Below are 144,179 nucleotides of genomic sequence, written 5' to 3' on the forward strand. Positions count from 1 at the left end.
ATTTCAATTCCTATTTGCATAACTCTTGAACTGATCATCTGGGAACCCCATCTTCTCTGAAACAACTGCTGTCAGTGCCTCACATTTGAGAAAAAGATTAAAACCTGAGCCAGTTTTCCTGGTATTTGTCTTCCTCAGCAAATCTTTAACAGCTCCTGGCTTATAAGGTGGAATTTTCTAATTGTATTTAAATCTCCTATCTACTGCTGGCCATAGATGTGCTAACAAATGAAAGTTACTGGGGAAGGGGGGAGAAATTTTTGCCTCTTATAGCAGGGAAATAGTTTGAGGCTATGTTTTAATTAAAATGAATATCGTGCTATCTTAATGTTATTGCCAGTTAAGTGTAGCAGGGTGATTTAGAGTTCTATAACACAATTATACTCTGGTAATGAAGCTCTGCAGAATTATCCTCGGAATTTAGAATGCAGAAGGGAGCAGTAGCTCTCATTTGTAACCATGTTACGGCCTTTATTGTTACCGTATTTTCTGTTTTCTTCAAAGATTAACTCAATCGTATTTAAGTCTCTGGCTACATTACAGAGAGAGAGAAAATGGGCAGTGGGAACTGCTTTACTGTCCCCGCAACCTGTCTTAATGTTCTACCGCGAGGACAAAATAGCAGGGAAATTTCACCATAGCATCACCATTCTTATTGTTCTTGCTCTAGCCCTCCTGACTAAGCTCCTCTCAGACTGGTCCATGCAGTTCCTGGCTGATTCTCACTTGGGACTGTGGGAAGGTGGGAACAGAGTGTAGAAATTGAGCCAGGGATGGCTACATTCCAAGAGAAAAGAAACCAAGCACAGGCTGTGCTGTCCTTGGTCCTGAATACCCCTAAGATGTTTGAGGTGGGGTGAGGGCTGCTCTGGCTCTGAAGGAGTATTAATAGTGGTTACAACTGTGAATTCTGGGGACAAATCCAGAATCCATCATATATCATCTATGGGACCTCAGACAAGTCATTCAGACTCTCCAGATCTCTGCTTATTAATCTATAGCATGGGGTAATAGTAGAAACCACCTCACTGAATTTTTGTGAGAGTTAACATCGGAGAGATGTTATACATGTTATTTAGAACAGGGTATACGGTATGTCCTCAACAAGTAATAGCTAACTTAATTACTAGAAAAATACTCATTCTTCTTTTCCTCAGAGTGAGGAAGATTCACTCTGAGCTAGACATCTATTGCCAATCTTCCTCCTTTTTTTTTTTTTTTTAACTTGAGGAAGATTTGCCCTGTGCCAACATCCATGCCAGTGCTCCTCTATTTTGTATGTGGGTTAATGCCACACATGGCTTGATGAGTGGCGTAGGTCCGTGCCCAGGATCTGAACCCACGAACTCTGGGCCACTGAAGTGGAGTGCACTAGACCCAACCACTACACCACAGGTCCGGCTCCTGAAAAATACTCATTCTTGAGCAACTTTTTTGGAGCTGTTTCTCCCAAGTGGCATCATCTGAAGATTGGCAGGAACCAAATCATACATGTGTATCTTTCCTAAAACTCACACTTCTTTGAAAAGCTCAAAAACAAATTTTAATTGAATTTAACCAATATTTAACACCTATTGTGAGTAAGACCTGACATTAAGCATCTCAAGTAGTACAGACATGAAGCATATGTTGGTTCTGTCTTCAAGGACCTTACAGCATGGGAAGGAAAGCCAGGCATGCAGAGTGAGACATTCTAAATAAAGGAACACGGTGAATAGCAATGCAAGGTAAGGAATCATTGACTTTGACTAGGGAAGGTTTTAAGGATGGAGTGACGTTTGAACTGAACCATGGGGGACAAATAAGATTTTCGTAGGTAGAAAATATTGGGAAGGAACTCCAGGTTGAGAGACAATCTTGGCCAAGTTCAGGTTTGGCAAAGTACAGGGAATGATTAGAGAATGGGAGAAATCTATTGTAATTGTAGGATAGCGTAGTGGGGCTTTTTGGGGGGAAGGAGCTGTAACATGGGATTTTGCAGAGGTCAAAGTCAAATCATTTTCATTCATGAAAGGCAGGGGAAGGAGTTTCAATATAACTCTGTAGGAAGTTGAATTTTTTTGAGGAAGACCAGCACATGATTTGACCTCTTCTATATTTGCTTCTGGGTTGACTTCTTCTCAAGGATACAAGATGGTATAATCCTTTAATGCTATCTTTACATCAACAGACTCAACTTGGATAGATGTGACAACCTTACCTTCCCCTTGCTCCCCAGATGAAAATTTGTTAACCTAAACTTTAAAGTAATGAAAAATAGTTTCCTTTTCTTCTCCTCTAAACCTTTACTTCCTTCTTCTTCTCCATCATAATAACTAATGTTTATTTAGCATTTATTGTATTCCAAACACCGTACTTAACTATTTACATACGTCAGCTCATGGCAACCTATGAGTTTCCTATTATTATTGTACCCATTTTTCAGATGACAAAATTGATGTTTATAAAGATAAAACATTAACCAGCTAGTAAGCAGCAACACTTGAGACAAGGTCTGCTTTCAAGTCCCTTAAGCACAATTCTACCCTACCATGAACACAGTCAGGTAAATGATGGGTTGTTAGGATCTTGAAATTAGTATTTTGTTGGCTTTGACTTGAGAGCCAAGAGATATGAGTTATACAACCAGACGACACCAACAAGTTAGGTGACATTTTGCAAGTCACTTGACCACCCCAGGTCCTCACTTTTTCCAATAGTAAAGTGAAATGATGGATCTAAAACTTTTCATATTTATATAGAACTTAGCTGTTTGTTCTTTCTTACTTGTTAACTTATTAGCTTTGATCCTCACATCCATCCATGACAAGAGCATTGCCCCATTTCACACATGATATAATTCAGGCTTAGAGAAGTGATTTTCTCAAGTCCCTGCAGCTAAGAATTATCAAAGCCAAGATTTGAGCACAAGTCTTCTGCCAACTAGCTCAGTGCTTTCTCCACCGAACAGAAGCTCTTCCCAGACTAGAATTTCTGCCGCACTTAACCTACTATCCCATGTGATCATTTTTGAAAACTCTGAATCCTAAATTATCTCTTAAATTATTTTCTAAACCTTCGCTGACCCTCTTAAAATCAGCATATAGCACCATTCCTTCAAGTTATCTTTGCATAAGCAAAATAAAGGTACTCTAATGAGTTTGTGGAGAATGCTTTTCTCCAATGTGTATGCTCTGGGAGGAGAGTTATAGCACATTTCTTTCTGTGCCACTGAGTGGATGGCATTAATAGTAATGCCCCTTGATATTTATATCACAAATCTCCCTCGTGTCCACCCTCCAGTCAAATGCTATTAAGCTAAGATTCCCCACTGGTTCACAGTGATGTCAGAGGGTATAGTCAAGACATAGTCAAATCCCGAGATCCAAAAAATCACCAAAAACACCCAGGGCAGTGGCTGGGCGGAGTATCTCAGCCACAGAGCTGTCAGCTGCAGCACTTGTAAATTCTGTTTCCTGGGTGGAGGAACATAGTCATTTGTCTGGAAAAATCTCCCTGGGCTCTGAAATGGACACACTGTAGATAATTGGAGCATTAATGAAGTATAGTGAGAATCTACCCAGATCGTCAGAATTCCACCCCTTGTTTTCTGCCTGAAAATTATTTCCTTTATGGTGATCTGAAGAATTTATTCAAGTGGGTCTAAGTTGACATATGAAAATGTATGGAAGTTTACCCTACTTGGGGTACCTGAAACTTTCTCCACTCCCATAGCAGTGGTTCTTTCTGCATGACTAACGTTATATGACCCAGCTGCCTATGGCCAAAGCCGATTGAATGAGTTAGACACATCATTGAGGAACAAACCCAGAGGGTAGGCTGTGGCATTCAGATTCTTTCTCTTGGAAATTTGGAATTGGGATATAGACTGAGTCAATGGCTAAGAATTGGCAGGATCCTGTCCACTGAAGGGCTCAGAGTGACATTGTGTGGTGAGATCATGATGGGTGTGGCACAAGTGGAAGAGTTGACCAAGGAAGATGGACTCAGGAAGAAGAGAATGAAGTGAACAAGCAGGAAGAAACAGACATGAGGAACCATGTAGCCCTGAGGAGAAAAAGAGAGAAAATATGTGTCCTAGTTTCTATGCCCTGGTCTTTTGGGAATCAGATGTACTACTTACTCCTGGGTAAAGGGAGGGAACATCCGAAGCTTTCTGACACTTTTCATTATTTTACTTACACTAGTTTGAAAGACTTTTGCCCCTTGAAAACTTATAGATCCTTAAAATACAAATTGTTTAAGGTCAGAAGAATTAGGCACTATTAATATGCGTGACATCTCGTAACTTACAAGTTAATGGATGTCTGACTGATTATCAAGACTCAATGCCTTATATTTCTAAACAATAATCATTTGGGGCAAGTGGCTGCAACCAATTTGTTTTTGCTTTAGTTGTTATGCCTTGTGTAGTGTTCTCTGTTAATAGTAATAGAAAAATTCGTGTTAATAATGTCTAATATTTATTGAATATTTACTATTTTGTGGTGATTGGGCATGCGCTTATATGAATTAGTTCACTTATTCCTCAAAATTCCCCCATGAGGTAGGCATTATTATGACTCTAGTTTGAAGATTAGCAAACTGAGATTTAGAGTGGTTAAGTAAATTGCCTAAAAACTCACCTTTAATAAAGAGTCGGGGTGTGGAGCAGTGACGCAAACTCTACCAGACCCGAGTCTGTCTTCTTAATGCTTATACTGAATGCTTATACTGAATACTTGAATATGTAGACTGGCCTGGCATCCTATGTTTGGGGGGAAAAAATAGAGACAAGTGAGGTCTTCACTTTGAAGTGACTGGCCCAAACTACGTCCAATATGGATGCTTTGCATGTGATACTGATCATTAACCCAATGAAATTCTTGGGGAAGTATAAAGAGAGATTTCACCACAGAGAGAAGGAGTTTGCAAGAAAATTACTATTCCAAGTAAATTTCAACTGCTTTCTAATAAGTTTGTGTTGTATAGTGGTTAAGATGATGCTTTCTTCTGTTGAGAGAGTGCTGTGTTTGAATATTGGAATGAGCATTCACTAGCTATAGGGCATTTGGAGAGTTACTCTGCACTCCAGTTTCCTCATTTATGAAGTAGAGATAATCATATACCTACTTCAAAAGGTAACAGTAATGATAAAAGAACAATGCAAATAAAACACTCGGCACAGTGCTTGGCACATAGTAAGTACTTAATAACGAGAATTCTTTTTATGAGATACTTCACAAATGATACTCATTGGGATGACTGGGGTCCAGGTAACTGTGCTGCTGATAGAATATTTTCTTTTTTTCATTGAATGTTCACATATGCCCTTATACTCCTAGTAAACCCTCCTTTTAATAAATAACCTAAGTGTACCTCTAGCGTACGTCCCTGAAAAACCAGATCAAGGAAACATGGTCCAATACCTGTAATTCCATTTGAATCCTCAAGACAAAAGCCCTGCAAATCAGTAACCATAATCACCATTTTACAGATGAGGAATCTGAGATTCAGAGAGGTCAAGTGACTTCTCAAAAGTTATACAGTAACAAAGAGCCAAAAGGAAAACTTAATGGGCTGTTCAGACACTTTACAGTTTTGACAGCTTGCTGAGAAAAAACATGGAAGCCAGGTGAGATCTGGTCATGGAATGTGTGTCCAGAGGGAGAGGGGAGTGAGCAAATGAGGCACTGAGAAAGTGTAAGATTAACAGTAACACACTTAATTTCCTGCCTAGAGAGATTCAGAGATATGGTTATCAGGGGAAAAATTAACAGCACTTGGGGCTGTCAGGAAAATTGTGAAAGACTTTGAAATGGGCAAAAAAAGATTACTGGGGGTCCTTTCTAGCCCACCCTTCTGGGTATGTCTGCCTTTCATTGTCTTTGAGGTATTTTACCACTCTGCAATTTAAAGAAAACTGATAATAATGCAAATTATTATTATTCCTAGAAATGCAAACTGTGTCTAGTGATTGATTACTGCCCTATGGATATTAACCAGTTTTGCATCTATTTGTCATCTCTGTCAGTTTTCCTGGTTGCCTACGTGTGTTCTTTAAATATTCCTTTGAATAGGTTGTAACATCTTACTGGTTCCCTCATTAATTCATGAGTTAAATAAAATATTTGACATGTGTTCACGTCATATTTATGTGAGAGTCATGATTTTGTCTTTTGCTAAAATTGTACGTAAATAGAACAGAGCTGCTTACTGCATTATACAATAGACTCAATCAGGTGCAAGCAACTGTTTCAGAGGGAAGTCAAAAGCTATCCTTTGCTTAGCAGGTGCAATTGGACCAGAAACACCCTCTTCATTAGATGGCAGGGGATGACAGATGAGAGCTATGAGGGACAAGGAAGAAAGGCTTTCCTATCTGTTTCCAGGGGCTGGTTACTGAGAAGCAGATGCTACAGCTGCTTTGGTGAGCACAGAGTAGCCTAAGGAGGCAGCATGGGGGAGTGGACAGACAATGGGATCAGGAGTCTGGTGAACTGGGGCTTAGATCCAGCTGTGCCATTAACCAGCTGTGCGACCTTGGGCAAGTCACTTAATCCTCACTCTCTCCATCTGCAAAATGAGAGGGCGGAACTAAATTATCTCCAAGGTCCCTTCCAGCGCTAACTGGCTATGGCCCTGTGATTCCGAAGACAGTAGGTAGTCATGGCTCAATGCCCCTGAGCAATTCTTAGCCCGGAAATTAGCAGGCTTGTGGTAGAAGCCAAGGACTCGATGGTCTGTGGAATCTGCAATGAACTCTTCCTTTGTAATCTTTCCTTCCATCAAGAATAATGGCCTCGGCTAAGGGAAGAATATTAGGTGGGCGACACTGAATCATCTGTGTAAAAGGACTTAAACTTCAAAACTAGGTTTATTACAAGAGATAACATTGAATCACCTCAGCCTACTGTTGTAGGAGATATATTTTAATTGTTTCTAAAAGTGGAATAGAAAGTTATAGTTGAGAGAAAAACAATGCTTTTGAGAGGTTTTGCCACTCACTGTTTACTTTTACCCAAAGTTACCTGGAATCCCCCATTCCTCGTGTTTACCTAGAGTTTATAACTTCAGTTGAAAAGGCAACAAAGGATTAAGCACCAGCTGGGGAGCTGGATTAGGCGACTTCTAATTTCCCCTATATCACATCTAGACCCAATTGTGATTGGAAATAATTACTCTTTGTTTCCTCTTTGATCTCATCTTCAGTTCAAGTGGTTGTGCATTCTATGCAGTGTGCACTGAGTGTGCAATTGGGAGACTTTTATTTGGAAAGTCACTTCATCTTGCTAAGCTTCATTCCCGCACCTGTAGAATGAGGATACTGGTTTAGACATCATTAAGGCCTTTTAATTTCTGAAGTGAGAGTCCTAGTTAGCACCTACAGTGTATCTATGGTCTGACTAGGGGCAGAAAACAGAATTTAAAAGCAAAACTCTTGACCTCAAGAGGTTTTCACTTTATTTTTCCAGGAATATTTTTGTCCATTGATTTCTGCCTATGAATTTAAAAGGCATGCAGGGTTTTATTTCACCTCAGAGTCTATTTCCAAATTTCTAGATTGCCTTGAAATTCTCCTCCCCCAAACCCAGGCAGGCATTTTTGAGTTACGCAATTGATACATCTCTCCAAATGTTTCCTGCAAATAACATTTGATCCTTCAAGGTTGAGAATTGCATATTATTCCATTCTGGGAAGTTCAGTGGGGTGAAACCTCAGACCTCTCAGGGTATAGGCAGTGAGGAAGAATTTATAAAGCAACAAGAAATCTCTGGTTTCCTCTCCTTCAGAAGCACTAGCATGATTTCAGTGAGACCATGACCTAATCATTCAGGGTTGCATGGTAGTTAAACCCCGGAGGTTTGAAGTCAACCAGAACCAGATCACAATCTCTGCTCCTCTCCTTCCTAGCTGTATGAATTTGGTCCATTCCTTAACTCCTCCGAGCCTCAGTTTTCGTATCCTAGAATTTTCTGTGAATTAAATGAGAAAATGCATGTAAAACATTGAACACAATATCTGACCTATAATGAGCATTTAATAAATGGTAGCTAGAGCCAGCCTGGATGACCTAGCTGTTAAAGTTCGGCGTGCTCTGCTTTGGTGGCCTGGGTCCAGTTCCCGGTCATGGAACTACACCACTTGTCTGTCAGTAACCATACTGTGACAACGGCTCACACAGAAGAACCAGAAGAACTTACAACTATACACAACTAGGTACTGGGCTTTGTGTTTAGAGAAGAAATAAGGAAGAAGATTGGCAACAGATGTTAGCTTAGGGTGAAACTTCCCCTGCAAAAATAAAATAAATAAATAAATAAATGGTAGCCCTTATGAGGGTTATAATCATAGCATCATGATTCAAGGGTCACTAGAATGGCTCTATTTCCCACTAACCACAGTTTCAAAACATGTTGATCTTAGACAGACAACTTCACTCTTCTTCACCTCAGTTCTTTCATCTGCAAAAATGGGGAGCAGATGAGGTGTCCCCCCGAAGTACCTTTCAGCAAAAATGTTCTATAATCAAGAGAACAAATAGATTTCATCACTTTCATCTCTTCTGCCAACTCCAACAGCTGATAAGTGGTTTTCTGGAATGTTCTCTTAGAATAGCATAGTGATTAAGAGCACAGGTTCTGTAGCTAAATCACCTAAGTCTTTATCCAAGTTTTCTAGTTTATTTACTGTGTCATCTTAAGTAACTTAGTCTTGCTGTGCTTAAGTTTTCTTATCTGCAAAATCTGGGTCATAAAACCATTCACCTCATAAGATTGTTGTGAGCACTAAGTTAATCTATAAAAAGCCTTGAGTGTCTCACATAGAGTGAGTGCTATGTAAGTGTTTGTTTTTATTATATTATTGTTGTTGTTGCTGCTCTTAGGGACTGAGGTCACTTCTGGATTCAGAGCACTGTGACCGGCCAGCCATATCCATCAATGACCTGGAAGGAGGAAATCGCAACATCCCTTTCTGTGGTAACACAAGGTCATATGTAATTAAAACAGGAAAGGTATTGGTAGGTCATTGGGTAGCTCTGAAGGAGAGAGAAACATCATGACCTGCTGAACAAAATTTGGCCTTGTTAGAGGAGAGGAGATTGGAATTTGAGCTATGAAGTTCAGGTCAGAGTTGGAGGGAGAAACAGAGAGGGAAGAGAGAGCTTTCTCTTTTTTGGATCTGTGGACTTGAATTACACATGGCAGGACACAGCGTGCAAAGCAGGCTTGCTCAGAGAGATGCCTTTTGTGGCAGAGAACGTGGTAGACGTGGTTGCATTCTCAGGTCTTTCTGAAAATTTCCAGATAAATATATATATCGGAGCCCTGTTACAAGGTCTTATTTCCAGCAGAGCCTTTTTCTTTGCAGAGAATTGAAAAGATTCAGTCTCTCAAACCACAAATTATCAAATTGAGTACAGTACAGGGTTTAAAACTCTAATTCTACTTCTGTAGTGAGAACAATGGTGCACTTCATTTTATCCTATTTTCTCTCAGGAAAATGGGGATTCTAACTTGTGTTAGCCACTTGCCAATAATATTAGGGTAACTTAAATACAAGTATTAGCAAGCCCTTGGTAAAATCTTGAATTTATAGTGGAGCTTCCTTGGTTTGGTCCTGTGTATGTGTAAGGATGGTTGTAGTATGCAGAGGAGGGCATCCAGAAGGTGTGACACACTAGAATCGTGGGATGCTTTTAAAGAAATGCAACTTCAATAAAGTCTTTCCAAGTTGAATGATTATAGTAAGAGCAGCATTTAATGGAATACTCACTACAGTTCTATGTGGTGCTAATATTATTATTTCCATTTGGGGCACGAGGGACCAAGGAATTAAGGCTCAGAAAGATCTCTAGTTTGCTCAAGGTCTACATTGTTTAAATATTGCTGCATGAAAAACCACCTCCAGAGCTCAGTGACTTAAACAACAAGCATTTATTATTTCTCCCAAGTCCTTGGGTCAGTTGAATGATTCTACTAACCTGAGCAAGGCTTTGCTAATCTTGGCTGAGCTCAATCATGTGTCTGGTTGGTCATCTCGGGGCTGAATGGTCAAGGATGGCCCCACTCACGTGTCTGGCATTGCCTGGCTGTCAGCTCAAGTGATGAGGGTGACTGGACCAAGTATCCTCTCACCAACTATCACGATAACCCAGGATTGCCCTTATGACAGGGGCAGGATTCTGCATGTGAGAGACAGAGAGAGAGAAGAGGAGAAGGAGGAAGGAAGGAGAAGGACAATCTGCTTCAAGGTCTCTTGACGCCTATGCTTGGAATTGGCAGTCACTCCCTCCACATTCTATTGGTCAATCCAGATTCATGGGGGGGGAAACTTTCTATTGATGGGAGAGGCTACAAAGTCACATTGCAGCAGGCATGGATAGAGGGAGAAGTGAAGAATTGTAGCCATTTTTTACAATCATCAACTATAAGGTCCCATAAAGAAAACAGGAGTTATTCCCAGACTGAGTCACTCCAAAGTCCATGCTTTTAACCACACTGCTGTATAGATTTAACACATTTGTGATTAGTACGTGAATTGCTGGCAAGCTTCTTCCCTTATGAGAAGGCTTAATCTCAGTCTTTCATTTAAACCATGGCACAGAGGGTTAACTGTCAGCTCAGTTACCCCAGTATAAACAACCTGCTTCCACTGATAGATTCTCCCTTCTGTCTTTGTTTTTCCAAAGCATGAAAAAACAAAATAAAATAAAAACAATTGACAAGAATCCCTGTTGTCTGACAGCTTTGTGTAGGAGGACCTGTGACATATTAAACTAGGGTTTGGTCCCCAGTGTGGGAAGGAGAGGCACATGTATCCTTTCAGCTGATCTCTGGATTGACAAACCAATTATCAATCAATCTTTAACTTCACCCAATGAACCAGCTTGTCTTGAACCAAAGTATTTATGGGAAGTCGAAGAAAATATTGCCTGAAAACCTTTTTACCCTTACAATGGAAGTAGCTCATTAGGAAACATAATGTGGATGGCACAGAGGCCTCTGCTGTGTGAAACTAGGTTGCAGTGCCTTCAGTCTGCAAGTGTTTTGTTCATTTCAAGGCAATTTCACTTTCATTATCTCATTTAATTTTCACAAACACTCTTTGAGGTACACAGAATAGAAATTAAGATTCCCACATGACAGTTGAGGAAACTGAGGCAGGGGAAAATGAGAGACTCTGTTCAATCTTGGATGATTAGAGATGAGCTGGACAAAAGAAACTTAAGCTCTTAAACTCTAATTGGGGCACTTCTTTTTTGCCCCACATCACCTGGGTATAGAGATGAGCGACCCATTCTCACTTGTTCTTGTATCCAGGGAGGCAGACAGGTGAATAATAAGCAGGCTAAACTACCAGCATAGAAAATATTTTGAACAGAGGTTATAAAATAGCAATCTATGAGCCATGTCTTTCCTGCAGATATTGTGTTTGTGCCATACAGTGTTTAAAAGTAAACACTTTTTAAAAATATTTTAAAATTATGGGGTTTCCTATAAAAAACTGGATTTTGTATTCACTTGCAAAATAAGACCTAGAAACACTAAGGTCACATTCCTATACACATGGTAACAATGTGCCAGAGTGCAGAAGAGGCAGCCTCTTGGGATGGCCGTCCCTTCTCCAGTTTCTTGCAGTCTCCACCTGGCCAGGTTCACCCGTAGGGTCTGTCTGCGTCCTATAGTATTTACATTTACAACTTCTTTAACAAGTGACACTTTTTTTTTTAAACCCAATCCCATCCTGAGGTTCCATTGTATCTTCTTGGGTATGTATTACCTCATTCTGTAGATGAGAACAACTTCTCCTTCCACTTTCATATGAAGATGTTAGAGAAAATTCACTCATCTGTGAATAACAGGCTGTATGCTCTTTCATTTTGATCCTAACCTGAAGTATCAGAAAGGGCTTCCTCTAAGAGATAACCCCTGCACTTGTCTTAAGAAGTAGGTAAGAGTTAGCTGGGTGGAGAAAAAAAGGTAAAGAAATTCCAAATAGACAGGATATGCTAAGCAATACTTGCAATAGACTGTTGTATAAGAGGAAATTCAAGCTAGCCCTTTTAGTGGAGGGAAGGAGTAGCAAGAATTGAGACCTGCAAGATAAGTGGTGTCTAGGTCACAGAGGCTTTGCATGCCATGTAAGAGAGAGCGACTATTGTTTTATAGACAACAGGAAAACAGTTAAGTGTATTAAGCAGAAGAATTTAATCCCAGGATGATGTGATAATGTTTGCATTTTAAATAGATTATCTGGCAGCCATATAACGGATGGATTTAATGGTAGGAGAAATTGGAAGCAAGGAAGCCATATCGGAATCTACTGTAAGAATCCAAGTAAGAGGTCATGAGGGACTCATTGGAGAAATCTTATAAAAAGTAAGACCAGGAAATTGAGACGGATATTATTTTGACATTTATTGAATGCTAATTTTGTAGAATGCTATGGGAGAAATTAAGCAACCAGTCCAACTTTCTATGTAATCCTTCAATCTGCTTTACAGCCTCCCCGGTAAGTGGTTCCCCAGTTTCTGATTGGACACTGCCAAATGATACAGAGCTACTCTCTCATGCCATGGTCAATTCTCATTTTAATTATTAGAAATTACTTCATTATACTGCTTCCTTATATTGAATCAAAATTGTCCTCTCCTACAACTTCTGGTTCTGTCCTTTGAAGCTGCAGTGACAAAGCTTGATCCCTGTTCTGCAAGACAGCATTTCAGGTATTTGATGACAGGAATCATGTTTCTCAAAAATCCTGTCCTTTTCAGCTAAAAAAATTCCTTAGTTCTTTCTAAGAGTCAACGTCCTTCACCTGACCCCAGCACACAGCACGTTCAAATTCTACCCATTGTTTAAGGTCCAGCTTCAATGTCACCACAATGCCTCCAGGTCATGTATCTATGGACTCCAGCTTCCAACGGGCTTCTTAAAATGTAACACTCAGAACTGTACCCGTCTTTCTAAGCAGTCTAACCAACACGAATTTGAACAAGGTTCTCTTCTTGTCCATCTTTCGATTTTGGGATACAATGCCGTTACTGATGCACTTATCTATGAGAAAAGGTCAGAAGGTTCAATTGGGACTGTAGTGTAGAGGGGAGTGCTCAAAGTCTTGTCCTGGGACCAGCAGCAACAACAACATGTGAGAGCTTCTTAAAAACACAAACTCTTAGACCCTACCCTGATCTGATTCAGAATCTCTGGGGCACAGGCCCAGGAATCTGTGTTTTCAAAGTGATTCTTGCATATGCTAAAATTTGAGATGCACTTTTGTAGAGGGTCTTTGACTTGGCATCTAAGGAGCTTTGAAAAGCCCAGGCACTTACTTTTAAACAAAATTCTTGTCCTTTCATATGGGGTCTTAAGCAACCTTTCTGAGACCATGGAGAGTGTCAGTATAATATGCACATCTTTTAATGCTGGAGGAGGGAACCTCAACTAGGCTAATTAAGTCTTACAATCCTGTGATTGTGGGAAAGATTTTAAAAAAGTAGAAAAAATAAAGAAAAAGAAAACAAAACAAAACAATATACCTTTGGTCAATGCATTACAAAGAGGACTGAGCTGCTGACCTTTTCATTCTGTCTGTGCTGTGTGTGCAGCAACTCTGTAACCTTTTGCAGCTGGAATAGAAAGTTCAAGTTTGTTGGCTCAGAAATCTGCCCGTGTCCCGGAGAGCAGATTAGGCACTTAGGGGCTGCAATTATCCATCTGCTGCTTCTGCAAAACTGAAAAGAATGCACACGTGCCGTACCTATCTCCGGGCACATGCAGAGGCAGATTCTCGTGTATCTGTATGCGTGTGCACATGCGACGGCTGCAGACAGGCAATGGCTGCAGCTGAGAAATTCAATTGTTTCCAAATTGGGGTTTTTATGCACTGCTGGTGATGGTTTTAAGTTAGACAAGAGCCTGAGAGTTAGGATGTGCCCAGATCTTGGCCACCACATTCATCCTCTCATCCTTTCTTTATAGCTGGGTTTTCTGACCAGCACCTTGGTCCTCACCCAGGTTTGTGGGCAGAGCATGGCCTTGGTCATGGTTAGGGGTATCTCAGGAAGCTGCTTTCAATATTCAGGTGACTAAACATCAAGTCTGCCTTGTTTGGGGAAGCAATACGTGTCCTGCTCAAGAAGACCAGCTGTGAAGATTGTGTCTGAATCTAGCGCAGGGATTACAAGCTGTCTAAACTTGAACATTTCCCTTTAACTCTGAGCTTCAGTTTCCTCATCTGTAAAACGGGGGCAATAGTATTAACATCACAAAGTGGCTGTGAATATTAAATAAGACAGTGTACTTGAACATTTCCCTTTAACTCTGAGCTTCAGTTTCCTCATCTGTAAAACGGGGGCAATAGTATTAACATCACAAAGTGGCTGTGAATATTAAATAAGACAGTGTATTTAGTTGTCTGGCACATAGTTTATATTTAGTAAATGGTAGCTGTGGTTTTAATGATATCATTGAGTGTTACTCTGACATTAGGCTGTGGTTTTGGTGCCTAGATCTTTCAATTTCCCCTCTGATGCCTATGTCCCATGTCTGGAAACTGGGTCACCATCTCGCTTTGCCTTGATAACATCCCTAGTGCCTCCCTCACTCTGGGACTACACCCTGTCTTTCTCTCCTCAGAATCTAGTCTCTGAATTTCACATCCACTCAAGCACGTTCTAAAGGTTATTCTTTAAAGACTAGGGAAGTGAGCTTTTAAAAGCGTAAATTAGATCAAATCAGTCTCCTTACTCCCATCCCATCCTCCAGCAGAAAGCTTTCCGATGGCTCTACATAGTATTTAAATAAAATCCAGACTCCTCACAGAGGCCTAAAGGCCCAGTGGGATCTGGCTCTAGCTTAACCTCATTTCGCATTCCTTGATTTCCAGCCGACAATGCTCAGGATGTAACAGCTGTTTTTCAGGCCTTTGAATATACTCAGATCCCTCCTGCCTCAGGACTTTTGCATGGCTATTTGTCTGCCTGGTCCACCCTTTCCCTAGCTTATAGCATCGTTGACTGCTTCTCACCGTTTGGTGCCGCCTCCTTGGATGGCCTTCCTGGAGTGCCCTTTCTAAATAAATCCACACAGTCACCCACCCGCCGCCCCCTTCGCTCTCTTTCCAGCCCCATGCTTTATTTTCTTTACAGTTCACTTATTATTTACTTGCTACATATTTATTATCTATCTTCCCACCACTAGATTGTGGAGTTCATGGATGAAGAGACTTGGTTGTTTTGTTCAACACTCTATCTCCAGCACTAGAAAAGTTTCTGATGTACAAAAGACGATCAATTAGCATTTGTTAAATTAACAAGTTAATGAGTCTAAGTCTGGGGCCTGAAGCCCTTCTTTGATGACGTACACTTGGGTCTTAGATTGTTTTTTGCTTCTGGATCCTCTGTTGCTTGGTTCTACAATCCATTGATCAAAGAACATCAACACTTCTTACTCAACTTCCCCAGTCCCTTCTGCCTCACTAGTTTATTTCCAGTTATCTGTCATCATTGCTTCTGGATGCCGTGTTTTATGTGCTAGCTTAAACTTCACCCCTCTTCTATATAGGTGTCTGTATGCTAAGCACAAGATCAACTCCAACTGGCATGTTTGGAACAAAATTCTTAATGAAGTCTAAAATGCTTAAGGAGGTGAGATTTGTTTCTTGTCTACTCCTGCAGCCTCACCTGTACCATGCTATCTGAGATACTGAATACTAAATGGACAATGGCCAGACCATATATGACAATAGAACTCTAGGAGGCCAAACCACCTCTGCAGCAGTTGGTCCCAATTGGTCAGGACTTGATCAATCAATCACTGCCAGCTTCCTCAGTTTTTGCCCCTGCTTCCAAGACAAGACCAGCCAGAGAAAGCCAAATATCGTCCCCAAACCAATCACAAAGGATGCCCATCTCCAGCTTCCCATGCCAATAACGCCTAATCAGAGCATACCTGAAGTCTTCCATTTTTCAACTATGAAACTTTCCCACTTTCCTGCCTGCCTTTGAGTCTCTGTCATAACACAAATGATGTTGTCTGATTCTCTTGCTCTATCAAGTGCTGAATAAACAGCCTCTGTTTCTTCTTATTTGGGTTGTCTTCATTTATCTCCTCATGCATGTTCTGGTTATCTATTGCTTCAAAGCCAATCACTCCAAAACTTCACAGCTTAAAATGCACACCATATTTTGCTCATAATTTTAGAGTTAGGGATTTGGGAAGGGCACAGCTGGGTAGTTTCTCTCTGGTCCACATGGCATCAGCTGGGCAACTGGATCTGGAGGATTCACTTCCAACGTGGTTTCTTCTGGGTCATGGGTGGGGCACATCTGGCCCTTCAGTGTCCTTTGGCATCTGTTCCACTCCATGGTGCCTCATCATTCAGGACCCCAACATGTGATGTTCTCATGGTAGTCACACTTCTTACATGGAAGTTGGCTTCCAAGAGGCAAGAAGCACAATTTACACCCAAAATGGCCCTCTGTCATGGCCACCATATTTAATTGGTCAGATCAATCACAGGGCCACTCAGAATCCAGGGGGCGAGGAAATAGTCTCCATCTCTTAATGAGGGAATGGGCATCATATCATAGAAGAGCATATGGATTGACAGATATTATCGTGGCCATCTTTGAAAATACAATCCATGTTTCTCCTTCCTTTCTGTTCTCTATCCACGCTGGTCTTATTTTATTATCACAGATACATGATGCTTCTTGTGCACCCAAGATTCAGGATCTCTGCAAACACTGTTACCTCTGCCTAGAATACTTTCCCTCCCTATCCTTGGCTAGTTAAACTTGACTTCCACAACAAATTTTAGTTACATCACTTCCCCTCATGTCTTCAGGGAACATATTTCTTGATACCCCCCTCCAAACCCACACAGAGAAACTATATCAGATCACTCCTGTTTTCATCCTTCATAGCATTTATCAAAGTTTGGAATTATATTCTTGTACTGTTCTTGAATTAATCTCCATCCAGGCCCCTCTCTTCTTGCCATGGATGTAAGCAGGGGGCAGGGTCAGAGTGTGTTGGTCACTATTTTACCTTCAGTTCCTGTGACACAGTAGGTGCTTAATACATTTTGTTAAATAAATCAATGCATTTATTTAAACTTTTCCACCCTAGCACATACCTCTAACAAGAGCTAGTGTTTGAACTTGCTGTTAGGGTCTTGAGTCCGTTGAAGAATTCAATTCATGTGGAATTTATACTTGCTTAATGACATTAAAACGTAAAAATCTTTTACCACTTGCTATTTTCATTTAATTCCTGGTGAACACTGACAAGGCATGCTAAAATTCAGCCTAATATAGTGCAAACAGCTTTGACTTTGGTTTCAGGCAGACCTAGGTTTGAATTTATACTCTTATGACTAATTGTGTGAATTTAGGGAATTTCTTTAACTTTTTTTGTGTGTGTGTGAGGAAGATCAGCCCTGAGCTAACATCCAACTCCAATCATCCTCTTATTTACTGAGGAAGATTGGCCCTGGGCTAACATCTGTGCCCATCTTCCTCCACTTTACATGGGACGCCGCCACAGCATTGCTTGAAAAGCGGTGTGTTGGTGTGCGCCTGGGATCCGAACCTGTGAACCCCGGGCCACCGCAGTGTAGCATGTGCACTTAACCGCTACGCCACCAGACCGGCCCCTATTTTACATTTTTGACTCTCCTAATTTCACCATCTGTAAAGTAGCGATAATAATATACACCTTACAGAATGTTGTTAAAGATTATGTTACATAATAATCACAAAATATTTAACCCAATGTTTAACCCAATAATCACCCCAATAGTTCAAGGTTTATCCAAACAATTGGAAATACAAACTTTAGCATAACACCTTATTTCTCTTCCTCGATATAATCTATTGCCACTGGATGATGTAATTTTGATTAATCCCTGGTGTGCCAGCTTTAATCCGATGTAAATGTACTTTTTAAGGTAACTAGAAAATAATTCACTATTAGACATTTAAAAATAATCAAATGGATGTAACTTGACTTCTATTAAAATCAGCATATTGATTTATTGACTCTTTATGACAAAAAATAGAAAATTTGTCCTCTATGTTTATTCTAGTTGTTAACATATTTTTTAACTTGGTTTTCGATCATTGGATGAAAAAACAAAGATAAAAAAAAATGTTTGAAGGGAGTTCCCTTATTTAAAGGGAATAGAATATATTTGGTGATTAACTACTATTTAGGAAAATTGAGCTGTTTATACCAGAGACCTAGTTCTTTAAAAAATCTTCTGGCACCAGTGATTTAGGTTGCAACAGACTCCACAGAGAGGAAATTTACCTACATGCCAGGAAATTTATTTACATGACCTGTGAGCACATCTCCATTTTAAAGATGAGGAAACCAAGTGTTAGGGAAAAAAGACTGCAGAGCCAGTAAGTAGCACAGCAAGAATTTGATCCAATGTTGTGTTAGCACTAGCAGGTGCCCTTTCTCCTCTGCATCCTTTCGTTGCTTGTTTCAGCCATGAAGAGATAGGCAAAGCAATAGAGAGCCATCACAGCAGGGAAATTAATTTCAAGGTGCCTTAGTCATTGCTGTCAGACTCTATAGCCCCTACATGGATTTGGCCTGTCCACTCCCTCCTCTGAGAGGAATCACCAGTCATGCTCGTGCGTGACCAGGGTAGCACCCCCAGAGCCTCTGCCAGTCTCGCCATCAGACAGGACGTGTCTGGCAAGAAGAATTTGCAGCCGACTGCTCCGCCATTCAGGTCCCCATCTGTGTCAATTGAGTAATTTATGGATGCACTTTTTCCTGCACTGCAAAGGAGATGCACAGGACCTTTGGAAATAATTCAATCTCTTTCAAGGGAACACATTTGGGGAAATTATTGTTAATGCATCTGAGTAAGAGGTGCTCAACCCCGACAAATATTTCATGCAATTATAGCACAGATGAGACAGTGACAACCAGTGACCATCTATCATTCCCCAGATCAATAATAACCATGGAACATGCAATCAAAGCTAATCAACACCCGGTGATTAAAGAACAGGGCCTCTCTTCTTTGCTCTCAGGGTCATAGTCCCTTAGAAGGATTGGTTCAGAGTCCTCAAGACAACACACAATGCAGAAACAAACATAAAAATGTGATCTTTAGAATCTATTAGATCTGGGTCAGATCCTATAAATACTTGCTTCTCAGTCTTGGACAAAATTATATAATAATAATACTTAGCATTTTTTGTGCTGCACTCTCATTTTTTTTGGTGCCATAGTGTGCTAAGCATTTCATCTATATTATCTCATTTAACTTTATAATATGTGCATGGGGTTAGCATCAGTATACCCTCTTCACAATGAGGGAACTGAGTCTCAAAGCGATGGGTCGGCTTGCTCAAAGCCACATTCACAGCAAGTGACAGAGCTGTGACTCAATTCAGTCCTGTCTGACCAAAGCTTCAGTGAATTTCAAACTGGCCCCAATTAGTATCACCTGGGGAGCTTTTTAAACTAACCAATGCCTGGGCCCCACCCACCCCATAACACCTGAATCATACTCTTGGAGAATGAAGACTAGGCATGTATTATTTTAAGTAAATATTTTAATAAATTATAGCAGACATACAGAAAAGTGAACTAATGGAGTGTAGCACAGCGTATTTTCACAAAGTAAACATACCATGCATGCAGAACAAAACCAGCTCCCTAGAAGCCCCCCAGAAGCCCCCGGATATCGTTTTCCAGTCACTACTGTTCTGCCCAAGGATAATTGTCATCCTGACTTTAAACAGCAGACATTCATTTTTCCTGTTTTTGAACTTAACATGAATGGAGTCATATAGTTGACATACCACATGTCTAGCTTTGCATTTCATTTCTGAGATTCATTGATATTGTGGAGGGTGGTAGTGGTTTGTCTGTTCTTGCTGCTGTAGAGTATTCCACTGTGTGAATATAGTGCAATGTATTTGGCTGATCTGATGTTGATGGACTTCTTTCCCATTCTTGGATATTACAAATGCTGCTGCTTCTAACATTCTTGTATAAATCTTTTGGTTAGCAAAAGCATATGCCTCTCTGTTGAGCATCTACCTGGCAGTGGAAATGTTGGGTTACAAGGTATGCATATGTTCAGCTCCAGTAGACACAGGCATGCATTTTTTTAAAGTTCCCAGGAGATTCTGACACACAGTGAGGGTTGAGAAACCCTGCATAACCCTATACTAGCTCCCTTATTTAGAATTTAACTATTGTTGCTTTCTGGAACAACATAATAAAGGCATAATAAAGTTCTATATGGAATATTTTACCATCTTACTAGAGATAGTCTCTCTTCTTCCCTCCAATCCTCTATCCCATTCCCCTGAACCAAGGCATTTTAACTTTTTAATATCTAAGCCTCAAAGGCTGGCTGGTTCTGGAAGAAGAAAGAGCCTGAATGCTTGTGCCTCTTATTCTTTGAAATGGGAAGATTTTGTCATTGCAAAGAAGAGAATAATGTAATAGTATAATTTTGGGCACCGAATGTCTTAGTTGCTGAAGACCAATGAAAGGAACTAATGGTGTTAAGAGAGATAATAAGTACACAAAATGCATAGTACATAGCCTGTCACTCAATACATTTTCCTGTTATTATGATTATGATTATTGCTATCATCAGCAGCAGCAATAGCAAAGAAGTGAATATATCTAGGGCTCTGGGTTCTTAATGAAACAGATCTGGTCAGGCATTTCTGAATATTCATAATGCGTACCATGGGCCAGACTCTGTATTTGGCACAATGAATTTAGGGAGGAATAAGCCAGGCTGTCTTGAAGATGCTCACGGTCTAGAGGGAAAGGGCCACTGCCACTCTGAGCTTGTTCTGTCCATGTGTGTTCTATGTTGCAGAGGGGGTGCACTTAAAGAGGTGAATGTTTCAGAGGAACCCCATCCCCACTGTTCCAGGAACAAAGGAAAGCAGATACCTGCTGAGGATGAGCCAAGAGCTTTATTTCACGCATGAAGGAATCGGTACACAGAGTCCTCCTTCTCAGAAACTGTGTACTTTAGTCAGGGTGATTTTAGTCTCAAATAAGAGAGAATAACTCAATTTGGCTCAGGAAGAAAGGGGTAGGAGATATTTTGATTGAAATATTTCACGTGCACAGGAGCCTAGGAAGAATTGGACCACTGGGCTTCAGGCAGGGGGAAGTGGGCAGCTCCAGGGATGGATGGGTCCATCTGTTTTGGTCTCTTCGATCTTTCTGTTTGCTTTCAGCTCTTACTGCCTCTATCTTTTTTCTCTTTCTCTCTTACACTCTCTTTTCTTTCTCTCCATCTCATAGGTCCTCTTCATCTTTCTCTGCCTCTGCTCCTTTCTCTCTCTCCCTTCTAGACTCCTCTGTGTACTCACCATTTCTGTTCCCCAGAAGTTCCCCAGAAGGCCTTTGGCTTGCCATGGGCCTTAAATCTGTCTCAACTCAGCCTCTGGGTCTCTGGACTTCTGTGGCTCCTGTTCTGTTTGTAACTTTATTCTATGTGTCTTCATTCAAGTTCCCAAGAGCATCTGATTGGCTCAATTAATCTTTTAGTGCTAGCCACTTGAATCACACACAGGTTGATCTTCAATGTATGGAATGGTGTCCCCTGAGCTAGGGGTCCAACTCTGATACAATCAACTAAGAGAAGAGGGCTACCTGATCTGATGCTCAAATGATTTAGCTGCAAGACAGGCAATTCTCTTAAGAGAATATCTTGAGTGGCAATCAAACATAGTAAGAAAGCTCTTAAGCTACAGAGTCCTAACATCTGAAATTTGCTTTGTGGGTGACCAGAGTCTCCTGGGGCCAGAAATTTGGTCTTAGTCCACTTTGAATACTCAGTAACTGATTCATAAGGTTCAATGGTATTTTTGGAATGAATTAATACACTTCCCTATACTCTATCTCTATAAGAAAAATGGCTTCCCTTCATGCCCCAAGACTTGAGGTTTCACTCCTTCACTTACTCATTCACTTAACAAATATTTACTGAGCATCTACTTTGTGCCAGACACTGTTTTATACACTTGAGATTTAACAATTAATAAAATAGGCAAAAATTCTGCTTTTGTGGGGCATAGTAATAAGTACTAGGAGGAAGAATAAAGTGACAGGATAGTAATAGGAAGGATATTTTAGATAGGCTGGTCAAGGAAGTCTAGTTTGAAGAAGTAACTTTGAGTAGTTAATTGAATAAAATGAGAGAGAGAGCCTTATACAACATAGGGGAAGAATTCCCTAGAGGAAATATTTCTTTTCATTCAGATGGAACAAGAAACAAGAGCAAAAGCCTTAAGGTGGGGATAAGCTCTGTAGGTCATCACAGCAGGATGGTGTGACAGCCACATCCCAAGATAGCTCCTAATGATCTTTGCTTAGTGTATTTCTTCTCTTCTGTAGTCTCCTCCCACATGGATTCAGAGCTGGTCTATGTGACCAATAGAGTATGGCAGAGGTGAAGGTGTGACTTCCCGAGATAGGTCATAAAAGGCATTGGCAGTTCTGCCTTGGCCCCTCGGATCACCCACTCTGGGGATAGTCAGCTGCCACGTCATGGGGACACACAAGAATCATGTACAGAAGCCCTTGTGGAGAAGACCTAAGGCCTTCTGCCAGCAGCCAGCACCAACTTGCCAGCTGTGTGAGTTAGCCACCTTGCAAGTAGATATTCCAGCCCCAGTCAAGCCTTCAGATGACACCAGCCATGGCAGACATCTTGACTGCAACCTCATGAGACCTTAAACCAGAAAAGTCCAGCCAAGCTGCTCCCAAAATTCTGACCCACAGAAACTGAGAGATATTAAATATTTACCATTGTTTTAAGCCTCTAAGTTTTGGGACAATTTGTTATGCAGCAACAAGTGATTACTACAGGTGGCCAGTGAGTGTTGAATAGAGTGAGCTATGGAGGAATGCTGTAGATTAGGTCAGAGAGAGAGCACATGGTAATATGATAGAAGACTTTGTAGTTTATGATAACGAATTTGAATTTATTCTGAATTTAATGGAAATTCATTTAACGGAAAACTATTGGAGGGTTTTGATCAGGGGAGTGGCATGAAGCTTTAAAAAGATCATCCAGCCAGCTTTGTAGAGAACTGAACAGAAGGGGGCAAATGTGAAGGCAGAGGGATCTGTTAGGTTGCCACTGTGTTTGTTCAAGTAAGCCATAACAATGGCTTGGACCATCCAGACTCTATTTCTAAAAGTAGAATCAATGGGCTTTTCTGATGCATCGGATGTAAGATGCAAGAAAGTAAAAAGTAAAGGTGAAATTAAGGCTTTTGACATCAGCAACTAGGAGAGCGGGGTGCTGTTTTTGGAGATGAAGATCACAGTGTGGTGGAGTGGGAAGCAGATCTGAAGGTGGGAGAATTTAACACTTAGAGGTCAGTAAGAGGAAGAGGAGGCAGCCTAAAGACTGAGAAGGAATGGCCAGAGAGGTAAGAGGAAAACCAGGTTGGTAGGAAGTCCTGGAAGGTGCGGGAAGAAAGTGCTTACAGAATAAGGGAGTGAACTGGACCAAATTCTGCTGAGTGTTTTAGTAAGATGAGCTATGAGAACTGACTGCTGAATTTGGCATGATGGAGATTGTTGCTAACCTTGGGGATGAAAAACACAGGCTGGCAGATGTGCTTATGAATTCATCAGCCCCAAAGTATATTTTGCTAGTCCACCTCTTTCTTGTGCTATGACAAAATCAGTGCAGCAGCACTGTCTGTCCCCCACCTGTCAAATTTACACAGTAATCTTCATTTTGTGATTCTCCTCCACATGCTGACCTATCAACAGTGCCTGAATTTTCATCCTTGGAGACTGACAGTTAGAATCCACCCTGCATTGGAAGTTAGAGTTCTAAGTCTGTATTAAAAGTAGGAAGAGCTGGAGATGAGGTGGCCAAGTGGGGCTGGGGTGAGGTAGCGAACCCTTGATTTGATTCTGTGGGTCACAGGGAGCCATTGAAAGGTGTCCTGCAGGTATCTGACATGTCCACTTTGTACTTCGTCAATCTGCCAGTCAGCAGAACAGGGAGGTGAGAAGAAGGGGATGCTAACTAAATTTAAGAGGCTAAGCAGGATTTGAGTCAGACAATCATTACTAAGGATGAAGAAAAGTTTTTGCTGAATTTTAGGGATCTATAAAAATCTAGGAAAGGGAATGGGGATACTGTTGTCAGAGGATTTTTATGGTGAAGTGAAGAATCACAGATTCAAGAAACTCCCTTTCTTCTGGATTGGAAAATTAGAAAGACCAGATTGTAAATTTTTTGCATTAGTTTCCCCAACTGGAAGCAAGTACTGCCTCAACACCTGATATTTGATCATAGGCGTCTCTCAAAGAGGCTATTTGCCTGTGTTGGCAAATAGCCATTCACTCCCAGAGAGAACAGTTATTTATGCAGGGGGACAAAACAAACCAGGGAAGAAGGTAAAGGATGCCTCTCCCCCTCTGCATCTCTACGGCTTTCACATCTGTCCTCCAGCACTTTGAAATAGAATCATATATGTAAGGTGCTGGCACGTAGACGATGCCCACCAATGGCACTTATCATTATTGGTATTGTGTGTCTCATATTCTGAGCATCAGTGTGTACAATTTCTCTCTCTGCCAGGCTGGCAGTACCTTGAGGGGAGGACTGCTTTTTATTCCCAGTGCCTTGTGCAGTCTCTATCATGTAGTAAGCGCACAGATTCATGCTGAACTTAAATGTCAACTCAACGATTCTTTGTCTTTACTGTTTTTGCACTGCTCCCAAAAGTTCACTGCCCTGAATTAATTTCTGACTTCCCAGGTAATGCTAAGGCCTTGTGGTCATTCATTCATTCATTCATCTAATGGATATGTTTTAGTTGGTTGTACCAGACATTGCACCCAAGTGAACAAGACAGAGATCCCTGCCCTCTCAGAGTTTACAATTTAGTGTCATGTTTCTTCTATCAGATTCACTTTGTGAACTTTAAAAAAATTTAAGGCCCAGGACTACATTTCTATCCTATTGATTAATAAGTAGTATTGAAAATAGGGTTGGGGATTAGTATATTTCAACACATTCTATGTGAGTCTGTAGATGGGACACAGAGAGTTATGTCAGAAGGCATGGCGTGCATATTATTCCTGATTCCACAACCTAGTTTGGGACCTTGGGACAGTCTCTTAACCTATCTAACCCTCAGTTTCTGCACCTGCAAAGTGGAAAAAATGTCTCTCCTGCCTACCTCTAAGGGCCAATGAGGGGAGAATATGAGATAATCAATAGCAATGTGGGCTTGGTATACTTTACATTTCTATACACAAATCACAAATTGGTGTTATTAGGCATTAGCCAATGTTTGAGACTTACGTGTAGCTGGTCCTTACTAATAATTCAAAAATGCATTTTGAGGGCACTTACCATGTAAAGTTAGGGTCTTGTATCTTCCTTAGACTCTTGATAAGAGTTCACTAAATTGGTTATAAAATTTGTGGCTGATGACATTTTAATGTACTGTCTCTCCAAGTTGCATTTGACATCTTGAAGAAAATCATAAAACAATATAATTGATAATAATAATCGCAATCATTTTACTGAAATCATCAACATACCAAGGGCTGTGTTAAGTGCTTTCCTTACAACTGAAAAGGACTTTTGGAACCGCCTACTAGAGGCTCTAAATCAATGTATGTTTGATCATTTTTTAAACCTTAGTAGTGCTTTAAAAGCTGGTGTAACTAAGCACGAGACACATATGATAGAAAAATAAAAATCATAATCCCGATTGTTTCACGGCAGATTCATGGCACACACCGCTGTCACCTGATTGAGCCCAGACTTAAGCTCAGTCCTCCCATTTTACAGATTAAGACTCTGATGCTTAGAGAGGTTATATGGCTTACATAGGATTGTTCAGGTCTTTCTGAGTGCTCTGGCTTTTTTACAAAATTGCTTCTTCTGTATAGCAGCCATCAGATTCTCCGGTTCAGTCAATTAACCTGGTGCCTTGGCCTTCAACTAAGTCATCCACCACAGGCTGAGCAAAGCCTTTTCCTTAACAGCCATGACCTGCTGTGATCTGCAGCCTTTGCTGTCTCTCTTGAGGCTCCTTCAAGTCCTCTATCTTTTACGTGTTCTCTCCCCTGCTCCCTTGCACATCACAGACAGAGAAATGTTCCATCGGGCATCAACTCCTGGCGTTTCCTCTCATGATCTCCTCCTCACCTCATTAGCCACTTGGTATCCTTTGTCTGGAAGACGGGTTTCTGGCACAGCAATTTAAGCAGTCAATTTAATTGGAAGATTAGGAAAGACCTGGTGTCCAGGCCATCATTTGAGAATAGACTGAGCAACAGTCCATTTTAAAGCATATTCCCTGCTCTCAATTCTTGCATATTTTTCACAGTTCCCAAACTCTAGAAATTCCAAATTGTTTTTGCACCACTGATTCCTTCATTTGTTCACATCTCTGCCCAAATATCACCTCCATAGAGAGGCCGTCTTGTCTGTCCTATCTAATGTAGCCCTCCATTGCTTCCTGCCACTCAATAATACCATGGCGGATTGATTTTTGGCGTCAAATCTCGCTCTAAAGAGGTTGTGGCAGACAGACTGGAAGGTGGCCCCCAGGATCCCACCTCCTAATCTTCACACCTTTGTGTAATTCCCTCCTGTTAAGCGGGACATGTGACATGTTTCTAACCAATAAAATATGGCAAAGGTGATGGGATGGGATTACAATTTGAATGTGATTATGTGATTATATTATATTATATTATATTATATTATATTATATTATATTATATTATATGACTCCATCTTGCCAGCAGACTTGCCCTCTCTCCATTGCTGGCATTGAAGAAGCAAGCTGCCATGAAGTAAGCAAATGCCCTATTGGAGAGGTCCATTTGGCAAGGGACTGTGGGCAACATCTAGGAGCTGAGCAAGAAACTGAAGTTCTTGGACTTACAGCCACAAGGAAATGGATTTGGCCAACAACGTCAGTGAGCTTGGAGGTAGATCCATCACCAGTTGAGCATCAAGATGAGAACTGAGCCTTGGCCAACACCTTAATTGCAGCCTTGTAGAGTACACAGCTAAGCCTTGCCCAAACACCTGAACCACAGAAACTATGAGATAATGAATATGTGCTCTTTTAAGCTGTGGACTGCGGCAATTTGTTACAAAGCATAGAAAACTATTATGGCATATTTCCCCACTCCTTTACCTTGGGTTTGGCTGTGTAACTTGCTTTGGCCCATAGAATATGACAGAAATGTCAGTGTGCTGCTTCTGTGCATGAACATTAAGAGGTCTCATATGTTTCTGCTTGCTCTCTTGAATTTCTGCCATCATCATCAGAAGTGTGTGCCTAGGCTATCCCACTGATTCTAGAAAGAGAATGAGAGCCCTGGGGAATAGATATACCTCAGTGAAGGCCAGCCTAAATCAGCGATTTCCCAATTGGCCTGAAAATGGGCAAGAAACACATGCTGTTATTGTTGTAAACCACTGAGTTTGGGTTAATATGATTCAATGGGTAACCGGGCAGAACTGAGACGGGAGTCCAGATCTTCTGACTCTTAGCGTGTTGAATGTTCAGTAAAAAGCAACTGAAACTAAATACTAATATTTATATTTGCATAACCCTTCTGAGTCTGGGGTTTTAATCTGGGGTTTATAGATAGGAGTCATGGAGGGGGCTCTTTAAAACACTTGAAATTGTATACTAAATTTTATATTTTGTGTATTTTGTGAAAGAGGCAGTTTATAACCGCCACTCGTATTTTAAAAGAGATCCATAACACCACACTTGTTTTTTTTTTTCTTTTTTTAAATTTTTTGTTTATTGTGGTAACATTGGTTTATAACATTGTATAAATTTCAGGTGTACATCATTATACTTCTATTTCTGCATAGATTACATCATGTTCACCACCCAAATACTAATTACAAACCATCACCACACACATGTGCCGAATTATCCCTTTCGCCCTCCTCTCTCCCCCCTTCCCCTCTGGTAACCACCAATCCAATCTCTGTCTCTATGTGTTTGTTTACTGTTGTTATTATCTACTACTTAATGAAGGAAATCATATGGTATTTGACCACCTCACCTGTTTAAGAACCACTGATACTAATAGAAATCACTTTCTCCCTTGTTAAGTCCAGGGGATGATGTTGTTCACTTAAGAAATACAATTCCCAGCCCCTATTCATTTCTCTTAATTATTTGTCTTAAAATTTTATGGATTAGTTCAAAACACCATGTCTTTATACTCACGCATTTTCTGTATCAGTTAAAAAATATCAATATTTCCCTAAGGAGAGTGATCCTAATAAGACATTTTTTAAAATTCCAACACCAAGACATATTAAGACTCTAATTCCCTTGAGTTGTTTCACTTCCATGTCTCTGAAAGATATTACTTTTATCTACATGAGTATAACATTTTGATGGGAAGCATGGTGTTTCCGATCGCCAGAAATAAAATGTCAGGGAACCCAGAAGTGTGTGGGGTTCAAATCCCCACTTTGTTCCTAACTGTACAACCTTGCAAAAGTCTCTGTGCCTCTGCACTTTATTTTTCTTAGCCTCTATGTTGGGACAATCGTATCTATATTTGCAGGGTTGCTATGAGTAGTAAATGAACTAATGTGAAAACATGCTTGGCACATAATAAGTTCTCAATAAATAATAGAAATTCAAATATATTATACTTACTGCAGTTTCTGCTCATCTTGCAACTCTTCAAAGTGGGAGGAGCCACTTCTCTGTCTCAAAATGATCACATGGGGAGTAGAAATGGGTTGTTTGTTGACTGTTCAGCCATACTCTTCCTTACTGGAGGCAGGGGCTAAGTAAACAGCAGTATTATTACATTATCCATCTGGCACTGTGACTTTGGAGTGTAATTAGCTATTGTGATAAATACATTGAAGAAAGAGGATCTGGGATGGTTTAACAACAATAGTAGAGATGAGCATTTTTCTTGTTTTGTTGAGGACATAGAGTTTATGAGGCACTCTGAGAATTTCCAAATATTGAAGGGACTTAAAGATAATCAATGCACTTTTCTTCACTCTCAATTGCCAACCCTCTAGTCTCAACCACCAATCCATCTCTTGTCAAGATTATTCCAACAGCTCCTAACTGGTCTCCCTCCCTCTAATCTTGCCCCTTTAATTCATTCTGTGCTCCGAAACCAGAATAATCTTTCTAAAATACACATCAGATTATGTTTTCTTCAAGGCCCTTTAGTGATTCTTCAATGACGTTAGGATAAAGGCCAGATTTTGCCATGTTGTGTCCAATCCTTTTCTAGGCTGACCTTTGCCTCATCTCTCACCACACCTGTCCTCATTCTCTGTACCTGCCAGATTAAATTTCATTTCATTCTTCCAACCCTTCATGTCTCTATCTGATGCTGGTGGGTGAGGGAGTTTGGTACATTGTATCCTTCTGTTCCATGCCTGGCTCTGAAGCCAGATGAAATTGGCACAGGGTATCAGGATACCGCCATATTAAGTGACAATGCTTTAGGTCCATTAGCCAAGGGGCCTTCCATGCCTTCATCCCTGAATTATATAGACTCACATGCTCCCATCCCGATAGAACAAACAACTACATGCCTTCAATAAGGGGGAATTACCCCTGTGAAAATAAGGGCATGGAGGAGCAGAGCAGAAAATCTTTGGCACTCTAAATATTTCTTAGATAGGACACAAGAAGCACAAGTCTTAAGAAAAATAAATCATAAATTAAAGTGTGTAGAAAATACTGCTCTTCAAATAAAACCCATTAAAAAATGAAAAGGTGAGCCACAGATGGGACAATAGTGGAAAAGATATATCTGATAAAGAACTTGTATCTAGATCATATAAAGAACACTCAAAACTCATTAATAAGAAAATAAACAAACCGATTAAAAAATGGGCAACAAATGCAAACAGACATTTCAGCAAAGAAGAGCATGGTAACAAAAAAGCACGTGAAAAGATGCTCAATGTCATGAGTCATCAAAGAAATACAAATTTAAACCACAATGAGCTATCACGGCACAATGAATAAAATGGGAAGAAAAAACTAATACCAATAGGGAAGATGTGGAGAAACTGAGACTCTTACATTGTTTACGGGAATGAAAAATGGCCCAGCCACTTTGGAAAACATTTTGGCAGTTTCCTATAAAGTTAAACATGCACTTATCATATGTATGAGTTTGCTAGGGCTGCCATAACAAAATAGCTCAGACTGGGTGGCTTAAGCAACAGAAATTTATTTTTCTCACAGTTCTGGAAACTAGAAGTCTAAGATCCACGTGTCAGCAGGTTTGGTTTCTCCTGCGGCCTCTCTCCACCTCATTTTTACCGTAATCACCTCTTTTAAAGGACCTATCTCCAAACATAGTTACATTGTGAGGTACTAGGGGTTAGGACTTCAACATACGAATTCCAGGTAAACACAGTTCAGCCCATAATATCATACAGCTTTGCGATTCTCACTTCTAAGTATTTATCCAAGAGAAATGAAAACTATGTCCACACAAAGACACGTACAGAAATGATTATAGTAGCTTCATTCAGAAACACCAAAACCCAGAAATAACCCAAATGTCCATCAACTGGTGAATAGATAAATAAATTGTGATGCAGCCACACAATGGAATGCAATAAAAGAGAGCAAACTACTATACAAGGAACAACATGAATGAATCTCAAAAGCATTATGCTAAGTGAAAGAAATAAGATACGGAAAGCTACGTACTGCATGACTCTCTTTATATGACGTTCTGGAAAAGCCAACATTATGGGAACAGAAATCAGATCAGTGATTGCCTGGCACTGGGGGTTGGGAGAGGGAATTGAATACAGAGGGTCATGAGGGAACATCTGAGGATGAAGGAAATATTTGCGTCTTGATGGCAGTGGTGTTTATATGACTTTATGTTTGTCAAAACTCATCCAACTGTGTACCTAAAAAAAGTGAATTTTATTGAATGTAAATTTTATTTAAATAAAGCATACTTAAGAAGAAAAAGAGAGAAACTAGTTAAGATCCAAAGAGGCTTATGAGTTCAAAATCTCCCAGGAAGTTACTTATACAGGTTCAACTTGCATCCAGCATCTTGTCCTAAATATAATCATTGTTCATTGAGATGTTAAGGAGAAAAATAATTGTCCCACCATATAAACAAAGCAAACTCATTAGCCACTCTCTCTGAGAAGGAATGACAATGATGAGTATCAACTGATGAAATCACTGCCCAGCAATGTCCTCATCTGCACTGGTGACAGTCTTGGCCGGCTGTGTGATCTCAAGTGGGGGAGGGTCTTTGCAAGGAAAAGGGTACGTTGATCTAAGGACTCCCGTGACCTTGAATCCCACTTGAGGGAGAGTCACACACGTTTCACTGCTAAACTGTCTCATTTCCCCAAAGGAGAATGGATATTTCTGGGCCCCAGTTTCCCCACTCTTAGGAAATATAAGTGTCTTGAGCTTGTTAGAGACAGATCCAGTGTTTGTTCAAAAAGAAATAATGACAGCCAACATTTTTTCAGGTGCGTAAGATGTGCCACCCACTGTGCTAACAACTTACATGTGTGGTAAGTGCTCATTTCATTTCCTGAGCAACCTCCATTTTGTGGGTCAAATATCTAACCCTTGGAGATGTGTTGGAGAGGCAGGCACACAGTAGATATGGTTGGTGGCCTGCCCACTTCCCGTTGCGCTGACCACTTCAGTGTTCCTGGCCTAACTCCCAACTTCCTGAGATCTTTCTCTTTTGAAACTTTCTTTTCCCACATAAGCAACAGGATGGAAATGACCCCAGTGCACAATGCTTAATAGGAGTTGGTATATAAATATCCCAGCTCTTTCACCCCTTGGGTGGGATAACTCTGAAGTCTGTGCTCTAAACTAGCTTCTTGAATTTTCACAGGGGGGTTACTCCTTGGCTGCCCACACTTCCCCCCCCCCAAAGCCCCAGTAGATAGTTGTGTGTCATAGTTGCATATCCTTCTAGTTGCTGTACATGGGACGCGGCCTCAGCATGGCGGGAGAAGGGGTGCATCGGTGCGTGCCCGGGATCCGAACCCAGGCTGCCAGTAGCGGAGCGCGCGCACTTAACCACTAAACCACGGGGCCGGCCGTCGGCTGCCCACACTTTATTGGCTGCCTTCGTGTCCCTGCCTCACTTACCCATTCTCCTACTGGTGTTTTCTTCCCCATACAAATAAACTATTTCACTCCAATCCTTACTTCTTGGTCTGTATCTAGAGTAACCCAACTAAGAGCCATTATGACACCTTGAAGAGTTACTACTGCAATAAGCATGAGAACTTGTTCTCAAAAAAGGCTCAGAGACCACATGGAGAATTAAAGTAAATTTTTAAAAAAGTAGAGAGAGTGTCCTAGCATATCAGAAGGAAAGGAGCTCATGGAGAGTTGTCATGCTGAGGAAAGTCTTTCTGGAAGTGGTGAGAATTGAGTTTAGCATTTAACCATGAGTGAGTTTAAGTGTCCCCTTAGTTGCATAGAACAAACATGTGGCTGGATTGTCATGGTTGAAGAAAGAACACAACAATGACACTGGTCAAAGACAACAGGTACGAGGTAGAAGCTTGGGCCCAAGATGGACAGATTGGATCTACCTGGTTGTTTAGTTTCCTTCCATGATACCATCTTTCTAAAAGCGAGTCCTCTTCCTTCCAGGAAGTGGAAAGAAAGCAAATGAATTGTGTGGCCATCTCATGTGATGACATCTGAGAGATGGTTCCAGATCTCTGAATGTCTCTGAGCTCTTTGCCCCCAAGCAACGGCTGGGGTGAGCACATTGTCTGGAAAAGGTAGTGGGCCAGACTCTAGGAACATCTCTATTCTAATTCCAAGGGGGTGAGCTGGAATGGTGACACATCAAATATTGCTGCCTTCGTGATCATCTTCCACATGTAGGTAATAATCCCTACCTCATGGGACTGTCATGGGTAGCAAATGATACAATGTCTGTAAAGCTCATCACAGTGCCTGGCACATAACAAATATCCACTTAATGGGACCCCAATGAGCAATATCTTAGTGATAGAAAAGTGATCTTGTCCTCGGTCTCTCAATAATGCTAGGCTTGGTTCTTGGAAGAATGACTTGCCTCCAACATCTCCATAAAGTGGATACCATGAGCTCCACTCCCCAGGTAAAGAGTTTTCTGAGCTTAAGCGTATAGAGCACCAAACTGATGCTCAATAAGTACCATTAAGTCTCAGTCTAAAGACATAAAAAGAGGGACCAGTCTTGAAAAGAAGTGGACCGCAGCTTTCCCTGGGTGGTCTCCCCTACTTACTCTACCCAACGGCATAACTCCAGGGTGGAGGAAGATTTGCGCTAGCTAATGAGCCTGGATTTCAGGTTTCCTCAGTTGAATAGCCCTCCCAAGGCCCAGAATTTCACATTCATACTCTGGCTTATTTTTGTTAAATAGGGCTCCCTCCCACAACGGGACAAGCTTCAGTCACCACTACTAGGATTCACCTCTAGCTGGGGCAAGGGTTCTCGATGGGAACATTCTCTGGGCTCACAGCTGGAATCCACGTAAAGCTAAAGGAGTGAACCAGAACCATCCTCATAGGCCAGCTGTGCCTTCTCTCAGGTTTTCTCTTCCTTCTGTCATCCTTTCTTTCTTTCCTGCCTGCCTCCCATAACAGTCACAGAATGTCCAAACACCAAGAGAGCACCAAGTTTTACCTCCCAATCTCTGAAAGAGGAAAGGAGTTTTCTCAGTGGCTGAGTCAGGCTAGAACTTAAGTTTCTTGTCTTCCAGAGTGCCTTTTCTTACACTGTACCCACCTCCCTCCCTCCCTTTCTCCCTCCCTCCTTCCTTCTTTCCTACCTTCCTTCCTTCCATTTACTTCCTAGAAATAAAGGAGTTTTATCTTTTCTCTAAAAGGAAGTCACTTCTTGAAAATGGCCAACAAAGGTCCAAGGAGCTGTCTAATTTTCTTGGCGTCCTGCTCTGGGATTCGATTGTTTTCATTGGCCTTTTGTGCTCATAGTTTATGAAAAATCGATAGTTTAATATAGAAAAAAAGTCCCCTGGCTATCTATTTAGAGCTGTATTACCTTCATTGCAGGGCTCTGGCTCTGCCTGCCTGCCTGCCAAGAATCCCTAAGTCGAATTGTTTTGTGTCGTATCAGCCTAGCTCTCTGGAGCCGATCCACCAGATGCTGGATGATAATAATGATAACACCAGTAACAGACCTCAGACACGAGTCCAGGGCTGAACACGTCTCAGAGACGTTTCATGTATGATGACACTCATGTACATAGTTGACACTCAATAAATGTTTAACTAAATTGCTTCAAATTTATAATTATGGCACCCAAATGGATAGAATAAACAGTACTGTCCTCATAATCGTAAAAGCAGCAGCTATGTAAGGGATATCTACTGTATTTCCCACTGTTTATATTAATTTTATCTCCTTCCCAGTATACTCATGTAAAGAAATGATTATTATCCCCATTTTATAGATGAAGAAACTAAGGCTTAGGGAGTTTATCTGACTTGCCAAGGTCACCGAGGGAAAGCACAACTGGATAATAGCAGCCTTTTCATCTTGATAAAGCTCACATTTTCTCTGCTCAACTGTAAGTCCTCTTGGAACATGGGGCAGTACAACCATGAGAGACTTCATGATAATCTCCTAAACATCCATATCTTGGATTTAAACTTTTCCTTTGTTCTTTTCCCAACTCTAGATAACAGAAGACTGGATTAAGCAATGTGGACCTTTGAATGGAGGGCAAAACATTCTTAGGGTCTTCAGCGACCCATGATTCATGCTCTGACTTAAGACGAGGTGGGCCAGTTGGGTTCTTTCCTTAGGATTTTGGACTGGAGAAGGTCAGGGAGTGAAGCAGTTGGCAGTGACTTCTGTTGGAAAGTCTTGCAGACACTGTGGCTGGGGCAGCTTCATGGGTTATGCTCAAGACAAGACATCAGAGGACACTTGGGTAGTGGAAGAAGAGAGACAGGGAGCAAAAAAGAGAGAGCGAGATTGTTCTGCATTTGGGGAGGAGAAGAGAGAGAGAAATCGAGAGAGAGGTAGCCAGCACTCCAGCTGCCCACATCCTGCTTTCTGAAGCCTGGTGGTTTGAAGTTTCCTAGGATCCTAAGGAGATGCACTCTTTCGAAATAATCTCATCCCCTTACTTCCTGATAGAACCAGAATTAAGAGAACCAAGTCCAAAGAGTGATTTGGCTAAATTCATGGAATATGTTACTTGTAGAACCAGGAAAACTCCAATTTCCTGAAACAAGTATAGAGTTCCCACCACTAAGCCAGGGGTCAGCAAACTGCAGCCTGCAGGCCACATCTGGCCAGCCGCTTATTTTTGTCAGTAGAGTTTTATTGGAACATAGCCACACCTTTTCACTGACATATTATTTATGGCTGCTTTCAGGCTGCAATGGCAGAGTTGACTAGTTGCAGTGAAGACCAGATGGCCCACAAAGCCTAAAATATTTACAATCTGGACATTTACAGAAAAAAGTTTACTGACCTCTTCACTAAGCCCAAGGAATTCATGGTACACGGGGACAGGACTCGTGTTCATAACTGAGGTCATTTTAAGGTTTCATAGACTTCGGACTCTCTTACTTCGGGAAACCTTGTAAAATACCTTCACACTCCACATTAAATATATATTCTTAAAACTTGTTAAGATGGAGCTACAGTTGATACAATTGATGTAATGTTACATTCTAGAGAAATTTAATTCATCTATTGATTTTGATTACACACATCACATTTCTGTGTATTTTGAAGCTAATATCCCCTTTCTACCCTGCCTCCCCCCCCCCCCCAGGCTTATGGACAAATCTCCTAGGCTTTAGGCTTGTGCCCACAGGCCCTTGTGGATAAAATGGTCTGGCTCATAGAAACTTCAATGCCACCTTCTCCTTGTATCCTCTCCACCCTCTTGGTTTTTTTGTTTGTTTATGAGGAAGCTTGGCCATGAGCTAACGTCCATTGCCAATCTTCCTCTTTTTGCTGAGGAAAATTGGCCCTGAGCTAACATCTGTGCCCATCATCCTCTCTTTTGCATATGGGACGCCTCCACAGCATGGCTTGATGAGTGGTGCGTCAGTTGGTGCCCGGGATCCTAACCTGCGAACCTTGGGCCGCCAAAGCAGAGCGTGCGAACTTAACCACTGTGCCACTGGGCCGGCCCCCATCCTATTGTTTTCAACAGCTTTACAGAGATATAATTTACATGTCATAAAATTTACCCATTTTAAGTGTACCATTCAATGATTTTAAGTAAATTTACAGAGTTATGCAAACATCACTAATCAAGTTGCCATCTAATTTTAAGGCACCTTGTGGTGGTATTTTGTAAGTGTACTTTCCCTTTAAATAGCTTATCACCTTCAAAGATGCTATGTTCCTTGAGGGTAGGCCTTGTTTTACACAGCTGCAGTTGGGGAACACACACGGGGCAGGACTGTGTTGCCTGTGTGTGTGGACCTGTGGCTGGTGGGGCTTGTCAGCTGCAGAAGACTTGTGCTTCTCAAAGACCCACATAGGAGGTTTGCCCCACCTTCCAAAGCCTGAAACAATTGGGTGCTCCTGTGCCTGAGGCCAGCCCCACCCAGCTGCAATCCTCAGACAGCTGACAAGAGACCTGAAGTTTGGAGGCTTATAGCAATTGTAAGCCCCTGAGTCTAACAACCTTCCACACTGGGGGCCTACTCACTTAAAAGAAATACTGCAACACAAATGTGCTACTAGAACTTGCAGCCAACTGTGCTGGGGCTCCCCACACCTGATAAAGAGACTGAAAGGCCCACAACAACTACAGGCAGCTGAGCATTACAACAGCAGGCCAGGATCATAGGTCAGCCTCACTGGGCACCTAAAGGGAGAGCAAACACTCCACAACAGAAGGACACACATAGCCCACATAGGGGTCACTCCTGGAACATTCAGAACTGAGAGAAGCACACTGCAGGCGTCATAAGGCATCACTTACATAAGGTCACCTATCCAACAACAGGAGACGTAGCTGACCTACCTAATACGTAGACACAAGCACAGGGAAAGAGGCAAAATGAGGAGGCAAAGGAATACATTCCAAGTAAGGGAACAGGACAAAACCCCAGAAAAGGAACTAAGTGAAACAGAAATGAGCAACCTACCCGACAAAGAGTTCAAAAAAAGAGTGTTAAGGATGCTCACTGATCTTGGGAGAAGAATGGATGAACTCAGTGAGAATGTCAACAAAGAAATGAAAGATATAAAAAGAACCAATCAGAAATGAAGAATACAATACTGGAAATGAAAAATTTACTAGAGGGACTCAAAAGCAGAGTAGAGGATACAGAAGAACGGATCTGCAAGCTGGACGAAAGATTAGAAGAAATCACCCAAGCTGAACAGGTAAAAGAAAAAAGGATTAAAAAGAGTGGGGCAGTCTAAGGGATCTCTGGGACATCAAGTGCACTAACATCCATGTTATAGGTGTCCCAGAAGGAGAAGAGTGAGACAAAGGGGCAGAGAATATATTTCAAGAAATAATAGGGCCGGCCCCATGGCTTAGCGGTTAAGTGTGCGCGCTCCACTGCTGGCGGCCCGGGTTCGGATCCCGGGTGCTCGCCGACGCGCCGCTTCTCCAGCCGTGCTGAGGCCGCGTCCCGCATGCAGCAACTAGAAGGGTGTGCAGCTATGACATACAACTATCTACTGGGGCTTTAAGGGGAAAAAAATAAATAAATAAAATCTTTAAAAAAAAGAAAGAAAGAATAGATAAAAACTTCCCTAACCTATAGAAGGAAAAAGACATCCAGGTACAGGAAGAACAGAGAGCACCAAACAAGATAAACCCAAAGAGGCCCACATGAAGACACACCATAATTAAAATGTCCAGAATTAAAGATAAAGAGAGAATCCTAAAAGCTGCAAGAGAAAGACAAGTTACATACAAAGGAAACCCCCTAAGGCTATCAGCTGACTTCTTAGCAGAAACCTTACAGGCTAGAGGAGAGTGGCATGATATATTTAAAGTGCTAAAAGGAAAAAACCTAAAGCCAAGAATATTCTACCCAGCAAGATTATCATTCAAAATGGAAGGAGAGATAAAAAGCTTCCCAGACAAGCAAAAATTAAAGGAGTTTGTCACCAAGAAACCAGTACTACAAGAAATGCTAAAGGGACTTATTTAAGGGGAAAAGAGAAGACCACAAATAAGAAAACTTATCTATTTCCATGATAAGAGGGTAATGGATACAAATGCACAAAAAGGAGATTAGATATATCAAAAACATAAAATGTGGGAGAGGGGAGTTAAAGAGTAGAGCTTTCAGACAGAGGTCAAACTAAAGAGGCCATCAATTCTGTATATGGAACCCACGGTAATCACAAACCAGAAACCTAAAATAAATACACAAAAAACTAAGAGAAAGGAACCCAAACATAATACTAAATAAACATCAAACCACAAGGGAAGGGAGCAAGAGAAGAAGAAAGGAACAGAGAAGGACTACTAAAACACTGAGAAAAAGAAAAAGTTAAAAAAGGGCAGTAAGTACATACTTATCAATAGCTACTTTAAACAACAATGGACTAAACGCTCCAATTAAAAGGCATAGGGTGGCTGATTGGATAAAAAAACAAGATCCATACATATGCTGCATACAAGAGACACACTTCAGACCTAAAGACACTCACAAACTGAATGTGAAGGAATGGAAAAAGATACTCTACGCAAATGGTAATGAAAAGAAAGCTGGGATAGCAATACTCATATTAGACAAAATAGACTTTAAAACAAAAACTGTAAAAAGAGACAAAGAAGGGCATTACATAATGATCAAGGGAACAATCCAACAAGAGGATATAACACTTGTAAATATCTATGCACCCAACGTAGGAGCGTCTAAATATATAAAGCAATTATTAACAGACATAAAAAGAGAAATAGACAGTAACACAATAACAGTAGGGGACTTTAACACTCCACTTACACCCACGGATACATCATCCAAACAGGAGATCAATAAGGAAACATTGGCCTTAAATGACACACCAGAACAGATGGATCTGGTAGATATATACAGAACATTCCATCCAAAAACCGAAGAATACACGTTCCTTTCAAATGTACGTGGAACATTCTCCAGGATTGATCACATATTAGGCCACAAAACAAGTCTCCATAAATTTAAGAAGATTGAAATAATACCAAGCATCTTTTCTGACCACAACAGTATGAAACTAGAAATCAACTATAGAAAGAAAATCAGAAAAGCCACAAATATGTGGTGATTAAACAAAATGCTACTTAACAACCATTGGGTCAACAAAGAAATCAAAGGAGAAATCAAAAAATAACTGGAGACAAATGAAAATGAAAATATGACATGGCAGAATTTATGGGATACAGCAAAAGCAGTTCTAAGAGGGAAGTTTATAGCAATACAGGCCTATCTCACCAAACAGGGAAAATCTCAAATAAACAATCTAACAATGCACCTAAAGGAACTGGAAAAAGAAGAACAAACAAAGCCCAAAATCGGTAGAAGAAGGGAAATAATAAAACTCAGAGCAGAAATAAATGAAATAGAGACTAAAAAAAAAAAAATAGAAAAAATTAATAAAACCAAGAGTTAGTTCCTTGAAAAGATAAACAAAATTGACAAACCTTTATCTAGACTCACCAAGAAAAAAAGAGAGAAGGCTCAAATAAGTAAAATCAGAAATGAAAGAGGAGAAATTACAACAGACACCTCAGAAATACAAAAGATTATAAGAGAATACTATGAAAAGCTATACGCCAACAAATTCGACAATCTGGAAGAAATGGTTAAATTCTTAGAATCATACAACCTTCCAAAACTGGATCAAGAAGAAGTAGAGAATTTGAATAGACCAATCACCAGTGAGGAGATCGAAACAGTAATCAAAAACCTCCCCAAAAATAAAAGTCCAGGACCAGACGGCTTCCCTGGTGAATTCTACCAAACATTCAAAGAAGACTTAATACCTATCCTTCTCAAACTCTTCCAAAAAATTGAGGAGTGGGGGGAAGCCCTCTAACTCATTCTATGAAGCCGACATTACTCTGATACCAAAACCAGACAAGGGCAACACAAAAAAAGAAAATTACAGGCCAATATCACTGATGAACATCGATGCAAAAATCCTTAATAAAATACTAGCAAGTGGCATACAACAATACATTAAAAAGATTATACACCATGATCAAGTGGGATTTATTCCAGGTATGCAGGGATGGTTCCACATTCACAAATCAATCAATGTGATACACCACATTAATAAAATGAAGAATAAAAATCACATGATCATCTCAATAGATGCAGAGAAAGCATTTGACAAGATACAGTATCCATTTATGATAAAAACTGCATAAAATGGGTATAGAAGGAAAGTACCTCAACATAATAAAGGCCATATATGACAAACCCACAGCTAATATCATCCTCAATGGTGAAAAACTGAAAGCTATCCCTCTAAGAACAAGAACCAGACAAGGATGCCTACTCTCACCACTCCTATTTAACATAGTATTGGAAGTCCTAGCCAGAGCAATCAGGCAAGAAAAAGAAATAACAGGGATCCAAATTGGAAAGAAAGAAGTGAAACTGTCACTATTTGCAGATGATACGATTTCATATATAGAAAACCCTAAAGAATCCACCAAAAAACTTTTAGAAGTAATAAACGAATACGGTACATTTGCAGGATACAAAATCAACATGCAAAAATCAGTTGTATTTCTATACACTAACAACGAAGTAACAGAAAGAGAAATTAAGAATACAATCTCATTTACAATTGCAACAAAAAGAATAAAATACCTAGGAATAAACTTAACCAAAGAGGTGAAAGATCTGTACACCGAAAACTATACAGCTTCAGCGGCTGACACTTGCTATATTTGCCTGACTGCAAGATTTACACTTTCCCTGCATTATCTCATTGCGCTCTCACAGGCCTTAAATGTGGCAGGCACGGTCATGCACAATTCACAGATGAGAAATGCTTTGTGTTTAATCATTCATTTGGGTATTGACTGATTAGTCAATCCCAATGACTAACAAGTGTTAGGCACATTTCTAGGCAATGTAAGAGGGTCATCAACATGGCCATCTCTTGAGAAGTTTGGGGAAAGATCAGAAATAGACATAGATAACAAGTAACCAAAAGGAGAAATTTATACTCTTAAGGGGTATGGCATTGTGTTTAAGTGTGAGTTAGAATCCTGGCTCTGCCTCCCTTTAGCTGTGCAATGTGGGCAAGTTATTTAATTTCCTCAACTATAAAAAAGGACAGTAATAGTTACATGATTACTGTCAATACTGAACTAGTTAATCCATGTAAACACTTGGAATGGTGCTCAGAACAGAGTAAATTGTGATAAATTTGGAAACAACTCTTAGTGACTGATAGATTTCCTCCCAGCATGCGACTAAAATTATTTGCAAAAATATTTGATGAATCTTCTCAAAGTAGAGGCTGAGTGTTCAGAGCTGGCAGGAAGGCTTCAAGGAGAACAGATACGAGGATGGAAGAAGATGATGGAATGCTGTGCAATATGTGAGGCTGCCCCTCATGGTTTGGAGGAGAGTGGATCTTGAACAAATCCTTGAGAAAAACAACAAAAAGTCTAAGTCAACAAGGAGAAAGAACTAGACATAGCGTATGTGGATGTAGGGGCTGTGATAGAGAGATTCCCCAGACTCTGAGATTATGGGACTTCCCCATGCAGGGAAATTGAGTGGTTCAAGGAAATTTTACTCAAAAAGTAAAGACAAATCCCCAGCTGTCATCCAAATTAAGAGAGTAACACAAGACAGGAAGTGCAGGTATCACTTAAGAGAGGTATTTGTAAATGGCCCTGCTTTGTCAGAAGAGGGAGAGGCCACTTCCAGCTGAGGGATCCAGGGAGGCTGCCTGGAAGAGGAGGCTTTAGAACTTTGACCTTGGCTCATATGTAGGGTTGTCATATGTAGAGGCAAGGGGCAAAGGCATTTCAGAAGATGAAATAGTGAAAGTAAAGGAGAAAAATTGGGACATCACAAAGGCGATATAAGTAAGAGCAAATTCATTTTAGGTTGAAAAGTAATATAGATAATAATAACTGCTATATATTATGTTATGTGCCATAAACTTCATGTTATCTCATTCATCATTACGGTAATACTGTAAGATAGATACTGTTATCACTATTTTGTAGATGAGGGAATTGAGGTTCAGAGAGATTAAGCAACTTGTTCAAGGTCACATTGCTGGGATTCTTTATCCATTCGGATTTGTGCCTAAAACCTGTGATCTGTTACTACGTGAGGAGCTGAGGAGGGATTTCCGTTTGGCTAGGTGGTCTAGAGCTGCATAGAGGAGCACTCTGAACTCCAGGTTGAAGAATTTGCTTAATGCAAACACTGTTTTGACTGCTTGGTGAAGAAAACTCCATCATCAGTGAGCCTTATGCAAGTCGGCTCACTTTTCTGAGTGTGCTGTTTCACCATCCACAAAAGGGAGGTTGGAATAACCAGCTTTCAGATTTAATATGAGGCTTAAAGGAGATAATTCATATGAATTCTCATATAGTGCTGACCATAGAAAGTACTCAAGAAAAGACAGCTAACACCATTGTACTCATTTCCTAGGGCTGCCATAACAAGTTACCACAAACTGGGTGGCTTAAAACAACAGACATGGATTCTCTCACAGTTCTGGAGACCAGAAGTCCAAAATCACGGGGTTGGCATGGTCATGCTCCCTTCAAAGGCTCCAAGAGAAAATCCCTCCTTGTTTCTTCCCAGATTCAGGTGGTTACTGGCAACCCTTGGTGCTCTTTGGCTCGTAAATGTCTCACTTCAATCTCTGCCTCTTTCTTCATGTGATGTTCTCCCTCTGTGTCTCTGTCTTCATGTGGTCTCTTCTCTGCGTATGTGTCCAAATTCCCCTCTTCTTATAAGGGACACAAGTGGTTGGGTTTGGTCTCACTCTGATCATCTTAACTTGATTACACCTACAAAGACCCTATTTCCAAATAAGATCACATTTTGAGATTCTAGATGGTCGTGAACTTTGTTTGGGGGGGAACTATTCAACCCTGTACAAACATCATCATCATCATCATCATTATATGAGAGGTACAAAGTGCTTGTACCTCTCATAAAATTCTAGTACAGAGTAAGTGCTCAATAAAAGGTAGCCTTAAATAATAACAGCAGTGACAATAATGATAATAAATAAGATAATGTGTATAAAGTATCTAGTATCACACTTAGCATGGAATAGGACTGTTTGTGCTCTTCTTCCCCAAAGCACCTAGCACACAGGGGTACATGCAGCAGGGTGCTCAATAAATATTGGTTGAACAAACAGCACTTCTTAGTTTCTTAGAAAAAGCGCCACCATTTGTTTCCAAGAAATTGACATCACTCGAGGGATGGAGCAGCCGGCGGGGCTGTCACCTGTGAGCAGGAGGTGTGAGTGGATGACGGGCTAGCTCCCCGCTGCAGGCGCTGATGGTCAGTCCTAGTGAGACAGAGTGAGAAATGAGCTCAGTATGTGGAGCTGTAGTTTAATCCTTCCCAAGCCCACAGGCTCCCAGCATGGTGACACCAGCTGTTTTCAGATTCCTTTCTGGAAAAAGCACAAGCTGTTTTTGGTTTAACAGTGTACGAGGTACACTCAGGACCCACTCTAGCCCTCAGCAGTTCCAACACAGTGAGTCAGAGGAGAGGAATGGGATTCTAAGCCTGACTCTGACCTGGAGATCCCTGTGGCTGTGGGCTAGTTCTTTTCTATCTATGACCCTCAGTCTCCTCATCTGTGAAGCGGGCATAATATACATCCCACACTGGGCTGTCTTCAGGATTAATGAGTAATGTGTCTGAAGAGAACTTTATAACCTGGAGAGAAACGTAAACATGTTGTCTGTCTAGCAGTCCCACCTTACTAAATCTAAGCTTTTCCTCCCACCTAGCAACTCTCTGTGCTGAGGTGGATTGCTTCTTCTCTCTTCATCAAATTACAGGCTTAGGAAAATATTTTTGAAACTGATTTGAACCATGATATTCACGAGTGGTGACAACTTCAAGTGTTACTTCCCTTGGAGTTCCTTTCCAATAGGGACCAAAACCTTACGTTAGATGAACTTATTTATTGATTCATTCATCCATTTATTCATTCATCTATGCATTTATTCATTTGTTCTCAGATCCATCATCCATTTAACTATTATTTATTGAGCACTTGCTCTGTGCCAGTCATTTCTTAGGTACGAAGATGAATCTGGCAAGGACTCTATTTTCACGGCACTCACAGGCTCAGGAGGGAATTACATGAACACAAATAACCAAGCAAAGTCATGTTTTGTGACTTGAGTCAAGTCTTTTTCTCCCTCTGGACCTCAGTTTCTCATCTATAAAATGAGGCAGTTGGACCAATTGTTCTCAATTCCCTCCCTTGGCAATCTAAGAAATAACTGTTGGAAAGAACACTGAACTGGGGGTCAGGAAATTTCAATTGTGGTCCTAACTCTGCCACCAACTCAGAAAGATCCTAAGCCCTTTCCACTCTGTGTGCCTCAGTCTCCACGTGTGTACGTGACGGGACAGGGTGAAATCATCCCCAAGATCCATGCAGCTTAGAGCCTTTTACTTTACGAGATCACTCAACTCTCTGTCTTGGAGCCGGTGACACAGCGGTAGCAGCTGAGAAAAGATTCAGAGGAAGATACCAAAGGGAAGGCACAGGGATGGAGCTCCTAGAAGCCTTGATGGATTGTCAGCAGGTGTTTTTCTGGGATGCTCGGCATCCTGCTGGGGCTGGTGATCTCTGTCTTCTGCTCTCACAGGCTGAGTGTGGAAATATCAGAAGCAGAGAACAGACACCACCTTTTCCTCACTGAGGCCATCCTGCCACCACGTCTCTGTATCCTAACCCAGGTTGCGTGATTACGTGGGAGGTAAGCTGGGACCTCAACAGCCTGGGGGGTGGGGGACTGGGCAGCGGATAGGGAAAGATCTGGCTGAATCGGTCTTTCAGGAGAGGAGGTTTTTGCGATGGTCGGCCCACCACTGATTTGTGTTTTTTTCTGGCAGTTTTTGGTAGCCCAGGGGGCCCAGTCACAGAAGTGGGGCAGTCAGCTGTGCAGGAGGCTATGCCATGAGTGGGTGATGCTAGTGGATCAGCAGACACACAGCTGCCAATAATCAGGGCCCAAAGAGCAGTTCCCCAGCCAGTGGCTGAAAACTTCCAGATTAAAATCTCAAAGAACTTCAGAGATTCTGAAGACTTTTTCTCTCTACATGTGCTCCGTGGAACACGAATCCTTTGCGATACCTCAGCATAACCCAATGGTTAAGAGCAAGGATGTAGGATCCAACCTGATTGCATTTGAATTCTGCCTCCCCCATTTCCTAGCTGTGTGACCTTGGGCAAATTTCTTTACCTCTCCGTGCCTTCATGTCCTCGTCTAAAAAATTACAGCAATAATTTAAGTTGTTAATGTCATTAAATTAGTCAATGCTTATAAAGCACTTAGAATAGTGAATAGTGTTTGGTGCATATTAAGCAACAAGAAAGTACAAATTCTGTGTAAAGTGAGGAGAGACAAATAATAATACTAACATCAACAACAACAACAATAATAATTCCCTCTTGGAGCTTCCCAGGGCATAGCAGCATGGTCAGGGTTATGGGAGTTGGTCTTACAACACAGAAACTCAATTAGCTTTCTTTATTCCAGCATTTCTCAAGTTAGATTCTTTCCCCCTCCTTGTATAACATCTATGAACACCTCAGAAAATGTCTAGCCCGACTCACTCATTTTAGAGATAGAAAAACTGAGGCCCAGAAAGGGGAAAGTCTTGCCAAGGCTTATTGTGTCCAACTATTGCTCAAAGATCCACAGCAAGGCTGGTATGAGTATGTCCTTCAGGTTAGGCAGGCAAAGTGCAGGACTGGTGAAACCAAGAGTGTTTATGGGAGGAGCTAGGAGATGGGCAGCCCTAGGCCACCTAGAGGAGGGAGGCCTCCTCCTGGCTCGTGGATTCAAGAGGGCTTCTTGGAGGACATCATCTCCAACCTGAGATCTGAAGGATGTTGAGCAGCCAGACCAAGGGTGATAGGGGTGGGAGAGAGAGAGCAGGATGTGCTCTAGAAACCAAGAGAAGTTCAATGTGGCTGGAGCACTGAGTGCTGAGACAGATGCACCTAGATCTTGAAAGGGTGTCATGAAACAGATGACCAACAGATGATCCAGACTCAGCAATGAACTCACAGAGTGCCCTGAGTTGGACTTTTTAATCTCTCCATGCCCCAGTTTCTTCCCATATCAAATGAAGAATGCTTTCTCTAAGTGCTAAGTCCATTTTTTAGTTCTCTGGTTTGATGGAAGCCTCTCTGTGACATTTTCAAGATCTTTGCCTATATTTGACTTTCTCCCACTCTGCAGCCTTAGTGCACTGAAGATTGAATCCTGACCTGAACTCAAACAGACACCCATCTGGTGAACAAAAAAGAAGCTGATTGGATGTGTACATCCGGAGTTCTTTTCTCTTTGCTCTTCTTGTGTTGTGATGTCCATTTTTCCCAAGTATATTTCAAAAAGATGTGATGAGTGGAACCACTGAGAAGAAGAGGCTGAATGGACTGCCAGAAAGATTAGATTAGAGAAGAACAATCTATGTTACTTTAAAGATTAATGTGAGCAGACAAGAGAGGGTTAGTCTGGAAAATCAGGTTAACAGTGAGGTGATGGAAGAGGGGTGCATGTTAATGGGTGCAGGTGGGGAGTTGTAAAGGACACTGAAAGAAGAAGAGGCAGAGGAGAGGAGCTGGGGGGATTATATGGAGGTCATTGAGGTCCTGCAGGAGAGGGATCCACTTCCAAGCTGCCTGGAATGGGAGCTGCTCCCGGAATGTCCTCATCTCCACATCTCAGAAGCCACTTTGAGGAGAGATGGAAGAAGCTGTGCCTCTAGTCCACTCCTAGGTCAGCCAATGTCATTGCTCACCTGGCCTCCTGGCCTCTAAGTTGTCTCCCTCCCTCTGCTAGGTTCCCTCCCATCCATCTCCACAATGCAGCCAGAGGCTCATTCTAAAACAGAGATTGGATTGTGCCACTCCCTGGATGAAGAAACATATGCTCCCTATCACCTACAACATGAAATCTAAATTCCCTTAGTTGGGCAGCAAAGATGCCTTAGGATCTGGCCTCTAGCTACGTCACCTCCCTGTCTTTATCCCATGATACTTGTCTTTGGCCACATAATACACCTGGTTGTTTCCTGAGCATTTTACACCCTTCAATGCTTCTGAAGTTCTAACAGTCTTATCTCGACTTGGTTGCTATTGTGGGTTGAATGTGTCTCTCAAAAAGATATGTTGAAGTCCTAACCCCTCAGTACCTGTGAATGTGAAACTGACCCTCCCCCACTTATATGCCCTCTTTGGGCCTGAGGGTGGCCTCCTGACCTGCTAGGCCATTCAGATACTCCCTGGAAATCTGAACCTTATGCAGAGTGGCACTTGCTGGATAAATGGCTGGAGCTAAGTTCTCTTCATGGCATTATTCTGAAGAGATTGTCCATTTGTTCCTCCTCCCTAGGACCCTAGAGCAGCCCCTGTTTCTCCCTTTTCAAGACCACAGATAAGCTCCATATCCTTCCAATAATTTTTGTTTGTTTCATTTTTTTGTTTTTTGTTCTCTTTTTGAGTTCATTAGAACAGATTTCTGATGTTTGCAGTTAAAGAACCCTAACCTCATTCAGGCCCAAGCTCAGATTGTCCCTCCTCCTCCCCACACTCAGGGATGTAGATGAGCTCCACTCTGTGTCCAGGCACCTTGCACATGAACCTCTGCCCTGGAGCTTACGTGGTGATCCGCATGTGACTCTGTAGAGGGATTCCTTGCCTTTTGCCTCAAGAGAAAGACCAGGTTTCTCTTTGTGTCAGTAGCGCTGGGGAAATTAGAGACACTCAATGACTGTTGCATGGCCAAAGGAAAGGTTCCTTCCCAGACTCCCCCATAGTGTTGTGCATACTTTCAATGCCAAATGATAAATTGATATATTCCATGGTATCTCCCATCACAGCCCCAAGGGACACCTTTCATGACTGTAATAAGATCCACACTAATGTGCTCCAAAGTTGGACTAGGGTGAAGGGAGTAAGGCTTCTGGGAGGTAAAATTAAGGAGGTGCTTACTCTCATGATCAAGGTCACGCAAATGCTATTCCTGAAAGTGAGTGGTTTCATTAAATTTTGCACTTAAGTCCCAGCCTGAATATGTTCTTTTTTTTCCTCAGTGTTCTTTTTTTTTGTTTTTTGGTGAAGAAGATTAGCCCTGAGCTAACATCCATTGCCAATCCTCCTCTTTTTGCTGAGGAAGATTGGCCCTGGGCTAACATCTGTGCCCATCTTCCTCTACTTTATATGGGACGCAGCCACAGCATGGCTTGACAAGAGGTGCATTGGTCTGCACCCGGGATCCAAACCTGCAAACCCCCGGCCGGGTGGGTGAAGCAGAGTGCGTGAACTTAACCGCTACACCACCAGGCGGGCCCCCATGTTCTCTTCGTATTTAAACCACCAATACCCCAGAGCTTCAATACCATTCTCTCAAGCCCCTCAGCCTAAGAACCCACCTACATTATTCCATTTATTTAGGGAAAGGACACATATGGGAATAAGATGTGGTGGGTGTAGTGGAAAAAGCTCTAGACTAGGAAGCAAGAGAAATGGGTCTTATTTCTGAGTTTCCATTTAACTGTTATATGATTTCAGTGACGTCAATCTCCTGTGTGTCAATTCCATCATCTCTAAAATGAGGATAATAATAAGACATTATTATGTTCTATTGTGAAAATTAAGTAATATATTTAAAGAAGTTAAACAATGCCTGGCTCATAGTAAGCACAATATAAATGGTAGCTGTTCTGGGTCATCATTTGATGGACTGGATGGTTCTGAGTTAATCTCTTTTTGGTTTTTATAAAGTGGAAGTAATAATATTCATGCACATAATTTATAGGATTGTTGTGTATTTCCAAATTTTAAAAAAAGGGGCGAGTAAGTGAAAAGTATGGAGCATTATGTCTGTGACAATGAGGATGGTTAATCTGTGATGTACGAGTTTGGATTCAGATGTTAGATAGAGAAATCCCAGCTCTGACACATATTTGCCTACAGTCTTGAGCAAGTCAGGCTAACTTGTCAAGACTCCATTTGGTCATCTTTAAATTAGAGATCTTAATAGTCCCTACCTCACAGGGTTTTGTGGGAGTTAAATGGGATTACAGATGCAAGCACTTTGCATAGATTCTGACACACAGGTGGTGATCAATGAACCATAGCTGGTATTGTTGTTATTGCTGAAGTTTCTGTCAAAGCAGGGGTTAAAATGGCAGTCACCTGTGACTGTGGAAGGTGATTTATGGAAGCCAATGGTTCTCTTCAGTGGCAAGAGAATGATATCAATCGGTGAAAGTAAGCTATAAGTGAAAATTGAAACTGTCAGATGGTGTGGACTCCCTGCTCAGTCTCAGGCAGTTTTTTCTCTCTTCTTTTAATTAAAAGTTTTTGTCTTCTGATGTAGAAGTAGAACAAATCACTCCTGACCTTAGCATGCTCAGAACCTACCTGGAGCTGAAGCCTGCCTTTGTGGGCACGAATGTCTTCCTCTGGGGACTCCAACACTGGGACTTGCTCTCAAAATTCACTCAGTTAGCAGTTCACCCAACACCATGGTCATGACGGCTTTGGATCCTGACCTGAATTTAAAACCCAACTCTATGACTTCCTAGATGGTGGAGTTTGGCAAGTTATTGTGAAATACACTTTTCTTTTTTGTCATGAACTGGAGGTAATAATGCCTGCTTTAAAGCATTTTTTTTTCAAGAATTACATCAGAAAAAGTATTTCTAGCACAATGACTGTGCATAGAAACTCCTTGATAAATGTTGGTCCTCTTCCCCATCTCCCTTTCTCACTCTGGGCTCTGATGCCTTGTTCTCTGGAAGCATTTGACTTTCCCAACTCAATTAACAAATATTCTCTGCTTAAGAAAACAGTATGGCACCATGGTTAATAGTATAGACCCTGGGATCATACCACCTGGGTTTGAGACTCGGTTCCAACATCTACTATGTGACTTGATCAAAAGTTAACTTCTGCAGGTTGTCCATTACGGCATAAAAAAAGATCTCAAAACTTAGTGGTTTGCAATAACCATTTTATTTTAACCACAACTTAGTGTATCAAGAATTCAGGGCTCAGCTGGGCAGTTTATCTTGGATCCATCTAGCATCAGCTGGAGGATCCACTTCTAAGATGGCTTCCTCACTCACATGCTTGGTGCCTCAGTGCTTCTTGGCTCATATCTGTCTCCACACAGCATCCCAGGCTCCAGGACCTCTACCTATGGTTTGGGATTCTCATAGCATGAAAACTTCAGGGTTGTTGGACTTTTTACACAGTTTCTCAAGGCTTTTAGGGAGAGAGTATTCCAAGAAAGGTTTCTTATGACCCAGCCTCAGAAGTTCTAGAACAACACTTCTCCATTCTCCTGGTTGAGCAAGTTAAGACAGCCTAGATCCAAGGAGAGAGGAATTCGACTCCATTTCTCAATGGGAGGAGCAACAAAAAAGGTATAGCCATCCTGAATTTACCACACCCGCCAAACTTCACCTTTCTACCTCATGGCACTTGTGGAGAACTAAACGAGATAATGAACAAAAAGTATTTAACACAGCACCAGATATATAATAATCACTCAATAAAAAGTTACCTGTTATTATTAGTTGCCTCTTCTTTAGTCAAGCCTTCTTCCTCATGGCTGCTACCTTCCTCCCCACCACTTTCCCCTTGCACACACACACAAATTAGAGTTTTTCCCACATTGAAAATGAATATGAAGGATGGATTTAGGGGGAGAAATGAGAAAGCCCTCGGCACTGAATTATGTTCAGGATATAATTCAGGCCTGGACAATGGTGGTAGTGGAGGGAATGGAAAAAGTGGACAAGTTCAAGGACTATTTAGGAGTTATGTTGATAAGAGCTTAGTGATTGATTAATTGATTATTTGATGGAATGGATGTGTAAGGAGAAGGAAATAGATGAATCAAGAATAATGTCCAGGTTGAGGTGATGTCAGCATCATGGCAGAGTGAGTTGTTCATTTTGTCTCTCCCCTCTAAGTTACAACTAAATGGACAATCACTAACCAACAGAGGATTCCCTACGTAGCACAACAGGATGCCTGAGAGATCCATGCAGCCATACCTCTGAAAGTGGGTGGATCGGATCCCCATGAAACAGTGGAAATAGGTGAGCAGATCCCTCCCCTTCCCTGGTGGCAGCTATCTAGGTTGTGGGTCCTCACACAGCAGCTGGCGAGACTGTAAGAGGAAGTGGGGGCAGCCCAGCCTGCACGTGAATGCTTTCAGACTGGTAGCCCAGCCCATGGGAGCGCCCACCCATGCCTCAGTAGCCTCGCCAATGGGAACATTCCCCCCAAGTGGTGGTGGCTCAGCCCCCATGAAGAAGCCCCACCCACCAAGTGCAGCAGCTCAGATGGTCCCCTGCTGAGTGCAGCGGCCCCATCTGCATGAGACCAACCTGCCTGCAGAGCAAAGAGACCCCACCTGAGTGTGTGTGTGTGACTCACCAAGAGGCTGTGGCCAGCCCATGCAAACACAGAGCAGACCTACTGGCACAACTTCCAGCAGATGGCATGGGATCAGAAAACACGGGTCCTGCCCCACCCCCCAAGTAGTGGCAGGTGGAATCTTTGACCTGATACCACCACAAAAGTGCTGGCAAAGGATCAATTCATCAAACACCATGAAGAACTACAGTAACACTTCAGAGCAGAAAGAAGATGACAAGTCTCCAGAAACCAATCCTGAAGTCACAGAAATTTACAATCTAAATGACAGAGAATTCAAAATAGTTGTCATAAATAAACTCAATGAGTTACAAGAAAACTCAGACAGACAGTTCAATGAGCTCAGGAATAAAATTAATGAGCAGAAGGAATAATTCATCAAAGAGATTGAAGCTCCAAAAACAAACAAACAAACAGAAATTCTAGATATGAAGAACACAATTAATGAGATAAAAAATAATCTAGAAACCATAAAAAATAGAGATGATGTTATGGAGGACAGAATTAATGAATTAAAGTGTAGAAATATAGAAATGCTTCAGATGGAGGATGAGAGAGAACTAAGATTTTCAAAAATGAAGAAATTCTTTGAGAAATAGCTGACTCTTTAGGAAAGCAACATAAAGATTATAGATATTCCAGAAGGAGAAGAGAGGGAGAAAGGAGCAGAAACCTTGTTAAAAGAAATAATAGCTGAGACTTCTAAAACCTGGGGAGGGAACTGAACTTTCAAGTTCAGGAAGCCAATAGAACTCCTGATTACATCAATGCAAAAAGACCTTCTCCAAAGCATGCACTAAAACAAGCAAAAGTCAATGACAAAAAAAAAAAAATATTAAGGGCAGCAAGGTAGAAGAAAATAACCTACAAAGGAACCTCTATGAGGTTTTCAGTGGATATCTCACAAGAAACCTTACAGCCTAGGAGAGAATGGAATGATATATACAAAATAATGAAAGACAAAAACTTTCAGCCAAGACTACTCTATCCAGAAAAACTATCCTTCAGATACGATGGAGAAATAAAAGCTTTCCCAGATAAACAAAAGCTGAGGGAGTTCATTACCACTAGGCCTGCCTTACAAGAAACATTGAAAGGAGCCCTCCCATCTGGAACTAAAAAGCAAATGTTTGCAAAACCTTGAACAAGAAGATAAACAGAGAGACAGAATCAGAAAATTGTGGCTTTATAGCAGAATAGGTTAGTAAACACTTAAGTATAACATAAAAGACAAAGGGAAGGAAAGCATCAAAAATAACTTTAAACACTCCAATTTAGTCACAAACTCACAACACAAAAAAGAATAAGTTGTGACAACGAAAACTCAGAAGGGGAAGAGGGGAGGGATGGAACCTCCTTAGGCTAATGGAGATGAGAGGCTATCTCAGAAAATAGACTATCTCATCTATGAGATCTTTTATACAAACCTCACAGTAACCACTAAACAAAAAATTGGAGCAGAGCAATAAATCATAAATACAGAGAAAAAGGAGAAAACCATCACAGAAAACCACGAAACTGAAATGGCAGTCAGAAATACAGGGAAAGGAACAATGGAAATATAGAACAACGAGAAAATAAGAGATAAAATGGCAGTATTAAGCCCTCATATATCAATAATAACTCTAAATGTAAATGGATTGAATTTTACAATCAAAAGACATAGAGTGGCTGGATGGATTAAAAAACAAGACCCAACAATATGCTGCCTCCAGAAAACACATCTCAGATCTAAAGACAAACATAGGCTCAGAGTGAAGGGATGGAAGACAATACTCCAAGCAAATGGCAAGCAAAAGAAAGCAGGTGTTGCCATACTTATGTTAGACAAAGCAGACTTCAAGACAAAAAAGAAATGAGAGACAAACAGGGGCAGTATAGAATGATAAAAGGGACATTGCACTAAGAGGACATTACACTTATGAATATATATGCACCTAACATAGGAACACCAAAGTATATAAAGTAACTATTAACAGATCTAAAGGGAGAAATCAACAGCAACACAATAATAGTAGGGCGCTTCAACACCCGACTTACATCAATAGATAGATCATCCAGACAGAAAGTCAACAAGGAAACAGTGGCTGTAAATGAAATACTAGACCAGCTGAACTTAATAGATATATATAGAACATTCCATCCAAAAACACCAGAATATATATTCTTCTCATGTGCACATGGAACGTTCTCAAAGATAGACCATATGTTGGGAAACAGTGCAAGCCTCAATAAATTTAAGAAGATTGAAATCATATCAAGCATCTTTTCTGACCACAATGCTATGAAACTAGAAATCAACTACAAGAAAAAAGCTGGAAAAGTCACAAATATGTGGAGACTAAACAATATGCTACTCAACAACCATTGGATTGATGAAGAAATCAAAGGAGAAATCAAAAGATACATGGAGACAAATGAAAGGGAAAACACAATACCAAATCTTATGTGATGCAGCAAAAGTGGTACTAAGAGGGAAATCTATAGCAGTACGTCAACAAACAAGAAAAGTCTCACATAAGTAATCCTAAACTACACTTAACAGAACTAGAAAAAAGAACAAACAAAGCCCAAGGTCAGCAGAAGGAGAGAAATAATAAAAATTAGAGGACAAATAAATGAAATAGACACTAAAAACACAATAGAAAGGATCAATGAAACTAAGAGATGGTTTTTGAGAAGACAGACAAAATTGACAAACCCTTAACCAGACTCACTAAGAAAAAAAGAGAGCAGGCTCAAATAAATAAAATTAAAAATGAAAGAGGAGAAATTACTACAGATGGCACAGAAATATAAAGGATTATAAGAGAATACTATGAAAATCTATATGCCAATAAATTGGATAGCCTAGAAGAGGTGGATCAATTCTTAGACTCATACAACCTCCCAAACCTGAACCAAGAAGAAATAGAGAATCTGAATAGACAAATCACTAGTAAAGAGATTGAAAGAGTAATCAAAAATATCCCCCAAACCAAAAGTCCAGGATCAGATGGCTTCTCTGGAGAACTCTTCCAAATATTCAAAGAAGAATTAATATCTATTCTTCTCAGACAATTCCAAAAAATTGAAGAAGACAGAATGCTTCCCGACTCGTTCTCTAAGGCCAACATTACCCTTATACCAAAACCAGACAAGGACAACACAAAGAAGGAAAATTAGAGGCCAATATCACTGATGAACATACATGCAAAAATCCTCAACAAGATATTGGCAAATCGAATACAGCAATACATTAAAAGGATCATACACCATGATCAAGTGGGATTTATACCAGGGAGACAGGGATGGTTCAACATCTGTAAATCAATCAATGTGATACACCACATTAACAAAATGAGGAATAAAAACCACATGATCACCTCACTAGATGCAAAGAAAGCATTTGACAAGATCTAACATCTATTTATGATTAAAAATCTCAATAAAATGAGTATAGAAAGAAAGTACCTTAATATAATAAAGGCCATATATGACAAACCCACGGCCGACATCATACTTAGCAATGAAAAACTGAAAGCCATCCCTCTGAGAACAGGAAGAAGACAAGGGTGCCCACTCTCACCACTACTATTCAACCTAGTACTGGAGGTTTTGGCCAGAGAGCTTAGGCAAGAAAAAGAAATAAAAGAAATCCAAATTGGAAAGGAAGAAGTAAAACTCTCGCTATTTGTGGACAACATGATTCTATATATAGAAAACCCTAAAGAATCCACCAGAAAACTATTAGAAAATATCAACTACAACAAAGTTACAGGGTACAAAATCAACTTACAAAAATCAGTTGCATTTCTATACACTAACAACAAACTAGCAGAAAGAAAAATCAGGAATACAATCCCATTTATGATTGCAACAAAAGAATAAAATACCTAGGAATAAATTTAACAAAGGAGGTGAAAGACCTATACACTGAAAACTATAAGACATAATTGAAAGAGATTGAAGAAGACATAAAGAAATGGAAAGGTATTCCATACTCATGGATTGGAAGAATAAACATAGTTAAAATGTCCATACTACCTAAAGCAATCTACAGATTCAATACAATCCCAATCAGAATCCTAATGACATTCTTCACAGAAATAGAACAAAGAATCTTAAAACTTATATGGAGCAAGAAAAGACCCAGAATAGCCTGAGAGAAAAGAACAAAGCTGGACACATCACTATCCCTGACTTCGGAATATACTACAAGCTATAGTAATCAAAACAGCACGGTACTGGCACAAAAACAGACACACAGGTCAATGGAATAGAATAAAAAGCCCAGAAATAAAACCACACATCTACGGATAGCTAATCTTCAACAAAGAAGCCAAGAACATACAATGGAGAAAGGAGAGTTTCTTCAATAAATGGTGTTGGGAAAACCGGACAGCCACATGCAAAAGAATGAAAGTAGACCATTATCTTTTGCCAAACACGAAAATTAACTCAAAATGGATTAAGACTTGAATATAAGACCTGAAATCATAAAACTCCCAGAAGAAAACATAGGCAGTACATTCTTTGACATTGGTCTTTGCAGCATCTTTTTTTTTTTTTTATAAATACTCTTTTCTTCTTTCTTTTTATTTATTTATTTATTTTTCCCCCAAAGCCCCAGTACATAGTTGTATGTCATAGCTGCACATTCTTCTAGTTGCTGTATGTGGGACGCAGCCTCAGCATGGCCGGAGAAGCGGTGCGTCGGTGCACGCCCGGGATCCGAACCCGGTCGCCAGCAGTGGAGTGTGAGCACTTAACCGCTAAGCCACGGGGCCGGCTGTGCAGCATCTTTTTGAATACTATGTCTACTCAGGCAAGGGAAACAAAAGAAAAAATAAACAAATGGGGCTACATCAGACTAAAAACCTTCTGTAAAGCAAAGGAAACCGTGAACAAAATGAAAAGACAACCCACCAACTGAGAGAAAATGTTTGCAAATCGTATATCCAACAGGGGTTAATTTCCAAAATATATAAAGAACTCATACAACTCAAGAACAAAAAAAACCAAACAACCCGATCAAAAAATGGGCAGAGGATATGAACAGACATTTTTCCAAAGAATATATACGGATGGCTAACAGGCACATTAAAAGATGTTCAACATCACTAATTATTAGGGAAATGCAAATCAAAACTACAATGAGATATCACCTCACTCCCATCAGAACAGCTATAATTAACAAGACAGACAAAAAAATAACAAATGTTGGAGAGGAAATGGAGAAAAGGCAACCCTCATACACTGCTGGTAGGAAAGCAAACTGGTACAGCCAGTATGCAAAGCAGTATGGATATTTCTCAAAAATTAAAAATAGAAATACCATATGATCCAGCTATGCCGCTAATGGGTATTTATCTGCAGAACATGAAATCAACAATACAAAGAGATTTATATACCCCTATGTTCATTGCAGCATTATTCACAATAGCCAAGAGTGGAAGCATCCCAAATGCCCATCAACTGATGAATGGATAAAGAAGGTGTGGTGTATCTATATATGCAATGGAATACTACTCAGCCATAAAAAAGACAAAATCATCCCATTTGTAACAACGTGGATGGACTTTGAGGGTATTATGTTAAGTGAAATAAGCCAGACAGAGAAGACAAACACCATATTATTTCACTCATATGTGGAAGATAAACAAACACATGGATAAAGAGAATAGATTAGTGGTTACCAGAGAGGAAGGGGGTGAGGGCGTGGGCGAAAGGGGCAAAGGGGCACATATGTAAGGTGATGGATGAAAACTAGACTATTGGTTGTGAGCATGATGCAGTCTATACAGAAACTGATATATAATTATGTAACCTGAAATGTATACAATGTTATAAACCAATATGACTTTAATAAAATAATTAAAAAAAAAAAAAACAGAAGAATTTCCAGGTTGTTGACTGTGGTGACTGATTGGATTGGGTGTTTTTCACTGACATAGGAAACAAAACATTTAGGTTCTGTTGGCTACTGTCTCATTTTTTTATACATTTGTCTTCCCCATATCTGGGCAGCATGCAGACCTCCTAGGAATTTGGACATTGCTCTTTCCGTTACAGGGAATCCTTGAAGCTTGTTGCTGCAGTGACGTGAATCAAGTTGTTCCTTAGGGAGATTTCATGACATAGCAAAGCAAGACGGATGACTCTACCTTTCAACAGTTGTGGTCTGTTCATATTTAAGACTCTTCATGGTATTAACATGGTCTCATCTTTTGCATAGATAAATTTCAGTCCTCTGGTGGAAAGTTGTAACTGTAGAAGAAAGTGGAAAAAAAATGCTTTGTTTGCTTTCCAACTTAATGAGAACGTAGGCTGCCCAAATTCCCAGTGAGAGGGTATCTGTCAACTTTATTATTATTATTCAAAAGTCCTACTCCTTTATATCTTCATGAGCCTGATGTGGCATCCCAAATGAAGCCTGTCTATCACAATGCCTTGTATATTTCCTCCAGCTTGATCCTTCTTTATGATCTTTGGCTCAAGTCATTGCTCATAGCTCTATGCACAGCTCTGGGTTTCTCCAAGTGACCTCTGTCCAGGGAGGGCTCTTCTGTGATATTTAATCTGCCTTGTGACTCCTATTGGTGCCAAGGAGGTCTAGTCTTTCCACAGAATAAATATACTGCAGAGAAACCCTATGAAAAACATATATCACGATGACATGAATTCAGATATAACATGATAGGCAATTTTCCCCTTGTCCATAGTAGCCTTACTCTAGTTTTTTCTTAAATTTTGCAATAATGTGACCCCACATTCTATGCAATTGAATTTTTGGACCCAATTTGGAGCATTAGAGTGGAGTATTCTGCTATAATCAGCAACAGTAAAAACAGCAATGAAACTGATAGCAATAACAATGATAGTAACAACAGCAGCCAACTTGAAAGTGTGCTTACTGCATTCCAGGCATTGTGCTAAGCATTTTATATATGCTTATCTCATTTAATTACCATGAAAATCCTGTATGAAAGACTATTTTTATGTCCATATTGTAAATTAGATTTAGAGAGGTCAAGTAATTTGCCTGAATAGCTAATAACTCGTGAAGCTGAAATTCAGATCCAGGTCTTTCTGACTTTGTTTCCCTGGTGAGTGGGGATATTCACATGGATATGCCCATCATACTGCCCTGGAAGTTTTCTTGAATGCATTGGGTTTGACCTGAGCTTTGTCTTGATGAAAGAGTTGAGTCTAGACTGGTTTACTTCACTGAGTGCTGTATAGAGCCCTGACATCCTGCTGGATGGAAAATGAAAGAAACATATTAGGCAATCAAAACGTAAACGTTTCCACTTAAAGAGAAAATTGTGGAACACGTAGGGGACTTGACGTCCACCACATTGGAATTCAGCAGCAAGGGTAAAAGATCCAGAGTATGGTAATAAGATGCAGATCAAGGGAATGTCTGAAGAGTGGTGATTTAATTAAAGATAGTGGGATAGTTTTCATCCCCCCACTGCTACTGACACAGGCAAGTGGCCAAGGCTCTGGAGGACAGGTGACAATCAGTGCCATTCACTAGGGCTCCAGGGGAGATCTGCAGAGACTTCTTGTCTGAAAACTCTTCTGGCTAAAATCTTAGACCCTATTCATGCATTTATTATGCCATAGATGCCAGGCAGGAAATGTAACGAGTGAAGAGGGCCAGGTTTGACAGTGCTGGGAAATGGGGTAGCCTGAGAACACATGCTCCTTCCGAAGGAACAGCCTCCATTTAACTCTAGCTCATGGTGGCATATGGCTCTTTTCATCTTTTAAGGGAAGCTGGGTATCAGAATGTCTATGTGAAATATGCAGACTTGTAAACTCTAGAAAAAATAAATAAGGAAAAAAATCCTTCTGGTCTACATCTGTTGGGCAAATAAATCCTGTGTTTCCAGTTAGAAAGACAGAATTTATTCAAATGTCACTTCTTGTAGGAAGCCTCTGTATTAGTTTGCTAGGGCTGCCATAACAAAGTATCACCAACTGGGTGGCTAGAAATGATGGAAATTTTTACTCACAATTTTGGAGGTTAGAAGTCTGAAATCAGTAGGGTCATGCTCCTTCTGAAACCTGTAGATGAATCCTTTCTTACCTCTTCCTAGCTTCTGGTGGTTTTCTGGCAATGGAGAGTGGGAATGAAAGTTCCAGCCCTCTAATCACTTGATTAGCTCCACTGGCAACCACCCCAGCACCATCTTTAGGTGCTTTCTAAAAGTCGCATCGTTAACGTAACAAAAGACATATTTATTGCTCTCTTTACTTAGGAAATTCCGAGAGTTTTAGGAGCTATGTGCCATGGAACTGTAGATGAAGACCAAATATATATTTCTTGTTATAAATCACAATATCACAATACCTTGGGAGAATGGTCTCTGGAAGTCTCCACAGAAGAGTCATTTATGTTGGAAGGGTGTGGTCATAAAGGATAAATAGGATTTAATAGGTAGGGAGGGGAGCTGAGTAATAGACAGCATTCTCTGCTAAAGCAAAGCCTCAGGGAAGAGTTTTAAGGATTGATAAGAAGTTGGGGAGAACTTCTAGGCAGAGAACAAGCTGCAGACCAAGCCATGGGGATGTCAGAGAGCAGAGTGGCTTGAGAAGTAGTAAGTGACTCAGAGTGATGAGGGTATATGGGGGAAAGAGGTGAGAGATGAGACTAGGAAATCAAGTGGGGCCCCATGATGCAGGTCCTTGAATACCAGGGTAAGAAGTTTGAATTAGTGAAGCGGCCATGGGACTGGGAGAATGAGTTAGACTTGGGAGATTTTCTCAGGTGGAATAAATAGGAAACATTTAGTCCACAAACTTTGATGGGCAAGGTATAGACTTTTTTTTTTTCCTCCCGTAACTGAAAGTAATTTTTATTTAAGCCACCCATCTACTATATGGCAGAAATTTATTCAGCAGTGATGTAAGTAAATTCTCACCCCTCTGTGGGGTTGCGTCTAAGTTCTGGAGGACATATATAGGGTATAAGCATGCTGTGTGGAATCTGTCAAGATCCATCCTTGCTTCTTTTTTGGCCCCCAAGCATGAGTCTGTCAAGTATTTGCTGAATTCCCCCATCTTTTTTGACTACAGACTTCTTTAAGTTGACCATCTGTTCATACCCTATCTGTGCCACCATCCAGGAAACATTGTCTTGACTTTTGGGTAACTCTAGGAGACTGTCTCAGTCCTATCTGCCTAGATTCTGGGGTCTTGTAAATTTCTAAGCTTCTATGCAAGAGATAGGAGCATTTTTACTCTCTATTTCCAGATTCCCTAAACCTATATTGGGTTTCTTTAATTTCTTGGTTACCCCAGGGGAGATAGAGTCAAGGGCACCTTCCTCAGAAACATCAATAATATCTAACTCACTTAATTTGTTTCACTTCTCATCTTTCCTCTTCCTCCAATTTGAGTCATCATTTCTAAACTCAACATTAGGAGAGAGGGGGAATTTTTTTTTTTAATCTAATTCAGAGATTCTTAGTATGGGGTCTGATAGATTTCTAAAGGTCCAAGGACTTGGGATGGGAAAAAAGATACATCTTTATTTTTACTAACTTCTAACTGAAACGTATCATTTCCTTCCCATATGAATGTAAGCAACAAATCACATTGGTTTTAATGATACCTGTGGTTTTGTCTCATACAGAAATAATAGACATTTTTATATCACCTTATTGCTATTACAGATATCCTGAAACATTGTTGATGCACATTATGCCTTCAAAATTATGGTAGTCATTACAATATCATGTCAATTAACATGTCAATAAAGAAGCACATATATTACTATATTACAAAATTTTAAACTATTCTGATGAGTGTATTTATACATAATTGGCTTTCTCTCTGTTTGTATCTATTTCATTTACCAGGAAAAAATTATAAAAATAACTTTGAAATGGCGAAAAATGAGTAGTCATTTCCAATAGAATGTTAGACAACCTGAAGTGCACCCTCCAGTTATCCAATTCTATAATAGTTTTCACATTTCATGGCTTTGAGCTATTTTTCAACTCTGAAAGTTGAGGAAAACAGAGAGTAATGGAAATAACCCTTGTCCATAGAGGTGAAATTTGTCCCATAGAGGTACAATGGATTTCTGCTTCCTCCCCGACCCCTCCACTTCCCAACCACCCCAGTCACCAGCAGGTTTGGCATGCATTAACGCATTCATTTCTGCATTTCTAATTGCCTATATATGTTTTTACTCTTTGAATTCCCCCTCTGAACTGGTTTATAAAACTTTCCTGGTTTCTTCACTCATTAATGAGTTAAATAAAAACTTTAAAACACTTTCATTTTATATTTGTACAAGAGTCATAATTTTACGTTGTAAAATTATTTTGGAATATGGTTTATGCATGTAAAAACGTTATTCTGAGAAGGTGTCTATAGGCACCACAGGATGCCAAAGGGATCTACGGCACCAAAAAGTCTAAGAAACCCAGCATGTAATCCCAATCCTTGGGTGCCTTCTGATCCTAGACTTTTGATACTCAAAAGCCTTTTCTTCTACATCTGCAGTACTATCCCTTAGTTGAAGCAACACAAGCCGAGTGGTCTACCTGCTGCTTGAAAGAGGGGATGGTCACATTAGCAAGAAAGAGCAGGGTGGGGATGGAGAAAGCAGAAGCATCAACTAAGGCTTCAAAATAATCTAACATATTAGCTCAGAGCCGGTCTTCCTCAGCAAAAAGAGGAGGATTGGCACGGATGTTAGCTCAGGGCTGATCTTCCTCAAAAAACAAAAACAAAAAATCATCTAACAACCTGAAATAAGGCATCATCATATGACAGAAAAGGAAGAGCCTAGAGTGATGTTAAGAACTTTATGTAAAGTCACTCTAGAATCCCAGTCACCATTTGCCATAGACTGTGTTTCACAGGGCATTCTGTAGTGGGGGGTCACTGTCCACTCTTCCATGAAGGAAGAGCGAGGAAAAAGCTGGTTACAGACAGAGCGTCTTTGAGCATGTGGTTGTTTCGGCTGAGCAGGCGTTTGGCTTTTTATTGTTACTGTCGTTTTTCTCAGTAGGGCCACAGCAGGGAAGTGTCAAGCTGGTTCCCCATTGTACACATCAGTGTAGCTATGTTGTTGCTGGTGTATTTTTCTTTTTTTTTTTTTATCTCAAGTCTGGGCCTCCTGGTAATAGACTAAACATGAGCTGCTGCTTGCCTTCTTCCCTCTGTGGATGTCATCAATGTAATCAGGGAACAGGTGGGTACAGGCGATTAATAGAGTGGGAGGGGGGTAGAGGAGAGGGGATCTACTCAAGGCGGGGAGAGTTAATTTGACCCTGAAGCTCAGATGCACCGTCTCCTCCAGCAAGGCTACCATAGCAGTTATCGGCGGGAACAGCCTTTCTCCAGACTCTCAGTCTCATTTCCAGTCCGGGCATGCTTGAGAAGGCATTACCATATTTATAGAGCTACCTGGCCCCACGGCACATGCATGAGAGGGTTAGAAAGACCTATCTATTTTTCCAGCTGTGCTGCTATCCTCAGCGGCAGCGAGGCTGGCGGGGGAGAAGGGAGGGCCCCGATCTCAGCATTAGAAGGACAGAAGAGGATTAGGTTGCAGAGGCTGGCCGGAGAGACAGTCTGTGCTGGCCTCTTGCTTGCCTCTTCCAACTTGGGCTCAGCCAGTGTGGCTAGCCTTGGATCAATCAACTCTGAGAAAAGAAGCATGGTGGACCACTGGTTAGGGAGAGAATTGTGGGGGAGCTAGTGTCAATGTCTACTCCAACTTCACCCTTAACCTAGTTCCCTTATTGAAATGCAAAGCTGCCAGTGGGTGGGGGGAACTCTGGAAGCAGTGCTGGAAAGTGGACAGAGCACGAATTTAAGTCAAAGAGATCTTATTGGTTGTATAACCTTGGGCGGTTTATCTAATTTCTCTGAGCCTCATTTTAGTCATCTGCACAAAGGGGATAGTAATGGATTGTTGGGAGGATTTAATTACAGACGTAGTTGAATGTGTGTTAATTAATGCTCCTCTTCCTTGATCAGGCCATTCTGTCTCACTTAAGTTTTGACTTAGATCACTGCACTATACGATGCTGTGTTGCAGTGGTCAGAAATGCCTGTATAAATTTATCCACCTCTCACTACCCCATCCCCATTAGCACGTGTGCACTCTTGCACTCTCTCTCTCTCTCTCACACACACACACACACACACACTAGTATTTTTGTTCTGATCATCAACTGTGGCACATCTACCCTGTTCTTTATACAAATTAGTGGACCTTGCAACCAGGAGAGTGACTCTGAATCTCAGGATTGCAGTCCCAAATAGGGGTACTGTGACATTTCTGATTGTTTGTGTCTTCTGGCACTCCATGACCAACTTGTTACAATATCAAGGTTGCAGTGATAGCAACTGACAGCATGCTTTACCCCCTGCCTTCAGTCCAGCTAAAACCAACTATACCAGTAGCAACTGGAGAATATATTTACCATGTGTTCTGACTGGCTAATGAGGAAAGGAGAGTAAGCATCTTGCAGCAAACTCTTAGTTTTGCAAGAAATCGAAAACTGAGCCATAAATGAAACTGTGGGCTCACCAGGTTAAGACCACCTTTGAGTGCTGTTTACAACCTCTTCTTCCTCTCTTCTTTTTATGAGAAGGAGGGATTCTAGAGGAGAGCCTTTAATTTCCTTATTAGAGGTGTTGGGTGAGGAAGCAAAATGGAGAAGCCAGGCTGAAGGAGGGCTAAATATCTTCTCGAAAGGGCAAAAATGGTGAAAGCTGGAGGGAAACCACAAATAGGAGAGAAGGGCAACCAGAAAGGATACAGGAGAGAGGCTGAATGGAAAAGGTGGTGGTGCTGATGGTGGTGGGGGGTGATGTGCCAACTACTATTGGGGAAATAAGTGGGGAAAGGGAAATGATTAAAGGACTGTTTAGGAAGTTTTGCTGTGCAGTGTGCAGTGTAACGATCTCATCTCTGTTTCTCCATAATTAGTAAAGTCTATATTTCTCACCAGTCCTTTGGGAGCTGGGAGTGTGTGTGTGTGTGTATAAGAACTGCAGAGACTGGACCTGAGGACATTGGATTGTAGTCGTGTTATATGTATGTATTACTACATCAGCGGAGCCCAAACCTTTGATGGCTTATCTGGATGGAATCTGGAAGTGTGAGGTCATACCCAATATTCACAGGAAAAGGAGTTAAAGAAATATCCATTTTGAGGACAGTGGAGAGTCCTCTGCCTACAGCTCACAAAAACTGTGTCTCTGCTACATTGTAGCATTTTGTTTAACAGATTATATTTAGGTTGGTAAACAGAGAATAGGCTGCAAATGCTACTTTTGCCTCTGGAGCTCCAAATTAGACACAGCTCCATCTCTCAGTAGCCAGGCAGGAGGTGAAGTAGGAGATCTATGCTTTGAAAGTCCCTCTAATTGCCATGAATCCACCTCTGTCCACTTCCATATTATACATACGCAGCTGTAGTGCCTTATCTAGCCAAATATATTTGTTTTCTCAGACTCTGTTCAAATTCTCCTTCCTGCATGAAAGATGTCTAGGATACCAAGCCCTCACCAAGCTTTTGCTTCTCTGAGCAGCTACAGAACTGATGGTTGTTAGTAATATCCATTTGCGTCTCATGTGGTCCAACACGCTTTTATGTCCCTCTATGTCCTAGCTTCAGTCTAACTTCCCAGACTCGTGTACAATGACTACACTGCACACAGGTGATACTTTTCTCTCCAAAAGATGCTTCTCCAAAGAGGAAGTCGATTTACATCTTTGTCTTCACACAGATTCTCTTACTAGTTTATTTTGAATGATGAATTAGTGTTTGATTAAGACACTTTTGTCTAAAATGACCTCAAATAACACTAATTGTGCATGTTGGTAGAAGTTTATAGAGGACATGTGACAGAATCAGTAACAAATGAGGCAAAGACCTTTAACACGGACTCAGTGATTATTCATGGAGATGTGGCAATTGAACATGTTAGATGTCATTGTAAACGAGTCTTTTAAGGATCACTCTGAAAGGCAATACATCAAATTGTGGGAAGATGACATTGATGATGCAGTTTTTGCATCTCCTTAAATACCCCATAAAAACAGAGCTAGGATATCAAAATCAAAAACCCACTGACAACGTCTATTTAAAAAAATGAGTTACCAAGATATCCTCCAAACCTCAAATTATGAGCAGATGTGGACCACCCATTGTCACTTTGAGATCTTCACAGTTTCAGAATCTGTGAGGGAAGAGATAAGGGGTACAACAGATTCTCCAATGGCCCTAAAAGCAGGAAAAAAGCCAAATCTCCACAAGATATTCAATAGAGAGCAGGCAGAAGGTTTTGGGAACATCAACTTTAACTGCTGTGTTTCTGTACTTTCTCATATGCAGAGGAATGCAGAAGTCCCTAGTAAGGTCTGAAAGGGCTGGAACAGCCTGGGCTCAATGAACACTTAAAAGGATCTAGTTAAGCTCCATTCTAGGACAAAATCCCACGTGGATAAGAAACTGCTGGAAACAGAATCCAGATTAAGCTGGACAGAGGTGATAGGGCAAAAGAAAGAGAAGATCAGATAAAAGTGGGAGAGAAGTAAGGCGATCTCAGAAAATACAGGTCATATTATGAAGCAACAAAAGAGTATTCTAGAACCATGAAGCTAGAAAATCTGTCCTGACGCACTCATTCCTCCCCAAAGTTAAGAAAAACTAATTTCACATAAGAATAGGCAACAGGAAAGGATCAAGTCTGAGTCCCATATGAATTTATTAATAAAGAAAAAGGAGACTCAAGAGGACAATCTATTGGCAATGAAAACACCTCATAGAAACATGCTCCAAACAGATGAAAACTGTAGCCTAAAATTGCAAAATGTACTAAAAGAAATTAAGATAATGATGGAGAAATGAAAGAAACACATAAATCTGTAAAATAAAAACTTAGTAACAAAGTTATAGAACTCAGAAAGAATTAGAAATAAAAGAAAAAACTCATTTCAGAAATTAATAAATATTAAACTGGAAAGAACATAAGAGTGAATGAATACAGCAGAAAATGCTTTAAGAAGTAAACGTGAAAAAGAGTAAAATTTAACCATCAAAACAAGGGAGAAAAGAGATAAATTTGAAAGCGACAGACATAGAGACGGACAAAGAACAACAAATGTATATTATATAATAAGAGTTCAGAAAGAAGAAAACCAAGCAATGGAACAGAAATATTAAAAACAACAGTTTAAAAGAACTTTCCTAAAACTAAAAAAAAAAAAAAAGTAAGATTTGTAACAACATACTGAAAAGGAACACCATATACCCAAGAAAAATGACCCAGAATGACCAATACTGAAACATTCCGAAAAATGCTATGGTCTCCCAGGCAAAAGGACTAAGTAACTTAATAAGGAAAGAAAATCTGATGCCATAGGACTTCTTGACAGCAGTGCTTTATATCAGGAGACAATGGAGTGACATATTTAAGATACTCAAGGAAAGAGAATATGAGCCATATTTTATAAATCCAGCCAAACTTGCTATCAAGTATAAAGACTGCAGACAAACTGCTATCAACAAGCAAGAACTCAGGAGATATTGTTCCCAGGAGCCTTTTTTAATAAACTACCAGAAAATGAAAATGACTGGAGAGACATTGATATAAGGCCTGGTGGTGAGTGCTAAATATATAGCTACCTGTAGAACTAAGTATAAATGATGATTATAAGGGAGAAAGTATAGGCTGCAACAACTCTATGCTGTGAAACTGTAGGAATAGTGCATCTACTTTTAAAAAGGGGAGAGCATATGAAAAGTAGATTAAGCGTATGATTGATTGCTTTATAGTTATTACCTAGGAATAAAAGGATATTGCGTCCAATCAATTCCTGGAGTGGAAGGTGGTGAAGAAGAGATTACTAACAAATTTCAATATTCATAGTAGTAAACCGGTAGTTAATTGCCAAAGGAGGAGACTAGAGGCCTTGTATATAAGTATTGACATAAAGGAGGCAATTTAAACAAACTTACAAACTTTCCTAAGTACTCCATCCCTCCACTAAAAAGCTTAAAAAGACAGAAATAAAGAAAATAGACCAAACTATGAAAGACCGTTTGTACGAAAGACAGTATATGTATAAATATAAAAAACAATATGACAGAACAGAGGGCAAATATAATAATCATATCAACAAATGTCATGGGCTTAATCCACCTATTTAAAAAATTTAGATTCTCTAACAAAACAAATTCTATGCTCTGCTGTAAATAAGAGATATAGACCCTGAAACTGTGAGACGTAGACAGGTTAAAAATTAAATAAAAGAATGGGAGAACATATACCAGGCAAATAAAAATAAAAATACATCAGAGGACATTTCATCACCCCAAAAAGAAACCCATACCCATTAGCAGCTAACTCCCATTTCTCTCAAATCCCCTATCTTAGGCAACCACTAATCTACTTTCTGTCTCTATAGATTTGTCCATCCTGCACATTTCATATCAATGAAATTGTACAATATTTGCTCTTTTGTGACTATCTTCTTTCACTTAGCGTAGTGTTTTCAAAACTTATCTACGTTAGAACATATATCATCTCCAGTCCTTTTGATTGCCAAATAATATTCTATTGTATGGATAATTCATTGCATTGCTGGTTGCATAATCTGTGAATATACTAAAACCCATTGTATTCTACACTTTAAATGTGTAAGTGTTACATTATACGAATTATATCTCAATAAAGCTATTACCAATAAATAAATAAATAAAACAAATCAAGATTCACAATCTGTATATTAGAAAAGGTAGAATTTAGATAGGGTGACCAACTTGTCCAGTTTGCCTGAGATTTTCCTGGGTTTAGCACTGAAACTCTCACATCCTGGGAACTCCCTGGGCAAACCAGGATGTTGGTCACTCTAAATTTAGACCAATGTTATTTAAAAGAGACAAAGAAAGATATTTATAATGTTAAATTTTGTAAAACACAATAAAGACAGAGTTGTTATTAATATTTATGCATCCTCAAACAGAGCAAAAAAATAAAATAGAAACCGTAGGAGATACAAGAAAAAATAGAAACCCATAGCAGTATCTAACATACCTAGTTCAATCCAAGACACATCAAGTGGACAAAGTTTGATAAAACTGAGAGGGCCTAAACAACACAATTAATAAAATAGGTACCTGAATCTTAATAATTCAGAATACAAATTATTTTCAAGTATGCATAGAATATTCATGCAATTGTCCACATTTTAGGACACACATACAGGCCCCTTGATACATTCCAAAGAATAAAACTAATAAAAATTTATGATGATATTCAAGAAAAGTATATTAAAAGTTTTAAGAAGTTTTCTCTGCTGAAAAGTTCTATAAAATGGTTACTAAAAAAATCTTTGGGAAAGGAAAACAAAATTATAAAATTACTTGAAAATAATAATAATGAAAATACAGCATGCAAAATCTATGGAATAAAACTAAAGCATTTGTCAGAGAAAAAAATCATAGCATGAAATACCAGTATCAATAACATTAAAAAGCTATAAATAAATGAATGAAATACCCTACTCAATAAAGCTAGAAAACCCAGAACAAAGTAAACTAAAAGAAAGCAGGAGGAAGGAAGTAATAAAGATGAAAGTAGGGGTTAATGAAATAAAAAACTTTAATAAGTAAACCCAAAAGTTGGTACTTTGAAAATATATTAATAAAATAAGCCACTAGCAAACCTGATCAAGAAATGGATGGGAAAAAACATGGATACATAAAATTAGAAATAACAAGGGAGAAATAACTATTAAAAGAAATAAAAAAAATCCCAAGGGACTACTTTGCATGATTCTATGGAATAAATTTGAAAATCAGATGAAATTGATTCTTTTTAAAGAAAACTACAACTTACCAAAATTCAAAAAGTCCAAACAGACCAATTGTCTTAGAAAAGATTAGTGAAAGTAGTTACCAAGTTCCTCATACAAAAGTCACCAGGACAAGTGGTTTCACATTTGAATTCTACGAAATCTTTAAAATCAGATTATGTCAATGCTACTTAAATTATTACAAAGTATGAAAACACAAGGGACACTTCCACATTCATTTTACGAGATGAGCATAATGTTTGTTTCAAAACCTAGCAAAGATTGCACCAAAAAATAAAAGTGCAAATTAATGTTATTTATGAATATTTATGCAAAAATATTAACATCGGCATATTAAAAAGACATATGTTACCACTAAGTAGATTTTATTCCAAGAATGCAAGGGTGGTTCAGTATAAAGAAATCTATTAATATTATTCACCATATTAATTGCACTAAGGATAAAAAAATCATACGTCATCTCTATAAACAGATGAGTTTAACAAAATCCAATACCTTACAGTACTCAGTAAAATAGGAAATATCAAAGGATACTTCCTTAGTCTGTGCCAATATTTGCATTCATTATCCAAATTGATCCTAATGACCACCTTACAAGGTAGGTAGTATTCTCATTTTACTTATAAGAAAACTGAGGCTTTAAGAAATAAAATAAATTACCCAAAGACACATATGACTAATGTGTGGAAAAGCTGGTATTTGAATTTATGATCACCTGACTCCAAATCCTATTAGCATCTATTCCTACATTATTCATCCTTCTACTCCCTCTTAAAAGTTTTCCTTGATCACCATGGATCTCAGATTCTTCTTCTAGTTCCCTCCTTCCTTCCCTCCCTCCCTCCCTCCTTCCTTCCTTCTTTCCTTCCTTCTTTTCTTGCCTCCTTCCCCAACCCATCACCTCTCCTTCCTCAGAATTCCTCTAGCAATTTACTTGTATGCTTCAAGTGGACTGCATCCAATGTTCTATTCATTCCATCTCATGAAACATCCGATGTTCTATTCATTCCATCTCATGAAACATAGGATGTCCCACTTTGTACTGCAGTTATTTCTGTTCGAGACTTCTATTCCTTACCAGGCTGTGAGCTCTCTGAAAGAAAGCCTCACACCACACACACCCTTCTTGCAAAGTGTCCTGTGTGTTTCTCAGTTCAAAGGAGTGTTTGTGCCTAGCATGCTGATTGTTTTGCAGTCAAGTGTTGGAATGTGCAGACTGACTCCATGAATTCAAAATGAGCACTGATATTTATCATCTGCATAGCAATATGATGATTTTCCTCATATGTATTGATGGTACTTCTATAACTCCGGACATCTCCTTGAAAACTCCCTGCCTCTTGCGATCTAGGGGAATTCCACGGCTTGAATAAGGCTGAACTTCTTCCCCAGGTTTCTCCTAATTCAAGGCAGGATTAAGTGAGATGTGGCATAGAGAAGAGTGTTCAGCTTTGTCTGTGTCTCTCTACCTCTTAGAAACTCCATGAATTTTGCTTCTGTCTCACACCACTTCACACCCAAAGCAAAATTTAACTTCTTCTTTGGAATTAGCAACCACCACCACCGTCATGATGAAAACGATCTATTCCTAGTATTTGAGAGTATACCATATTTTAGAAGAACTCTGGGCAGCCAAGGTTGGGAAGAATCCCATCAGCCAGTACCCGGTACTCAGCTCTCTGCTCTTTTCTTTTTTTTTTTTTTTTAAAGATTTTATTTATTTATTTCCCCCCAAAGCCACAGTAGATAGTTGTATGTCATGGCTGCACATCCTCCTAGTTGCTGTATGTGGGACGCGGCCTCAGCATGGCCGGAGAAGCGGTGCCTTGGTGCGCACCCGGGATCCGAACCCAGGCCGAGAGCAGCGGAGCGCGTGCACTCAACCACTAAGCCACGGGGCCGGCCCTCTCTGCTCTTTTCTAGACTCCTCTTTTTCTTCCCTTCTTCTTTCTACCTTTCCTTCTTCTTTCCTTCTCTTACCCTGAGAGCTCCAAATTCCTCTCCCTGTAGGATAAAGAGCAGCATCGCACTTCCTCTTATGTCTTCAGGCCCATCTATTAACACTGACATGTCAAAATTTACACTTATTTTCTCCACAAAGATTACTTTCTCTTTAGTGGCTTATAGTAATGTTATAAACATTGCTTGTTACACAGCATTGTGAATTCTTTAAATACCACTGAATTGTACACTTTGAAATGGTTAATTGTATGATATGTGAATTTTACCTCAATAAAAATAAATACAGAAAACAAAACAAAAAATAACCAGTGGTCAATGGTATAAGTGGCATTACTTGGGGATCAGTAGGAAAAAAATCAAACCCTAGGTATTTTGTCCTGGATGCCGTTGAAAGGCGTGTCTGAGGTGACAGCTTGCATGCAGCTAATGATCCCAGGGAACAGGAGTGAGGGGCTGGGGATTGATTAGGGAAGGAGGGAAAATTGATAACAGATGTGTCATCGAGTTGGCTACTGCTCCAGAAACCTGGTGATCCAATTCACCAGGAACTCTTGAAAAGTAATGAAATGACTCAGAACTGGCAGCTTAGGAACAACAAGGAAGGTGTTTATCCATCCAGTGGTCAAAGGTGGTCCTTCAGTCACCAATTCACCTGCACTTCTGGGTTGCACCTATTTGGGTACCTATCAGGTTCCCAAGGTTGTCCCTTTGCTTGGTGACAAAGAAGCCCATGAACAGGAAGTGAGCAGTATGTGGCACAGGGTCACAGATCCCACTGTACCTGCATTCAGCTGCTGGAAGCCAGATTGGGACTGGGATCTGTGGCTGACACTGGAGGAAGAAATGTGGCTACAAGGATTTGATGCCCAAGTAATGTTCAATCAAGTATTCAACCAGGTATCTTGTGTCAGGAAGAAACAAATCATGATGCCAGCCCCCCCTCCATTCCACCTTTCAGAGTATTTTGACTAAAATCAGCTGTATATGAATATCTAAGTGTAGTCTCCTTTGCGGTTCCTCCATGCTTAAAATCAGAGGGACTCCTTAAATGCTAGCATTGAGATCTCTGACTTTAATAGCCTGGCTTGGCTTGAGAGTTGGATGACCTGAGGCTGCCATTTTCTTTTGTCAAGACCTAGTGATAATCTTTCTTATTGTAAAAAGTTTCACTAAAAGTATCCCTCTGTTTCCAGATGAATTCATGTTCCCCTATGTTTGTATTTTTGTACTTTTATCAGTTTTGAAGCTTATTCACTCTTTCAATAAATATTTGTGTGTCACTCACTGGCCATAAGACACGGAGAAAGGCAGTGTCCAAGACAAGAGAAGGATGGATATGCTTCTTCCTTTCATATACTTTACAGTCCTGAAGGGAATTTAGAACTAAGCACACAGCTCCAGGTACAAGGAGTTCTATGAAAAGGTCAACAAGACAAGCCATGGGGGCCCCTCAATGGGGACTTACTTTAGTTTGGGGGATCAGGAAATCTGAGGAGTCTCTTCCAAGGAAGTGATGTCTTAGAGTAACTTTTATAACTATAGGCCACCAATGATATTGAAGCTGTGAATATATGGATTATGAAGATATGCATTTGACTCTTGTATTTCCCACATTTTGAAGGGTCAAGTAGAGATTGACCAGGTGATGAAGGGGTGGAAGCATCTCTAGGCAGTGGGGACTCTACCAGGTATGCAGGACAAATTCTATCATTGCTATTTTATAAATGAGGAAACTGAGGCTCAAAGAGGTGAAGTGACCTACTCAAGATCACATTGGTAAAATAACACAGTTTAAAGGAAAACAGAGAGAATTTTTGTCTTATGAGAGACTTCCAAGCAAACGGGTCTCCTCAAGATGAAGTAGGATTTAATTACACTTGCATGAGATTCTAGAACACCTCCTGGCTAACTCAGCCAGGGGCCTGATTAGGATATTAACAGTAGGACACCTGGGTACAGTGTACCATCTGGGGCTAAATCCGTTGGGTGAGTCTATCAAGTTTTGATTGAAATCCCCTTTCTTTGCATTAGTTTCTGCTATCTCTAGCCATCAGAAATTCAAGCTATTAGTAAAACTCAGTTTAATCTTCAGAACCTGAAATATTCCCACATTGACCTCCAGGAGGCCACAGCTTCCCAGAAAATGTTATGCCCATCTTATATGTCAGCACATTTACTTCCTTTTAATGGCCATCAATCCAAGAAAGCTCTCCTTATCGGAGAGTTAGTTCCTGGGTGAGAGAAACTGATGGTGGCAGTGCCCACAAAGAATGAGCAAGTCTCGTGGTTCAAGCGTAACTGTACAGGAGCTGTGTTCAAATGTCTTTTTTTTAAAAAAAATTACAGCGGTGTAGAAGAAAGAGTGGGCTTGTTCCGTGGGGCTTGGAGGTAGAATGAGAGCAATGGTTGGCATTGCTGGGAAGTAGATTTTGGCTCCGTGTATCTAGGAACCCACTGGGGCTGTTCAGTGCTCTTCCTTATTCTTGCAGTGCAGGATGCAGGCACAGTGAGCTCTCCATCCAAAAGTTGTAGAAGAAAAAGGGTTATGAGCTTTGAAATACGCGGGAAGGGAAGTTTTATACTGGATGGAAAGTGTGACTAGAAATCCTTTAAGAAAATTTCGAAGGGTAGTTATCTTTTCTGTGGAATGAGTGGCCAAAAGACAAAGATGCCCATATGCCCTCCATCCGTTTTGTTCTTCCTTCAAACAAGCTCATTGTAACCTTCACATAGAGTTCCCTGGGCCCTTCCTAGGGCATTTCCTAAATGCCTGTATTTCTGGAAATTGCTGTAGACCCCAGACGTTTCTATTCTATGCATTAAAATGTGTATATCCTACGTCACAACATCTGAAATCTTTAAATGTACTAATATATGACAAAGAATGATCTCACAGGTTAAACAAATGATAATATTTGTCCTCTCAGGTACTGTATGTTAACAGAAGTATTTAATGCCTTCATCCCCAAACAAAGAAGCACAGACTCAGAAATCAAACAGATCAGTGTTCTTGAATATGTGAGAAAAAAATATTAAATGAATAATCATAGAGAGTAGATGTTGAGGGTCAGGATACCTGTGTTTCAGCTCTAGATCTCCCCCTCAGAAACAATGTGATCATGTGAAAAGTTCAGGTCTGCCAGAGCAAGAGATAAGGAAGGAAGAGTGGTGAGAAAAACGCATGTTAGGATTGAGAACTTTTCTCAGTGTGAATGGACGAGAGGGAGTGTCATGGAGACTTGCTGAAAATTAGTCCTGAGAGGCGGGTTGGAGTCAGACTGTTAAAAATATTGAATGTCTTATGAAGGAATTTGACCTTGGTCTGATATAAAATGTGTTTTCACTGAAGATTTTCTAGCAAATGAGTAGCATGATCAAAGCAGCATTTGACAAAAATGAAAGAAAAGGGACACTTACAAAGTGGAGGACAGATTATCTTTTTGACAAAGACTGGGATCTGAGGGATCAATTAGGAGGCTTCAGCCAAGGTGAGGGGTGATGAGGACCCAACCTAAGACAGGGACAGTATGGGAGACAGTGACAATACCTTTGACAGTGAGAATCCACAGAACGTGGAGTGATTGCCTGGAGGAGGCAAGAGCCAGCTGATAGTTAAATGCCACTCTGGGGGGCCGGCCCCGTGGCTTAGCAGTTAAGTGTCCATGCTCCACTGCTGGCGGCCCGGGTTCAGATTCCGGGCGCGCACCGACACACCGCTTCTCCAGCCATGCTGAGGCCGCGTCCCACATACAGCAACTAGAAGGATGTACAACTATGACATACAACTATCTACTGGGGCTTTTGGAGGAAAAATAAATAAATAAATAAAATTATAAATGCCACGCTGGGGTGGTCAGCCCAGATTTTCAGGAACGTTTCAGGGCGGAAGTAGAGAATATTGGCTAAAAACACAGAGTTGACATCAAACTCATCCTTACTTGACTCCCGGTTCTGCCATTTAATAAATATGTGAAATTAGCTGTTTCCTCTCAAAATCTCAATTTCTTCATCAGTAAAACGGGAATGACAATAATAGCAACTTCATAGGATTACTCTGAGGATTCAATGAGAAAATTCATAAAGGAGTTTAGCAAAGTAATCAGTACCTGGAAAAAAATGATCAATAAACATTACCTATAATTATGAATTACTGTGTAATACATGGAGGATATAAAGTGAAATGGGTTTGAAAGTGACACTTTCCAGAAGTCAAATTAGCTTAGGCAAAATTGGGGAGTTTTTTGTAACAAAAGCAGCGTTCCAGTTGCTCCCATGGAAGACAAAACCAAAGGTTTGAACATCACAAGGCATTTCCATCTTTGTTTCTGTTTTTCTCTTTGTGCAGATTTTGTTCTCTTGAGAGGCTTTGTCCCCATCCTGAGAAGCAGGGTTGAAAGTGGTTTGCAGCCAGACATCTCAGCTTTATCAGCGAAGGCAGACTGGCTCCCTGGAGCACCATTTAAGATTTTCCAGGAAAAAATTCTGATTGGCCTCATTTGGCCGGGTCACTCCTAAGACAATCAGCTGTAGCCAGGGTCAAACCCTCATTCTTATTGGGTAATAGGATCAAACCCTCACTCTTACTACATGGGTGGAGTGGGGATTACAAAAATAATGAGTCTATTTGGAGACCCAATGATTTTGCTGAGCTGGCTTTATCCTTTTGCATAAAGACCTTTCTCATGCCATGGTGAGCACACTTCCTTTGTCTATACTTTTTTTGCTGGGCATAGGAACTGGAAAATGTGGAGTCCCCTCTCTCCTACTTCCACCTTACCTCCTCACAGTGCTTCCACCATAGGCTCAGCTGGCTAAATAACATCCCAGATACTTGGGCATGGAGAGGCTGTGCTGATTGGGGCATGCTTTCTTTGCCTGGGCCAGTCGCCCTGCCACCACTTGAGATTCTGGGCAGAGCTGTGAATGAACACATTTCAAATGCTATCAATATTTTATGAATTTCCATCCACTTACTTTAATGGGGAACTGTAAAATCATTTAACCATATTACACCCCATCTCTCAGGCACTGCATTATTCCAACAGAGCTGTTTTATTAGAATCAACCACCAGGATAGTTGAGATGGCTTTATTCCCCTCCCCACCCTCCATTTGTCCATCTGCATAAAGGTGCAAGTCTGTTTGTCTGTCTACCAACTTATCTCTAATCTATAGATATTTGTCAAAATCAACCAATGTTAAAGGGGACGTAGTCTTGGTAATAATGAGTGTGTACACATACACATATGCACACATTCATACATACACACACTAGTGCACTAAGAAAGATTTCACTTCCTGGCCTTGCATGACTGGACTTAAGCTTTCAAAGGACTTTGGTTTTATGGACTCCCCTGGGTTCTCTTCTGGAGCATTTACTCTCTTGTCTTCTGGGAAAAAATTCCCAGGGAAGCATCTTACCTGGAGTTTAAATATCTGGAATTAATGGTGAAGTGTCCAGGCATTGAAGTCAGACGGACATTGGTTTCACAGCTCAGCTCCAACTCTCAACCTTACCGTCTTGGGCAAATCACTTGACCTCGCAGAGCCTTCTCTGTAAAAGGGGGATTTCAATAGCTACCTTTCAGGGAGTGGTGAGGATCCAGTGAGGGAGCACGTGAAAGTGCTTAGTGCAGTACCTGCACGGCAAGGGGATGATGGCAAAAACATGATTCCGAAACTGAAGGGCTCAGAGGTTTCTCTCTTTCCACTTTCTGGATATTTGGAAATTTGGGGCTAGAACATGCATTTGTTTCTGGAGATAGCCTCTGCCTGCACCATATGCTTGAGTACTGCTTCCCTCCCATTACAGTTTATCCCCCTCCAAAAACCCCCACTCCACTCCCTGACTGGGTCAGCTCCTTCAGGATGTCACCCCATCCTCATCTGTTCTGAGAAGCCTTCTTTAGTTCTCCCAGACTGAGTTAGGGACCTTTCTCTGAGCTTCTCCATCACCACATGTTCTCTCCATATTGCAGCATTTTTCTCATTCTGTTATAATTGTCTTTTCCCTTCTGGATGATAAGCTCTTTGTGGTCAGAGTTCAAACATTATTTCTTAGCACAACTTACAAAGCCCCTCTGGATCTGAGCTCTGCCAACCTCATTTCTCAGAAGGCTTTTAACCACTCCCCTCTTTGTCCATTGAGTCTAGCCACCATTTTGTTCAGTGCCCACTCTGTGCCAGACAGGGTACTCACCACAGTATATGCAATAACTCATTTAATCTTTACATCAGCCTCATGAGATAGGGACTACTATGACCCCCATTGTACAAATGAGGACACTGAGATTCAGAGAAGATAAGAAGCTTATACAAGGTCCCCAGTTGGTAAGGAGCAGAGCCAAGTTTTGTACACTGGTGGTCTCATTCTGGGGACTGTGCTCACCACTATGCTCTACTTCTTATTCATATCTGCCCTATCCCATTGCTCCAACAAAACTGATCTCCACACAGTTCTTATCCATGCCATGTTCAGTCTCAACTCATTGCCTTTGCACATGCTACCCCTTCTCCCTGGAATGCCTGTCTGCCTGCCCATCTTATCTTCCACTTGTCCTTCAGGAGTCAGAACACCTTCCTCAATGCCCTACCTGGGTTTGCACCTAACTTGGTGTATCAGAGTCTGTTTCCTTGCCTTTTTGCCCATTGGACTGGAGGCTTCTTGGGGTAGGTGCTGTGCCTTATTCATGTTGAATCCTGGTACCTAGTGTAGTTTCTGGGCCCCTAATGGAAAATTAATACCTATTTGTTGAGTAAATTCTTTTGACAATCCTGGAATCTGAAAAGCCTTTTCCAATATTGTCATCTCTTTTAACCCTGACTTCCACATAAATTGTATATGTAAATCTCTATCTTTGATAACACAGTTATCTGCACGCATAACTAATTAAGATGCCAAATCAAATGAAATAACTGCAAGATAAAGGTGCAAGTAATGTATTTCTGTCTGACTTGCTTAAGGACCAGCCAAATGAGTCCTATAGCTCCAAAACTAGTTTGGCACATCTACACAGTAGTTGGGGTAAGGGTTTGGTGTCTCATTGCTAATCTGTTCTGGGACTCTTTGAAGAGGAAATTGTGCTCACAAGGAAAATGAAGAAATGGGAGGAAAAAAGTGCAGACTTTACGCCTAAGCATCTGAGCCCATGTGGCTTTCTCCAAATGCTGAGCATCTTTGATAAGAGGTTCTGGTATACAAGGTTTATGGTCATAAACTTAAGTATTCTCTACCCCATTGAATCTAAATGATAGGGTCTACAGAATGGACTTTGAGTCCACTTACCCAAACAGGCTCTTGGACAAGGAGGGCTGCCTGCTAATTTGCCCAGCAGGGTGGGAATCCATAGTAGAGAAAGAGCATGAGCTCAGATATACTCTGTCTTTTAAAGCAGTGACCCTGCCCACCAGTGAAATGTGGTCCAACCAATGTCAGATTCTATAGTCCAGATTAGCAACTTTTCTAAAAGGCGTGTGCAGGGTCTGTCCCTTCCAGGCTAAAGTGCTGAACATGGGGCAGAAAAGCTCTTCCCCTACTTAAAACACCTGATTTAAAGTGTCTAGGAGAGGAGAATGGGTCTGAGCCAAAGTTCTTGGATGCGCAGTGTCAAGTGTCATTGCTAGGAAAATTGAGCTAAGGCATTAGGTGGCAGCCTCAGAAGACAAGTGAACTTGGAATAAAATGGTGGCAGATAAGTAACGAAAAGAGGAAGGTTCTAGGTGTTTGCTACAATCAGAGGTAGAACTGCTTTGTCAACTTTCTGGCCAGTGGGTCAGGGTCATCGACAAGTATAGGGCTTTCAAGGGTACACCAGGAGAGTCATGGTCTTCTGAATTAAGGGCGGTAAGAGGGACCTTGGCTGGAGCTAATCTGCTTCTCGTTGGCTCCTGTTCTCCTCTATATCAGTGGGTCTGGTGGTGCCATCTGGGTGGGATCACCAAACTTCCTTCCCTTCGCCAGCTCCCTAAGCTCCTCTGTCTTTAGCACAAGAGTGAAGATCATTTCTAACAAAGAAATGAAATCAGCTGCCAAGCTCCCCCAGGCGCCTGTGTTCCTTCCCTCCCCACTTCCAGCAAAACCTTTCTCCTGAGCAGACAGGAAAACATTTCAGCCTTGTGACAGCCCTCTGTCACTCTGACGCCCCATGTCTCTCTGCTGACATGACAACCGAGGGTGTGAGACAGACAGTGTTTGTGTAATGCTGGCGGCTTTGTAGTGGAACCACAAGATGAGATGAGGGAGGCAGGTTAGGGCTTGGAGACCCAGGAAGCTGGGTTTTTTCCTCTTCTGTCCATCTCCTGCCCAACAGGTTGATGAGGCAGCAACAAGTCTTCTCAGTGTAGAACCTCAGTCCATTGTCCAAAGAGTCTAAATCTACAAAACTCCACCTCCAGATCTGATGGTTTTCAGTAAAATCTAGCTCAACTCAAATCAACACACATTTACTGACATTACTGATTTCTGCCGTGTAAAGGTATTAGATGCTGAGGGATTACAAATACGAAGAATAAGAACAAAAAGGAGAAGAAAAAAATTATAAAGGCAGCTCCCATCGAGGACATGCTATGTGCCAGGTTCTGTGGTTACTGTTATGTAGAAATTTACATTTAATCATCTCAGTAACACTATGAGTATGGTATTAATAACCCCAGATTACAGATAAAGAAACTGCAAGAACTCGGAGAGGGGAAATAACTTGCTAAGCTTGTACCACTAATGAGTAATGGATCTAGAACTCTGATTTAGGTCTCTTTAGTCCCAAAGCTTCTACTGTTAATTTTTATGCTCTATTTTCTTCAATGAGTCCTTTTAGCAGGCTAGAAAGTTTTATATACATACATATATATATATGCAACTGACTCTGTTACAATGCTTATGAATAAAACAAAATTTTATTTTAACCAAAAAGAGGAAGTATGCCATATAGCATTCATAGGTTTTAAAGTAAGACAGAACTGGGTTTGAACTCCTCCTCCATTTCCTAATAGCTGTGCAACACTATTGACCTCTCTGGACCTCAGCATCCTCATCTATAGTATGGAATAATAATAATATCTATTTTGTGGATTACGATGAGGGTTGAATATGAAAATGTACATAAAGTCTACATAGTTAACAAGTGTTGACCCTTACTCTGTACAAAGCCTTTTGATGCAACCTCATTTGATTCTAATAACAGCTTTGAGCAAGATACCATTATTTTTTTTTAGACCATTTTATTTATTTATTTATTTTTTGTGAGGAAGATCAGCCCTGAGCTAACATCCATGCTCATCCTCCTCCTTTTGCTGAGGAAGATCGGCTCTGAGCTAACATCTATTGCCAATCCTCCTCCTTTTTTTCTTTTCCCCAAAGCCCCAGTAGATTGTTGTATGTCATAGTTGCACATCCTTCTAGTTGCTGTATGTGGGACAGCGGCTTCAGTATGGCCGGACAAGCCGTGCGTCGGTGCGCGCCCGGGATCCGAACCCGGGCCGCCAGTAGCAGAGTGTGCGCACTTAACCGCTAAGCCACGGGGCTGGCCCAAGATACCATTATTATTATTATTATTCTCTTTTTACAAGTCAGAAAACTGAGGCTTAAAGAAGTTAAGTAATTTGTCCAATGAAGTTAATAAATGACAGTGTAGGACTTGAATTCAGTCCTGTCTGACCTCAAACATTACTTCTAGGCAGACAAGTTAGGCTCCATTGATAGACAGGGTGGCTTAAGATTTGTCTGAAGATTCTCAAGGACTATAGAATATGATCTTTCACCACAACAGTCTACCTTCTTTGACAAGAGGAACTATGGAGAACCTATATCATCCTATTGACTCTGTAAAAACCTTTTATTATACACAGGATGTTGTTTGGAAGTTGCCCCAATAATCTCTCTGGAAGATTGATGTATATCAATTGCATATATATTGAGAGAAAACAGAGCTCTCTTTCTGGTATCCATGGATGTTTCCATAGCTCATGCCTCAAAATAGATGTTCAATTACCAAAGACGTTTATCTAAAAAAAGTAGATTAATACCAATTAACCGGTCGAGATAGGAGTTGAGACCTTAGCCTGTTCACAGAATGAGTTGTGATTTCATGTCATCTGACACATGCATAATTACACACACCAGAAAGCATCCACCAGTGTGCACATCACAATAAATGTGTGCTTAATTACAAGTCACCATGCATATATGCTTAATTACATATCCTGCTATCTGCAGAATTAATTACATGTCGTGTTACATGCACACAATCAGAAGAGGTGACATTTGATGACATTAAAAGAGCTAGGAGAACATAAAGGAGCAAATTTTAAACAGTTGCATAATGTGTGTGTTTTTTTTTCTCTCCACAGAAGACATCAGACATTAATTTCTACTCAATCAATCAAGAAGCACTTACTGAACAAGTCTTGTCAGTTTTACTTTTATAGTATCTCTTGCATCTATCCTTTCCGTTCCATTTTCATGATCACTAATGTCATCATCTCTCACCTGACAGTGTAAAGGTAATGGGAAGGACACTGTGCTAAAATCTTCTCTCTCCCTAACTCGTGCCCAGCACACTGGTCCAGGTCACCATCATTTCTTACCTGCATGGCTGCAGAGGTTCCTAACAGATCTCCTGATCCCTCCTGGGGCTTAAACTCTCCATCACTAACCAGGGACTTATTTGAAAACTCGATTCTGATCATCTCAATCTTTAGCTCAAAACCCTTCATGACTTTGCATTTATCTACAACAGAGACCGGCATTCTGAGCCTGAACTACAAGGCTCTGTTTGTCTGGCCCCTGTCCACCAATCCAGCCTCTTGTCGCCCTTGCCTTCCCTCTCTAAGGTGTAGCAACACTGCTTTCTCTCCATTCCTCCAGCAGACCATAATTCCTCCTACTTCAAGATCATTTCATACGTATTGATCCTCCTGCCCAAAAAAACTTACTTTCCATTTCTATTTATCTAATTTATTAAACCTAATTAAATCCTACTTAACCCTCAGATCTCAACTCAAATATATCTTTCATGAGTGCTCCAGACCAGGTTAAGTTCCACTGTTAAACTCTGTACTTTTCCTTCATAAGAAATTATCACAATACACTCTTAGAGTCATCTGTGCTTGCCTCAGTCATTGTAAACTCCACAAGAAGAATGTTTGGGTATATTTTATTTTCCATTATGTTCTTAGTTTCTAGTACAATGCCTGGCACACAGTAGGCTTTTAGTAAGGTTATCAGATTTAATAAATAAAAATGCAGGATGCGCAGTTAAATTAGAATTTCAGATAAACAACATATTTTTTTTTTAGTATAAGTATGTCCCCTGCAATATTCAAGTCATACTTACACTAAAAATTATTCATGCTTATCTGAAATTCAAATTTAACTGGACGTCTTATATTTTACCTGGCGATCCTAATTCTAAGCATCTAATATAATGGAATGAATAAATTAATTAAGGATTAAATGAAGATTCAGAAGATTCTGGCTCCACTTCCACTCTGGCTTCTGGTTTCTGGATTCTGCTTCCCCTCACCAGTCACTTCACTTTTCCCCACATACACAATGATGGTCAATAATATATAACTCAGACTCCTATAATATTGGCATGAAATAATTGGAAACTCTGGCAAAAGCCAACAATAATGATTTCTCCCTGCCACAGTCCTCTCTAGGCCAGTTCTTTGTTTCTAGAATTATCTGACTGGCTAAATTATTCCATTTTCCTCCTCCAAGTTCCAACTTTCTCTCATGGCCAAAAAATTTTTAAATATCCCCATTTTGCATGCTGTTCTACGTCTGTTGTAATCTGATACTGTCACATTTCAGATCTAACGGGCAGGACTAGGTCTGATATTTAATATTAATATTTAAGAAAATAAAAATCAATGCAAAAAATCCATGGTGAACAAAATATCAAAAGTTTAAACAAAAACGAAATCAGTATTACTGATTTTTCCTTTTCCCTCAGGCTCTAATATAACTTGGCAGAGCACTTTTTATGTAAACATTTGATATTTTGCTCATCACAGATTTATTTGAGCTAATTATGATTTTTTTTTTAAATATTGAGGGTCTGGCCCTGTGGCATAGTGGTTAGGTTCAGCACACTCTGCTTCGGTGGCCCGGGTTCGCAGGTTTGGATCCTGGGGCGCGGACCTACGCCACTCGTCAGCCATGGTGTGGCGGCAACCCACATACAAAAAAGAGGAAGATTGGCAACAGATATTAGCTCAGGGCCAATCTTCTTCAGCCAAAAAAAAAAAAATTATATATATATATATAGACTTACAGTATTACTTATCTTGCTTACTAAGTATTTTAGCATCCCCTTCAATTTAACACCCAAGGTGACCAGCCCTGATAAGGGGAGCCAACCTTTGGCAGGGAACTTATGGTGGAGAGGTAGTCAGGAGCAGATAAAGCAAGACCTAAAGTGTCATGTGGCATTTATCCTGTGGACCAAGGGGAATGAAACGGTTTTGAGCAAGAGAGGGACAGATTCTGATTTGAGTTTTCGAGAGAGATTCTGGCTGTTGGTATGGTCCAGAGAACTGACTGCAGAGATTGTGACTAAGGCAGTGAGACTGTGGAGGAAGGCAGTGCAATGAGAGGCGATCTGTGAGATAAAGAGCAGGGAGGAAGCAGTGAGGATGGAGGGAAACAACAGCCAGTGCAATGAAAACGGACTAACTAGACTTGCTTGGAAGGAGCACTCTCTTCTTTACTTTTACTTCTCAGCTTTTCTTCTCCACTGTCTATTCTCTATTCAGCTTAGTATGTCTTGTCGGAAAAGAGCCGGGAGGGAGGGAGCACAGAGGGTGGGCTTGTTAGCTTCAGTGACTAGGACTCTGACTACACGGATGCTCCCGGATTTATTTGCAGACCTTCTAGGCATTTTCCCAGCCCCTACATAAATTAGTTCCCCAGAGATCCATACACTGCATATCATACTCATTGTTCCCTGCATATATGTTCCCAGAGGTGGGCCAACAAATTCACTTTCTGTAATGGTCTGGAAAGGGACCGTGTTATTGACGCTCTTTGCCATGGTATTTGTATTTCAAAAAGCAACATGCTCAGGAATTCATCATTTCAATTAAAACTCATCTAGGCCTCCTATGAAAAAGAAATATCAATATTGTGTAGTCCCCAACCCAGGAGGATTCAGATTTGGCTTTCAGCCTGAAACCACCATGGACTTGTTGTGTGGCCTTGAATACACTGCACAGTTTTTCTGTGCATCAACCTTACCATTGGGAGGCAGCTTGCAGTAGATGAATGAGCCCAAGCTATGGGACTTAAATCCTGATGTTACTACTCGCCAGTTGTGTGCCCTTGGTTAAGTTATTTAGCCTTTCTGAAACAAACCTGCCTTCTCTTTCTGTCAAGGAGGGAGGATGATGCCCTTCCTTGTAGGGTTGTGATAAGGATGGAAGCTATTATTGCCTGGCAAGTGCTTAAAACTGAGCAGGTCTTCAATCAATGTTAGCCATCCCTTCCTCGCAATGGTTAATGGAGACGGGTCATAGAAAAGAATGTGCCAAAAGAAGAGTGAAAAGCCATTTTTTCAGCTGGCAAAAAATAAGTGCAATTACATGCCAAGATATGCTGATACAGTGAATAATTTTGGAGCCATTTTACGTTTGTGTCTGCAGAATGCCAAAATTCAATATGAGGGTGGGTTTTGTTGAGGTGGAATCACTCAAGCTAATTGTAGTGCCATAGAGGGACATGTTGCTTGTGTTTGTGTCTTCGGAATATTTTTTAACTGTGTACCTAAGAAAATAATTTTCCATCAATGATCTCTTTCGATAACTTCAAAGATGAGAAAAATGAGGAGCAAATGCCCTAGAGCCAGACCATTGTGTATTACAGTCCTAAAGATAACAAGAATAGACACACATTTTAAGCCTCTGTTATTTCTTGGGTATTCAACCTAGTTATTTCTTTAATATGTTTTTAAATCAGATCTCAGGTCAAAATAAGTGTAGTCTCACACCATACTGCCATACAACATTTAAAGGTTTAGGAATTTTTTTGCCCATCTGTAAGATGGAACCCATACCTGCTTCCTAGGTGTCATGTAAAGACTAAAGGAGAGAATGTATGGAAAGAGCTTAGCTTAGTGTCTGATACAGAGTAAGGATTCAGCGACTAGCCATTGGGACTATTGTCATTATTATAATAGTGATGAATAGATAAAACGTTTTCTTCATTTTTTCAAATATTTTCTGATTTTACATTGAAACATTTCTCCCATGGATGTAAGTGGGCCACCTTTTTAACATTGTGGCCTTGTAATGTGACTTCTGCTGAATATTTTTTTAAATATGTCACAGAATAATTACATTAATTTTATATATAGATTAAACAAATGAATAAAATCATGTTTTATCTTATTAGAAATGCAATTTTCCATAGCAAAATGAGGTTCGTAAGACTCCCACAATCTGGATTCTTGTAAAAAGTGTATCAGTTTATCCAAAGTCACTGAAGAAGATCTTTGATCCAGAACACTTTCCACTATCTTCCCAATCTTTAGAATTTAACATTATCTCTGTGGATTCTTCCAGAATATTTAAATTTGAATTTGACTTTACCTCTCTGGAATATGGTTGATATATTCCCTTTCTTTTCCTTCCCCTTCATTCTGCCATTAGCTGGCATGTTCTCAGTGAATGCAAATTCATTTTTACATCAGCAAAAGCAAAATTGAATGAAGAAGGCCATCTGATATGTAGTAAATCAAACAAAACCACAATGAATTTCAAAGCCAAGCATAAATTTAAGACACAGCGTGATGTGTAGGAAAGAGCAATGAGATCAAATCAGGCAATTTGGAGCGTGGTTTAGACTCCACCACTGACTAACTGCATGACTTTGGGAAAGTCACTTAGCTGCTCCAGGTTTCTGTATTTCTTTGGTAAAATTAGGTGTAGTGCTAGATAATCATGAATTAATCACTGATTTCGATTAAACATATTATAATTACCCTTAGTGAATTAAAAAATTAAGCCTGGACCCCATCAAGTGTTAGAAAGTAATCTGAATTTTTCCAAGATTGTTTAATATTAGAGTAACCTAATTTTCTCTTATTATGGATGTATTTGATTGAAGAGTCCCACGTATAACATGTTTCAATTTCAGCAAAAGTCTTGGTCAAGTTTCTCCTTAAACATTTTTGGACAAGTTAGAAAAATGTGGACTAGATCAGTGGTCAATAAACCTGAGAGATGACTGGAATTTCCAAGGGAGTTATATCAACATACATATTTCTGAGTCCCATTCTCAGAAATTCTCATTGAGATGGTGATCTGGTGATCACAGTGATCTCCAGTTAATTCTGAAGATCATCTTGGTTTGGAACGCACTGGACTACATTATAACCAAGTAGATTAGTTAGTGGCTGAATTACCAGGGTAACCTACCAGGGTGAGTTAACAGGTTTCCATCCTTGACCTGGCACTTGTCAACACATGTATGCGTGACTTGGATAAAGATATAGAAGGGATGCTGATCAGGTGTATAGATGTTGCAGACATACTTGACGACAAAATAAAGACTCAACATTATCTCGATGGATGGAATAATCAGTAGAAACAACCAAAGTGTAATTTAAGGGAGGCATGAACTCCTGTACTTTATTTATAATTTTTTAAATTAAAAACGTAATATCAGATGGGCCATACCTGACCTGTGAGCATCTCATGTGGACTAGACATTGAGATTTTAGTGGACTTAGAGGTATATCATCTTTCTGAGAATAAAATGATTTTCACATGAAAACATTTCGTATATGGTAGTTCTATTTGTAATTATTTGAGGAACCTCTATACTGTTTTCCATAGCAACTGCACCAGCATTTCCACCAATGGTGTATGAGTTCCTTTTCCTCCACATCCACGCAAACACTTATTGTTTATTTTTTGATAATATCATCCTGACAGGCGTGAGGTGATATCTCATTTAGGCTTTGATTTGCACTTCCTTGATTATTACCTACCATATGATCCAACAATCCTACTTCTGGGTATTTATCCAAAGTAATTGAAATCAGGATCTTGAAGAGATATTAGCACTCCCATGTTCACTGAAGCACTATTCACAATAGCGAAGGTGTGGAAACAATCTAAATGTCCATCAACAAATGGATGGATAAAGAAAATGTGGTATATATATACAATGTAATATTACTCTGCCTTTAAAAAGAAGGAAATTCCTCAATATGCAACGATATAGATGAACCTTGAGGGCACTTTGCTAAGTGAAATAGAAAGGTGCAGAAAGACAAATACTACATGATTCCAATTAAATGAGGTATCTAAAATAGTCAAACTCATAAAACCAAAGAGTGCAATGGTGGTCACAAGGGACTAGGAGGAGGGGGAAATGGGGAGTTGCTAATTAACAGGCATAAAATTTCAGTTAAGCAAGATGAATAAGTTCTAGAGATCTACGGTACGCCATTGTACCTATAATCAACAAGACACTATCGTACACTTAAAAATTTAAGAGGGTAGCTCATGTTAAATATTCTTGCCACAATAAAGTAAAATAAAATAAATCACTTGTATAAAGTGTAAAACATTATAAACATTATAAAATGACAATAATTGATCTTAGGCAGAGACAAAATAGAATGGTGGTTGAAAGTCAGAGTCCTAGATTCAAATCCTGACTATAAACAGTTATATGGTCTTGGGAAAATTATTTAACTATTCCATGTCTTGGCTTCCTCATCTATTATATGAGGATGAGACTTTTCTTACAGCATTGCATTAAGGATTAAACACTTAGCATATTGCCTGGCACATAGTGACACTCAGTAAATGGTATCTATCATTTGAGGTATAACTATATAGGATCCAGAATGAAGCAAGAACTAGCCAGCCATAATCTGTAATTGCCAGACGACACCTGAAGGACTGTGTCCAGTTTAGGGTACCATACTTTAGGAGTATTCCAAAAGAATGCGTTCACATAGGACCAGAAAGGCGAGGGGCTGTCACATACAATGAAATCCTTTTGATGGTGCTGAAATGTTTTCTCTTAAGAAGAGAAGCCGGAAGACAACATCATACTAGCTAAAGGGCAAGTACAAGAAAGCTGTTTTGTGTTTTGACTCACAAGGCAAGCTTCCCTTGGGGGTGAACATACAGATCTAGATAGTATGTCTCAAGAGTCACTTTCTATGATTAGAAGAGTATAGGTTTCCTGTGGCAGGAGGGGTCCCTTACCCCTCACTGTGCCCAAGCCCCGTGGTCAGGGTCTTTGTGGAGGGCACTCCTTCCTAAGGTCAGATGTTCCTTGAACTAACCTCTAAAGCCCTCTCAAATGTTAGGATTACATGGAGGGATGGTGGCATTCTCTGTGCCTTCCTGAAGACCCTCATGTGTTGGGTGAGTGTACCTGGAGATGGGTGGGGTTGTCAATGACTTGCTGCTCCAAAGATGGAAAGTAATTTATGTTCCCATCTAGTTTAATGCATTTGTCTTTTCTCTCAGGGCATCAGCCAAGTGCCTACATATTGAACCCATCCGTCTTTCCTGAACTACAGAATCGGGGAGTGGCATTTGGCTAATGAACCTCTTCAGAAAAACATACTTCCCCAAATTAGGTTCTAATTGCATTGGGAAGCAGCAAGTGCCGGTAACTTGTTAATATTTCAGGAAGTGGCATCCACCTGAGTGATTTGAGAGCCAACAGCCTTGGGGAGGGCTGGACCAATAGGCTTCCGGACTGACCCCCACCTGTTCTCACCTTCCCCCTCTTTCCACCTTCAACCTCCCTGCAAAGATTTGTCCAAGTCTGAGCCTTAGGCAGCTCTGGCTCATCCAAACTGGACACTGATGGAATCTTAATATCAGAAGATCTTATAATCAAGTGAGATGAGAGTTATGAAACCACAGCCTTTAGATTCTCAAGACTGGAATAGACATAGGGAAATTATGTAGTTCTACCCCTCATTTAATCAATTAATGCACTTGGCAATATCCCTGTGTAGTAGCCTTGAATTCCTCCTTAAACATCTCCCAGATTGGGCAACTCACCACCGTCAGATGTCTCATGCTATTTTTGTACAGCTTTGAGAGCTGGAAAGGTCTTATTGAGGCCAAATCAGTACGAATTGCTTAGTTCCTTTGGGGAATCATACTAACGAGGATGATCATAATAGCCCACATTTAGTGAACACTTACTACCAATTAAACACTCTAGTAAGTATATTTTCTGTTTAAACCTGATTATAATGCTTTAGGATACATGCCATGCATCCTATTTTATAGATTAAGAAACTGAGGTCCAGAAGGTTCCAGTGATTTGCCCAAGGATCAGAGGCGAGTTTAAACCCAGATTCACATGATTGAAAAAGCTTATTCTCTTAACCTCTATACACAAAATGCAGATCTGTGGGCTCTCTATAGAATGAGGCCTCTTTAGAGTGCCCCGCAGCCCAGAAAGAGACCACATCTTAGATCTGTACTTCATCTCAAACCTGTCCTCAGGTTTGGCTCCAGTCAGCATGGTTATCATTGCCCCAGAGAAGAGGTTTTTGATCTATTCTCAGGGAAGCTTTGCACTTTGGATAAAGGGGCCAGTGGGGGTTCTTTGGAGGCTGAGAGGAGCTGGGCTGGTAGGGCGCTAAGACCCCATCCTCAGCCAGAGGGCTTTTGTTGATATTGTTTTCAGGTACTGAACTTCTGTACAAGATCTCAATTGGAGAAAAGTTTCCATGGCTCATAAAAGTCTGAAAACTATTGCGTTAGACTAGAATATAGACATAAAACCTAAATATTAATGGGGTATCTTAGACCAGTCATATATAACACCAGTCCCTCCCCAAATCCAATTCTGAAAGCCTTACTGAACAATGTTCGTTTAATAAAGGAAAGGTTTACATGTCCACCAGGCAGCAAAGCTTCCTAAGTATCTTCTTTACCTATCCTGATTCTTTCTCCAATGTTCCACTCTTTATGCCCTGCCGTCTCTCTGCCTCTGGGTCTCTCTTTATTTCTCTCTCTTTGAAACGTGTACACACACTCACACTCACAAACACATCTATCTTCTTCAGTCTGTGTCTTCTCCCCTTGCCTGTGCCTACACCTTTGTTTCTTCTCCACCTTGACTCTCACTCTTAGGAGCTTGACATCTGCATGGATCAGGCCTTTTTATTTTCTGTATTTTTGATGCTTTGACATTTTGGGACCTTGCTGGCTCTGGAGGGACCGCCTCCAATTCCTGGAGATAGTACAGGACTCACCGGCAAGGGTGTCTTTCATTACAAACCAACTAATCCAGAGCCCATACCTCAATCACCTCCTTTATTGGGCTTTCACACTCTGGGCCACTAATCTCCTGCCCTAGTCACCCCAAGGCCGGGTGCCATGTAACTAGGGACAGCCCTATACCTCAGAACCCACTGAAATTATTTAAACTAGCCAGTCCTAAACTTGCTTACTCTGCCTCACCTGTTCCTTCCCATGGAAACCATAATAAAGGCTTTTCCATGTTTCCCCCACCCTCCTCTGCCTTCTAATTGATCCTGATGCTTCCCCATGTCACCTCCTTGGCATGGCATGCATCTTCCTCTTGGGATTTGTGTGTATAACAAAGCTTCTTTGCAACGGCAATCATCTCCTGCTCTGTTAGCCTCACCATACCTGAATAATAATAACACCCATATTTTGAAACATCTTTTTCTCAGATTTTAGCTCTCTTGCTCTCTGTTTCTCAGATCTGCATTTTCAACAATTATTACACTCAAAACCAGATCTCTTCCCAGGATTCTTCCTTCTAGGAGAGCCTGAAAAGGGCATATACATGTGGATTCTGAATAGCTGAACACTTTTTTTTCAAACTAAAGACACAAACACACACATATACACACAAGGATACATCCTACCCCTGATCCTTACTGACTGTCCCAACACTTAGCTCTTGCTCCTGCCCTCAGCCGTTCATGTCCCTCCTATGTCAACTGGCCAGGAAGGCTTCTCAGACTTCACCCTCCTCTTTTCTCCTCAGACACAGCTTCACACATGCCCTCTTTAGTCTGAGTTGCTTCAATCATTCTGAGAAATGATCCCAAGGCTGCTGCTTCTGCCTCATGTTCTTCATCTTTACTCCTCACATAGCCCCTACCGCAGGACTGACCTCACTTACTGGTAGCTGTCCCCTTCTGTATCAGGCTGGGAATCCCATGAGGCTAGTGCCAGCACAGCACCAAGTTTACAGCGAGCTCACAACAAATATTTCCTGAAAAAATGAATGAATTTGACTTGTGCTCTCTCTCTTTTCCCCTCCCTTTCCTCTCAGGAGCCCTCAGACATAGACATAGACACAGACACACACACACACACACACACACACACAGAGACACAGACACACACACACACACATGCTCCTTTATCTTAAAATGATGCCTCTGTTTACCTATGGGCAAATACACACTAAACAGCCCAAAGGAAACCATTACATTTCTTTGATAGTGATTAGTAGGCAGTGTGTCTTGAACTGAGTGGTGAAGACAGAACTTCATCTTTTTAACATAGGAAAGAGATCTGAAGCTATGGATTTGGATTCAGGGAATGGGAAGAGAAAGTGGCAGAGAAAAAAAAAAGAGGAAGGAATGAGTGAGTGAAAAAAGTAGAATGAAGGGAGGAAAAAAGGAGAGAAGGAAGAGAGGAGGGAGGAAGAGAAAAATCAGTTGACGGATTGCATTTGTCAGAACCCATGCCTTGTTCGGTGTACTGCGGAGGATAGGCTCTGGGACCTCATTCCCTCAAACTTATTTCCCTCTAAACACTATTTCTCTATGAAATAGTCAAGTTATTCTTGGGCCTCTGTCAGCATGTGGGGATAAGGCTTGTCTAATGGCCCCTCCACTTGTATTTGGATGCAAATTGCTAGAAAGACACAAAGAGGTGGAAGGTGCTGATCCAGCACCCTTGGTAGGCTTCTGGATGGGAACCCTTCTCTGTGCTGTGTCCCCACCCCATGCCTTGTTCCCTGAGACTCGAGGACAGGTGCAGGTCTGGGTGCCTTTATTTCCTTCCACTTCTTTCTCTCAGTCTAAAGAAACATGACAGACAGATACAAGCTCTGGATTAAAATGATTTCTGTGACCTGTCTAAGCTCCAGGAAGCAAATGGCATTGGAACAATAGGTAAGCTTTGGGTGCACCAACTTGGGGAATGGGAGAGCTATTCCATTCAGGAGAATCAAAAGACAATCCAGGCCCTTCTCCCTGCCTCTGCTGCTCATATACATCCAGAGACTTCTCCACCAGGCCTGTCCCCTGGCTCGCTGCAGAGCCACTGGTAATTACTCCCTCCATAAAGATGTTGCTGGCTCCAGTTTAGAGGGGATAAGGAGATCTGGGTGTCTCAGCCTGTCTGCCTACTCGAGTAGAGGCGTCACTCCTCGTCTCTCTCTGACCTTTGTTTATCTCTTCCTTCCCTGGGTCCCTGCTCTATTTTGTTGTAATTTCAGCCATGGGGGAGGGAAAAAAGTCAGATATGGAGATATCACTGGAGAAAATGGCATTTACTGTTAATGTGGCGGCAAATGGCCTCCTCTCTGACTTGTGATGTTTTAACTCTCTTAAGGAAGGAAGAGACACTGCACTTCTCTTCTCTAGGCTCAGAGGCCAGGGAAGATTTTTCATCTGAATCATTAACTCTAAGGCATGATTTCAGCAACCACACCATTCCATGGAGAGTGGGCACTATGGGAACATTGAGATGCAGCAGCATTTGCCAGGAAGAGTCCAAGGCTGAGCGTGAGGTCCATCGTTCCTGTCTACATCCACTGCTCCCAAGTCGTGTGTCCCTGAGTTAACTTTCCTGAGCCTCAGTTTCCTCACTTGTGAAACGCACACGATAGCCAATGCCTCCCCTGCTTTGAATGGTGATGGTGACGATATCATGAGACAGTGTGAATGTCATTGGAAGCTAAAGCGCTATTTCAATATTAATTATAATTACAGCTATTTTTTTGGAAGCCTGAAGATTGCCCACTCGGCATATTTTTTTTCTTCTTTTCCAATATGAACAGCACAACATTCTTCCATCTCCAGCTCTCCCTGGATCAAATCTGGCTCTCCGAAAAGTTTCCAAGATCAGTCATTTCCGTGTGACATCATTCCATCTCTTTGCTGCTGGTTTCTCCAGTTCCAAACCAGTCTCCACCACACCAGCAGAAAAACTGGTTATCTTTTTGAAAAACACACTTGATGCTGCTCACCACCCCCACCTCCAGTAGTTCCAACTGCCCTGAGTTTACTGACTTAATACAGTCAGGCAAAATTTAGCCATCACCTACTATGCATGCCAGGCACTGTTCTAGGTGAGGGAACTATAGCAGGAAAGGAGACGGGGAGGTCTCTGCCCACCTGAGGTTTATAGTCAAGAAAGAGAGACAGAAAATAAGCAGGAAGATAAATAAGAAGATCATTTTAGATAGTGATAAGTTGCATGAAGATAGTGAAATCAAAGGATAAGACAAAAGTGATAGGCACGGGGGTACACTGGCTATTTGAGCTCCACTCAAGCGAGGGAAGGAAGTAGCCTTGTGTAGCGCTGGGGTGAGAGAGTTAACAGGACAAGAAAACAGCAATTACAGAGGTCTGACAATGCGATGGGCTTGGCATAGCTGCAGAACAGACAGAGTGTTGGTATCCTGAGCAAGGAGAGAATGCAGGGGGCTGAGGTGGGTGAAGGAGGAAGTCAGGACCCTGCAGAGTATTACAAGATTCTCCATTGTATCCTAAGTGCAAAGGGAAACCTCTGCAGGGTGTAGATCCGGGGAATGACATGATCAGATTCACCTTTTAAAAAGATCACTCTGGCTGCACTGTGGAGAATGGAATTTTTATGGATGAAGTCCCAAAATTGACATTCAGAGCCCTTCACCAGTTGTGTCCAATTTCCACCCCCAGCCACATCTTCTATCACTGTCACACACACTCTGTGCTCTTGGCATGCTCCACTATTTATTGTTTCCTACATGCCATGTTCTTACACACTTTTAATTCAGTTCTTGCTGTCTTTTCTTCCGGCAATGCCCTCCCCGCTGTCCCAGGCAGTCTCACACCTCTGACCAGTCATTCTGCATGCTTGGATGTGGGGCCAGAACTGGACCACTCTCAAGGGGTTGGAATGGATCGAGGGACAATCAAGCAACAGATATTTAGTGCTTGCCCACTATGTGCCTGGCACTGTGCTGGGCTCCTAGGATTCAGGAGGAATGAGGCAGACATAGTCCCTGCCCTCACGGAGTTTGTAATCTGAAGGGTCAGGGAGGATAAAGAGGAAATATAAAACATGTTAGGGAGCCTACTCGTTGAAAGATAACCCAGTGCTGGAAGTGCACATCTTGGAAGTACAGAATCATAGATTTATGGTCTCATGGAATCTTACGCTTATAGAATCACATCACACCAGGAGAAAAAAAAAATCAGGAACTAGAAATGAATATTTATCAAGTATCTGGAGGATGGGGTGGCTGTATAAGCTTAGAAGTGGTAGAAGAAACCACAAAGGAAAAGACAGAAAGCAAACTGGAAAAATACCCACAGCAAATATGACAAAGGATTACTATCTTTATTATGTAAAGAGCGCATGAGAATCAATTAAATTCCCTAAGACCCCTGCAGATAAGTGAGCCAGCGGAGGACAGGAAGAGACAACTCTCAAAAGAGGAAATATATACAACTGGTTAACAAACACAAAGAAACATGTTCATTGTTTTTTCACGTTCATAATCAAAGAAACGCTTATTAAAACCATGAGATAACATTTTTTGTCTATTGAATTAGTAAAGTTTAAACAACAAGAAGAGGATGGCTATGTTTTCAAGAACAGGATGGTGCAAAGCCTCATGCATTGCTGGTAGATGTGTAAACTAGGACAACCTTTTTGTAAAACAATTTGGCAATGTGGTTAAAGAGTCTTAAAATATGTTTTAATTTTAGTAATTTAATTTCAGAGATTTTTTTTTTCAAACCAAAGATTCCAAAAATAGAGACAAGATCTACGCATGAAGATTTTTTTTCCCTGGAGTATTATTTATAGTAGCCAAAGAGGGAAAAAAAGGACCACATAGCGAACTAGAGTGATACAAATTGCCATATAAGGAAACATTCTGTGGCCACTTAAAAAGATGTTTATGAAATGCTTATGCTCTGCGCTGAAGTTAAGTGAAAAAGGAGAACAGGAAAAGAAATTACATGTTTAGTACGATTGTGCTCAAAAGGAGAAAATCTGGCACATTGACTTAAAGATTCCCACATTGTTAGATAGATAAGAGCATCCCTAGGGATGCTGATTTGGGGACAGGGGCATCATGGACAGGGCCACCTAGCTCAAATCTCCTGCAAGGTTGGAGACTTGGGGAAGGAAATGGGGAGCAGTCCCAGGCTTCCCTGGGGGAAGTTGATTTGGTTTCCCAGCATCTGAGTGAGCACCTGTATGATTTTAAGAAACCAGGCTTGAGTCCATTTCACACATGAGGAGACTGAGATAGAATGGTTCAGTAGCTTGCTCAAGGTTGCACAGATTTGTGGTAGAGCTGGTCCTGGAATTCAGGCCTAAATTCAAACCAGTTCTGGCATTTACCTCAATATGCATTTGCATTAGTGGATAAGCATTTGCATTTATTTGGAGTGTGTATGTGTTTGGGCTTCATCCGTATGCATGCCTGCGGGTGTGCACACCCTGAATGTATATTCAGAGGACAAGTAACCAACCCTCGTGGTCGGCCTGGAATGTCCCGGTTTTATCACTGAAAGTCAGGCAGCGACTGTTGGTCACCCTAGATTTGGTGTATGTCACGGTTTTGTGAGCACACACTTTGCGGGCATCCTATGCATCTCTTAATATGTCTGGGTTGGTTTTTCTGCTGCAAACAGGCTGCCCCTTTGGCTCCAGCCACTCAGCCGGCTTCACAGCGTCTCTACTGAGCCGGACGCTTCCAGTTCTGTCCGCCTGGCTGAGGGAGGAGGGGCTCCTGGGAAGCCCCAGGGTCTGGTTCCCACCGGCCAGTGTTCCCTTGCAGGCAGCCACCACGGCACCATCCAGCCGGCTTCTTGGAAACCGATAAACGTCCCTCCCCTCTGATCTCCCTGCTCTGCTCAGCCCAGGAGTAGATCTGTTTGCTTTCATCACGCAGAAATGCATTTGTCTCTTGCCTCGTGCGGCTTAATTAGCTCTAATGGGCGTGGAGGCCGTCCTTGGACGGCTTCCCGCAGCTGCCCTCTGCTGGCCGGTAGCCGCATTGGCGGCTAGAACTGTGGACCCAGCAGCTGTGGATTCTGCCTCAGAGATAATGGGGGCCAAGAGGCCTGTGTGTTCCCAGAGCGACCCTGAGACGGAGAGGCAGTTATGACAAAAGGCCTGTTTACCAGTCCTGGCACACTAAGCAGCCCCAGTCTGTCCCTTCTAGAATAAATATGTACAAAAATGCCTTCCCTGTGCCCACCGGGAAGGTAGAGTTATTAAAATTAGACTGTATGCTGAAATCACAGTTCTAACCTTTATGACCTTGAACAAGTAGCTGCACTTCTCTGAGCCTTGACTTTCTCATCTGTAAATGGGCATCTAGCATTAGGTTCTTGAGAGCCTTAATTGAGAATATGTGCAAATAACCCTGACCAGTTCCTGCCACATAAGGAATATTAATAAATGGTGACTATTATTATTAATAATAATACTATTATCATTGCAATTGGAGCCAGCAATGGGACACTTGAGTCTTCTCTGCAGGGATGGGAGAAGGCTGTGTGGATCAAATCCTTTCTGAGCTGGCTCTTGATGCCTTGTTAGGATTTGACAAACATTTTTTTATTTTTACAATGTGCCAAGTGCTGTCCAAGGGATGAGAGGGGTATAGAAATGAATAATTCACTGCACCCAAGTCAGAATAACTGCATTCAATTTGAATAGAGAATTCTTATATTCAATTGAAGCGTGTTTTTAAAAAAGTAATGATAGTAATACAATCTCACGTTTGTCTAGCATTTTTCAGGTTTCAGAGTCCTTTTACAGGCCCCTCAGAGAGATAATGGATGTAAGCACTTTAGAAAATAGACAGCTTTCTGCAAAACTAAGGTGATTTGTATTGAGGGGTGAAGTTTGTCTATATCCCTCATTGACTAAACAAATTGTTAGCTCCTGTTAGATTGATGGAGATGCTCACAGAACCATAGGATCTTGGACCCTCAGAGCTGGGCTAGACTTTATCTGTTCCTATCTCCACCCATTGCTGTCTACAAAACACCTGTCAGGCAGGAATCTCCACACACTCTGTTTGAATGCTTCTGGGGATGGGGCACTCACTTCCACTCTGAGGAGAGGTCAATCTGTCATTGGATAAGCAGATACGTTGACTGTTCTGCCTCTCTTTCCCTCTTACCACCTAAATCTGCACAAAGAATTATGTTAATGTTGCCCCTAAGTATCTCTCAGCGTCTTCATCGCTATTGCCCCTGCACAAATATCACTTCCATTGCAATTATTGTAATTTTCTAATTTGCTGTCAACTTAAACTTCCCCCTCTCTCTTCACACATCCATTCTCCACATTGCTTTGCCACAAGCAAATCTGATCTTGAATTCTCCTGTTTAAACCTTTTGCCTCTCCCTTGCCTGGAGAAGGCCTCCCTCCTTAGCAGGGCCTGTGATATCCTTACAGCCCAGCCTCCAGCCTTCTCCTGGAGCAAGGGTTGCCAAACTATGGCCCCGAGGCCAAATGCAGCCCACAGCCCGTGTGTACCATAGACAAAGAGTGGTTTTACATTTTTAAATGTAAAATGTGAAATAGACTGTTGGCCTTTTGGTGAGAATAGTTGCTTAAAGAGTTGAGGACATTGTCTCTTGGCCTACAAAACCTAAAATATTTGCCATCTGACCCTTTACTAGAGAAGTTTGGCCATAGCTACTCTGGAGGGTCAGCTCCTGACACTCACATGCTTGGCTTTCCAGCCACCTGGGATAACTCACCAGATTCCCAGCATAGCATGCTTTGACACACCTCTATGTCCTTCCCTCTGTCTATAATGTCCTACCCTGCCTGTCTCTCTGGTATACTCTTGTTAACATTTTAATGTTGATGATGCTGCCGATGCTGATAGCTAATGGGTATTGGCTACTTACTGTGAGCCAAGCACAGTTTTAAACACTTTACATGTATTAACTCACTTAATGCACACACCAAGACTGTGAGAGGGCCGCTATTATGATTCCCATTTTACAGAGGAGAAAACTGGCATGCCAGGGATCTATTCACTTGCCCAAAGTTACCAAGCTGTGAAGTGCTGAGCTGATTCAAGATCCAGCTCTGATATCCTCTGGCAAGCCTTCTCAGAACTACTGGAGGTAACTTGCTGTTCCCTTTCCTCAGATAACTTAGTGCTACTTGGATTATAACACATTCCCTAGAAGATTGACACTATTTGTGCCAGTGAACTCCTTCCTACCCAGATGGTGACCTGCTGGGAGGTCATATATTTTGCATTCTGACATCCTCCCCTGTACATATCCCTAGACCTAGCTCACTATTTATTTATTTATTTTTTTGTTTATTGCAGTAACATTGGTTTATAACATTGTACAAATTTCAGGTGTACATCACCATACCTCTCTTTCTGCATGGATTACATCATGTTCTCATGTTTACCACCCAAATACTAATCACAATCCAGCTCACTATTTATTGCTGCTGAAAATGTTGCTCAAGTGAATCTAATTGCGGGGCTTCCTGCAGGCAGGCCAATGGGCTATTTTGGGCCGAGGGACCTCCTGCTTCAGAAGAGGGGTTGTTGACTCAAGAGGCAAAGGATGAGTCAAGACTCTAGAATTTGAAACTCTTGCTGTGTGGCTTAATTGACCTCGGGGTGGAGGTGCGATAGGTTCTTCCAGAGTTAGGCTCCCTGAAGAAGACTGGAGATTTAAGCCAGGAAAGACCAGGATATCAGCTTCTATAAACATGGCAAAAAGAATAACACCTCCAGGCAGACGTCTTATAAGTCTCCTATATGATAAAGAGCACTATAAAGTTTAAGTGCTATTTAATTGTAGGGAAAAATGTATTATTTATGCTCTTTGGTTTAGGAGTGGAGGTAAGTCAGAGGGAGGTGGAATGAAGGCTCTGTTAGAAATTCTTTATCTCTGGGCTATTATCCTAGAGTCTTGAAATTCTCCTTTGTCTTGGGGTCCCAGGATAAAAGTGCAGTAGGTATTTCAGTCCACATTCAAGAATTGCAGCTGGATATGGGATGAGGAACCCTTAATGATCACCCAGTTCAACCCCATGGGGAGAAAGTCTTGGGCAAGAAGAGATTAATTCACTAGAAGGACACTGGGCCATCTTGCAAACCTTGGGGCAGGGGTGTATTCAGATCAAGGACACTTGGAATCGGAGACTCCATACAACAAGAACTGCAGCTCTCCTTGTGTCTCTTATTTCTGCTCGTTGGCTTCATTCTCTTCAACTGGTTTCCTCCAAGAGGCACCAAACATGGCTACCTGTGGTTCTCATCACTCATGTTCCATGATTCCCACCAGAGAGAGACTGAGTCTCTTCCTTTAGTTCTGGTGTGAAAATTCCAAGGAAAACTCTGATTGACCTGGCTTATCTGCAGGGCTTACATCTAGGACGATTAGCTATGGCTTGGGGCCAGGGCCAAGCAACACAGGCATGGCCACCAGGGTCCCCCTCTGTATATCGAGGACATACCCAAAGTGAGGGAGAGGGGGTGTTGTGAGCCGGTTGGCTGTTTCAGTTGGTATCCACTGCAAAAGATGAGAAATAGGGGCCCAGCGAGGCTGTTACAGACTCTTCACCCAGAAATCTCATTTTTCATAAAACCTGGGACTATAGAGCACTGTTTGGAGTCTTGTGCCCTCCTTTTAGGAAGAAAAGTTCTAGAAGACCTCCTCCATGCTAGATGTTTTATATTTAATCCTCAAGGCGACCATATGAAGAGATCACTGTTACTCCCATCTTACACATGAGGAAATGGAGGCTCAGAAATTTCAATAATCTAGTTGAGGATGCTTGGCTGGTAAAGGTCTAGCCTGGGAGGAGAAGCTGGGTCTTTTAGTATCCTAAGCCATTTCTCCTTTCTTTACACAACTTCATACCTTCCACTAACTAGAAAGTTGCTTTATCCTTTTGGGCATTGGTTTCTTCTTCTATGGAAGGTGATCCTTTCCAATTTAAAAATTCATCTTTTCTATTCAATTTTCATACTTTTTCCTGTTTTTCCCAGTCTCAGCAGATGTGTGTGTCTCTAACTCTCTGATAACTGACACATCCCTTCCCTATTACAGAGGAAAGACACTCTTGCCCTGTGAATTTCTGGGCAGTAGCATAGTGGGCTAATCCCTTACTTCAGGTTTATGGGTATGGGAAGGCATGTGGGGCCAAAGTAGACAAATCCCAGGATCTAAAGACCAGGCTCTCAGTTTAGCTTTCATGCTACTTCTTGTGTTAATTTCACACACATGCTTCATATAGACAAGATGCTTCCTCTCCTGAACCTCGGTTTTCTCATCTGTAAAAAAGAGACAGCACCTATACTCCATAGATCCAGGGAATATGTGGTTGGGCTGCTAAGGAATCTCTAAAACAAATTCACGTGGGTGGACTTTCAGTTTTAGAAGCTCCCTCTCTCCCCATTCCTCCAAGTCTTCAGTGTTCTCATCTGCAAAATAATGGGAGTTGGATGAAACACTTTGCCTTCTTCCAGCTCTCAAATTCTAAGACTTGAATTTCTATGCCCATGAAAATGCATCCCCAAGCCTTGGCTCTCCCTGCTTACTCCTCACCTTACTCCTACAGAGATTCCTGTTCCTAAACAGCCACCTGAGCCGGTTCCCTGCCCCTCCTCTTCCTCTGTCTCCCCATCATCCCAGTGACTCACTCACCCCCAGAGCTCCCAGAGATAACTCCCAGCATCAGGCTCTCTCCTCCCAGCTCTTAACGTGGCCACACACTGGGCTAAGTAAGCTGCTTACCAGCATGGGAAGGGATTGGCATTTAGAATGCCACATCTTTTTTCAGCTTTGCTTTAAAGAGATGCTGATTGGGGAATGTGTTTGCAAGATGTCCCTCTAATTTGGTGCTCGGGACTCTGTGAAGGTGGGGATGCAGGGAGAGAAGTTCTTCCATGTCTCTAGTGGTGCTTCCTAATGGTGAGAAGATCAGTGGTGTTTTCCTCACTTCTGAAGCCCCTTGAAAATTATTTTCCTCGACCTGGAGCTGGCTCATGTTTGTGGTCGCAAGGCTCTAAAGCTCTGGATGTGGAGTTAGGAAGTCTGATTGGTTGTGTGACCTTGGGGAAGTCATTTCACTCCTCAGACCCTTGGTTTCCTCATCTATAAAATATTAATGTATATCTGTATTTACTAAGACACTCAATAATAATAATCAGAGCCAGAATTTACTGAGTGCTTCCTATATCCTAGGTAGTGTCTAAGAATAACCCTCATAATAGTCCTTGGATTAAAATACTATCATTATTATTATTTTACAGATGAGCAAAATAAAGCGCAAAGAAGTGAAATGACTTACCTAGTCTAGAAAATGACATAACCTAGAATTCAAACCCAGATTTGTGTGACTCCAGAGCCTGTACACTTAACAATTACTGTGTAACACTACTGGGCTAGACAATGCAGATGGTGTCCCAATTATCTGTTGCTCTGTACCATGCCACCTGAAAACTTAGTAACGTAAAACAATGACCATTATTTTATGCTTGTGGATTCTGTGGGTTAGGAAGTTGGGCAGGGCACAATGGGGGTGCCTTGTTTCTGCTTCACAATGTCTGCAGCCTCAGCTGAAAAGATTCAGAAAGTCTGGAGGCTTTTGTCTGGCACCTGGGCTTCGATGACTGCAAGGCTGGGCTCCTTCTGAAACTGTTGAGCAGAGTGCCTACATGGACCTCTCCATGTAGCTTGGGCTTCCTCACAGCATGGCGGCCTCCAGGTATTTGAAATTCTTCCATGTTTGCTCAGGGGGTCCAAAAATGTATGTTCTAGTAAAAAGGTAGAAGCTATGCAGCCTTTTATGATCTAGTCTCGGAAGTCACATAACAATACTTCTTCCTGCTCTATTGGTCAAAGTAGTTCATAAACCTGCTCCGATTCAAGGGGTAGGGACATTGACTTACCTCTCAATGGATGGAGTTTTAAAGATTTTTGCAGCTGTGTTATAAAACCACCATCAATTGGATCAGCAGTGAGCTATACTGGGGCATCAGGCTAGGATGATGAGGAGACTGAGAAGCTGGTGGGATCAGGGCCAAAGGGAGCTCATTAGTGATGCAGTTGTCCTGAAAATGAACTTTCAAAAGTCCAAAGTATAGTGGCCGAAGTGGTGGAGAAAGCTTAGTCTTCGTCTGAGTTGGTGCTGTTACTCGAGACATCCTAATCGAGTGTATCTTGTAATGCTGCAGAGGTTTCCAGGCAGTGGTGATGGGCGAAGCTGATCAGGGAACAGATTGCGATCATATAATCTTGTTTCCCGATGATGGATCATGGTTGAAAACATGGGCTTTGGAATCAGACAGACACGGGTTCAAATACAAGCTTGATCATTTCCTAGCTTTGTGAACCTGAGCAAATAACTTGACCTTTCTAAATTTCACTTCCTTCTTATGTGAAATAGGGTAATGAAAACAATACATCTCTCACAGGGCTCTAGTGAGAATTAAATAAAAAAAGTGCTTAACACAGCACCTGGAACGTAGTAAGCACTGATAAAATGTTAGTTATAATTATTCATTCACTCAATCACTCATTGAACAAATATTTATTGAGTGTTTACTATGTGGCAACCACTAAGTGCTGATTATTATTGCTATTATTATTGCTGGTGTTGTTATCATCAGTAGACATCATCTACCTGCTTGGAGAAGCTCTTTAGTTGGAAGCTGAGAGTTCAGGGGGAGGGTTGAGCCAACAGGGAAGTAGATGAAGCATGCTGGGGTTCAGGGAACCAAGACCAACAGCCAGTTGTGCAGATTGGGTCACCCCGGGGGATAGGGAAAGCCCAACACTCCATTTGGGCACGTAGGTACCCAAGGGTCTCCTCAAGTATGTGAGCACGACCATTTCTCATTTCTGGAGTGGATGTACCTAACCTGGATGGATTTGGAGAAGGGATTCGTGGGCACCTGCAGTGGTAGTTGTCAGTGCCTGAGAGTGCATGACTTGGGGAGAGGGGGAGAAGCAGGGACCTTCCTCCTCAGAGTTGTGAACCTCAAATGAGACAAAGGGTGAGAATGTGCTTTGCAAACAGGGAAGGTTTGACCATATTAGGGATGATGATGACGCCTCTCTGAAGCCAGCCATGCTGTTTGCAATTTCCATTGTGCCTTAACCTGTTACATAAGGAAACGAGCAGGCTCTGAAGTCAGACTTTGCTTCTTATTAGCTGTGATAACTTTGACAAATTCTTTTCTTTGAACCTCAGTCTTCCCATCTGTTAAAGGTGAATAATAACTACAATAACTATCTTAATTGGTGTGCTTATTAAATGAAATCTCCACGTAAAGATTTTGACATAGAGTAAGCCTGTGCTTTTCAAAGTGTCCAGGGACTCCTGCATTAGAATTCCCTGATGAACCTGTTTGACCTACAGACTTTCAATCTACTGCTATTAGAGTCTCTTCACCTCTTATTTTTCTCCATATGTCTCTATAGCTTTTACCACCTGATATACAGCATACTTATTCATTTCTTTATTGACTGTTTTCTCCATTTTCTTTCCTATAAACTCCACAAGGGTAGAGACTTTTTTGCTGCTATGTCTCCAACCCCTAGAACAGTGTTTGATGAGTAGGAATAAAAGAACACATGAATGAATACATGAGTGAGAATCTCTGAAAGGGAGTCCTCAAATTAGCCTTTTCTAAAGTCACTCCAAGAGGTTCTTACACTCACTCAAGTTTGAGAACCATAGAAAGTGCCTAATCAACACTGGTTGTTTTTTCCCCCTTTCTTCCTTCTTAAATGTCTTAAATTTGTTTAACTTGCTTAAAGAACCAAATTACCAAGGAGAGAGAATGGAGTGAGTAGCTCTAGGATGAAGAGAGTTATCTGATTATCCCATTAGCCCCTGTCCTCTGTTGCAGAGATACGAAGGCCTTGAGGGGAGAGGCTCTGGTTTGGTGTATTCTGATGGGAGAAGAGTAGGAATCCCTTAGGTATTGACCCCTCACAACTGGGTGCCTGATGGTGTAAGGATCCTGGGAGTTCTAGAGACAGCAACCTGCCTACAGACCCCACCTTCTGCTCAGTTTGACCCAGGACTTTTCTTGCTTCACTGTCATCACATTAGACTTGGGAGGTGGTCTAACTCTTGACCAAATGGGGGCATGGCCTCAATCGGGGTTGAAAACTGGACTCTACTTCCTGGGCTGATCTGGCTCTGGTTTGGGTGAGAACCCAGGATGGCAGGCTGACCAGCATCCGAGGGCCATGGAGACAGGTAGAGGGCTGAGGTCTCACCGGACGCAGCAGAGACTGAGGCAGATAAGGAAAGGAGCTGGCATGCATGGCTTACCTGCTACCCTATTGTTCATTTATCATTTCTTCTGGCTTTGAAGGTTTCAGCAGTTACTGGCTGTGTAAATTTGGGTCAATGACTTCCCTCTCTGAGCCTTGGTTGTGTCATCCATAAACCAGGGTGATAATAACATCATCTCATGGGAGTCGTCATGAGGATTTAATGAAGATCAGAGAGCTTCATCAGGCATAGAATAAGCTCTAGATACTTTTCTCCCTTCTTTTTCAACTTCTTAAATTCCAAGTAGTTTAAGGGAAAACAAAGGAGAACATCAGATGGAGAAGGGTGGCTGCTGCTGGAAACAGAACGTGCAGGTTTTGAAACAGGAGCTAAGAGGAGGGACATGTACACTGGGGCAATTTTGGACCCACTTGACTTAAGAAGCTCAAGCTAATCAATCGTTCTCAGCTCATCACTGCTTGCAATCAGGGCTCCCCCTGCTCACCCACTGCTCTGTCCTTGGGGAAGCTGCCAGAGCCAATCATGAGGCATTGTTCTTCCAGCTCTGCTCCCTGACGGAGCTCTGGGCTTGGCCAGGAGAAAGCCAGAGGACTCACAGAGTCCCAGGCCTGGGATTTAGATCTGGATGCCTAGGGCAGTACCTTCAGCTCTCTCATGAGGATAAGAAGGTGATGTGACTTGGCCAAGGCCACAGAGAAAGCCAAATCTGCAGAAAGGCGGGGCTTTTTGTATTCCTTCCTGCTTACATTCATTCACTTAAGAAGTATTTATTCTTTGCCTACTATGAGTGCAGAGCCTCAGTAGGCCACACAAGGCCACATTACAACCCTAATCCCGCTTTCTTTCCAGTGCTTTGTGCTTTCTTCTAAAGATCAAAGGCCTTCTAGTGGTAACTTGACTCAGACCTGGATGGGGCGGTGGAGGAGTTCCCACCCACCCCTCCATTCCCATCAGCTTGGTCTTAGATTCTCAAGCCCCCAAAATTACTTAGGACACTAGGAAATCGTGGATCCAATTGGAGTCAGTGGAATTTAGTTTATTTGAATTGACTTGAACTGAATGAAATGGAATTACTAAACTAAATGGAAATAATTGAATTGAAATATAGCAAATTGGATTGGATCGAGATTAATTGAAATGAAATCAATCAAGAATGTATTGAATCATGGTGCTGGAAGAGGTTTGGATATCACCTCCCCGACCCTGCTCATTGTATAGTAAAGGGATTGAAGCTCAAGAAAGGGGGCATGGAGTGTGACAGAGGATCAATATCTTTGACAAGGTCAAGAAAGTGGCAGAGCCAGGCTTCAAAGCCAGGTCATCTGACTTCCAGGCCAGTATCTATCCCACTATGCCATATTTCCTGAATTCGTAGGGTCTGAGGCTGGGTTTCTGAAAAACAGACCAGGAGTCACTAGAAACCAACAAGTAAAAAGGACTTTTGGAAATAATTAGGCATCCAATTTTAAGAACCTCTACACCTTCTAATGAATAACCAAGTTTGTGCTCTCTTTTCTGAGGTTGGCTTTCCATGGTACTTCCTATCTGGTCTATGGTGGGGACATAAAGACAGAGGAGCCTGAAGACTGTGAGCCTAGTAGCAGAAAGAATGGCAGGAAAGTTCTTTGGGGGTAATTCTCTACGAAATGGCATTTACTTGGAGGAATAAAGATATGATATTTGCAGCTGACTACCTTCCTTGAAGTCCCAATGATAGATCATTGTGCTTGAAAGTCTACCATTAGTGCCATAGCTTGGGTAATGTTAAAAAAAATTCTATTAAAATACGTATATGGTAACTGGAGGAGATAGCATATATAATATTCACATATTAGTGTAGTAACCTTATCCTATCAACTATCTGACACCAGAATGAATGCTTATATGGATGGTGAAAAGAAATATGGTTTGAAAGAGGGAAGATGGATCAGTGGCTAATGCTATTTTAAAAAATTGGTATAAATTGCTCTACCTAGAAATTTAAATCTGAAAGTCTCTATAATGAGGAGGTATTATTCTTATGAGGAAAGTGCTATGTAATAATATTAGTTTGGATTCCTAAGGAAAAGGCAAATGGTAGCCCATTGATAATCAGTGCTCAACAGAATATACAAAGTTTCACAAATAACCTTCACAACAACTCAGGGAGGTAAGGCAGGCACCCCTGGCCTCATTTTAGGGAGATGAAACTGAGCCTAGAGTTCTTCAATAACTTCCCTTAAGTCACAGAGTAAATCAAAGGCAGGGGAAAAGACTGGATCCCCAGTCTTAGCTCCCCAAATCCAGAGCTCTTTCAGACACATTATATGCTGGTGACTTTACAACTGAAATCGATTTTCACGTTGTCGTTCCTGGTTATGTGGGATGGGGTGGCAGAAGTCAGGGGAAGGGGACCTCAGAAAGCCAAGGGTGGCTCCAGTCCATTTCACAGACTTGAGCCGCCGAAGGGGCAGCCTCTGGAGTGTGTAATCATCCTAATGAGCCGTGGCGCTTGTCAAGGTATGTGGTCTGGATGCTTGTTGCTGTGATATGGAGATAATTGGCCCTGCCATAGGAACTGCAAACTGGCTGACAGGCTCTTAGCAAACCGCAGGCTGGGCAAAATGACATACTGAGGGATGCTGCCAGCTACCCCGGCTCCAGGTTTCTCTAATGTTTATGATCACAGTCATCTCTTACCACCAGGCTCTAAAACCAGAAGCAAGGGCCATTTAGGAGTAGAGGGGTGGGACATTCAAGGTAGATTTTGGCTCCAGGGAGGGTCCTCACTCCACTCCTACAAGGTTTCAGATGAAAGTGAACTGGATTCAGGAAGATTCACAAAGGAGAACCAGAGTCACCTACCTCAGACCCACACCTCTCCAATCTGGAGATGATAAGGAGCATCTCAGGGCTTGGCGCTACCCTGAGCTCCTTGTAAAATCTATGGAAGGAGCCTCAGGCCAGCCACTAAGTGGCATTCCAATACTTTGGCTTAATTCCAGTCTCATTTTTACCCCAGTTCCAGTAACTGGACTGTTTTTAATGTTCCCTTGTGATCGAGCTCCTGCTTTGTACACGCTTCTACCACTTGACTTTAATCATCATTCATTCCACCAATATTTATTGAGCACTGTTTATGTGATAGGTACTGTTCTAAATCCTGGGGATATAGTGGCAGAAAAGGCAGACAATGTGTTCATGGGATTATTTTCCATGGGGAGACAAATAAACAGAAAAACAAATGAATGTACACTGCAATATCAAGCAGTGGTAAGTGTTATGAAGACAATAAACAAAGGAAAAGCATCAAAGGTGCTCATTTAGATGGAGGGGGGTCAGGACAGGCCTCTCTGAGGATGCAGCATTTAGCAGAGACCTATCGGTGAAGAATGAGTCCTTGGCTGTCTGGGAGAAAGTGTTCCAGGTACAGGTGGCTAAGAGAAAAGACACTGAGATGGAGGCACATGGGGAATGTCAAGAGTCATTGGAAGGCCAGTAAGGCTACAGTGCAGTGATGGAGAGGAATGGTGGGAAATGAAGTCAGATAGGGAGCTGGACCCAATTTCCTCCAGAGCCTTGGAGGTCAAAGTAAGCTTGTTGGAGTTCTCAGTTCTGCCTGTGTTCCACCAGGTTCCTCTGATGCTGGTGGCGTCTGCCTGAGGTCAAAGATGGTTCCCTCCATGCTCTGGCCCAGTGATCTGGAAGCTGGCTGATTCCAACTGTGAACTTCTTTCTCTAAGCCCCACGGTACAAGGAGCAGGGGTTAGTAAGGCTGAAGGGCTGTTTTGTGCCCGTCTCAGCTTATCAATAACCAATGTTGTGGCTGAACCGGCCCTTGTGGTTCTTATTATGATTGCAAGATGCTCTCAGCAATAAACATCAGGAAACAGGAAAAAAAATGTTTATTACGTACAGGTTCTGGAAATTACATGGCACACCTGGGGCCATGCAGTGAGACCTCTCTACCTCATGGGTAGAGAGAGAAAGAGAGCATGCAGGACTGGGGTTTTGCTTTTATTGGGGTTCAGGCTGGGGTCCTAGGGTTTCTCGGGCTCACTGTTTATTGGCGAATTTAAAACATAAGAGCAGGAATTTAAAGCGCAGGAAGAGAAAAAACAAGCCATGCAAATGGTCAGTTATCAAAATCAACCAAGATTTCTACAACAAAGGAGACTGGGGGCGGTGGGGTGGCGAGGTTGGACTGGCTCTTTATCTAGTCATGTGGCTGGCAGTGTGTTTATTCAAGATAGCATTCTTGGAAGTGGATGCCCCTTTCAAGTGGATACCTTAGCAATCAAATCTCAAGTCAGGTACTCGCATTACAAAAAGAAAAGCCGACTGTCCGGGCTCACACTACAAGGCCAATAGTGGGCTCACAAGCCTCCGTGTTTTACTCGTGGATTTTTTTCTGTCCTCCTAGGACTGAGCCAAATTCCATTTCAGCTCAAGTCTGGTCCCTGCGGCTTGCTTCTCTTTGCCCCAGTGGGTCTATGTTACTGTTGTTATTCGCTCTGACGATCTCCCAAGTATTCTGGAATCGGGCTTTGCTTTAGTAAAACAGAAGTACTTTGTAATGGATATCATAATTGGAAATAAGTCTGAATAATTGATGAGTTTTCTTCATTATTGTTGGTGGGCAAAACTGGCCCCAACCAACCTTTCAGGCTCATTCTCTGCCAAGCTCTCTCTCCAGCCACATTTCAAGCCTGTGCATGTTTGTACTCGCTGTTCCCTCTGCCAGGAATGTGTATCCCCCACTCCCTCTCCACTTACACATCTACTCACATAAGAGCCTTTTTTTGAGAAGTCTCCTGACACCCCCAGGTTGCTATGCAGTCCTCTGATGGGCTCCTTTATGACCTTCCTACCCCCAGACCCCCATTTATGTGATCCTTTAATTAGCTAATCCCAAACCTGTTGTCCTCCCGTAGAGAGGGTCTATCTCAAGGGCTGAAATGGGCCCTGTAACTTGATGGTTAAAGGCTTCACTACAGAGTCCTACTGCCTGGGTTCAAATCCTGGTGCTGCCACTTACTAGCTATGTGATTTGGGGTAAGTTAGTTAGCTTCTCTGTGCCTCTGTTTACTCACCTCTAAAATTGAGATGGCAATAATGCTTACCTATTAAGGTTACTTCGATGACCTTGAGGTGATAATCACTATCAATCGATGTCCTGGATTCTCTTTTTACCCCTCTACATAGTAACCACGGTGAGTTTAAAAAAATATATTGTCTTTCCATAGATTTTTCACATGGTTACAACCTATTTCTCATTAGCTAAGTATCAGCTCCAATAACTGCTCAGAAAGGCTCTCTATGGCCTTGCCATTTAAAGTAGACACCTCCATCCAAGCCACTCTGCCTCGTTACCCTTCAGAGTTGTGAAGAGTGTTATTTATCAAATGTTTTCAATTCTCCCTCCTTCTGTGGATTGGATAGGATGACACTCCTGGTTTCTTGTTGTTGAGTGGGACTATGTGCCTAGTTCTGGCCAATAAGTTATGAGCAAAAATAACATTAGTTATTCTGAGCATTTAATTGCCAATGAAAGACCTTCCAGAAATATCTTTTCCCTTTGACATGGTAACAAGCTATATTCAAGATGAGTCCCTACTTGATGATAATAAGAAGAGATTCTCTTGTCCTCCAGACCCATGATGCAGCATAAGCAACAATAAATCTTAAGTCACTAAGATTTTGGGGTTCTTTGTTAACGCAGCATAACCTAGCCTAATCTGGCCGACATACCTTTTGTATTATTTATCATTATCTATGAAAATGATTGTTAGTTATTACTCAATCTCTACTCTCCCTTTCTTCTATAGTTATAGAGTTCTTAATTTTAGCTAAGGAATGGCTGCACAGAATAAAGACTATACTTTCCAGGCCTCCTGGCAGGTGGTATCATCACATGATAAGCTCTGGCCAATAAGATGTGAGCAGAAGAGAAGTTTGCCACTTCTGAGCCTTATTCTGAAAGAGAAAAATGTATCCTTTCCTTCCTATGGGCTAGAAGGTGGAAATATGATTCCATCTTTAACTAAGCAGAGGAAATGCTGTAGAGATGACAGAGCAATGAGAAAGAAAGAACCAGTTTTCCTGACACTGTGCAATTGTCATACCAGCTCTGGATTCCTTATGTCTGGGCTGTTATGTGGTTAAAAATAAACTCTTTATCTTGTATAACCTAATGGTATTTGGGGTTGCTAATAGAGCAATCAAGTCTACTTGGTCACCAATATCTTATTTTAAGTCATCTTGCTTATCTATTCAATTGATTAGTGTCTATTCCCAATACACATGCACAGAGATGTAGTTTCTATGAGAACAAGAATTGTTTATGTCTTATTCACTGCTATATCCACAGAACTTAGCACAATACCTGTCATAGAGTAAGTGCTTAAAAATATTTGTTGAATAATAGCATGTAAATGGCATATGGTAATCACAGACTAAATCATTATTAACTGTTATTAGATATTAGTCTTCTTTATATCTCAGAACAGGCTTTTCTACTGTCCCTCATAAAGGTTTGATCAGGTGAGAATTCTTGAGGCTTCTGGTGTTTCTTCTGCTTGTAAAAGCATTTCTCTTCTTCCTTGTTTACTAAATTCCTTCAAGAACAGGTTCTGGACTCATGTCAGAGACGTATAGAATGTTGCAACTAGAAAGGGCTTTAGTGGTCACATGGCATGACTCTGATTTTACAAGTGTGTGAACAAGCTCAGAAAGGGAGGCTAACTTGTATATCAGTCAGTTTGGGCTGTTATAACAGAATATCATAGTTTAGGTGGCTTATCAACAACAGAAATTCATTTCTTACAGTTCTAGAGGTGGGAAGTCCAAGACCAAGGTGCCGGCAGATTCAGTGTCTAGTGAGAGTCCACCTCCTGGTGGCAGACTGCTGACTTTCCCTGTAGCCTTACATGATGGGAAGAGGGCAAGAGAGCTCTCTGGGGTCTCTTTTCTAAGGGCACTAATCTCATTTATGAGGGCTTCACCCTCATGACCTAATTATCTCTCAAATGTCCACCTCCCAATATCATCACATTGGGGGTTAAGATTGCAACATATGAATTTTGGGGAAACACAAACATCTAGTCCATAACAATTTGTTACAAGTCACACAGTTTATTAGTGAGAGAAGGGCCTAGAATCCAGGATTCTTGCCCTTCTTTTAGTGTGCTTATTGTCACGAGAAGTTCCTACTCCTCTTGGGTGATCAACTTTAATGGATATAGATAGACTGTATGTCTAAATATTTCCTACATTGGAACTTTATAGTTAGTTCATAGTTACAAGTGCAACACGGTCCTCAGTTTTGCACTTGAGGACTTGTCCACATTTGGAACCCAAGAGGGCTAAGGCCAGAAGATCACTTAGAGGTCAGTCAGGTAGCTCCTTAGTTTTCCACATGAGGACACTGAGGCCCAGAAAGATGAAGGAATTTCCCTGATCACACTTAGTCCATTGAGAAACATTGGGAGGAACTTCTGGCATTCTCTAAGGAAATGTTGCCCAAAGTGGGTGTGGGTAGTTTTGGAAGATAAAGAGTTCCATGCCCCTGGAAATATTCCAGCAGAAGCTGGACATCAGGTAACATGGCTGTGGGAAGAGGCTCAGGGATCATCTGAGTTTCAATAAGATCTTCTGCCAAATAAAAAAAAAATCTGCTGCCAACACTGACAACAAATACAATATAACATAATAAATACGCTATACAATAAAATCAAATACAATAAAATCAATTAAGTGGTTTGAATCTCCTTTCTTTTCCAATTTTACGTTCTTTGAGTACAGAAGAAGTGAAGGAGAAGCTAAAAAAATAATGCCTGGCATAGAGCAGATGCCTGGTAAATGTCCTTGAAATCAGTTAATCTTAGCCAATTCAGCTTTTTGCAGTTTTCTCTCTTTCTCTAAAGCCCACTGATCCTTTACAGTTATAGGCAGTGAAGGGTTTGGAGGGGTCTCTAGCATCATCTGGATTTAGCAGTTCTCAGAAGATTTGATCAAGATCCTCCGTTTTAAAAAATGCTTGTTTAATCAAATACTCACAACGCAAATTAACGTATTAATGATTCTGAGATGTCCCATGGTAAAAACAAACAAACCAACCTTGTTGAACTTCTCAAGCCCATATTTCTCCACAATATCTTATCATGAAATCCTTTTAAAATTTGTTTTGCAAACGATGAAAATCTGTTTTGCAAACCAAGTCAGTTACTGGACTGGCATATTCAGTCAGTGAACACTTTGGAAACAGCAATCTAGCCCAAACCCCGCATTTTGTGCATGAAAAAATAGAAGCTCAGAGAAGGGAAAATTTTCAGAGTCAGGACACGAACTCAGGTCATCTAATCCTGAGCCCACTGCATGCACAGTGTCTCCCCTGGAGTGAGACAGCACATTCCTAAAGCAGTTCTGAATGGTCAATGTTTCATTTAACAGCTCATCTGCCAACAGATCGTGTCACAGAAATATGTGACCAAGACAATGAGTTGTGAAATGAATGGATTTACAAACCAGGGGACCAGCCCTGTGTCCTGCTCGTTAGGAACAATTTGCATGCGGAACATCAGTGTGACAGGCCCAGAGAGGGATTTGTTTAGCTCATTTAGAGTAATGGATACAAGAGATTAATCACTTGAACACCGATGCGCCTTGCTTCTGCGGCCCCACCATGCATGCCCACCCAGCTGAACCTGATCTGATGCTATCTTTTCTCTGATTTTGGTGCCCTGCTCATGCTATCACCTAATGTGTAAGCCTGTGCTATCTGGCCTGGGCCTTCTATCCACAGAGCGTGGACCAACCACATGGCTGGAGAAGCAAGTCAGAAGTCAGTCACGTTTGTCTTCAGTTCTCTTCTTGATTTATCATACACACTAGATTTAGAATCACAAATGGCCTCAAGGCCAGGTTTCCACTAACTTGCTTGAGAACCACTACCTGTGTCTACTCCCATCCTTGACTTCTTCCCTCCAATGCAGTAGGAATAGTCCCTCTTTCTGCCAATGAACACTCCCCTTGCCTGTGCTTTCTACTCCCACATCCTCCCACCATCTCCACTTGCCATCCAACCTCTTTTCTCCATCATCAACATCTCCCTCTCTACTGTTCTTCTCAGCAGTTTACAAATATATTCTATTATTTTCCTTTTGCATGTATGTATAAACAAAGAGGTTAATTAACTTGCCCAAGGTCACACAGCAAATGTAAAAATAACAATAAAGTGTCATATTTCCCTCCAGCCTCTGACAAATTTCTCTACCCTCCTCCACATCCAAACTTCTCAAAAACATTATATAGCATGCAGTTTCTATTCCTCACCACATCATTCCATCTTCAACTCACTTCAAACAGATTTCTGCCTTACCACCCCATGCTAAATTCACCAGCCTCCTTCATGATGCCAAATCTAAGGTATATTCTGAAATCTTCATTTCACTGGACCTGTATACCATTTGAAAAACTTTGACCATTCTTCGTGGAATCCTCTCTTGATTCTCCTCCCACTTGGCTCTTTACTCATTCTCAGTTTTTACTGGCAGTCCTTCCTTTTCAGCCTAAAATGTTGAGTCTCCAGAGCTTGATCCTGAGTCTCCTCTTCTCCTGGATCCTCTGTTCTGCTTTATTGTGCTCTGCTCTTCTCACTGTTCACTTCCTCCGTAGGCAATCCAAACCATTCCCATGAATTTAAGTATCATCTATATGCAATGGTTCCCACATTTATCTTCCCAGCCCACAGTCTTCTGAGACCTAAACTCATGACCACTTGTTGCCCTAACATAACCATATGTCCCAAACTGAATTCTTTACTTCTCGCCCAACCTCAGACACATGCCCTTCTGCTTCTTTTCCTCTAGTGTTTCTCATCTCTGTTAATCACTTAATTTCTTATGTCAGAAACTTGGGAGTCATTTTTCACACTTTTTATTTTCTCTTCCCTCTGCTATCACATATCATCAATCACCAAATCTTTTGGAGTCTACGTCAAAAATGTAGAGCAAATCTACCCACTTTTCACCACTCTCACTGCCTCCACACTCGTCAAAGACAGCCATACATTCGCTTGGCGCCCTTCTGAGCTGTTCTCAATGTTATAGGCAGCATGTTTTGTTTAATTTTTAATCACAGATCTGGTCATTTTGCTCAACCATTTGAAAACCTTCAGTTGCTTCCTTTTACTTTTAGAATGAAGGTCACAATCCTTCTGTCGTCCTATAAAGACCTGCATGATCTGACCCTACCTAACCCTCCATCTCACCTCACTCCCCTCTCCTCATCCTCAGTGCTCCACTCACCCTGGATTCTGTCTGCTACTTACTCTAACGCAACTTGCTCCATCTTGTCTCAGGGCATCTACACTCACTGGTCTCTTCTTCCCTTTAGGGAACACCCATTTCTTACCAGCACCCCTGAGAGAAATGTTTCCTGACCCATTAGATCAAGTCAGTCGTTCTCCCCCCTAACAACATTACAAGCTCTTACAACCTCCCTTTCATTCTATTTATTAATAGTTTAATTATATAATTATTTATATAATTACAGACTCCATGTCTGCTTCCTTGATTAGAACATAACATCCATGAAGGCAGGCACCAAGTCATGTGTGCTTTGTTATTCCAGCTCCAACATTGAAATTGGCACATAATCTCTATGCAACGAATGCATGTAGAATAAATATAAATGACTCTCACTAAGCTTCTTTTGAAAACAAAGAGGTTCATTCCTCCATGATCTCTAGCTACTTACTCAGATCTAGAATGTTTCAATCCAAGTTACTTTATGTCTCTAGTTGTCTATCGTCTCATCTGGGAAATGGAGAAACAGAAGTCCATCTTGTCTGTTTCGTAGGGGGAGACGTAATGACAGAGTGGGACAAAGAGGGCTTGGTGAAGCTCTGTAAATACAAACTTTTGTTAATGCTTTTTGCTTCAGCCTGGCTCCATAGGGAGGATAGTGGGCTGCTTTCATGATATGAAAATACAAGTTTGGATTTGTAGTACTGACTTGCGTACATGGCCTTGGGATCTCAGTTCTTCCAGGTATAAAATGAAGCAATTGGGTCACACATGCCTTGAAGGTCCATTCCTTCCATGTTATTCCATGACCAATTCATGTATACCAAGGTTCAGAGCTGGATTAATCAAATACTTTGGCAGACGATTTGTATTTTCACAAAGGATCAGTAGGAAAGGGCAAAGCTTATCTCCAAAGGAAGACCACATTACAGATGGCAATTCAGGTGCTGTGATGCTGTGTGGGCAATCATCATGAATAACTCCTGGACTTGGTTTCAGGAGCCAGGATTTCAAATCGAAGTCTGATGGTTATCAGCTGTAGAACCAGGAGCCGCTCCATTATGTTCTCGGAGCCTCAGTATCCTCATTGGAAACACAGGGATAATAAAACTGACTTCACTGAGTTGAAAGGAGGAGAAAATGTGATCATGGTTGAGAGAGTCAGTCATGAATTCCCAAATGCCCTGCACGCGGGCAGTGCTTCTCCCTAACCATTTAAGCAGGCAGGCATATGAGCATCTCCCGAAAAGTGAAAGTGGGTCCTATTATCCTTCCAGGCAGAAGCCTACTATAGAGCTTTGGAAACAAAGGGTGACACAAGAAGCCTTAGCACTTTGAAGCAGCAAATTGTTCCCAGCTCTCAGCCTACAGTGCAGGGCACAATTTTTTATCCAGAGATGGCAAAATTGGGCCTGAAGTAACTTGATACCTCAGGCTATTGTCTCACAAATGATTTATTAGCTGAGGCTGCTCTAAGCTCAGAAGTTTGCACACTGCCCAGGGCCCTTCTCTCCAGAGGGGAATTTTGCTTCCCCTAGGGAATGACTCTCTGGAGATGAATATGAAAACTCTGTTTGCCCTGTAATATTCTCCTGGCAGCTGTGTTTTTGGCTATGTCCTAAGATTACTCTAGAGTCCACCCAAGTGGGTTGATTAGAGAGGGACAGGACCACCCAGTAAGAGGTCTGTCTTCAATTGTGTCTGCTAAAGTAATTGCATTTTTTGTGGAAGAAGGATGTCAAATATACATAGTTTAAAATCCAAACTCTGCCATTTACCATCTTTGTAAACTTGGGAAGATTGTTTACTTGTTTGAGCCTCTACTTCCTCTCTTATAAAAGGGATATATTAATGCCTCTGTGATAGGATCTTGTGAGAATCAAAAGATGAAATGCAGGTCAAGCCTTTAGGTCTATGTGTGACACATTATAGGGGCTTACCAGGTATCAGTGGTTCTTCTTCCTGTAAGAGAGGGCAAAAGGTCGTCCAGGCCGTGCAACTTGAAAGGTAGTGACTGCATCAGCTATTTCTCATTTTTGTTGCTGTATCAGTCACCTATTGCTGCATAACAAGCAACACAAATCTCGGAGGCTGTGTGATAAGTGTATACTTATTATATAGCTCTGCCGATCTTAGTTGGGCCCAAATAAGTGGCTGTAAGCTGAAAATTGGATAAGGTCTGCTCCATGTGCTTCTTGTCCTCCATGGACCAATAGATGAGCCAGGGATGTTCTTCTCATGGAGACCGTGGAGGTGCAAAAAAGCATCTAGGAACATGAGATGACTTTTGAAGCCTAGACTCAGAACTGATACTCTGTCATTTCTACCTCTGTTCCATGGTGCAAAGCAATCCATGTGGTTCAGCCCAAGTTTAAGGGGTGTTAAAACAAACTCTGCCTTTCATGAAGGAAGTAAAAATCACTTGGTAAAGGTTGTGAATACAGGAAGGGGTAAATAATTGGGGCCATTAATAAAATCTACCATGCCGTGCATCCCGATGCTCTTCCTGTCTCTGGAAGGGAACATACCATAAAAATCAAAAGGAGAGTCTTACCTGCCCCTCTCTCTCAGCAATAAGAAGAAAAATACTTCCTGCCCCTGCTTCCAGCAGCTAAAGCATGTGTTGGGGTAGAGGGAGAATTCCCCCTCGCCCTTTCCCTTAAGGTTCTTATGGCTGGCCAAATAATTAAAAAGGCAGGTTAGCAGGAGAAAACCAAACAAAGTTTAATAACATGTATACATGGGAGAAACTCAGAAAGAGAACTGAGCAACTTCTCATTCTGACTAAGCTGCTCACTTAAGTATTTTTATCTAAAGGCATGGAAGATGTTGAGGGGATAGTGGTTTGGGATTTCAGAGGGGAAGAAGACAATTCACATGGAAATGGAAATGCAAATGTTTGTCTGACACCTCTTTTCAGGGCCACCTAGAGAATGTGGCCGGGGAGAGACAGGATTTTTGATAAGAGGGGCTTGGTGTCTTTCCTATAGCAGCATCTTATTTTACATTATACTATAGCCATCATATGGTAGTGGCTCCTTCCTGGAGCAGGTCATCTATGCTAAATTCTGTAGGCAGTTTGGGAGGGGAAACTCAAATGTTCTTCCTGAGTCTTCTGAGCCTCTATTGTCTTCAGCTGGGAATAATCCACATACCAGAGTGGTACATCTTGGGGTGGCCTGCCCTGAACACCATTACATGGTAAACAAATTAAGCAGACTAATCATATATTCCAGCCCAGGGTGTGGATTCTTGTTTTATTCTATTTATTTTTATATTTAAAAATCACTTTATATTCTTATGAAGTAATGTATACACATGGTACAAAATTCAAAGGATTTAAACAGCCACATACAGTAAAAGGGATGTCTCCTTTCCCCTTGTTTCCCAGTCACAGCTCTCTTACCTAATGGAAACTACTATAACCGTGTTTTGTTTGTGGCCTCTTAGGGACATCTATGTAGACACAAACATCAGCACACACATAGCATTTTTGCTTTACCTAAGGGTTACACTCACGATTCTGCACCTTGATTTTTCACTTAATGATATATCTTGTAGATCTTGCCAAGATTTGAGCTACCATTTTCTTTTAAACAGTTGCCAATATTCCTTTATAAAGGAGGACTTTGAATCTTGAAGGTGTAACCCAAAAGTTCAGGGTTGGTTAGAGATCATTTGCAAGGCTTCAGTGTGGTTAGGGGTTCAGCAGTGGGACATGAGGAGAAGGGGATGGGGTGAAGGGGGAGCAGGGTGAGACAGGACATGTGAAGCAGATCATTCCAGTGCTGAGAGCTTAGCTGTGCTTTCTCTCTTTTGGTACCTACCTGAGCTTGGCCCTCCAGCCTTCCCATCATTGCTCTGAGCCACCCATATCCTCCCGGTACATTTCTTCTCTGATGAAGTTTAAACGAAGTTGGTTTCTTTCATCTGCAATCAAGAACCCTAGCTAATACAGAAGGGTACCGGCAGGGGTAGCAGGCAACCAGCTGTCAAAGGGAAACCTAGGATTGGTAGGACCAACAGAGGGCTGAAGACAGTAAAAGTCTGCTGGTGTTGACCGATGAAAATCTCAAAAGTTTGTGTGAAGGTTAGAAGAGACAATGAATGGAAAGGCACCAGCATGGTGTCCGTGGAGTTGTGCCCCAGACATTTCCTGAGTTCTTACATGTGCATTATTCTAGATGCTGAGGATCTGGTGAAAAAAAAAAAGACGAGGTCTCTGACTTCATGGAACTCATATTCTAATGAGGCAGAGAGACATTAAAGAAGCAAACACATTATGACTTGTCAGGCAGTGATAAATCATATGGAAAGGTGATAGAGAATGAAAGGGGTGCTGTTTTAGCTAAGGAGAAGAAAAGATCTTTGGAAGGGAGGCCATCAGGCTTGACTAGGACAAGGTTCTGCTCAGTTGGTGCCTTTTCTACCTTCAGGCTGACTGCACAGACAGGCAGAACAGGTGGTAATCCGACCCATGGAATTTGAGAGGTATCTCCCTTATTATTTATTGACTAAAAATTTGCTATAATGTTTGACTTCTCCACCATTGTTGAATATTTCCTGTAAAAATGCTGCAAGTTGCAATGCTCTCTACCCAGGTGGGAACATTAGGTAACAATTACCACTGGCTAACATTATACTGTGAACTGGTTAACAAAGGAGCTCTAGGGAGGCGAGACAGAATTAGTGAAACTCAAACTTAGGGGTTGAAAATCTCAGTGACTTCATGTAGCTTACAGAACCCCATTCACACCATTTGGCACTTGGAGTGCTCTCATAGAGTCTCATAGTCCGACTCTAATGTGTCTTCTCTGGGTTCATTTTCATTACTACCATTGGTAGTTTCCACACCATGATGGTGATAGATTAGAATATTTTCCAGCAAATATTCACTCCCTTCTCTCTCACCCTGGGGTCAAGGTTAATTTCCTGCTCCACTTTGGGATTGGCTGTGTGCCTTGTTGTGGCCAATGGAAAGGGAGGCGAGATGTGACACAATCAAAAGTTTTACGTGTGCCTGTACCATTTGGCTTGTTCTCTTGAGCTTCTGTGAACCACTGTGAGAACAACAGGCCCAAGTAGCTGCTAATCCAAGGAGAATGTAAGCACATGTGGATGAGACATGCACCAAACAATGTCTAGAGTGTGAATGGAAAACAAAAAAGCTTGTTGTTTTGTGCCACTGAGTTTTGGGGTGGTTTGTTATGTACCAAGTTTGCAGCAATAGTTAACAATACAACAATCGACTGAATAATTTACTGCCACCTCTATAGGTCTTATTTGTGGAATTTTTGCTCATACTGTCCCATGCATCTGAGATAGCCTTTCTCACTCCACCACTATATTTGCATACCTAGAGCATAATTACTAAGAAGATGTGAACTGGAGACAAGAAACCTGGGCTTTAGTTCCTGTTTGGCTGCTTACTAGTTTTGGGGAATCATTAACTTTCCTATGCTTCAATTTTCTCAAGTGTAAAGTGAGGTTAATCATATCTACCTTTACAATCAGTTGCAAGGATTCACTATATCATCTATGTAAAGCCTGGCACTTACTATGGGCTAAGTAAATGTTTTGCATTTTTATTACATGTTCCTTAGATAACTTTACAACAACCCTTTGAGACAAGTTCTATTATTATCACCATTTTAGAGATAAAGAAACTGAGGCTCAGAGTAGTTAACTTACTTTTCTTATAGTTATTAAGTGGCAAGATGAGGATGCATATCAGGCTGTTAGATACAGAATTTGTACCTTCACCACTGTATTATGTTGCTTGGATGATCTCTGAGATTTCTTTCAGTTTCCCTGCTGTATGGTTCCTGGGTCAGAAATATAAGTGTCAGAGACCTAGATAACTGAGATGTCTCATTCTGGCCCAGCATTTTCCAAAGTGTGAGACACGCACTGTTGATGGTCCAGGAGGTGATTTAGATGGGACAGGACACTGAAGACACTGAATCATATCGTGAGAAAGTCACTTCCTTTTCAATTATCTTTAAATGTCAAGGGAAAAAAATCTTAGTTGGGTGCTAACGTCTTTAACACTTCTAACACTTGTTAATCTCCCCACTTCTATCCTTTTTTTATAGCAAAGTAAGAGCAGGCTCCAGGCACACAGCCTCTGATAAGTGACGGTATCCTGTTAGAATTCCATTAACAGTGATATGTTTTCATTATTTATTATTATTATTATTGTCGTTGTTATTTTTCCATTGTCTTCTTTAAAACACGTACTTCTTGCTTTTCATTTACTATGGTATTTTAAAGTCCCCTGGCCAGGAGCTCAGCATGCTTCCTGCAGCGGCCATGGGGCCCTTGGTCCTGGGTGAGAGGATCCCAGCTCAGTGGTCCCCTGGTGCTCAGTGACCAGCGGTTGGATGTACTACATGCTCAGGATGCGGGAGCTGTTCCAGGGCCACAGCAAGATGTGCGAGTTCCTGGCGCACAGTGCCCAGAGCTGCACTGGGCATCACCTGGCCTTGGGGTCCTTTGACAAGATGGCCAGCATCTTCTTACTGGAGAAGGACCAGTTAGTTGAAGAAAATAATTATGAGGCACATGGGCATAGAGTAGACCAGCCTTGTTGGCTCCCAAGTAATCCTGACCTCTGTCACCGTGTCTGGAGAGAAAACCATTTGCATCTGGGATGCGAGGACAGGAAATGCATTAAAAAATACATAAATAAATAATAAAGTCCCCTGTAACTTATTTAACTTAAAAGAGTTCATTTAAGAAAAACAAGTTAAGTAAATAAGTAGTATAAATGGTCGGAATAGTAAAAATCATGAAGATGGTAGTTGAATGACAGTCATGTAGGAATGCTGTTTTATGAGAGTTTTGCATTTTACTTTTGTCTATAGGTCTGGCAGCCTTCCTCTTGTTCCCCCCCCCCCCAACCCCATATAAGTCCAAATAACTTCTAAGGATTGACTGATAAAACCCGATACAGTTGTAAACATTTGAAATACAAAGATTAAGCCTGTCTGAGATAATGTAGCCCAGTGAAAAATACATGAGGGGCTGACCCAGTGGCATAGCAGTTGGGTTTGTATCCTCTGCTTTGACAGCCTGGGGCTCACGGCTTCGGATCCTGGGTGCAGACCTAAGCACGGCTCATCAAGCCAGGCTGTGGCGGCGTCCCATATACAAAATGGAGGAAGATGGGCACAGATATTGGTTCAGGGCCACTCTTCCTCAAGAAAAAGAGGAAGATTGGCAATGGATGTTAGCTTATGGCCAATCTTCCTCACCAAAAAAAACCAAAAAACAACAAAAAAAAAGAAACTGGGCAGCAGAAGCCCTGGGTTCTCTTCTGGAATCCCCCACCGATTAGCTGTGTGACCATGAACAAATTGCTTCAGCTCTCTGAGTCCCAGTAGCCCCATTTATGAAATAAGGAGTTTTAACTAGATGATCTCTAAGGCCCTTTCCAATTCAAAAGTGTGTGAATATTTTCAATATTATTTTTATTAAAAGAATCACTTTACCATTGAGAGTTTCAAATGTTTTTATAATAAACCCCCAGAATCAAGGGCAACAATATATTTGCAATAGAAAGTTCATTAGCATATTTTGATAGTTTTTGATCATTTTTGCATGTATTAAAATGAAACATTTGGTAAAAATTAAACATTATATGCAAATGAGTGCAACAAGCCTACTTTTGGAATAATAATTCATTATCTCCCTTATAATATATGTGAGTGCTTTTTTTTTTCCCAGTACACCATAGCTATTAAGTCAGCATGTTGGAAGCTTACCAAGAAAGTATAACGGAGGATCCAGTCTTTCATTTGCATAAATCCCAGAATTCCACCTGTCGAAAATTGTATGCTATTAATAGGTGACAAGACTGTCACTTGTTCATTTATAATGTTGTCACTGGAACCTAATGAACACTTAGGACATATTTCAGGAATTGTTGTAAATTTTTTTTTTTTTTTTTTTTGCAGGAAAGAGAAAATTGTGTTTGTGCTATAGAAAGAGATTTTACACTGGACAGGTACTTCTAGCAGAGGTGTTGAATTTTTCTCTTATGCAATTTCCCTTCTTTGCTTTTTCAAATATAGAATCATATAATTATGATACTAAGCTGGAATGAAACTTGAGGATCTTCTGTTTCCATGCCTTCATATTATAGGTGAAGAAATTTTGAGAGGTCTAGCAACTTGCTCACAGTTGCACAGTTAGTGGCAATGCTGGGACTAGAATTAAATCCTCCTGTCTTCTTGTTTAATACGTTTATGTATTTCTACATGCGTTGGTATGCAATATAAAAATACAGAGACTATAAATATTTATGCAAATGTAATAACTATTATGCATGTAGATTAGACACCAAGGTCAGTTCTAGAGAATCATGAAGTTGGTCAAGTTTCTCATCAATATCATAGTCTCACTTCTTCTCTGATCTCTTTCTGGACCAGCCGCTCCAGCCAAATGATCATCTTTTCTCCACACTGTTAGCACTAACTGCCCAATCCACTTTTTTTTGAAAATTAATTTGTGCTGCCCTGTGGCATTGTTTGTTTGAAATTTTAATTCAGATAGATATTGTCTATTGCAGTAGATTGTACATTACTTGAGGAGTGAGACTGTGCTCTCCCCAGGTTTCCATGCTTTGTGGGATCTACTCCAGGGCCAGAAGGTAGGATGACTAAAATGCAAAGAACCTTAACAATAAAATGGTCAAACCTACTGATTTTACTTAAATTAGTGGTTTGTCTAAGACTGTACAGCTAGTCAAAGACAGGGTCCTAATAAAGTATATACAGCCTTCTGATGTTGATAGTATAAAACAATGAATTGGCACCAGAGATGGGTGTTTTGTACATTTGCGTCTTTAAGGTAACTAAAAAGTATAACAACTCTATTTTATTAAAATAAACTTCAATATCGGGTTAATAGAATATGTATATTTTTTTGTGACCATGTAAATATTGACATTAACAAATAGGCTGGGAAATTCATGGCCACAATTTCCTAAGCAAAATGAATGATGAGTTAGTGGGACACACTCACAATAGTTGAGTCTCTAGGTGGTTTGGATTGTATACTCTGGGAGTAGTGAAGAACCTCTAGACCTGATACCACATGAAGGCAGGTAAACAGCACCCACCACCTTTCCTAACTCACTCAGCCCACAGTGAGAAACATAATACTCTTCAAAGGCATACCATAGAATTGTGACAGGTCACAGCTCTGGCTTTGGAATCAGAACCACTTGAGTTTGACTTCTCTCTCCTCTCTACTAGCTGTATGACTTTGGACAAATTAATTAGCTTTTATGAGCTTCATCTAATTTGTAAAATGGATCTAATTATACCTACTTCCTAGGATTGTTGTTAATTTAAATTAAGTTTTCACTAAGTGAAAATTTAGTAAAGTATTTTAGACAAGTAACTTTCATATAGTAAGTGATCAATCAAGTGTAGCTAATAATAATAGCAGTGGCATCCATAATTGTAGTATTTAACCATTAAACTATGAAAGCAAGACCCTTGTAGCATCTAATAGCTTAAATTGTGAGCTGTCTTACATTATAACTATACACACAGCCTTATCCTCTCTGGACTATAAGTTCCTTGAGGGGGAATGCATCTTAATCACATTATAGATATGAAAACTGAGGCTCAGAGAGTAATGCTCCAGGCTCCGCTCCGACTATCATTATCAAGAAATCTTATAATTTGAATAGTATCAACTGATATGGATAATTTTTGCATACAAAAAAAGCTCATTACTCCTCTGCTTATCAAATCACTGTGAGCAGTTTCTTCTTATTTAGCATGATATTCAAGGTCCTTTGTATATGAGCTCAATCTACCCTTCCAGTCTCATCTCAATCCACTTCTCAACATGAAGAATCTATTTCAGACCCTCTGGTGTTCTCACCAATCCTTGAAAATGCTGTATCATTTCCTTCTTCCATTCTGTCCTATTCACCCTCTTTTCTGCCTGGAGAAATACAGCTTAATATTCAAGAATCGCTATGAAGCTTTCTCCAACCACATCAAGATGGGAGAGATAATGATGGTCACCATTTACGGAATCCTTATCCATGCCAGACACCTTGTTCCTGGAAGTCACACCATGTTCTGTGACTCCGTTACAACAGTTACCTTGTTGATTGCGCATCTTGTAAATCTCCATCTACCTAACATCCTCCCAACTCGACATGACTACTTGAGGATAGAGACCATGATCCACTCATCTGTGCAGACCTAGCACAGATCCCAGTGTAGGTTCTCAATCACTGGCTGTTAAATCGATGAATGGTAAAGTTAAGGTTATAATTAATAAGTATTTGTTGAATGAAAATATTGCAGAGAAAATTCAAATGTCATATTAGAGATTGAGCCAATGACTCTACATTTCTTTCCAACTATAAGATTTGATGATCTAGCTATCCCCATGTTATCCCCTCAGGCTGGGAATTAGAATAAAAATAAAAAGCAGAAACACTGAGATCTTATGCATATTTGAGCTCTCAGTCCTCCGTATCCAGCAGAGGCCCAGACGTGGATTCTCATGCGCTTGCACATCTGGAGCTATTCTTTTCCTTGTGCCTTGGCAGAATCCGTGTGGCTTTTCAGCAGACCGTGCATGAGGGTATTTATAAATAATCATCCAAATGTAATGCCACCCAGCCCGCTGGGTTAAATATAGACGTTGGATTAGCTCCAGGGAGGAGGGGACAAGTGATTCCCAACTCAAAGAAATTGTTATGAATTCCATTTGCTGCATGAATATGTACAGTGGATGTTTCCTTCCATAAGGACACCAAAATAGCAATTAACTCAAGGCTAATGCTATAGCTGCTACTGTCTCCTCTGCTTAATCTCTCCCCATCTGGATCCCAACACAGATGCTGATGTGTCTAAACGTGTATGTCAAATGACAGCTCTCTCCACACCTGTTCTAAGTATACCTGCCCTGCCCCCTGCTTACTGCCTCTGCTTCCCTTTGATGGGAGAAGGTGCAACATGAGTTACAGCACACTGTCTTTCACTTTTACATCTTGGATCTCAGTAGGATAGTGGAAAGGACTGAGCTCTGAGTTTAGTTAAAACTGGGTTGAGTCCTTGCTTCACAACTTACTAGCTGTTGTAGTCTTGAGCAAGTTACTTAACCTCTCTGTGTCTCATCCATTTCCATATTTATAAAATGGAGATAATCTTGTTTAGCTGAGAGTGCATTAAGAAGATTTCAAAGATGCTCTATGTAAATTGTCTGGCCCACCAGTAGACTCTGGGTAAAATAACTCCTCTCCTTCTCACCTCATAATCTCATTTTATAGACCTCTGGAGATGAAATGGTCATTAGTGATTATCTGGTCCACTGCTTGCATTTAATAGATGAGGAAATTGATGGTTAGAGAGGTAAATAATGTGGTTCAGAGGTGTCAGATGGAGTTAGAGATTGAGTTAGGACCAAGATTCATGTGTACTGCCTTCAGAACCAGGGTTCTTCCCAACATCATTAATTTCTTAATTCATTCCTTCATGCTATGTGTGCATGTTTTAATATTTTGTTGAGCACCTATCCAGCAGCAAGTATTGAAAATATAAAAATGAACAAGCAAATGCAACCCTCACCACCACGAAAAGTGCTCCCAAGGTGGCACAGAAAAGAGCTAATAGTATTAGCTAACTGTTTTGAGCTCTCTTCATACTCCACTAAGTTCTGGGAATTGTTTTAAGCACTTTACCTACTTAACTCCTTTAATCCTCCCCAAACCATGTGAGATATAGATACTATTATCTTTCCAATTTTACCTATGAGAAAAAACTGGGGCCCAGGGAGGTTAAACGATTTGCACAAGTTTACACAGCTACTAAGAGGTTGTTACAGGATTTGACCCCAGGCTGTGTTATTCCCAAATTCATGCTGTTAACCACTAAATTATACCATGTCTTGATGCAGAAATAAGACCTGTGATTTTAACACGACAATCCATGAAGCATAAGGGCTTTAGGAGTTCGTCTTTTGGCCACTCCAGCCATCCAGTGTGAGTCAAGGAAGGTTTCCTAGAGGGGCTGATTTGGGGAACAAAACTGTCCATCTGATATTGTTAATGGTATATGATATCATTAACTCCAAAGGTGAAAATTTGAAAGAATTACATGAAAGCAGGCAAAAGAATCCAAGTGAATCACAGAAACGCAAGATAGAGGAGACCAACCTTAGATTTGGTAGCACCTTGCAATTCGTAGAGCACTTTCACGCATATTATTTGCTTGAGCTGCCCAGTTCCACCTTGGTGATGAGGGCAGGGCATGGATTGTAATTCCAATTTTACAAATAACAGAACTGCAACTCAGAGGTGGTAGCTTTGATCAAAGATGCTAAGCAAGATTGCAAAAGAACTGGGAATAAGATATGGTTCTCCTAGATATTCTGGGCACTTTCTGTCCATTACCCTGCTCCTCCTTCCTTTTTTTTTTTTTTCTGGTTATCTAACCTAAAAATGAAGAAAACCTCAATAATTGAGAGAAAGGGACCATTAGTCTGCCCATCAGACTGTCTCCCCAAACATCAGATGTTGGTGTAATCAGGGTTTGGTATGGTTCTTAATCTCACACAGATCTCAATGAAATCCGCAAACAAGAACTGTCAGGGTGGATATTCTGCCTCGTGGGCTAAAGTGAGAGGCCTTTGTTGCCAGAAGAGCAAAGCTATAGGGAATGATAGACTTGTATTCTTGCCCTGGGAGAAAGATTTACCAACCCTATAGTGGGTGTGAGCAAAAGCAGGACACAGATAAGCCTGTCGTTTTTTAAGGAAAATGTGCTTTGGATCATACAGAGGTTCTGCTCTGTATGACAAGAAAGTGATAACATTATCTGTTGGAAGCTTTTTTAAAGACAGTCATAACACTCTGATCATCCAACACATAAACCTCGGTGGCCTCTGGCAACATATCATTTTGAGGACACCTTTCTGATTGGATGAGTCAGCAATGAAAAGTGTCCCTAAATAGACTGGACTGGGCAATGGGAACAGGTTTAGACTGCATTATAGTCCAATGGCTCCTAACATCTTCTGGGTTGCTTATCCCTTTGAGAACATGATGTAAAACCAAAGGCCTTCTCTAAAAAAAATGTCTGCAGGCACATACATGCAAAATTGTAATACATTTTCAAGGAGTCCGCAGACCACCCTGATGCCTACACATAGACACCCTAATGACCCATAAACAAAAGGTTAAAAATCTCAGAGTTTTTTTTTTTTTTTTTTAAAGATTTTATTTATTTATTTTTTCCCCCAAAGCCCCAGTAGATAGTCGTATGTCATATCTGCACATCCTTCTAGTTGCTGTATGTGGGACTCAGCCCCAGGATGGACGGAGAAGTGGTGCCTCGGCGTGCGCCCGGGATCCGAACCCGGGCCGCCAGCATCGGAGCGCGCGGACTTAACCACCAAGCCACGGGGCCGGCCCTCAGAGTTTTTTAATTGCTTAGTTACACTTAAGAGGCATTGGACTGTACGTTTCCATGAACAGGGACTATGTCCCATTATTATCCCTTCAGTAACTATGAACATAGTAGATATCAACAATCTTTGGTTGAATTGAACTGATCTATAACATAGTTAAGTGCTATATCAGTTAACTATTACTGCATAACAAACTACCCCAAAAGATAATGACTTAAAACAATAGCCATTTGCTTAGCTCGTGATTCTGCAGGTTAGCAATTCAGACTCACATGCCAAAGTTTCTTTAGTCTCAAGTAAGTTCCCTGACGTGTTTTGGGTCAGTTGCGAGTCAGCTACAGTTGTTTTTGCTGTATTGGCTGGGCTCTAACATATTTGGGGCCTTGACTGGGACCACTGAATTGACTCATCTGTGGGCCACGTGGTCTATCATTAATCAGTGTGACATGAGCTAGTTTACATGATAGATACAGGGAGAAACATACCTTCAGTTTCAGGGTAATTTGGCTAGTTTCAGATGCTAGAGATACTCTCTCTGTCTGTCTCTCCCAGATCCATTTTACACTATCTCTTCAGGAAACACAATGCTGGTTGGCGCCTATTAAGTCTCCCATGTCTCATATTGTCTTCCCTTAGCTAGAGAAAAGCAGAATCATTAATTCACAGAAATATACTAATAGCTCACATCTTTTGACACTGTACCTTGCTATCTAGGGTGGTAACATTACCTGTGGGTGGCACGGAGGTGAGCACTCCAGAGCAGGTTGGCGTGGCCAACTGGGACGAAAAGGAAACTATGAACAGCAGAGAGTGAAGGGTAAAGCGTGGAAGATCCATGAATATCAAGCTGACCAATTGCAGATATTTAGGCTGTGGCTCCAATTATATGTGATGGCAACTTTCTCACCTCTCCACGATCACCATCAGGATTTCCTGGAGGAAATCACTGGGGAAGAAAGCAGCATGGAATTCCTGGAAGCCAGGAGGATAAAGTCTGAAAGCATTGAGATTTGTTATTACCATAAATGTGACGCGTGTGTACCAAAGAGAGAGAGCTCACAGGAGGCCCTGTCACCACTCCTCCTTCTGACCAGATTAGTCTGTCCTTGAGCTCCCGTGGCCTTGGTACATGCCCCTCATCTAGACCATGATCACCTATTTAATTGATCATGTTTCCCATAGAATGTAAGCTCTTTGAGGGCAGAGATGTCATCTGTACCCCTGTCATTCCCATACGCCTGGCACATGGTAGGAATCCAATACGTAACTATTGGTCAAATTTACCTACAACTCTCTTTTATGGATAATATAAGAATTTGAGGAAAGAACAAAAGTGACAAGTCTAGGAGGTAACAGAGAAAAATGCAGTATTTAGACCAGTTTCCCCATCATTCCACAATCCTCTGTAAGATTCATCCTGTCTCTAAAAGTCTCTGGATCTTCTAACTCAACTTCAAGGCCAGGTGTTTTCAGGAGGGGATCAGGTTGCTTACGATGGGTCTATGAAAATGCAAGCAATTTTGATGTAGGCGGAAAAACAATGATAATCATAATAATCATAAAAGAGAAGTGTTGTTCTTTTCAACTCTTATTAACCTGGATTTTGTTTAAGAGGTTTCCAATTAGCTTCTTGTATCTCCACAGTTAACCTTTTCTGAACTTTTCTCTTCAGGCTCTCTTTCCCCAAGCCCCCAACCCTCATTTCTGCCCATGAGGTCTCACAGGAATAGCTGGAATCCAGCCTCCTGAACAGCTCCTGAGCATGGGATAATTGCAATATAATTAATGAATTAAAAAGAATGAAATGTTTTAAGTGCTTTCAATATTCCCTTTCCTATAATTATCTACAGGAAACATGTTCATTAAGAATCTTGTGCTGACAGCCCCCAGGCTCTGGATAAGCTAGCTCAGCTTCCAATAAGAAAATGAATTGATGACCTCTCTATCTCAGGCCTCCAACTTCAATGCAGAGAGGAGAGGCTAAAGCAAGACTATCATTTGGAAAGTTGTTGACCATAGTAGACTCCCTCCCTCACCGTCAGTCTCAGGATGCCTTGACTAGTTTCATATGCTAAGGACATTCTCTCTGCCTGTCTCCCCACATCTGTGTTACACTGTCCTTCAAGGAAACACAATGCTAGTTGGTCCCTATTAAATCTCTTATGCCTCATATTGTCTTCGCTTTGCCCTCAGCTAGAAAAGAGCTGAATCATTAATTCACAGAAATATATTGATGATTCAGATCCTTTAACACTGTGCGTTGCAGTTAGGGGTAACATCATCTATGATGGGGAGCCAGAAAGTACTCCGAGCCACAGGGTATACCTGGCATAGATGCCTGGGGCTTAATTTTATTTGACCGTTGGGAGGAAATATTTATATTACATGAAATATTGGCATCTTACTGACTAAAATTCAAAATGCACGTGGATTTTAAAAGATAAAGCATTATACCTAAAAAAAAATTATGCTTACAAGGAGCTGCTTCAGACCGGGTCCCCAATTGCTCCAGGGCACCTGATCACCGACCACATCCCTGGAGACATTTGTTGTTAAGTATGGTGTAATGAGGTATGGGTACATAGTGCCAGGCCAGGGCAGCTAATCTTATACTGTGGAATTTCCATCAATATGACAGACTATGAGAGGGACATTTTGGGGTAGGGTCCCATTTCAGAACCCCATAGGTTTATTTATTTATTAGATATGTGAGTCTCCAATATGTGAAAGGTACTAAGCCAGGCTCAGTGTAGAATACATTGATGGATAACACAGAGACCGTGCATTCAAAGATTTTATAGACTAGTGGGGGAGATAAGATTTCTATCTATAAATAACTATAATAGAGACAGGGCTAGGAACTGTGAGGGAGGAGCAATAAAAGTGCTGTGGAAGTCCAGAGGAGGTGGATATTATCTCCAGTTGAGGGGATCTGAGGATGTGTTACGGAGGAAGGTTTTCAGCTGAAACTTGAACGATGGGTAATGTTTGGATGGGCAAAGATCCAGGAGGATGGTTGTCACCATGTCAGAAAACAATCCTTAGCAGAGGTGCAGACATCGATTCCAGGAAACAGGGTGCTAGCCAAGATGGGCCAGGGATGGGGCACTTGAGGCTTAATGTACAGTTGGGGTGTGGCTGCAAGGAAGCAACACGGGAATTGCAGTTTAGGAAGAGTCTGGAAGGTGATCACATGGCACACACAAGAGGGTGAATCAATAGCAGGCTTTTAGCTTGTGAGTGAAAGGAATCTTTGTGTTTCAGAAAGACAGCAGTGTAGTCAGAAGGGGCATGATTTAGGTGTGTAGGGTGAGAACGGAGGTAGGAATTCAGGTTAGGAAGTTGGTGAAAAAGTTCCTGCAGGCAATAAAGAAGGATTGATCAGACAACACAAGATCAAATCCTACCACCTCCTTTTTATACCAAGAGGGCATCAGGCTGCCATTGAACCATGGAACAAATACAAATGAATAGAAATAGAAGAACAGAACAGTTGAGGTGATGTATGAAGGAGCCACAGGACACACTGAAAAGGCCTAAAAGCTATGAAAATTAAAAAAAAAAAAAAATCAACGTGCTTATATAACAAAATCATCTATGGATAATATTTTGAGACAGGGGAAATTGGTAACCAATAAAATGTTTATTGGGGGTGTCTTTGGAATACCTACAAAATTTTGTTTTGGGTACAGGTTCTTAGAGGCAGGCTTGTGATAGATACTGATTAGATAAGTTAGGCACGCAGCAGATTTGGGCAGCTATCAACGTAATGAAATGAGTTGGGGCAAGTGGCCAGTTTAAGAGTTTGTTGATTTCAGGGCAGGAAGGGACCTGGGCATGCCACCGTCAGTGCCTTTCTCCGGGGTCCCTGAAGCAGATGCTGCAGAGAGTTCAAGGCAGGCAAAGATGGTCAGGTAGACACCAAGATAGAGGCAATTACTTCCAGACCCTCAGAAAATTCCAGAAGTCTCGCCTGTTTGACGTTAGCTGGAGGCTTTTCAATCCTCTAAACCCAGGCCAAATTGTGTCGTAAGTTTTCTTGTTTCTCAAGAGGGGCCCATCATTTTATATTTGTTCCTTTGTTTGAATGGATCACCATCCTCACACCCTCAAGTCTCTGAATTAAAATGGAGGGTCAAGACTTCTGATCTCATGAGGATGACAGAATCTGGCTTCTGGAGTCAGGCCAATTGGATTGACTTTTTCTTTTTCTTTCTCTTCTTTTCTTACTGCCTTTTACTGGGTGAGCAACCCTGGGCAAGTTTCTTAAAATGTCTGTGGTTCAGTATCTTTATCTGTGAGCTGACGTTATGAAGGTATTTGCCTCCAAGTGTCACTGCGTGGATTAAGTTAGATAATGCATGTAAGTCATTAAGCAGAGAGCCTGGTATTCATTAAATACCCAGCAAAGCTTCCTTACTATTTTTCTTCTAATATCATGGTGATTTTTGGTGTGCTATCCTCAGGCTATCTGGTAGGCTATTTCTTAAAAAACTATATCACCATTTCATAATTTTCCTATCTGGTCATTGTCTCAGAGTTACAACTTCTTGGAAGATTTTTTTTTTAAAGGACTAAACCCACACTCTGTTCTTGGAAGTGATGTGTATATATTACTCAGGATTATTTGGTTGCAAGTGACAGAAACCCAAGTGGCTCAAGGAAGGAAAAAAAAAAGAATATGTGGTCTCATATAGCATGCTCCAATGATGACTGGGGATGCTCAAGTAGAGTTCAGGAATCTCTACTTTGCATATCTCAGCTCTGATTTCCTCTGTTGGTATAATCATCAGGAGATGCAAGATGGTCCCCAGTGGCTTCAGTCTCACATTCCACCAAGTGAGCAACCCTTGAGGAAAAGGTGTCCATTGGCTTGACATGGTTCTCCTGCCCACTCCACATAATCCTCTATGGCTAGGTGGTTGGAGTAAACTAATTAGTCAGGCTTGGTTTGTGTTCCCACCTTTGCAGCAAAAGGCTGAAATTAGTCTCTGAGCCCCATGGACTCAGAGAGGACTCAGAGAGAATCAGAGAGGAATGATTTTCTAGTGTAGTGGTTCTCAAAGTGTGGTCCCTGGACCACACACAGTAATGTCAGCATTCCCTGGAAAATACCTAGAAATACAAATTCTCAAGCACTATCTTGGACTTATAAAATCAGAAGCTCTGGAAGGAGGGTTCAGGAATCTGTGTTTTAACAAGCCCTCCATGTGATTCTGATGTACGTTCAAATTTGAGAACCACCGTTCTAGAAGAAGAGGTATGAAGAATTTCCAGAAAAAGACAGAAGGATGCTAAACAACAGAAACAACAGATCACAGCTTGTACCCTAATAAATCATCATGCCCATTTTATAGAAGGAGAATCTGAAGGTCCAGGAAACAATAGGACTAGACTAAGACTTCATGTCAAATAAGCCCAGAGCCAGGTCTTGGACTCAGATATTCTGGTTCATAATGCAGCATTCCTTCCACCAAAGCACTGTAAAAGAAAACAAGAGAAGAAACTCCTTGCTGCAAGGTATTACACCTGATTGTGTAGACTGTTCATTCTTTAAAGAGCTTTTTTCACCTAAGTAACCACTACCTAATCGTAGATTGCCCAAATGAATTTTCAAGACATGAGCTTCTCTACTGCCCTAGAGGTAATAAGCCTCTGAGAAGTGATGGGTACGTCAGGTAGCAGTTTTCATTCCATATCTGCTCACATCTCAGAAAGCTTCCCCATGCCCAGAGGTTCTGGATGGCCAGATGACATGATTATCTGCAAATGTTACTGACTCCAGGGCCAAGTTATTCATATTTTACATTTGAAAATCATTTCCCAGCTAAGGCCAAATGAAATGACCTTTGCAGAATGAACTAGACTGAAGTCAACAAGAATTTATTGAGCAGGGAGTATGTGGCCAGGACGGTCAGTCACGGCTGAGCTTAAGAGGGAGGAAGAAAGCAGGGGCACCTCCCCAAAGGAGATCTCAATTCATTTTGGCAGATGAGATGAACACAACTAAAACAATTAGAGAATTTTACAGGCATTCTTGTCCTCCAGTGTGCCCAGCACATGAACCTTCTTTCTATGTTTGGGGAGTTTTCCACCTTGTAAATCTTGATGATAAACAGTCTACATCCCACTATTAAAGCTGGATATAAACATTCCCAGGGAATGAGAGCATGGTTGACCAATCAGAAGGGCCTGACTAGAGGTAGTGGTGGAGGGAGGGGAAAAAAAAGACGGAAAAAAATCATCATTGTGGCAGCAGTGACATCCGCCTATTTCCAGGGCACTAGTGACAAAGGTGCCAGCGGTGGTGCCAGAAGCCCTGTGCTGGGGTGGGGAAAGGATGCTAGCTATAGAGCCCAAGGTTAAAACAACAGGGCTGTCAGTATCCCTACCAGATTGCTTGTGTGCCATGACGTTTGTTATGGATTCTGGTTGTGTGCACTCCTTTTGTTTTCTAGGTCTTCCTAGTGATATCGTGAACTTCTCGATATCCTTCCAATAATTTTCCACTGGCCTTAAATTTCATCAGAGTCAGTTTTTGTTGCTTTCTCCTATGTGTCTTGGCTGACGAACGCTGTCTCCTTTCTGTTCCCAAATACATCATGCTCTCTCCCACCATGGGCTTTGTGCAGGGTGTTCCCTCAGCCCAGGCCATGTTTCTCCCCTTGTTTCCCATTCTCTTTGCCTAGTTAACTTCTACTCACTCCCTAATCCTTCAGATCCCAGCTTGAACAGCAGTTCTTCATGGCAGCCTTTCCCAAGCTGCTGGAGCAGTTCTCTTCTTATTCACTCTCACCACCCTTGACACTTCCTTCGAAACTATTCAAGTTTGTAAGTGCCTGGCCATTCACTGCTATCTGTCTCCTCAAACTAGATTTAGGCTACATGAGGGTAAAGACTGTGTCTTTTGCTAACTGTGGTAATACCACTGCCTAGCGTGGTTTCAGGCATGTGGAAGCTGTGTACCATCTGGACTGCTGAATATGATGAGAAAATGAAGATTGTTAGGGTGTGTAGTAGACATCACAAATACTTCTGAAAGGCAGGGAACGTTTCCCAGAGTTGTTGGAGCTTGAGTTGAATCTTGAAGTATTTGTGGAATTTGGACTGGGGAGAACTGGGGTAGCACACTCGAGATTGACAGAACAATGTGGAAGCAAGAGTAGGAAAAGGATTTGTCATTGTATGCACAGAGAACAAGTATTTTATCTTCTGGAACAAGGGTCTGTGCAGGAGAGGAAGAATAGGTTAAATTATATAGGTAGAAGAGAGTACATTTTGATAGACTTTTATTAAAAGAGTCTATTCCTAGCTCTGCTATTTTTAAGTTATTGGTTCTGGACAGGTGCCTTTTTCCACCTAAATCTCAACTTCACCATTTGTGAAACAAAAGTAACGTGTAGTCCATGATTTCCTTGAAGTGAAGTATATGGTACATTCTAATGTTCTTTCTTAAAATCAAACATGACCATCTCCTGCTGTGAACCCTTCAATAGCACACTGGGTATAAGACAAAGCCTGAGATCCATTGCCAGGTTTTGAGGTTCTTAATCACATGGTTGAAGCCTACCTCTCCAGCCTGGCTTCCTCCTGATCCATCTTCACACTTTATTCACCTTTCCCCAAGCTCTTTTGCACCTCTGTGTCTTTGTGCATGCTGTTCCCTCTGACAGTAATGCCTTTCCCTTCCTAGTCCATCTGGTAAACTCCTATTAATTATCCATATAAACCCAACATCAGTCATGTCCTCCAAGAAGCCTCTATTGACTCAAAGGGAATCATTTTTGCTCCCTTCACAGCTTACATATATGTCAATAATTATCTTTTTCACTCATTTTTATACCCCAGCCCAATTTTTGTGCCTGGAACAAAATAGGCACCCACAAAATGTGTGTTAAATAAAATCTAGTGTGCAAACTACTGAAAACTAGCTACATTCAGGTACTAAACACATGTTGAGTATCTGTTATGTTCCAGATTAAGCATTAGGCAGCAATAATGGCAGTGGTGGTGATTGAGGGGGTGGTAGCAGAACTACACAGACTTATGAAATCTCGCTGATGGAAGAGACTTGCAGAGCCCCCAATTCAATCACTCTCCTTGACAGATAAGGCAACCAAGGCCCAGAGAAGTCAGGAGTTTGTTTAAGGCCACAAAGTAATTCACAGCAGAGTAAGAGAAGAACCTACTCCTTATGACCCTTTGCTTGGGAATATGCCCATATCACCACCTGCTTTCAGGCTTATTATGGTAATAATTATCCTGCCTCTTAGCCACACTGGTTAACTCCTATTTTTATAGCCCTAGCTACTGTTATGGAAGATTAATATTTGTTTTTCCTCCATTTTTTATTACATTATGTGGCTGCAACTAAGTCATAGCATATGTTTTCCTCTGTTTTTAAGGTGAGTATACAAAGAATGACTTCCTAATATTTGAAGAGTTCATAAATTAGAAATTCAGAAAATTTCTACTTCCACCCACGTTCTTTTCTGCTGTAGCAATTCTGGAGCCATTTTTTGGTGATTTGTAAATCTTTGAACCTGTAACAAGAGAATGGATAATTCTAAGAATGCATCTAAAAGAAATAGTTTGCATCGTTCGGAACAATGAACCATTCTGTAATTGAATAGAAGACCTGAGACAGCATGAATGAGATCATGTCTGTAAAATGGTCTGAGCCCCTCAGAGGCAGCCACTCCATAAACACAAGGTATTGTTGTTCCAGCATTTGTAATACCACATAATATGAGCACTACTCATTGTGAGAGGAAAATGGTCTATATGGAGTTTCATAAATAAAAGCATGTGCTTGCTTACTCCTCCCTCGTTGTTCTCAGCTCTGTTCTGGCCTCCGGGCCAGTATTTTAAATGCTGTCCATCTTGCCACTTAAAATAGTCATGAAAATATTGGAAAGGACTCAGAAAAATGGGCCATTCCTTCAGTAATTCGTCCAACGTTTATTGAAAGCCCACCATGTACCAGTCCTACGCTAGGTCCTTGGTAACTTGATGAGGTCTCTGTCCTCAAAGGCTTATCCCCAGCCCTTCCTCTGGCCCCAAGAAGCTCTGGCCTCAAGTGATTATTTCCACCACATTGAAACTCTTCCCCTGTGCCATGAGCTCTCAGAACTCACATTTGTGAAAACACTTTATAGGTCATTTTGTAAGATCCTCAAGAATAGGCACCGTTTCCATTTTTTATCCCCCCACCACCAAATGCCTTGTGGGTAAGAAACTGCCATGGTATAGGGATAAAGGAAGACTATTCATTCCACCAATATTTACCAAGTGCCTATAATGTGATGGGTAGACACTAAGGTGAATGAGAAGAATATGTTCCCTACCCTCAAGAAAACAGGTAATAAGGAAAAGAACAAGTAAGGATATACTGTAACGACAACAAGTGTATGTTTGTGAATAAAAGTAAACCAGAGTGAGGGGATTAAAAAATGACTGGGGATCATTTCAGATAGGTTGGTGACATCTGGATAAGACCTGAGAGAAATAAGGACTGAAGCCATGTGGATAATTGGAGGATGATTATTGCAGGCAGAGAGAAGAGCTAGTGCAAAGGCCCTGAGATTTAGATATACCTGTGATATGCCAGGGTCAAGGCGGAGGCCAATCTATCTGGAGTGCAGTGAGTAAGGGGGAGGGTCACAGGAAAGGAGGTCATAGGGTAGCAGGGGATAGTTTATGCAGGGCATTTGGCCACAATAAGGGATGGTGGGTGTTCCCCGGGATGTGTAGCCTGTTACCTCTTGTCTCAACTACTGCAGTACCTTCTTATCCCTCTTCCTGCTGCTAGTGTGCATCTGATTTTGAAATCACCATCCAACGTTGGGTCAGATCATGCCACATCCATCCTCAAAACTTCCCAATGGCTCCCTGACATTTAGAAAACTAAGTTCAGATTACTTTTCCTGATATTGAAACACTCTGTAAGCGAATATGTCTACATTTTCCAGTCATACTTCCTTTATACACATCTACCCTCCCTACACTCCGACTGCATCGTAACACATGACATTCCTTAAAAATTCCCAGCCTTTTCTTAGCATTAATCATGCCATTCTCTCGACTTTCTCCCCTTCTTCATTGTTCGTCCTTCAGGACTTGCTTCAAATGCCATTCTCTTTTCAAAGGTTCAAGTGCCATTCCCTTTTCAAACCCACGGTTACAGTTAAGCTCTCTCCCCTGTGTGCTTCATCAGGGATGTTCCATTTGTGCTGTAGTTGATTCTGCCTCAGTGAACACAACTAGTGTACATGTTAGGTTGCAATAAGAGTGTCAGGTTCTTGAGAACAGGGATTCTGTTCTTAGTTATTCCCAAATGCCCAGTACTTTGCACAATGCCTGGCTTATGACTAGTTCTCAGGAAAGAGTGGCTGCGTGACTGATGATCTTCATTGTAAGCAAACAACCACAGGAGCTAACATTTGTAGAAGACTCATCATGTGCTTAGTCTTGGGGTAGGAACCTTACATAGATTATCTCATTTAATCTTTGCAGCTGTCCAGGAGTTGGGGCTATCACCAATACAATATACAGAGGAGGGGACAGAAATTCAGAAAGTTAAGGACCTTAATCATGTTCAGTTTGACACTAAAGCCTGTGCTCTTAACTATTACATTGGACAAAAGCTTTAAGATCATTTAGTTCCATTTCTGTGGAGGTCAGAACCAACTTACAGAAGAGGTGGAGAGATTCCAGTTGACTGTGGAGAAGACCTTCCTGGAAATGAAGGTTCTTTAGCTCTGGAATGGGTTGTCAAGGACTTTGATGGGTGAAGGTAAGATTGCCATGACCTTAGCAAGAGCTGGTCAGTATTCCACACCCCCCAGGTGACCCTTGGAGAGCTCTCATTCCTAAATTTACCCTACTTGCCTATATCTTACCCAGGGAGAATAAAGGGCTCAGATTTGCATTCAGAAGTCCTTGACTTTAATCCTGGTTCTGAGTATGACCTACCTGGAAACTTAGAGTTTCCTAATCTTAAAATAGTGACAATATTATGTATCTAATTATAAAGCTTCAAAGAGTTGTCATTGCTAGCCATTCTCCCTCTTTCCTTCTAATAAGTTGTACTAAGTAGCTATTTTACTCCCAGAAAACTTCATGCCCACCATACGTGGACAGGTGACATATTGTCCCTATCGTCGTCAACAAATTTGTATTGTATTTGAGAAGATAAGACAGACATCTAGAAAACTGTAAAACTCATCAGTATATGATAAACACCAATGTAGAACCTTGTACATAGAAAGTACTAGGTAAGTGTTTATGGATGAGTGACCAACTGAGTTAATTTAATAGTTCAAGAAATATTTGTCAGCTTTACTGAGTTCTCAGCCTTGCACACCGTAAAAATTATGAGAAGATGGGCCATTTCTGCCTGGGGTGATCTGAGAAGTCTTCATTGAGGAGGTAACATTTGAGAAGAGTGTGTAAATTCCAGGATCCATGAGAGCAGGGAGTTTGTTTAATTTGCTACTGTATCCCTGCGTTCGGGACAGTGCTTGGCATGTGTGGGCACTCTCTATGTATTTGTTCAATGAATGAATGAATATGATTGCAGTGGCCAGGTGACAAGTAGGAGCTGAGCCAGCTTTCTCCTAGCACAGCCACGCATATGAAAGTCTGAGAAGCTCCACTCAGCTTCAGGACAGTGAGTGCATCCCTTCACCTTGCTGACTCTCGGTTATCTTTTGTCAATATTGCATCTGCGCCAGGGATTCTCCTGAGATGTCTTCCAGGTGTAATGCCCTATAATCAGAGTTTTGGCTGAAGGATGCAGAAGTAATGGGGGACTCACTATTTGATGACATTTCCCAATCAGAATCTGCCAGCATTTGTCCAGGACTATAGTGGAACCAATCGCTGAAACATGTCTATATCTCTCCTACAGATTTTGGCCACCTCCACCCTTCAGGGTTCCATAGGCCCTAATCAGAGTGAGCAAATTCTATAACTCCTCTCTATTCTGACTCACTGGGTGACCCTGGGTGAGTTACTGCTCCACACTGGGCCTCGGTTTCCTCATCAGGAAACTATTGAGGCTGGCCTGGACAATCCCCAGGGGCCTCCTCCCTCTACTGTTGTGTGCTATACCCCGCACTGTTTTGAGTCAGCAATAGTCATCATCATGACTAATATGTTCTTGGGCTGGAACATTTCTGCCTAGCAAGGGCCTGCAGGATGGAGTAGTGTGCTCCATTCCCTGGAGTTCCACGCACACCACACATTCTCTGTGTGCTCCTATCAGAGCAAAACATACCCTTCAGCTCTCAGAGATGGGCCTAGGCATAGACACCTGCCCACACCACGCACAACAGTCTGGCCCCAGGAGATGCAGGCTCGTGCATTTCATCAGCGTTCCTGGAGCCTAAAGCCTGGTCCTGATCCAGGCTCGAGGTAGGAGGATGTTGTCACTCAGAAGTCAGTTTCACCCAGTAAATGGAAAATTCCACTCTACCCAAGAGCTGAGGCTATAATGATCCAGAAAAAAGCTTTTGTTTCTGAAAATCTTGCAGCAGAGCTCATTAAGGGAGGTCCCCAAAGTCCTACAGATATAGGACTGAGAAATATTTTACTGTATGGCATTAGAAAAATTACTTACCTTCCCTGCTCCTTTTGGCATCTCTTTCAGGAAAGATACTAGGGAGCTATAAAGGATGTGAGATCCTCCCATACACACCAGACTGAGCTTTAGGATCAAAATCTGCACTGTTTAGATTTATAGCTGTGCCCTCAAAACTGTTATGTGACAATGGATAATCATTGTTGTCTCTCTAAAGCTCTGTTTCCCCCTCTAAAATGGACATGATCCCTGCCTCCCAAGGCTGTTTTAATAAAGAATACATTAGTACTTGAGAAATAAAATATGAAAAGGGCAACAGAGTGGCATAGAAGAATAAAGACCTCAGATTCTCATAGGTCTGGGTTCCAGCCCTTGCTCTATTCCTTCTAAGATATGTAACCTTGGACAGGTTACGTTACCTCTTGAGCTCCAATTTTCCAATCTGACAAATGGAAATCTCTTGCAAGATTATCACAGAGATTAAATGAGATGCTACATGAGAAGTGTCTTATACAGCACCAGGCACATTGTAGGCACACAGCAAGTACTATTTCCTGTCTCCATTTCTCTCCGTACAAACATATGAAGTCTAGACATATCAGTAAGGTGCATTGTACACTGTATAGTATTTCTGCTTCTGAGATGCTGAGCATGCTCTGGGCTTACTGTGGGTTTTAGGTAAACAAGTGAAGGAGAAATAACTCTTATCCATGGAAGCTCATGAAGCTTTCCCGGATCATGGGAGCAGAAAAAGCAGTATCTCAAGTTTAGCTCTAAGAGGAAAACTTAATTTCCATCATTCTTATTTTTTTAACATTTACCTTTTGGTCCTGTCCAAAGAGCAGCAACAGTTCCAATTCCTCTCCTCCAACTCAATTGTTAGTTATCAAGATCAGGCAGAAAGGCAAAGCTTTTATATTTTCTTTTGGGGGATCTATCAGGCACTCTTGGCTTCTTTCTGTGGCTCTCGACATTTTGTACATTCAGTCCCTGCCAAATAGCATCACCAGATGGAGAAAGGTGCCCCGTGATGCTGGCATCAAGGATGTAGCTGATACCATGTGTGTTTTCCCCAACAACCGGCAACCAGCCATCAAGATAAAGAAGACCCCAGGCACATAAATCCCAAGCAATGACTAAATTTCACATTTACTAGTGCTTACTCCCTTGCCAAGCAATTAGCATAGATTCTCTTTTCTAATCAACAAAGCAAAACCCTGAAGTAGGCCATTTTACTAGCCCCATTTTATAGATGAGGACTCAAATGTAAAGAGGTCAATAAGTTACCCAAGCTTAACACACTAATAAATGACACGGCTGAGATTTGAATCCAGGCTGTCTGGTTGCAGAGTCTGTGCCTTTGAATTCTATCCAATCTTGCTTTCAAAGATGTGAGCCTCTGTGCTGGGAGTAGCCATGAGGGTAACGCTAAAGCCCTTTGAGCTTGTGTTCAGCTTAGGTTGACTTCATTCCATTTGGGTGCCATCACTCTGAGCTTGCCCGAGGTGGTAGCTCCTACTGTTTGATCAAGTCCATTCTTTCCTTGATAAAGGCTTTGAATAAAAATTCCATGGAGGAAGGCATGGGGAAATACAGCATACAAGGAGCACCACCCAGCAAGGAAGAGCATTTCAACAACGACATTATCTAGAACTGTCTAATAAAAAGTCAACAGAATTTTAGTCGATCTTATTGTTTAATGTTTATTGCTTATTGATTATATTATTGTTTTTAAATTCTTTACAGACAATATACCCCCTTATTGCCTACATCCAGGGTAGAACACCCCCACTGCCCCACCCTAGGGACCCCACTAGGGGAGAGTAAAGATTCCAAGAATCCCTTCCCTGGTGCCCCCAGAGACCTTTGCTTTCATGTGGTTTATATATTGGGGTTTGGACAAAGCTTTGGCTGGGAAACAGGTTTTACTACTAAAAAAATAATTTGGAACCACTGGCTAAGATTTCTAGAGTTCCGTCCAGTCTCGACAGTCTATGGTTCTAAAACTGCTCTCCCTTGGGAGAATTGATGCGAAGGACTGATTTACATAAACGCACAAGTTCCCCTGAAGGCACCTTGGAAGGGACCGTGGACATTTCACACTTTATGACAGTTATTCCTGGTGTGGGTCTCAACGATTATACATTCCTTTTTAAAAAAAAAACAAAAAATTTTTTACTGTGTGTTCACTATTTTTCAGGCACTGTGTAAGGGACTGGCACTTCAGAGAGAAAAAGGATAAATATGATTCTTGGACTTACAGGGCTTGGGAATAGTGGAAGAGAGAGAATAACAAATAATCCCAAACAAATATATAATTACAGATTAGGGTAAGTGCTAACCAGAAAAGATGACGTTATGATGAGCAAGAATATCAGAGGGGGTCATAATTTAGATTGATGATGGGTAAAAAGAGCCTTTCTGTTGAAGTTATATTTGATAAGAGACCTGAATATTAGTGATAGATGGTAGAGGAGTGGAGAAAGCATCATTCCTGGAGGCAGGAACAGCACTTGCAAAAGCAGTGAGGAGGGAATGAGCTAAGGTCCTTTGGGAAAGGAGGAGTGCCAGTGGGAAAGGAGTGAGACAATGGTGCAGGTGGAGAGGGCTGGGAGGAGGCCAGCGAGGCAGGCAAAGGCCACATCTAACCAGACTCCAGAGGCCACAGCAAAGATGGTGGAAATCTCCAGGAGGTTTTAAGCAAGAAAATGCCATGACCCAATTTTTATTTTAGAAACACCCCCTTTGGCTGTGTCATGGAGAACTGAGTCACTAAAACTCACTGAATAATCCTGAAATATCTTTGTCACAAAAATAGTGGCCTCCTTGAATCTCAGTGAGAAAGTTGTGAATTCAAGCTTTTGGGTTGGCCTGAGTCAGC

The sequence above is a fragment of the Ceratotherium simum genome, chromosome 29, assembly GCF_057802395.1.
Source record: "Ceratotherium simum simum isolate JZ-2026a chromosome 29, ASM5780239v1, whole genome shotgun sequence".
Taxonomy (NCBI): domain Eukaryota; kingdom Metazoa; phylum Chordata; class Mammalia; order Perissodactyla; family Rhinocerotidae; genus Ceratotherium; species Ceratotherium simum.